Genomic DNA, 142,501 nt, shown 5'->3' with positions numbered 1-142,501 from the left:
CACTTCTGAAGAAGTGTGCATGCACACGAAAGCTCATACCAGGAACAAACTCAGTTGGTCTCTAAGGTGCTACTAGAAAGAATTTTCGATTTTGTTTTGACTATGGCAGACCAACACGGCTACCCACCTGTAACTGGAACTATGTATAGAGAGGATTGTGCCTGGCAGCACTCAATGCTGGGATCAGGAAGATGTGAGGTATTGCCAGTATTTAAAATAAGCTATTGTCCTTCTCAATTGTGGATTTCCATTGGCCAGTTGCATTTTTTTTTTGGTAAAGGTTGGCCTTTTTATTGACCCCTCTGATTAATTTTATCCCTTGTGACTTGTCTCTTGTTCTATAGTTTTCCTTGTTCTTGATGTTGTTGAAATGTGGATGCTGAAATACGCCTGCTGTTTTGAAATGTTCTAAGCCACCTCGAGTATCCTCTTTTGTCATTTTTAATGGAGAGATGGATAGTTTAAAAGAAAAATAGGCACATCTTGCCCACTCTTTGTTGATCCAACCTAGGTGAGTGTCCATCAGATCTCAGCCTTTCCTAGTAATCATTCATGGCAGAGGAGGCGAGAGGAGGCAGATTTTGTTGGTCAGGTTGGCAGGGTGGCTCTTCCAGGAACTCTGCACACACAATAATCAACAAAAGAGCCGCCTTCAAAGTCTGGGCGGGACTCCCCCTTGTTTAATGGCTGAAACTTCAATGCCATTTCACCCTCATCTCCACCAGGCAGTAGTCAAAGCATCTCGCAGAGCTCCGCTCCCCATTAAGGATCAAAGTCCTGCAGGAGCAAGTGATTGCTTCAGTGCTCGGAGAACTTGTGAAAGCTGGATGCCCTAAAACAGGGGGCTTTTGCCTCCCACCTTTAAAACAGAAGGGCTACCAAATGGCACACATTTGGACACCCCTGGGTCTGTGGCCTGCTTGGGCTAGCACTGCAGGGACCGGCCGGCCGGGTGTCTGCTAGACAACTTTAATGGCCCTGCAATTTAAGAGACGGTGCCGGGGATTGAACCTGTTTACGGACTGGGGGTCTGCTGCTTTTAACGGATGGAGGAGGGATCCAGATCTTTTCCATAAAATGCAACAGCTGTCCTCTGAGCCACGGGCTTCTTGCAAGAGCTGAAAATATGTGTGGCCCCCTCTGGCAGGCCAAGCAAAGGCTTGCAAACCGCCCTGCAAAGAACCCAGCCTCACTGGCCCCTTGATGAAACAAGGAAGTGTAAGGGGGCCGAGAAGGACAGCCACTTTTGCACCACCCTCCAACATGGCGCATGAAAATAGGGATGGTCCATCACTTTAGAGTAGAATGTCCCTATTTTCAAGTGCAATGTTGGACATCAGAAGAGCCCGCTGGATCAGGCCAATGGAGGCCCATCTAGGCCAGCCTCCTGCTCTCACAGTGGCCAACCAGATGCCTGTGGGAAACCCTCAAGGAGGCTTTGAGGAAAAGAGCTCAAGGCAGGCTGGCCTTGTGCCTTCATGACCTATCCTTAGAGATCCCCTTCAACCAGGCCTTTGGCTAATTAGCATTCCATGTCCTTTTGTGTTTGTGTGTCTGGAGGGGGTGTTATTTGTTTGTTTTGTTCTTGTTCTTGGTTTTATGGGGTGTGGGTGAACTGCCCTGAGATCTTCGGATGAAGGGCGGTATTCAAATTGAATTAATAAATAAGGAGGCGAAGCAGAGCCATTGTGGCTAGTTGCATGGCTAGTGGCCTCAACTTCTGTGAATTTGTCTAATCCTCGTTTAAAGCCATCCAAGTTGGTGGCCATCCCTGCCTCCTGTGGCAGGGAGTTCCATGGTTTAACTCTGCACTGCTTGAAAAAAGACTTTCATCTGCCCTGAATCTTCCAACATTCAGCCTCACTGGATTTCCACGAGTTCCAGCGTTATGAGATAGGAAGAAAAACACCTTTCAATCAAATTCCTCCATGATATGCAGTTTCATAACTTCTATAATGTGGCCTCTTACTCAGCGGCAGAGCATATGCCCACGCTGCCCAGGGCGGGGTGGGGGGCAGAAGATGCCCTCTCACGCGCCACAATTCAGGGTAGGAGAGGGACAGGGAAGCTGCTGCTCGCTCTCTTCCTGCTCTCTGCCGCTGGGTCAGACAGGTGCGAGGCGCCAACGCCAAGGAGTGTACCCAGCAGCATTGCCGCTGCCTCTCCTGCTCGCGGCTGGGTGTGCCTCGCCATGGCTGAGGAGGGCTGCTCTCTGCTGCTGGGTCAGACGAGTTGCTGCCGCCGGGCGTGAGGTGTGCCGCGGCCGAGGAAGGTGGCCAGCAGTGCTGCCACCCACTTGCAGCCGCATTTTGTTGTGTTTGTTGACTGAACTAAAAAGTTTCAATACGTATTATGTTGACTTGTTGAGCTTAATTAATTGTCAGACAAAGTTATGAAACTCGTCTTAAATATTATTTTTTCAAAAAAAGTGTTGTGAGCCCCAATTTTTTTATTTTATTTTAAAAATACGTATTTTTGCCATTTTGTCACCCCCCCCCCCAGTGATGACACCCAGGGTGACCACACCCACTGCGCCCCCTTCCTATGCCAGGGCTCTTACTCACCTTTTCTCTAAAGGCCCAAATGCTGCAACCTTTCTTCAATGCATTTTGGTGCCCAGGGCAGGTTGGTACACACTGTTTCATGTACAATAGCCGATGGACACTTTTAACCTTATGTCTGCCCTGGAACCAGGATGGCATTTTCCATGGTAGCTGAGGGCAGCAGAACCAGCTCATTTTGGAGGGGGAAGGCAGCCCGCGGAAAGCAGCTCTGCCTGCCGTTCTCAGCATCTGCCACCCGAGGCAGCTGCCCCACTGGGCAGTGGTAGGGCCATGGCAGATCCAGCTTGCCTCCCCAGCCTATGATGGCTCCTGGATGAGAGTTGCTTGTGTCTGTACTAGCCAGGCAGGGCACCCTTTTGCTAACACAGCCCTGCACCTGGCTGGGGCCAGGATTGAGATGCATCTTGGTAACCTTGCACCACCAGGCCCTGGATGCATCTCTGTCTAATTACTGCAGCCTGACCTGATGGAAATCAGTCCCTGGGTGATCAATGCAGAGAATGCCATCCAAAAGGGGAAATGCTATAATGGTGTTTAAATTGTTTTCAAGGCAAAGTTTAATTGGGACTGTGCACAAGGGCATTGTACTAGTTGCAATGAGATAATTGAGCACCTCAAGGAGCCTTCAGTGTACACAGACGGCCTCTGAGATCAATTACTCTCTCCTTGAGTTGCCCCATGCCCCATCCCCCCCCTTAAAAGATGTATTATTTTTGTAGCATTCTCAGGAAGGGAAGGTATAGCACTAGCGGGGGGGGGGCAGTTATCATTCTTTCTTTTAAATGAAGTTTCTAGGTGTTGTGATTATGATGAAGTAAAAAAATGTGCCAGCTGTTGTGGTATCTTCTTTTCTAAAATAAATCTTGCTCAAGCACAAAAATAGGGCATCAGAGGCCATTTCAACTTTCCAAAAATTTCAAATGGACTTAGCCTTTCCTCTCAGCACTCAATCTACTTTTTCTGCAAGGAAAAACCCTTGCACAGGCCTGTGACACAGGTCTGCATAAAATTCACAGGTGCTAACGTATACATATAGATGCAGATCTTCCAAAGGTGAAGCGGCCCTATAAGCGCAGGGAAAGGAGAGAGAGAGAGAGAGAGAGAGAGAGAGAGATGAGGGGGGGGGGAACTCTGAAGGAGGAGGAATTATGGGGAGCCCATTGCATACCCCTGGCAACTGTTATAAGAAAAAACCTGCTCCTTTTCCCTTATGGGGTATCCAAGAGCCCTTATAGAGTCTTTAAGTGGGTTCCCTATCGGCAGGAGAAAATAACAGAGGCCAACCAGAGAATACTGAGAAGCAAAGCAGCTAGTAAGCCTGACCTTTATTCAACTGTTGCAACAGGGTCCTCACTCACCACATGCAGGAGGGAGGAGGAACCCAGATCAATGGTGTGCAAGCCCTTATATAGACTTTGAAATTGCCCACCCTGTAGCTCAAGACCATCACCCCCCCAAAAAAAATCATACATACATCACAGATTGAGGCGGTCTACAGCAGAAATATATCACAGGAGGCGGTCTACAGCAGAAATCCTGTTTGCCGGGATACCTGATAATGGTCACTGATTGCTTTACCTGGGCAGCCTGCCCATTCCTTTTGAGATGCTAAATACTTTAATTCCTGAATCCAGGTCACAGGCTCACCCTCTTCATACACAAATACGCCCTTAACACAGGTAAGCAAGAGACAATGGAGAGGCTTTCACATTTCCTTCCTCCTTGCAGAGAAATATTTGAGGTCAATTTGAGAGAGTCACAATAGTTTCAGGATTGCTCTCCTGTACTATTTCAGAGGGTGTGTGTGTGTGTGTGTGTGTGTGTGTGTGTGTGTGTTTATATACTTATGTATGTGTTTGCCTTGTGGAATGCCCTCCCACCAGATGTCAAAGAGAACAACAACTACCAGACTTTTAGAAGACATCTGAAGGCAGCCCTGTTTAGGGAAGCTTTTAATGTTTGATGAATTATTGTATTTCAATATTTTGTTGGAAGCCGCCCAGAGTGGGTGGGGAAGCCCAGCCAGATGGGCGGGGCATAAATAATAAATTGTTGTTGTTGTTGTTGTTGTTGTTGTTGTTGTTATACATTTATCAATGTTTGTTTTATATTTGGGACCTTAGAATTCTTGTAACACAACCATGAGGTTTCCATGAAAGGTTTGTCACCAGCCTGATAGGACAGAAGAAAGTATGGATTCAGACAGAGCTTGCGGGATGCCTCTTGCGAGAAATGAGTCAAGAGCCAAACTGCACATGCCCTTAGATTTCTGGCCCTGCTCTTCACTGCAGAGTCTACCTCCCTGAACCCCAGTGCAACTTCCAGTCTGCCCCCGCCCACTGGTGATGTGTGGCAGGTTTTTTGGGGGTGGGGACCTGTGCCCAAAGGCAGGACCCATCTGTGTCCTGGGACACTGCAGTTTGGGAAGTACATGGAATCAGCCCCAACACAAAGTCTCTTTGGAATCCACAAGCAGGTGTGGGAGGAGCCAGGTGAGCGGAACCAAGCCCAGTTCAGCCTACATCTCCAGCAGCCCAGGAACCAATCTGCTCTGCTTCAAGTGTGAATATTGCACATATTATAATATTAGCTCAGGAGGACCAGGCATGAGCAGGAAGGCCTGATGCCTCCAATGGACCCTGAAGCCAAGGCCCTTTGGGTCACCAGTCAGCTTTCCAGTGGAGAGGGACGTCTGCAAGATCTTGCCTCCCTGGGATCCACACACCTCCTTCCAACCTTCCTAAGAGGTGGTCTGTGTGTCTGTGTACCCCACCCCCAGGAAAGGGGTGGAAGGGAGCATGTGATGGAAAGGGGCCATGTGGCTCTGGAACTGCAGGCAGCTCTCAGCAGCAGACAGGGAAAAGTGTTTTATTATCCTGGTCATTAAAAGCACCATTAAAATCAGAACGGAGGGGCAGGAGGGGCCCTTTGAACCACAGCTCCCCCCCCCAAGGCACTCCTGGTCTGGCCTATTGCTCTCTGTTGGATGTCGGATTTCCTTCCTCTCCTCTCAGATCTCCCCAAATGGCCCCCATTTGCCCACCATGCTGTCTGAGTTTTGTCCCTTTGTGGCCTCACCCAAGTGCTCTCTTCTCAGCATGCTGCACCATCAACTCAGAGTGCCAGAAGGTTCTTCCAAGTGGCCTCCCCTCGTCCTCTCACCTTCAGCGTCAGATGCTTACCTCCAAGCACTTTCAATATACGCCTATATTCTGCATTTTGCCTTATCTTCATTTTGATTCACACCATAATTACGTTATGATTTGTTGTGACTTGACTGCTTTAAACAAATAAATATTATCTACTGGTACTTGGCTTCAAATGCATTCGTTCTTGTTCAGCTTTCATCGCTGTCTCCTCTATGAGTTTCTCCCTGGACTTTGCCCCACTAGTCCAGACCAAAATCCTTTCTGAGTGAACTCCCAACCTCATAATGGACGTTATAAATGAGACACTTCAGATAACTCCGGGCCTGGTGATTTGGAGTCTCGAGCTAGACTGGAACAGACGGAAGTGCTTTTTCTCCTGCCACCACCTTCTTCTTATGTTCAGGCCGTAAATGTTTCTTATTTGTTGGAGGCTCATAATCAACATGATGCGCATGGGGGGAGGGGGGAGCACCGCTTGGCTGTGAACCAAACGAAATCCATCTTCATTGCGGCCAGCCCTTCTTTTTCCTGCTGACCCTTCCCACATTAGGAACATTGCTGGCGCACCCTTCGTCACACAACTGCTCTTCCACCAGAGGATTTATAAGGGAGAGCGGGCATCCATCACAGGGCCACGCAGCCATTCATAGACTGGATACATCTTCATTAATCTTCCCCGTGTGTTCCAGGTCGCTGGGGACAATTCCTTGGAAACGGAACCATGCACTCCTGATGAGGAAAGGGACCTCTGCCCATTAGTATCCATTAAACCCAAAGCACACACTGCCAAGCGAGAGAGCACATCTGTGCTGAGGGGCAGAGGGGCGTTCCTGGACTCCAAATGCCACTTGCTTCTTCTATCGCCTAAAGGAAGGCAGTGTGTGACTTTCTGATATCTTGGGCCTAACTCAGCCTTGCCCGGCCTTGTCCCCCCAGGGTGTTTAGGACTGCAATGGGAGGAGGACACCAGCCTGGGGAAGGCTGTCTTCGCTAAGGGGTTATTTGTGGCCTGCATATCTTCTCACCTGTCCTCCAAGAAAGTCAAGGCAGCATACACGATTCTGCTTCCGTCCCTCTATTTTTCCTCACAACAGCCCTGTGAGGTAGGTAAGGGCAAGAGAGAGCGATTAACCCAAAGTCACCTGAAGAGTTGCATTGCTGAGTTGGGATTTGTCATTGTTATAGTGAAGATTTCTTTATTTAATTTTATAATACCAAAAAGGGTTGTCTTTGCATAAACAAATAATATTTGTGTTATTTGAGTGTCAAATTTAGTTCCATATTTGCCACGCTTGCGACGAGGGCCGTCTTCAAAAAGATGGCTGCACTCTCTGTGTAATAAAGGGATGCCAAATGATATTAAAAGTGCCTGGAGATTCTAGTCCCTGTCAAAATCTCTAATTATTTGTAGCTTTCTCCATTGTAGCTGTATTTCCGAGTGAGTGGTGTCAAGGGTCCAGTGTAAGATTTTGGGCTGTTTTCCTCTAACTTGCAATTCCTATCTGAGCTGTCAAAATAATATATAAGACCAATTCTTTTGACAATATTTCTATATTTGTATCATCAAAAATATTCAGTAGCATTGATTTTGGACAACAAATGGGCTGAGTGTGTGGGATCAATTCCAATCTGTTACCTCTGAGGATGTGGACAGGCTGCTTGGACGAGAGAAACCGACCACCTGTCTCCTTGATCCTTGCCCATTTGGGCTCATAAAAGCAAGCTGGGAAGGGCTGGGTGATGGGCTCTGCGGGGTGGTGAATGCTTCCCTCTGTGATGGAGTCTTCCCAGACCCACTGAAAGAGGCGGTCATTAAACCGCTTCTTAAAAAAACATCTTTGGACCCGGCCAATATGGCCAACTATCGCCCAGTCTCAAATCTTCCTTTATTGGGCAAGGTGATTGAGCGGGTGGTTGCTGAACAACTCCAGGCACACTTGGAGGATGCGGCAGGGGCGTAGCAAGGGGGGGCGAGGGGGGGGCCGCCCTGGGTTCCATAATGGAGGGGGTGACAAATTAGCAAGGAAATTTTTTTTTTGAAAATGCCTGCTCCGAAGGTCTTATCTTACTATACTAGGGATTATATATATGAAATTTCAAGCATATCGGTTAATATCTTGACCCTCCTCCACCAAAATAGCTGTTCACTTGGCTGTTTTCCTATGTCATGAAGGCTGAAATTTCAGTTCAGAGAACACTTACTGTTCCCAACCCTAACCCTTTGGAAAGCCATCTAATTAGACTTTGAGAGGTTTTTAGGAGGTAATTTAATTATTGTTTGATTTTATACCTATGTTATGTATCTGGTGTTAGCCACCCTGAGCCCGACTTTGGCTGGGGAGGGTGGGATATAAATAAAAGGGTTTTTTTATTATTACTTGTTATTACTCCTTTGTAAGAAAATATGAAATAAGGTAAAACCATTTTTGCGGGGGGGGGTTCCAATGGGGGGTTTGACAAGAAATTTTCCGCACTGGGTACCACCTGACCTTCCCATGCCTGGGGGGGGGGAGACAATTTTTTTTTTGCCCCCGGGTACCAATTTACCTAGTTACGCCCCTGGGTTGCGGACCATTCAGATCCCTTCCAATCGGGATTCAGGCCTCATCATGGGACTGAAAGTGCCTCGGTCGCGCTGGTCGATGATCTCTGGCGGGCTAGGGACAAAGGTGAGAGCTGTTTCCTAGTTCTGCTGGATCTCTCAGCAGCCTTTGATAACATCGACCACGACATCATTATGGACTGTCTAGAGGGGCTGGGAGCTGCGGCACTGTTATACAGTGGTTCCGCTCCTTCCTCCTGGGCCGTGTCCAGAAAGTGGTGTTGGGGGATGGGCTCTCACTTGTGGGGTGCCTCAGGGTTCTGTCCTCTCCCCCATGCTTTTTAACATCTATATGAAGCCACTGGGAGTGATCATCAGGGGGGTTGGGCTGGGTATCCATCAATATGTGGATGATACCCAGCTCTACCTCTCTTTTAAATCAGAACCAGTGAAGGCAGTGAATGTCCTGTGTGAGTGTCTGGAGGCGGTTGGAGGATGGATGGCAGATAACAGATTGAGGTTGAATGGTGTCAAGACAGATGTACTGTCTTTTGGGGGACAGGGGGCAGACAGATGTGGAGGACTCCCTGGTCCTGAATGGGGTAATTGTGCCCCTGAAGGACCAGGTGCACAGCCTGGGAGTCATTTTGGACTCACAGCTGTCCATGGAGGCGCAGGTCAAATCTGTGTCCAGGGCAGCTGTCTACCAGCTCCATCTGGTATGCAGGCTGAGACCCTACCTGCCCACGGACTGTCTTGCCAGAGTGGTGCATGCTCTGGTTATCTCCCGCTTGGACTACTGCAATGCGCTCTACGTGGGGCTACCTTTGAAGGGACCTGGAAACTACAACTAATCCAGAATGTGGCAGCTAGACTGATGACTGGGGGCGGCCACCGAGACCATATAACACTGGTCTTGAAAGACCTACATTGGCTCCCAGTACGTTTCCGAGCACAATTCAAAGTGTTGGTGCTGACCTGTAAAGCCCTAAATGGCCTTGGCCCAGTATACCTGAAGGAGCATACCCCCCCCCCCATCATTCAGCCCAGACCCGTAGGTCCATCTCCGAGGGCCTTCTGGTGGTTCCCTCACTGCAAGAAATGAAGTTGCAGGGAACCAGGCAGAGGGCCGTCTCGGCAGTGGCGCCCGCCCTGTGGAACGCGCTCGCATCAGATGTCAAGGAAATAAACAACTATCTGACTTTTAGAAGACATCTGAAGGCAGCCCTGCTTAGGGAAGTTTTTAATGTTTGAAGTTTTATTCTGTTTGTTCTGTTGTGAGCTGCCCAGAGTGGCCTGGGAAATCCAACCATATGGGCAGGGTATAAATTATTATTATTATTATTATTATTATTATTATTATTATTATTATTAGAGATTTGAACCAGAGCTGCTTTGGTCCTGATCCAATACTGAAGTCACTGCACTATGGGGCTGAAAGGTAATCAGTTCTCCCAAGTCACATGCAGCAAAACAACAGCTTGTGTCTTGCCATCACATGCAGCCATTCTCCTGCCTCCAATGGTTGCTGTGTGCTGACAGAGAAGACGTGGAAACGCAGCATGCACAGAATCATGGAACTGGAGAGCTGGAATGGACCCTGAGGTTCATCTAGTCCAGGGGTCAGCAAGGTTTTACCTGCCTGGTCCGGTCAGGTCCTGCGGAGATCTCTCTGTGGGCTGGATCATGCACACACATGAGTGTGCACGCGCACAATTTCCAGTGTCTGGGCGTGCGCAGACGCAATTCTCAGCGCCACGGAAGCGAGTTCCCGTGCTGCACCGCACTGTGCCAGTTTACTGCAGCACGCGGGGACTTGCCAAGCGGGCGGATTGGTTCGGGGGCGGCTTGTGGGCCGGTTAAACTGCCCCCGTGGGCCGCAGGTTGCCAACCCCTGATCTAGACCAACCCTCTGCAGTGCAGGAATCTCTCACAAATGACCACCCAACCTCTGCTGAAAGGAAGGAGAGTCCGCCTGCCACCTTCCAAGGCAGCCCATCTCACTCTCAAGCAGCTCTTCCTGCCCTGCCTGATGTTTAGTCGGAATTGCCCTTCTTGTCATTTGAAGCCATTGGTTTGGGTTCTCCTTTCTGGAGGAGCAGAAAACAAGCTGGCTCTGCCCTCCATGTGAAGCCCTTCGGACATGGGCACAGCCAGGATTTTTGTTGGGGGGTGCAGACCTTTTGTTGGGGAGCAGGCTTTTTATTGGGAGGGGCAGAACCTCAGCTTGCTATGTATTTTTATTGATTTTTATTGATTTGGCGGGGGGCAGCTGCCCATGCCTTCAGATTTGTAAAGATGGCTCTCATTTCAGACGTGGATTTAGGGCAGGGCAACCTTTCCCCCACGCGGGATGCTGAGCCGAAGGGGGTGCCACAGGTGTTGCAAATATGGGGTAGTGCACACGCAGAACAGAAGGCAGGGGGCTGGGGTATGTGTGCCGGATTTTGGCCTTGCACAGGGCACCACTAAAATTCAAAAGGCCAAAGCCCCAGCTCATATCACCTCTCAATCTTCTCTTCTCCAGGCCAAACATCCCCAGCTCCTTCAACCGTTCCTCCTAAGGCTTGGCTTCCAGACCCTGGATCATCTTGGTTGCCCTCCTCTGCACATGTTCCAGCTTGTCAATATCCTTCTTAATTTGTGGCACCCAGAATGGGACACAGGACTCCAGGTGTGGTCTGGCTAAGGCAAAACAGAGCAATACTATGACTTCAACAACAGTCCCTTGGGGTCCTAGGAGGACCCTCCCCATATCTGCGTGGTTGTAGATCCCCCCCCCCATTTCTTCTGAGACGCAGGAAAGGCAGCAAGTTGGGTGAGCTGGAGATTGCTCTCTGACTCTGTTTTTTTTTTTTTTTATACAGGCATTCCTTTTCTAGAATTGCACAGGAGTTTCATCAGGGGGGGCTGATGTGATGCTGCTGGGTGACTGAGAAGATTGCAAATTAGAAAAAGTCAGTGTTGATTTCCCCCCATTTTATTTTAACAAGACATGCTTTCTTAATGCAAAAAGCTCTATGCACTTTGGTAAAACATTTGTGGGAAGGGGGCTCCCGTTCCTAGCAGCCTGTGCTGAAGAAGCAAAGGAAGGTCCAACTTCCTTCCTTCAAGCTGTTTCGGCCCCTGGCAACAGAATTGCTGGACGTGGCAGCTCTTTTTTGGGAGGGGGGGCAGATCCTATCCATGCCATCTTTGTTCCAAAATCAGTATTCTTGACTTTACCAGGGAAAGGGGGTCCCTGTCCTCTGTGGGGCCACCCAGCCTCTCCCCCCACCCCTTCCTGGCCTCTGGGCCACATCACTTCTGATAGGTCCTTCTGCTAGACTGCACCCCCCTCCCCACTTTTAAAGGGCAATCACTCCCTTGCCTAGAGGGACTCTTATGTAGAGCAGAACCATAATTATCATTAATAATGAGAAAATGGGCTGGCAAAGAGCCAGGCTGTGATCTATTTGTGTAACTGCTATGGGGGAAGATGGCTTCATACTGGCTGGGAGGACAAAGCCTCCCCACCCCCAGTGTAATCCTGAAAATGGGGACAATGGTCTTCCTTTGCTGAGAAGGATCCCTCAAAGATCTTGGGCAGGGGTCCTGCTGAAACGTAAATGTGGGACCTGTCTTGAGAGTGGGAGGTTTATTACAAAAAAAGCCCCCACAGCGTGTTATGGCAAATTCCGTGGCCTGGAGTAGCACTTTCTCAGGTGCCCCCCAAACCTTCTACCACCCAAAATCTGCTTGTCTTTCAGGCTCTTGGTTGGTTTCAGTGCAGCAGGTGGAGTTGACCTGCCCTCTCATCTCCTCAGGAGTTTTGGGACTGTTTCTCTTGGAAGGTGCTGCCCTGCCACAGATTTGTCCTTAACAAGGGCTTTTTTCAGCCGGAACTCGCTGGAACTCAGTTCTGGCCCCTCTCAGGTGGGCAGCATTGCCATTCTAAGAGAACAAGGGAGGCATTCGTGGTGAGTTCCAGCACCTCTTTTTCTAGAAAAACTGCACTACTTTAAACTGACGTTCTGTTTTAAATGGTTTCTTGTTTTGGGACCACATCTTGGTGAAAAGCAGGTCTACACATTTTAGAAATAGATACATTCCTGCCTTTTCCCTCCTTTTCCTTGCTTTGCTGGTTAAAGACCAAAGGCCCCCCCCCCCAGGCTCCTGAGGCTCACGGGGCCGCTGGGAACAGAGACCCTACCCTTTCCCATCCAGTTATTTATGTTTTCCAGTGTGGAGGGGGGTTGACCCACAGAATCCACATCAGGACGGACATCCAGGCTCATCTTGAGGGAGTGGCACCTGCTCCAGGTTTGGCTTGTGCCCTCTGCCTTCTACTGAGTCACACCACTGGTCCATCTAAACCAGTGCTGCCTGCACTGACTGGCAGCTGCTCTCCAGGGTTATAGGCAGGGGTCTGTTCCTAGCCCTACCTGGAGAGGCCAAGGATGGGACTTGAGACCGCCTGCATGCAAAGCAGGTGAACTCACCTGATGGGCTGCGGTGGGCTTACCTGTGTGAGGTGAGAAGCAGCAGCAGTGACTGGATGCAGGTGACCAGGGGGCCCTATTTACATTTCTCACAATGGGATACAATATGGTGTTTTTTTTCAGGATTGGGGTGGAGAGCATTTGAAGTCTAGATTGCTAGATCTAGCTAGATTGACTGAACAGGTGCTGCACCAGGTGTTGCTCAGAGAACTAGGCTGGGGCAGAGGTGGGTGAGAGGAGGCCCAGGGCAGGGGTTGGCTGTGCTTCCTCACAGGGCCCCCCGAGGTGCTGATGCCAGCCCTGCCTGCCATTCCTGTGTCCAGCTCAGTACCACCGTTTAAGAAGGACATTGACAAGCTGGAAGGTGTGCAACCAAGCCTTATGAGGAGCAGTTGAAGGAGTGGGCTAAGTTGAGCCTGCAGAAGAGAAGACTGAGAGGTGACAGGATAGCCATCTTCCAATATCTCGAGGGCTGTCACATAGAAGAGGGAGCAAGCTTGTTTTCTCCTGCTCCGGAAGGTAGGGCCCAAACTAAATGATTCAAGTTACAAGAGAGGAGATTCTGACAGTGGAACATGAGGCGGACAACTCTCCTTCCTTGGAGGTTTTAAGCAGAGGTTGGATGGCCGTTTGTCAAGGGTTCTTCATCTATAATAATAATAATAATAATAATAATAATAATAATAATAATTTTCTTATTTATACCCTGCCCATCTGGCTGGGCTTCCCCAGCCACTCTGAGCAGCTTCTAGCATGTATAAAAACATAATAAAACACCAAACATTAAAAACTCCTGGTATAGGGCTGCCTTCAGATGTCTTCTAAAGTTGTTCATAGTTGTACCTCAGCTCCCGAACGCCTTGGGTGTCAAACGTTCCGGCTCCCGAACATCAAAAACTGGAAGTGAGTGTTCTGGGTTTTGAATGTTCTTTTGGAAGTTAAACGTCTGATGGGCCTTCCGCGGCTTCTGATTGGCTTCAGGAGTTTCCTGCAGCCAATCCAAAGCTGCACTTTGGAAGTCGAACATTTCGGAAGTTAAACGGACTTCCAAAACGGATTCTGTTCAACTTCCGAGGTACAACTGTAGTTCTTTATCTCCTTGACATCTGATGGGAGGCCGTCCCTGCATTGCAGGGGGTTGGACCAGATGGCTTTGAGTGTATCTTCAAACTCGACCATTCCATGGTTCCCACTCCAGAGCTGCTCAACTGTCAAAGCGAAATAAAAACCTCTGGGCTGGGCTGCCCACACTCCTTGCAGAGACTTCCCCTTCACCCTCTCTCTCTTTCTCACACATGAATACCTTCATGGGCCCCCCCTGTCTCTCCCCCCCCCCTTTGCCATCTCTGAGCTCCATCTTGCAGGCAGGACAGCAGCAGGCCTCCTCCCTCCCTCCCTCCCTCCCTCCGCCCTGCCCCCTTCCTTGCCTCCTTCCTCTGGCTTTGCATCTTGCTCATAACAAAGAGCCCCTTATGACAGGGCCTGCACAGGATATGAAATGCATCCCAGCGAGATAAGCCACCATCGCCCGTCAGTCATCCGGTATCTCTGGTGGCATCAAAAGGCGCGTGACGAGCCAGAGCCAAGAGCACACAGCCAGCTTGGATTGACGCCGGGCTCTTCCACCTCCTCTGCTTTCTCGGCTTCCACCCCCTCTTCCCAAGTGTTGTTCACGGAGGAATAAAACCAGAATAAAGGCACTTCCAGCAGGCTGCTTTTAGCCTCGTAATGTGCGGAAGGGAAATGAAGAGAAGAGAGAGATGCTGCGGTGGGACTCCTGGGGGGATTGGGACCAGAACCGGGTGCAGTTTGACAGGGTAACAGACTTTGTCGGAAGGTGCTGGACCCTCCTTTGCTGGAGGCTTTTAAGCAGAGGTTAGGTGGCCACCTGCTGCGATTCCTGCATTGCAGAGGGTTGGACTAGATGACCAAAGTCATCATCCAAAGCCTTACTGGCGAACCCGTCTCCTGCAACCTCGGCTGTCCATCCCCCCCCAAACCCCGCATCCCTGAATGACTTCCTGTGGACTAGAGGAGGCTATACAGAAAGCACAGACTGTCTCCTATGCCAGGATTTGACTGTAAGAGATTTGTTGTGGCTGAATAACTCTTGGAGACTATAAATAAATTGGGGGGGGGGGGGGGGAGGGGAGGAAATCAACACAGCAAATAAGCAGCTGACCTCTTGACCTTGACATCCCTGCATGTGGGAACTGATCCTAAATTCAGCACTGATGTAAAAATATTGCAACTGCATGTGGCCTACACATTTGTCCTGCGGTGCATTTTATTCTACAAAAACTGTCACCCGGTCACTCTTCCTTGGGCAAGAACTAGCAGGCAAAGTCCCTTTTCCAGGATAAGGAAAACTAGCCTACATTTAGGTATCTGGATGGAAAGGGGGATGAGTAGCATTACTGCAGGGTGCTCAGTGTACACAGCATTTTAGAGCGCGATGCAAGCACACGTTCTCTAATTTCGGTAGATTTCTCCAGAAAATTTGGCTGCCTTTCCAAATCTGGGGCTAACTATTTTCCTTTTGTATTTTCTTTATTCTGTCAGTACTGCCAGTTCTTGTTTCAGTGGAAGGCCTATGGTGTTCTTTAACATGTGTAGGTCATTGCATTGCACCATGGGTTTTGTAGTCTTTAAGGCTTTATAAAGAGCAAGCCACCCACTCCTCTCCCTTTCTTTTTGTGCTTCTTTAGCTTGCAAGCATGGAGATGGCTGGGGTTGTGGGTGAAATGGTTAAAATATCATGAGGCTGCTGAATCCTCCCCAGCTGCTGTTCTGGGTGAGGAACTGCTATTAATTAAAACCTGAGTGCTGGAAGGGCAGGTTGCGATGCAGGGATGTGGTTCCTCTTGGCACGTCCTTCAGCCCATTGTCTTCTCTGCCAATATGGGGAGGGTTTTGCAGAGGGTAAGAAGCAATGATCTCCACGTATTGATGGCCGAGCAAATCAATGCTATCTCCCTGCTCCATGCCTAGGCACCCATTGATTTTTGTTGTTGTTCGTACCTCTCTGTTTATGTAATGTCTGAACTTTGCACAACTCAACCGTTTAATGTGCAGAAAAGGAGGCCTGTTGCCATGAAAACAGATCTCTGGATGACAGCGTAATGCCGAGTTCTCCCTCTTTCCTTGGACTGCACTGAATGTATTTTAACCTTGATAAGTCAATAACTTTGTACAAAAGGGAGCAGAAGCTGATAGGGCTATGAATGCATTGAAAACCTCCCCCCCCGTTTGAATTCCCAGGAAATCGCTCCGTCCTGCAGACCGCTGAAAGACATTTGAAATGAAAAAAGGCTGACATTTTGAACACCAAGACATGGCCTGTTTTTGCATCCACAAAGGATGTGGGGTTTTAGCTTATTTTATATCTTTCCTGCTTGGTAAGAATGGCAGTAAAGCTGGCGAGTGATGGAGGCAGATGTGTGGGGAGGAAGAGGCCTCCACTCTCTGTTTTCCAACTGCAGCAGAAAGGAGACGGGGGGGGGGGGGGAGAGGCCCCAAGCGGCATCAGTGGCAGGAGGATTGACAGAAGCCTAGAGCAGTGTTTTTCAACCTTTTTTGGGCAAAGGCACACTTGTTTCATGAAAAAAATCACGAGGCACACCACCATTAGAAAATGTTAAAAAAAATTAACTCTGTGCCTATATTGACTATATATAAAGTAATTCTCTTGCATTTTTCAATTTTTCCCACGGCACACCAGGCAACATCTCGCGGCACACTAGTGTGCCGCGGAACAGTGGTTGAAAAACACTGGCCTAGAGGGCAAGCCTTTGCCAAAAGCAAAGAGGGCCCAGCAGGAGGAAACAGGTTGTGCTTGCCTCTCATTGTCCCATGAACAGTCTGAGTAGGCAGCCAGAGGGAGTGGAAAGGGAGACATGAGGGTGAGGTGACCAGGTTGTGGGAGATTTGGGGACCACCCGTGAATTAGCCTGGGCCCTGGGTGAAAGCCAGGAGGCTGATGGGGGCTGCGCGAGAAAGTGCATTAGAAGGAGGGTGGGACTGCCATCAGTACTCAGTGGTTTAGGGCAAATGGTGTTCAGAATCCTTACTGCCTCCAGCTGTGGAGGCAGAGCAAAACTACCATGGCTAGCTCTCTGACTTTTAGAAGACATCTGAAGTTCAGGGAAGTTTTTAATGTTTGTTGTCGAATTGTGTTTATATGCCAGTCAGATGGGTGGCATATTATTATTATTATTATTATTATTATTATTATTATTATTATTATATCCCTCTTCTCTTTTAAAGCCATCTTGGTGGGTGGCCCTCACTGCCTCCCCTGAAAGGGAATTCCGTAGCTCAAGAAGTCTTTCTTTTATCTGTCCTGTATCTTCCCCTGTTTAGCTTCATGGGATGTCCATGAGTTCTACTGCTAAGAGGCAGAAAAACTTGTCTCTCTCTACCCTCTCCGTGCTTTGCACAATTTTGTAAACCTCTGTCCTGTCAACTCTTTCTTACTTGACTTTTCTCCAAATTAACAAGTCCCAAACTCTGCCCAATTTCCTCATAAATCAGCTGCTGCATCCTCCTCTGCCAGTTTGGTTGCCGCTTTCCAGCTCTTCAATATTCGTTTTGTATTGCGAATGCATTCGCACCATAGATTTGCATAATGGCATTAGGATACTGGCAGCTTTGTTTTCTGTTCCTTTCCTAGAGATTCCTAACCTGCCATTTGCCCCCTTCCTGGCTCCTGCACACTGGTTCATCATCTTCACTGAGCTCTCTGCTATGAGCCCAAGGTATCGCTCCTAGTCTGTCACTGGCAATTCAGACCCCTTGAGTTTATATAAGAAATTAAGATTTATTTTTTTGCCCCCCACATCATCATCATTATTTATTGAATTTATATACCTTCCTATACCTGGAGGTCTCAGGGCAGTTCACATCGTGTGTCATTTTCCAGTTGTTTCCTTTGAATTGCTGAGTTGTGCCTTTGGAGCTCTTAACAATCCCTTTTTTATTTTAACAACCCTGAACAATCTCCTATCTTCAGCAAATGTGGCCACCTCACTACACACTCCTAACTCTAGATCATTTATGGACAAGTTAACATCTTCCAATATCTAAAGGTCTGCCACATGGAACATGGAGACAGCTTTCTGCTGCTTCAAAGGGTAAGACCTGAGCCAGTGGATTCACAGGATAAGAAAGGAGATTCTGACTCAGTATCAGGAAGAACTTTCTGGTGGTAACAGCTGTCTGACTGTGGAACGGACTCTTTTGGAATGTGGTGGACTCTCCTTCCTTGGAGGTTTCCAAGCAGGGGCTGGGTGGCACCTGTCAGGGATTGTTCAGCTGTGACTCATGAATTGCAGAGAGTTGGACTAGATGACCCTCGGGATCCCTTCCAACTCTACAGTTTTATGATTAAATAGATGCCAGTCCTTGGGAGACTCCACTTTCTATTTCTCCCCTTTCAGAGAGCTGTTCATTTACTTCCTGTTCCCTGATGTTTAGCCAATTCCTGATCCACAAAAGGACCTCTTGTCTTATTTATTGACTGCTTAAACCACAGAGTCTAAGGTCGGTGGTTCGAATCCCCGCGAAGGGGTAAACTCCCGTTGCTCGGTCCCAGCTCCTGCCCATCTACCAGTTCGAAAGCATGTCAAAAGTGCAAGTAGATAAATAGGTACCGCTCCAGCGGGAAGGTAAACAGCATTTTCGTGCGCTGCTCTGGTTCGCCAGAAGCGGCTTAGTCATGCTGGCCACATGACCCAGAAGCTGTAAGCCAGCTCCCTCAGCCAATAAAACGAGATGAGCGCCACAACCCCAGAGTCGTCCACGACTGGACCTAACGGTCAGGGGTCCCTTTACCTTTAAGCTTACTTAGGAGTCTTGGGTGAGGTACTTTGTTGAAACTTTTTGAAAGTTCATGTAAGCCTGGCACTTTAAAGCGGTGCTGCCAGTCAGAGCAGACACCACTTGAATAGATGGATCAACGGTCTGACTCTGCGCAAGGAGGATTTGTGCACGGATGGTGGGGAGGGGGAAGAGCACCAGCTTGGCATGCAGAAGGTTCCAAATCCAACCTGCAACATTTTCTCTATGTAGGGTTTGGAATTGATGCCCTGCCTGAAAATCTGGAGAGCTGCTGCCAATCAGTGTAGCCAATACTGAACTACTGTACAAAGACACATCATCTGACTCGTATACAGCAGCTTCCTGTGATCCTATACCTACAACAGAGCAAATATACATATTTGCTTACTAGGGATGAAAGTGAAATTTGTTCCATCCACATTTTAAAGTACAGTGGTGCCCCGCTAGACGAATGCCTCGCTAGACAAAAAACTCGCTAGACGAAGGCATTCGTCTAGCGGGAGGCTGCCCCGCAAGACGAAAAAGTCTTTTTTTTTTTCATGTAGCCACTTCGCTAGACGAAAAAACCGCTAGACGAAAAAATTCGTAGAACGAATTATTTTTGTCTGGCGGGGCACCACTGTAACTCAGCCTCATTCACTGGTCCCAGATTTACATGCTGTTTGAAGGACAGCAAACCATTGAATAAGAATTTCGTGATGCAGTTTTAGTTTCAAAATTGTGGGCTAAATATGTGTATTTTATTGGGAAATGTAGTATTTTTCTGCATATAGAATGCAGATTTTTAGGGATTAATTTTTCAAAATGAAAAAATGTGTGTGGAATTTACATGATTTTTTTTAATCTACAAAAAATGGACTTGTGATTGAGCACATGTGAAACTGGATGAAATTCCCAATGCAGCCAAAATAAGAAGCATTCAGTCAGAAAGAACCACTCTGGAAAAGAGTCCATCATCCTCTTCTAACAGTAGTCAACCAGATGCCTGCGGAGCCTACAAGCAGAACGTGAGTGCAACATGGATTCTCCTGACTTGTGATTTGCAGGAGCTGGAACTCAGAAGCATTGCTGCCTCAGGCCACAGAGGCAGAGCAGGTGGCTAAGAGCTGCAGACAGGCAGCCTTCTCATCTGCAAATTTGCCCAGTCTTCTGCATTGCAGCCATCCCTAATGACATGTCAGGTTCAATTAAAAGCAATGATATCTGGTGTTAAAAATGTGTTTAGATCCCCAATTAGATTTAGATTTTAGATTTGGGAAAGAGTGAAGCTCTCCCTGTTTGGCAGAATCTCAGCTATCAAAATGAATCTACTGCCCATGATGCTGTTTTTATTCAAATCAATTTAAATTGTAAATAATTCAGGCTGCTTCAAAGAATGGAAGAAGGATATTTCTAAATTCATCTGGCGGCGGGGGGGGGGGGGGGGAGCCACGAATTAAACATAAAATTATAATAGCTCTAAAAGAAAGAGGAGGCTTTGCCCTGCCAGACCTGCAAATATACTATGATGCAGCCTGCTTGTGTTGGTTAAAGGAATGGATTACATTGGATAATGCAGACATCCTGGACTTAACAAAATAAAAAATAAAAAATTCCTTCCAGTAGCACCTTAGAGACCAACTTATGAATACACAGTTGAAGTGAAGAACAGGTTTAAGGATTTAGATTTGGTGGATAGAGTGCCTGAAGAACTGTGGATGGAGGCTCGTAACATTATACAGGAGACAGCAACGAAAACCATCCCAATGAAAAAGAAATGCAAGAAAGCAAAGTGGCTGTCCAATGAGGCCTTACAAATAGCGGGGGAGAGAAGGCAAGCAAAATGCGAGGGAGATCGTGAAAGATACAGGAAATTGAATGCAGATTTCCAAAGAATAGCAAGGAGAGACAAGAGGGCCTTTCTAAACGAGCAATGCAAAGAAATAGAGGAAAATAACAGAATGGGAAAAACCAGAGATTTGTTCAAGAAAATTGGAGATATGAAAGGAAGATTTCGTACAAAGATTACCACAATTAAGGACAAAAGTGGAAAGGACCTAACAGAAGCAGAAGACATCAAGAAGAGGTGGCAAGAATACACAGAGGAATTATACCAGAAAGATATGGAGGTCTCATACACCCCAGGTAATGTGGTTGCTGACCTTGAGCCAGACATCCTGGAGAGTGAAGTCAAATGGGCCTTAGAAAGCCTCACTAACAACAAGGCCAGTGGAAGTGATGATATTCCAGCTGAACTATTTAAAATTTTAAAAGATGATGCTGTTAAGGTGCTACACTCAATATGCCAGCAAATTTGGAAAACTCAGCAGTGGCCAGAGGATTGGAGAAGATCAGTCTACATCCCAATCCCAAAGAAGGGCAGTGCCAAAGAATGCTCCAACCACCGCACAATTGCACTCATTTCACACGCTAGCAAGGTTATGCTTAAAATTCTACAAGGCAGGCTTAAGCAGTATGTGGACCGAGAACTCCCAGAAGTGCAAGCTGGATTTCGAAGGGGCAGAGGAACCAGAGACCAAATTGCAAACATGCGCTGGATTATGGAGAAAGCTAGAGAGTTCCAGAAAAACATCTACTTCTGCTTCATTGACTACGCAAAAGCATTTGACTGTGTCGACCACAGCAAACTATGGCAAGTTCTTAAAGAAATGGGAGTGCCGGATCACCTCATTTGTCTCCTGAGAAATCTCTATGTGGGACAAGAAGCTACAGTTAGAACTGGATATGGAACAACTGATTGGTTCAAAATTGGGAAAGGAGTACGACAAGGCTGTATATTGTCTCCCTGCTTATTTAACTTATATGCAGAATTCATCATGCGAAAGGCTGGACTGGATGAATCCCAAACCGGAATTAAGATTGCCGGAAAAAATATCAACAACCTCAGATATGCTGATGATACTACCCTGATGGCAGAAAGTGAGGAGGAATTAAAGAACCTTTTAATGAGGGTGAAAGAGGAGAGCGCTAAATATGGTCTGAAGCTCAACATAAAAAAACTAAGATCATGGCCACTGGTCCCATCACCTCCTGGCAAATAGAAGGGGAAGAAATGGAGGCAGTGAGAGATTTCACTTTCTTGGGTTCCATGATCACTGCAGATGGTGACAGCAGTCACGAAATTAGAAGACGCCTGCTTCTTGGGAGAAAAGCAATGACAAACCTAGACAACATCTTAAAAAGCAAAGACATCACCTTGCCGACAAAGGTCCGTATAGTTAAAGCTATGGTTTTCCCAGTAGTAATGTACGGAAGTGAGAGCTGGACCATAAAGAAGGCTGATCGCCGAAGAATTGATGCTTTTGAATTATGGTGCTGGAGGAGACTCTTGAGAGTCCCATGGACTGCAAGAAGATCAAACCTATCCATTCTCAAAGAAATCAGCCCTGAGTGCTCACTAGAAGGACAGATCCTGAAGTTGAGGCTCCAGTACTTTGGCCACCTCATGAGAAGAGAAGACTCCCTAGAAAAGACCCTGATGTTGGGAAAGATGGAGGGCACAAGGAGAAGGGGACGACAGAGGATGAGATGGTTGGACAGTGTTCTCGAAGCTACTAACATGAGTTTGGCCAAACTGCGGGAGGCAGTGAAGGATAGGCGTGCCTGGCGTGCTCTGGTCCATGGGGTCACGGAGAGTCGGACACGACTGAACGACTGAACAACAACAAATGGCAGATCAACACGGCCACCTACCTGTAACTGGAATCCTGGACTTAGAAGGTCATTATTTAAAATTTGGCTGGCATGCATACCTCTGGTATGGGAAGGTGAAAATTTATAAAAGTTTTATGAATCATATTCTAAGAAAGAATTTGTATAGAGTTTGGGAGAAATATAAAAATCTGCTGGAAGGGAAAGCACCTTTAAGGCTATCTCCTATCAAGGCTATTACAATTAAGAGAGTCAATATGGATAGACAGTGGGCAACTTACAGGGAATTGCTGCACTTTACAGAGAGGGAACCTAAACTGAAATCAATGGAAAGTGTAAGGAGCCATGTGACAGACTGGCTACAATATCATGTTACATGAAATGTTTAAAATAGACAGGGAAAATGGTTTTTCAGGCCAAAGCTCACCATTTGAAAAAGAACTTCTACAAAACAAAGAAAAACTTTTATCTAAAATGTACAGTCTAAAATGCTCCCTGCAAGGCCCTTTCCACCTGGCCTAGGGGATGGGGCCCAGACTCAACCCATGTTAAACATGTATTCTGTAGTTGACCTCCTTTGTAATGTTTTATTTTGAGATCTTTAAGATACAGTCATACCTCATGTTGTGTCCGCTTCAGGTTACGCCTTTTCAAGTTGCGTCCGGTGGCAACCCAGAAGTGCCAGAACGATTATGTTAGATACTCAGCTGGAACAAGAGGCAGAGGCTGTGTTGGTTCCAAATGTCCTTTATTATAGATAACAGAACTAGACTTCAAGAACAACCCATGCTGCCTGTGAGCCTGCCCGAGCCAGACTGACTAGCTGCAGCCTAACACTGTTAGTTAGCTTGTTTCCAATAGGAGTGTTCGCCCACCAAGCTCGTCTTTAATTGGCTGGGTCGCGCCAGGAGGCGGACCCTGTAAGGTGGTTGAACAGCTCCTATTGGTTCCAATACATAACACCCCTCCCCCCAAATCCCAAACATTATGAACAAATAAAATCTTTAAGGTGTGTTGGACGTTTACGCTCTCTTTGGGACCATCGCAGTTCCTGGGTCTGCACCTGCGACTGAGGAACATTTCCAAGTCCCTGTTTGCTGCTTGGTACGATCAACCGAGGCGGCTCTGCAGGTGTTGCCGGTTGCGGGGCTGCTGTGGACACCGGCCCAGGATCGCACTGTTGAGGTGTCTCGGTTGGCGGCACACCCTCCGTTTCCCCACTTGTCCCAGTTGCCAAGTCACCAGCTGTGTCTGTTGCACTACCCTGTGGTTCCGCTGGTCGTACTGGGTTGGGAGATGACCGGGGTCTGATCTGGTCGAGGTGTCTTTTCCAAACCAGTCCACCCTCCAGCCCCACCTCATAGGAAACTGGCCCTGTACAACGCTCATTGGTCCCTGGTACCCAACCTGGTCCCAGCCCATAGTTCCGAACATATACAGGATCCCCTGGGGCAAATCCCTTAGGTGCCTTCCGCTCCACGGTGTATGGTCGCTGCTCTAAGGCCCTGTCAGGATGTATGCGATCCAGGAGAGTAGTGAGCCTCCTTCCCATAAGCAACTCAGCTGGGCTAAGGCCAGTGGTTGCACTTGGGGTGACGTGTTGAGCCAGCAAAAACTCTGATAAACGGAGGGTCCAGTCTCCCTGTATTATACGCCTGAGCGCATCTTTAGTTGTGCGAACCATGCGTTCGGCTTGGCCATTGGTGGCTGGATGAAAGGGAGCTGACCTGATGTGGCGGATTCCATTCTTAGACACAAACTCTTGGAATTCTGCTGAAGTGAAAGCTGTTCCATTGTCACTCACCAGTGTGTCAGGCAAGCCGTGTGTGGCAAATAATTTCCTGAGTGAGTTTATAGTTGCCCTACTGGACGTGGTTGAGGTCGGTGTCACTTCGAGCCACTTGGAATGGGAATCCACCACGATGAGGAACAGTTGGCCCTGGAAGGGCCCTGCAAAATCTATGTGCACCCTGGACCATGGGGACCGTGTGGATTCCCAGGACTGAACTGGTGCCTTGGGGGGATCCGGCCGCGACACTTGGCAGGGTTCACAATGTTTAACCCACCCTTCAATTTCGGCATCTATGCCCGGCCACCTGACGTAACTCCGGGCCAGTGCCTTCATCCGGACTATTCCCGGATGGGACACGTGCAAACCTTCTAGGACCTTTCTCCTAAGTGAGGGGGGAACTATGACTCGGCTACCCCACAGTATACACCCCCTGTGTGTCGACAACTCGTCTTTGCGAGCTGTGAAGCTTGAGAATTCCGGTCCAGGCTTTTCAGGCCAACCCCTCCCCACCCACTCTGCAACACGAGCCAACAACCTGTCTTTCGCTGTTGCAGCAGCCACGTCTTTCACATGTAGGGGTTGGTCAGGTAAGTCCTCCAGTTGCATTATCTGGTGAGCCGGAGCAGGATCTGGGCCATTCTCGGGCAGCGGTAAGCGGCTGAGAGCATCAGCGTGCCCCATGGCTTTTCTGGGTCGGTGCTCTAAGGAATATTGGTAGCCGGCCAAGAAAATGGACCAACGCAGAACCCGAGGGGAGAGCGTCTGAGGCGTCTGGCGATCGGGGGCAAGGAGTCCCAAGAGAGGCTTATGGTCCGTCACGATAGTGAAGGGCCGGCCATAAAGGAAATCATGAATTTTTTTTACTCCTTTAACCACTGCCAGACCCTCCTTGTCAATCTGGGAATAATTGCGTTCTGCTGGTGTGAGGGTTTGGGAGAAGTATGCCACTGGGACTTCTCTTCCGTCTGATAGTTGGTGGCCCAGAACCGCGCCCACCCCGTACGGGGAAGCGTCGCACGCCAACACAACTGGGAGATTTTCATCAAAATGCATCAACACCGAATTAGAGATAAGCAATTCTTTGACCCCTTGGAAAGATTTTGCCTGTCGTGGGCCCCACACCCAACATGCTTTTTTGTCCAAAAGCCTGTGCAAGGGCTCGGCCACTGCCGCCTTGTGTGGCAGGAACGCATGGTAGAAATTGAGGAGTCCCAAAAAAGCTTGCAATTCTGCCTTGTTCTTAGGGGCTGGGGCATCACAAATGGCACGCACCTTGTCCTCGGTTGGATGGAGGCCGTCTGCATCCACTCGGAACCCCAAGAAGTCCACGCTGTTCACTCCCAATAGGCACTTTTTCTGTTTGACCTTAAGTCCTGCCGCCTGGAAGTGTTGTAGCACTGTCCTTAAGCTGGCGGCGAAGTCCTCCCTCGACGGCGCAGCAATCAGCACATCGTCGAAGAACGGCGTGACTCCAGGGATGCCTTTAAGAAGATGGTCCATGAGACTCTGGAATACTCCTGGAGCCACACTGATTCCAAACTGCAGACGTTTAACTCTGAAGGCGCCCTTATGGGTAACTATTGTTTGGGCGTCAGCTGTGGCCTCATCCACGGGTAGCTGCTGGTACGCTTGTGCCAAGTCCAGCTTTCCGAAGACCTTGGCCCCAGCCAGGTTGGCCAATACATGGCTCACTATTGGAACCGGGTATGCATGGTCCTGCAGGGCCCGGTTCAGGGTGCATTTGTAATCACCACAAATTCGGACTGAGCCATCAGGTTTAACCGGGGTGACAATTGGGGTTTCCCATGAGCCCGATGTAACTGGCTCTAGAACCCCTTGTGCCACTAAACGATCCAGTTCCTCCTCAATTTTGGGTTTGAGCGCAAACGGAACTCTACGAGCCTTGACCCTAATGGGTTGCACCATGGGATTGATCTGTAGGGAGATCGGGGGTCCCTTGTAAAGGCCTAAGGTCCCGTCAAAAACTGATGGAAACTCCTGGCAGATTGACTCAAATCCTGTCCCAGGTGAAATTTGATTTAGTCCTGACACGCTTAAGCCTAACGGGCCAAACCACGCCAAACCCAAAAGGCTGGTAAAGGGCCCCTTAGTTATGATGAGGTCCAATTTCTTAATGTGATTATTGAACTGGACCTTGAAAGTGCCCATACCCCTTAGCTGAATTATATTTCTCTGGAAGTCTCGCAACACCACGGTGGCTGGTCGGAGAGGGGGGGCCCTTTTGGGAAAAAGCTCTCTAAGGGCCATTCCATTGTCACGGGTGGGACACTTTGACCATGTTTTTTGGTATTCACACATGTGTAACAATGTAAATATACATAAAAATTAACAACCAAAATTTAAACTATGTTCTTAATAAGATACTGAACATTTTACTATTTTTTATTATTTTATGGATATTTTTGACAATTTTATTAAATGTTAAAAGTGTTGTCACGGGTGGGACATAAAAAGGACATGGAGCTTGAGATAAGTTTGATTTATGGAAAAACTCTGTGAGTTGGGAGGTGAATCAATGATAAACACAGCATATCTGTTTAAATCAATGTTTATTGGTTACAACTATGCAATCAGGAATCAAGTTTAAGAAATTTAACGATACAAAATTAAGGGGGAAATGCTGTCACGGGTGGGACAATCATCAGAAAACTTTTAACTTGAACACTTCTGTGAAGACTACGTGGGTGGACTTTTGAAAAGAAGGTCCATAAAATAAACTTCTTTTGTCTTTAGCTTTTAAAAAAATGGTTAGACTGCACGTTTGGAATCTTCCTCAGCAAAGTCCAGCACTCATCTAGCATTCTTATCAGGCTCATTTTTCATGGAATGGCCCCTAAATGTCTTATCCGATATTATGGAATACGATGAGCTCCATATTGCACGGCTTTCCCTCAATTCTAACTTGCACCCTAAGTTATTAGATCCCGGGGATGGAAACTGATATACCCTGGCTGAAGAGATTGACTGCAACTCCTCCTCTTCGAGGGTCTCGTGAACGCGTTGTCTGGGTCGTATTCCTGCGTTCTTGGAACGGCAGACACGTATGATGTGCCCAGCTTTACCACAGCCTCGACACGTGACGTCACGGAATCTGCATGTCTTACGATCATGGTTCCCTCCACAACTGGCACAGGTGCTGTGTGGGTTGGACTGATGCTGGTTCGACTTGCGCGCAGCTTGGGAGCGGCGGTTGCGGTCGGGTTGGCCTAGGGTTCGGTGGACATCCTCGGGGGAATTGCCAGAAGACGAACGGTCTCGCCGAACACTATGGGTGCCCCCTTCTGCTCGGGAAATTGGGGCCCTTTCGTGGGCATTATCCTTCTCGGAAGCCATTGCCATGTTCATGGCTGTGGCCATCGTGATGTCATCTTTCGCCAGCAGCTTGCGGCGGAGATGGCTGTCTCACACGCCAATGATGAACCTTTCCAACAGACGTTCCTCCAGGTTAGTGAATTGACAATACATCGCAATTCCCCTGAGAGCAGCAATATACTCACTCACTGACTCTTGCGCTTGTTGCTCTCTGTGGGCAAAATCGTAACGGCGGTGGTTCTTTGCCGGCTGGGGTGCAAGGTGCCCTGTCATTGCCTGTTAGCTCATTGAAGGAGCAGTCCTCAATGTTCTTAGGTGCCATCAAACCCTCCAGTAAGGTGATGGCGGAACTTCCCAGCACGGTGAGAAGTACATCTACTTTATCAATTTCCCTAGTAAACCCTTGAAGCCGAACATAGCTCTTTATTCGGCGAAGCCATTGTGGCCATTGCTCGGGGTGGCTCAAGTCGAAGTCTGGTGGTGGCCTAGTCAGCCCAGCGGCCATTTTCGTACCTTGAGCTGTCGCTTGTGTGGCGGTGGTCGATTCCGAAGGAGCTGCTGACCCTTCTTCGCCACCGGAGTTCTCCGCAGAGTCCAGCGTGACTGGATGTCGTACTCACTTAGAGCGGCAGGGCGGTGCTGCAGTGACACTCAGGCCTCAAGTCCAGGCCTCCAACTCAGGCTCACTGTGTGTGGCAGGCCGGTGCTGCAGTATCAACTTAGGCCTCAAATCCAGGCCTACAACTCAGGCCTTAAAACTGGCTGGGCAAGCATCCCATCCTCGTCGCCAGTGTTAGATACTCAGCTGGAACAAGAGGCAGAGGCTGTGTTGGTTCCAAATGTCCTTTATTATAGATAACAGAACTAGACTTCAAGAACAACCCATGCTGCCTGTGAGCCTGCCCGAGCCAGACTGACTAGCTGCAGCCTAACACTGTTAGTTAGCTGGTTTCCAATAGGAGTGTTCGCCCACCAAGCTCGTCTGTAATTGGCTGGGTCGCGCCAGGAGGCGGACCCTGTAAGGTGGTTGAACAGCTCCTATTGGTTCCAATACATAACAGATTACTTCCGGGTTTCGCAGCTTGCACATGTGCAGAAGCGTTAAATCGCACCCCGTGTGCAGACGCAGCACTTCTGGATGCGAACGCTTTGAGTTGTGGGCGTGCCTCCAGGACTGATTACGTCCACAACTCAAGGCTCTACTGTAATATTTTAGCTTTCTGTTATGTTGCTTTGACTGTGTACTTTATATTTGACTTCCTTCAGATTGTTTTATTTATGTTTTATTGATTTAATATGCTGTAAACCACTTTGAGATTTTTCTTAAAAATATAAAGCGGTATAGAAATTAAATTAAAAAAACAAAAACAAAAGACGAGCTTGTCAAAGCCTCTGTGACACATAGGGCAATAGATATAGGACATAATATAGATTTTAATCTCTGGGGAAAATTTTAGAACAGCAATCTGAAGTTTACAGCATGTTATTCTTTGAAGGAGAACTACTTGAAAATGATTTACAGATGGTATTTAACTCCGAGTAGACTTGCTAAGATGTATAAGACCGAATCAGATAAGTGCTGGAGATGCAATGAGGTTGAGGGAACATTCTTTCATATGTGGTGGACCTGTAAAAGGGTAAAAGAGTATTGGGAAATAATTCATAATGAATTGAAAAAATGTTTAAAAGTACTTTAAAAAAAACACACCCCCAAGTCCTTTTTGTTGGGGACAATCCAGATGAAAATTCCCAGGTGTCAAAAAAGGTTATTTAGGTATGCGACTACTGGGGCCCGTGTTTTGTTAGCACACAAATGGAAAACGAGCGAGGTCCCAACTAAAGAAGAATGGCAACTTAAATGGATGGAATATGCGCAGCTTGTGGACCTAACATATAGTATAAGGGAACAAGAAGAACATACGTTTAAAGAAGATTGGAAAATATTTATTGTATATATGGAGGGAATTTGTGTACACTTGAAAACGTTGCCAGCATTAAGATAAATTCAACAGTGTAAATAAGTCTTCATGGATGTAATAAGGGAATACTGAATGGTTTAGTTTATGTAAAATATGCAGGGATTTATGATATGCAAAATGAACCATGGAAAGAGAAGAAGTTGTTGATATTTTAAGGTTGCTTAAATGAGTACAGTGCTACCTCGCAAGACGAATGCCTCGCTAGATGAAAAACTCGCTAGACGAAAGGCATTCACTAACGAAAGGGTGACTCGCAAGACAAATTTCCCTATGGGCGCGACTCGCAAGACGAAAAATTTTCGCTTCCCCCCCCGTCAAACCGCGCTGCCCCCGTCCGTGCTTCGTTAGACGACAGCACTCGCAGAACGAATTAATTTCGTCTTGCGAGGCACCACTGTATTCTAAATTGTAAAACAGAATATGTATTTAGAAGGGTGAGTTTTTAGTTTGCAGTTGCTGTTTTAACATGCCAAAGCTTCACCTTGCTTTATCTTTTTTGTAAACTGCTTTGAGGATTATTATTTTTTTTAAAAGTCAATCAAGCAGTGTGTAAATGTTTTGAAATAAATCAAAAGCCCTATGAACATTTCTATCTCCTGTTCTTTGTTGGTGTTTAGTCGTGTCCCACTCTTTGTGACGCCATGGACCAGAGCACGCCAGGCACTCCTGTCTTCCACTGCCTCCCGCAGTTTGGTCAGACTCATGTTGGTAGCTTTGAGAACACTGTCCAACCATCTCGTCCTTGGTTGTCCCCTTCTCCTTGTGCCCTCCATCCATCTTTCCCAACATCAGGGTCTTTTCCAGGGAGTATTCTCTTCTCATGAGGTGGCCAAAGCATTGGAGCCTCAGCTTCAGGATCTGTCCTTCCAGTGAGCACTTGGGGCTGATTTTCTTCAGAATGGATAGGTTTGATCTTCTTGCATTCCATGGGACTCTCAAGAGTCTCCTCCAGCACCATAATTCAAAAGCATCAATTCTTCGGCGATCAGCCTTCTTTATGGTCCAGCTCTCACTTCCGTACATTACTACTGGGAAAACCATAGCTTTAACTATACGGACCTTTGTTGGCAAGGTGATGTCTTTGCTTTTTAAGATGCTGTCTAGGTTTGTCATTGCTTTTCTCCCAAGAAGCAGGCGTCTTCTAATTTCGTGACTGCTGTCACCATCTGCAGTGATCATGGAACCCAAGAAAGTGAAATCTCTCACTGCCTCCATTTCTTCCCCTTCTATTTGCCAGGAGGTGATGGGACCAGTGGCCATGATCTTAGTTTTTTTGATGTTGAGCTTCAGACCATATTTTGCGCTCTCCTCTTTCACCCTCATTAAAAGGTTCTTTAATTCCTCCTCACTTTCCGCCATCGAGGTTGTGTCATCAGCATATCTGAGGTTGTTGATATTTTTTCCGGCAATCTTAATTCCAGTTTGGGATTCATCCAGTCCAGCCTTTCTCATGATGAATTCTGCATATAAGTTAAATAAGCAGGGAGACAATATACAGCCTTGTCGTACTCCTTTCCCAATTTTGAACCAATCTGTTGTTCCATATCCAGTTCTAACTGTGGCTTCTTGTCGCACATAGAGATTTCTCGGGGGGGGGGGCAAATGAGGTGATCCGGCACTCCCATTTCTTTAAGAACTTGCCATAGTTTGCTGTGGTCGACACAGTCAAATGCTTTTGTGTAGTCAATGAAGCTGAAGCACACCCAATGCATGTATGTGCCTGCATGCTTCTGTATAATAGGCGCATAAATATATATCCGTAGTCCCGGGTCCTCTGATTTGCCTTCTGCCTCCGCGGGTCCAGCTCTCGAATTTTCCCGCGAAAGGGGCCACGTGCCTTGCCGGCGGAGGGGGGGGGGCGGAACAGAGCGCGAGAGACGCTTCGTGGCGTCGCCGGGGCAACGGCTGCCCGGGGAGACGGGGGCGTGGCCGAGCCGCGTGCGCCTTGCGCCAGGGAGGAGCGCGCGCGCCCCGCGCCTGGCCGCCTTCGCCCGGCTCGGCTGCGCTCAGTGTCGCCGGAGCCGCCGCCGCGGACGGAGCGGGCGAGGAATCAGCCACAGCAGCAGCAGCAGCAGCAGCGCCGCCGCCGCCGCAGCCAGCCGGGCAGCCAGCCGGAGGCCCTAGGCCCGGGCCGACGAGCCGCCTCCGGGGATGCGGAGCCGCCAGCACCCGGCTGCTGCGTAGCCTCGCCGAAAACCGGATTTGGGCTTCCCCCCTCTTTGCAGTCTCGCCGCCCGCCGCTTCCAGGGAACGCGAAGCCGCCGCCGCCGCCGCCACCGCCGCCTCGTTCTCCGTTTGCTCCGCGCCGGGGCAGCTGGGGCGCTGCTCGCCTCTTCCGTCGGAGGCAGGGCGAGCCTTCGTGGGAGTCGGAGAAGCCCGCCGCCGCCCCTTCTTCTGCCGGCGTCGCCCGGACCCTCGGAGCGCCCTTGGCCGCTTTTTGGGGCGCGGCGACCGGACTCGTCTCCTCGGCGCTCTTCCTGCGCCCCGGCGGGCGGGCGGGCGGGCGGCCGGCGAGGGTCGTCGGGCGCACACAAAGGGAGCAGCCGCCCGGCGGCGTCCCCCGCTGCTGCTGCCTCCGCCGCCGCCGCCGCCGCTCGTCCTCGCCCGCCCGCCCTCCCTCCCTCCCTCCATGTCGCCTCGGCTCGGCGGCGCGCGGCCCCGGCGGAAGAGGAGCGCGGCGGGCTGCTGGCTGCCCCGGCCCGCCGTGCCGCGGCCCGGCCCTCGCTGCCCGTGAAGCGGCCCATGCCCGGCCCGCGGCGAACCCGGGGGCGGCGGCCCGGCCCGCGGCGCCTGTGGCGGCTGCTGCGCGTCGTCTGACCCGGCGCGGGACTCGGCTCGGCGGGCGCCTCGGCCGCCCTGGATCTCCGCCTGTCGCTCTTTCTCCGGCCAGGACCTTCTTCTCTCCGCGGCTCCATGGCTCCAAGGACGCGCCGGCTGCTCCCGCCGGGGGCGGCCTGAAGAGGAGCGCGCGAGGAGCGGCGGCGGCGCTTGCCGGGTAAGGGATGCGGGGGCTCCGGCCTCGGTCCGGGAGAGAGGAGGGCCGCCTGCCTGCCTGCCTCCGGGGGCTGCTGCTGGCCGATCCTTCCCGGAGGCGAGCAGTCAGTCGGTTCTGCTGGCGCAGCTGAGCGGGGGGACGGGACGGGAGACTCCACCTGGCACCCTCGTCCCTTGCTCGTCTCCTTCATGGCTCTCTCTCTCCCGTCTCCCAAGCTGCTCCTGGTGGGACGCGGGGTTTCCCCTCTCTCCTTTTGTTAACCACTTTGAGCGTTTGGTCTTGTTCTATTTTTGCCATCAAGCTGCGTGTTAGTTTACATGCATATTTTTTGTGCTCACGACAGCCCTGCGAGGTGAGTTGAGCTAAAAAATGTTAAGTGACTGGCCCAAGGTCACCCCAGCGAAAAGGCACCTGTCGCCCTGCCAGCCCAACCACTGGAGTCCAACAATGTCTGCAGGGGTCCCCACAGGTTTCCCCATCCCTGCTCTGGCCACTGTGCCACACTGCCTTTGGTTTTGCTACCTCTTTATTTCGTGAAATATCCCCAAACTAATCACTGCTGTGCCATCTGTTTTGCGTCTTGGGGGGCAGCCTCTGTGGGGGACATCCTGCTGCGCCCGTGTTGCTCCTGCAAGCAGGGGGGCAGTGGAGTGAACTTGCTGCTTGAGCTACTGGGTGCCTCTGTGGGCACCTGAAAAAGGATGCTTTGGCCAAGGTACAGTGGGAATCTCCCGAAGTCCTTGCCTGCCTGCCTGGAAGAGCTTTTTTCTGGGGTGGCGGCGGTGGGGGCTCTGCAATTTGGCTACTTATTTTTCCTGAGACTACCCAGGTGGCATCTTATTGCATGCTTTGGGGTAAATGGCTGGAAATCTTTCCTTTGGATGATTGATTTGCTCCCCTCCCCCATAAAATTGGAATGAGTGGCAGAATTGCTTCTGCTTAGGCCGGTGAAAGCGTAGTGAAGCTTTCTCAGAACTGACAAGAGAGTGGTGTTTTCATTTGATTACCTGGCCAGGCTTGTGTGTGTTTGAAATCACCTGCCCCCCCCACCCTGGGGACATGTGTGGCAGGGGGGTCTGTGATCTATGTGGGTAGATTGGTCTGCCCATGAATAGAGGAAGGTGCCTCACCCCCCCCCCCGCGTTCTCTGTGGGGCAGGAGCAGGAGGTGGGCATGGACTTGTGGTTTTTAATTTCTAAAGGAGCGCAGGGGTGCTTTTAATGAAAAGGGTAAATGTTGCTGACACACATCCTCATGGCAGCAGTGGGATAGAGAGCAAGGGAGATCCCAACCAACCCACCTCAGCAGTACATCTTTTTAGGCTACTGTTTGGAATTCTTGGCATTACATGTAATTGGAGGGGTTTTTTTTTGGTAGTGAGAGGAAATCTGCTGTCTTGAATACAGTAATACAATACTTTTTTGAACAGAGTGGAGGGTTGACAAGCAGGTGTAGTTGGACCCCCCTTATTAAAATTAAATTATGGAACGCTTCACAAACTTGCATGCTGCTGTGCTCCTGAATGCCCATTGCCCCCAACTATTGGGAGCATTGGCTGGAGCTGATGCTTCTGCAGCCTCTGGAGGGCCACACATTTGCCACCCCCGTTGTGAAACCACCATGTACAAAGATGGCTTACCTGAGCCTCTTGTGAGCAGAGGGGGTGGGCGGGCAAAAGGCTTTTGCCTGACTTGCAGCTAGTTGCTGGTCTGGTCCACCAAAGCAATTCTGTCTTTGGAACCTTAGATAAAATGCCCGGGGGGGGGGCAGTTCCCTTGGCTGCTGAGAAAGAGACCTCCATGTGCAGGGGCAGTCTGCCATGCAGAGCAGGTGTTTGATGGTGGGGAGGGGGCAGGGAGGTAGAGGCAGAGCTTGGGGGGCACCTGGCTGGCAAGTCCTGCGAACAGAGTGTTGGACTCAGTGGGCTTGACCCAGCAGGGAGATGATCTTCTTGATGTCTCTCTGTTGTTTACTTATTTAGTCTGTAGATTAAGAGAAATCCCATTTTGCTGGAGGAGGTGGAGGCTTTCCAGAACTTGCATTTTCGTTTGTTGTGCCCACATCATGCAACAATAGCTAATTTCCAGCTAAGATCTTTTAAGAAGGAATAAGCTCTGAGAAGTAGGAGTTTGCTTGGCTGTGTTGTGAGAGGCACAAACAAATGCAGCAAACATCATCTCCCCCCTCCCCTTGCAATACAGCTCACCTTCCAGCTGGCCCTTATCTTTCCATGAAAGGAAAATGTGTTTATTCCCCCACCCCCAATTTTTTTAAAAAAGCGCAGTCTCTGCATAGTGCCTGATGGGTTGGACTTCACACAATAATTCTGGGTCTGAAGAGGAGGCAGAGGCTGTGCAAGAGTTAAATTGCAGTGAGGCTGTGTGTGTCTCTCTGCCCCCCCCCCAGCTCTTTTAAGCTGATCTCCTTCCTTTCACATGACCAGCTACGGATGAGCGCACTAACCTCCTTCTCTCTGGTTGAGCAGGAGCAGAAGAGCTCCCTTTAGTGTCTCTTACAAAGAAGCTGTTCAGCCAGAGAGCATCTCGTAATCCCAGAGGTCGGAGGCATCTGGCGAATTAAGGGCAGAAATTTAGGCAAGGGGTCTTAAAGGGGCCCAAGCCGCCCATCTCTTAGGTGAGGGAGAGGGGAGTGCCTGTGAATGGAGATAAGGGGAGCTGTGTCAGATGCCACCAATGTTTGTATTTAATTTATTTATATCCCTTCCTTTCCCCCAAATTGCCATTCAAGGTGGCTTCCAACATTTAAAAACAGCACCTTTATTTATTTATTTATTTATTTATTTATTAGTGGCACTTATTTATTAATCGGCTTCTATGTCTTGAGGCGATTTACCCATAAAATAATTACAAACAGTTAAAAGCATAAAAACAACCAATACCTTTAAAAGCAAGACTGGTGCCCTGACAAGTGGTCAAGACCCCTTTACCCAGCTGGGGAAGCCCGTCGGAAAATTTCCAGGACTCGTGTCAGTGGCCAGGGAAGCTCTTCCCCAGAAGCCCTTCTCCAGGTTCCTGCAGAGCATGGCTCTCCTTCCAAGGGTCTATGTCAGCAAAGTTATTGGCCCGTGGCCAGGACATTCTTAGCGTTATAAAATACAAAGTAGTGAAAAAAACTAGTTTAAAAAAACCCAACAGTTGTAATACATCAGACCCCATTTAGAGCCAGCAGTTTGTCCTGACAGCTGCCCAGTGGTCAGCACTGCCTGCACCTCTGTTTCCAGAGGCCTGTTCCAGGAAGGCACAAAAGAGGGAGCCCGTCTGGCCTCTCTCGGGAGGGAATCCCACCTTTTGGGAGCAGCTGTAGAAAAGGCTTGTTCTTGCCTCCCCACCAGCATCTGGTGCTGATGGGACTGAGAGAAGGTGCTCCCCTGAGGATCTTTGCACCCGGGCAGGTTCAGGCCGTAGATTTACTGGTCACCATCATGCCTGGGATCAGATCAGATGCCAGTAAAGTGGTTTTAACTGGAGAGTAGCGTTCCTGGCTGCTGGTTCCCACAGTGGCTCAGCAAGAGAGCAACCCTGCCTGAAACCCTGGAGCACGGAGCCAGGTGGGCCAAGGCGGCTTCCTGCGTTCCCCAGCTGGTCTTGAGATGGTGTCTGTTGCAGCGAGGAACTTTGGAGCTCACAGGGAGAAGTGCCTGGCCAGTTGCATTGGGTGTTTTGACCTGCAGTTTCTAGGAGATGGGCTTACGCCTGCTACACAGGGCCAGGGGGCTTTTCTGGGCTGGCTGGGGCGCTTTTGGGAGCTGCACTTTAAAATGTCTGGACGGCATTAACTTCTTTCTGTACTGAAAAGAAAACACAGCTAATGTCATTTTAAGAATAATTTAAAATGTATTACAATTGGTTGCAGCCCATTTTGCATCCTTCTCCAGGTTGCATATATGGGTTTGTTTGTTTTTTTATTTGAAAATAATTATCTTGAGCTTATTACAGCACTTTAGAGTACAAGACGATATTTCACAGTCTAAAATGGAGAAAGGGGGGGAAGTGGAGGTCTGAGTAAGCAGCGATTCTTCATATGGGGTTCTTTCAGTTGCATAGATTTACACTCTGTTGCAATTGGGGCTGAGCGGTGCATGCCAGAGACTTTCCTGAGTCCTTTGTATGTGGAAGTTGCTTTACTGGGCATAACCTCTGAGTTGGGGCCCTTCCTGCATCTGTTTACATCAGGTAAACACATTTGTTCTTGCTTGGACGTCTTGCGAAAGTGATCATGTCCCAAAGTTTGCTCATTCCCCCCAATGGCCTCTTGGATTGAACCTGCAGTTACGACATTTATTTTATTATGCTTCTTCCACCTTTCCTTTGAGGAGCAAAATGTGGTGCATGAGGTTCTCTCCCTCCCCTCTGTCCTGCCCACACGCAGAGTGCCTTCCTGCTCCTGAACAACCACAGTTGGCCTTCTTTCTCTGTGGCAACTAGTACCGGTACTTAAGGGGCATATCCTGATTACCGGTAGGTCAAAAACTCTGCTTTGATCCCTTGCAAGCCTGTAAAGGAGGAAAGAGCTGGCCTGTTGCTAATGCCTTGAGAAAATATGTGACTCTCTGGACAAGCTGCTATGCCAAATATAAATGACAAATTGTATTCAGGACTTTCCAGGCAAGCGAAGGAGCGAGAGAGGAAGGACATTTCTCTCCTTTTTTTCTTGCCTGGTGCATTCTTTGGAAAAAGCTAATATTCCTACAAGGTAATTCAATCAAACAACGATTCCTGTCTGCAAATGCGCAGAGAGGCAGGCTTACAAAAGCCCCTGCTTTTATTATCTCCTGCTTGCTGGAGAATTGCTTTTCTCCCTCGAGTGAGCTGGCTAAAGCTGGCTTTATTATGTTAACCTATTTGTGTGTCAAGAGCTATTGTGCTGCTCAGTATCTCTGTTTGTGTTTGCTTGGCACTGCAAAGAAAAGTGCGAGGGGAGGGGAAAAGAGGAGGAGAAATGGCCAGCTGGTCAGTGCCTGGCACTGGGGGGGGGGGGCAGCACCACTTGCTTGCGTCTCCCATAATTGCTCAACCGCCAAGGAGGGGCCCGCCATGAATATCAGCCTGCTGCCTAATAATGTCTCCTAAAAAGCGCACCTCTTTGAGTTTTTGTAGTGTTTGTGGCAGGAATGCTATTTCTACTTTTGGTTGTGCAACCTTTGCTCACCTGGTGCCCCTAAACGTTTTAGCCTGCAGCTAGATGTTACCAAGGCTTCTGAAGGCTGCATCCCTATCTGCATCTAAGTCTCTCTCTCTCTCTCTCTCTCTCTCTCTCTGTGCGCGTGTGTGCGTGTGTGTCTGGTTTTGTAGTGTCTGACACAGAGTCACACCATTGGTCCTTCTAGCTCAGTATTGCCTACACTGACTGGCAGCAGCTCCCCAGAGTTTCAAATGGGTCTCCTTTAGATGCTGCGGATGGAACCTGGGTCCGACCTTCTGCATGCAAGGCAACTGCTCTACCGCTGAGTTATGCCCTTTCACAGCTGGGGAAATCCAGTCAAATGGGTGGGGTATAAATAATAAAATTACTAAACATATAAGATGAAGATAGGCAGCAAAACAAACAAACAAACAGGGACCATGGAGGGGTGGGGGTGGAAGTCTTTGGATAAGAAATTAGAGAATGAAAATGTAAGATGTGTCTCTGAAAATACATAAATACAAATTCAAAAAACTAAATAAAATAACATTATTATTATTACTACTAGCCGGGTCCAGTCGGAGCATGAGTGTCTTAAGTTATTGGACAGAGAGGAATTTCCCCCCATTCTTCTTGCCTTTGCTGTCCCAAAATATTTTTAACTGGGTGTGCCCACACAGAGACCTTATGTGTGCAAAGCAGATGCTTGCTGAGTTGAGGGCCTCCAGTTGGATGTGTCCCTCCTGCCCCCATTTCTTTTGTCGAAAGAGCTCAGGACAGTGAGCCTGATGCTTTTCTGGTGTATCCTCACAACAGCCCTCTGAGGTGGGCCCTCCAGTGTGCGAGGAAGTGCCTGGCCCAGGACCTGAGCTGTCCTCTCCAACATTTAATCCCTCTGTCACATGAGCTGGATGTTAAATAACTGAACCCCCAAAATTTAAAAATCATGGTGGTTCCTTTCCCCTCAGCTGCTCCTCTGAGGATTTAAGTAAAACAATACTGTGCTTTGAGAGACCTCCAGTTTGGAGAAAGTGAAGAAAGATGTTGGGTTGAAAGTACTCCAGGCTGGAGAAAGCTCTTGTTGTTTTGACTGAGAAATAATAAATAAATAAATACTTTTTATTATTTATACCCTGCCCATCTGGCTGGGATTCCCCAGCCACTCTGGGTGACTTACAGCATATATAAAACATTAAAATATCAAGCATTAAAAACTTCCAAATATGGTACAGGGCTTCCTTCAGATGTTTTCTAAAAGTTATGTATCTCCTTGACATCTGAAGGGGGGGGGGCATTCCACAAGGAGGGTGCCACCACCCAGAAGGCCTTCTAAGAAAGCACTCAAAAAAGAAAGTATGAAGGATCCGGTGGTCTTTTTTATTCACACGTCCCAGGAGTCTCCAGGTGAAGGGAGAAAGTGCATGGGACAGGTGTAATGGGGTTTGTTGGGGCTGTTGCAGAGCCTAGGCACCACCTTGGGGCAGTCCTACCCCCACTGTTAACAACTGGGGGGCGGGTTGCATTTAGTCGGAGCTCTGTTATCAAATGCCTTTCTTTTGAAATGAAGCAAAATGCTGTCACTGAATTGAGCTCTGCTTGATCCCATTGTCAAGTTGGCCCAAGTCCCTTTTCCACATGTTGCGTAGGTCAGGGCCCAATGAGATTGTGTCCCCTTTTGTTAGATTCTGGAATCCTGAGTGGCTGGTCTTTCCTTGCATGGACCTCGCCAGGTCTAAAGCGGATTGGGATCCCTAAGTATCCTTCGAAATGGATTGAGTCATCCAGACGCAAAGGCGTAACTGAACCCCATTTAACTTGCTGGGTGTGTCTCCTGACTTTCAGTACTGTGGGAACCTGAATAATTTTGAAGACTCCACCCAGGGTGGGTGCCTGTTGTGACCCTGTCTGAGTGAATGGCCTCACCTCCTCCCAAAGCAGGTGGAAAATCCTGCCTTGTGCATCCTCACGGGATGCCATGGAGCCACTTGGACACTCCCTAAACATGGAGCAAGCCACCTTGCTGTCTCTCAAGGATACTCAAAAATGGGGGTGGGGTGGGGTGGGGTGTCAGCTCCTCCATGTGCAGAGAGCCCCCACCACCCAGAAGGGCTACCTTTTCTTTTCCTTTTTCTGATGTGCCATAGCTAAGAGATGATTTATTGATATGCTGTCTTTCTGCCCCAAGGCGGCTCACAAACAATGCAAATGCAGCACCGCGAGAATGAGACAGAAGAGTAACATTTGCAAAGTATTCGAGGGCATTCATTTTCCTGCCCAAAAGACAGCAGATTGTCCCCCACAGAAACATGAAAAGAAAGAGAGAGCCACAGGGAGGACTTCGAAGCAGCAGTTCCTCCTTTTAAGGGTCCAAGGAAGGCGCTGGGAGGCAGCTGCAGTGCCTCTCTCCTTGAGAAGAGCGAGTTACAGGTTCCTACTTTGGATCTGGAATAAAAGCTTCCTCCAGCTGCCAGAAGTTTGCAGAAGCCTCTGGTTGGGAGGCCAAATTGGATTCCCTTTCCTTGTGACATGGCATTAAAAACCTGGGGGGGGGGGAAAGAAGAGATGTTTGTTTAAGCCTGTTATGGGTCTCTTGGTGACCCCGAGTGCACCCTCCCACCGTGGCACATGAACTTCTCTCTTGGCCAGAGGCTGCGGATGCACTTAGAGTTGGGCTGAACGTTACCTCACTTAGCAAATAAGCAGACCGACACGGCTTCCTACCTGTAACTGGAACTCTTGAAGATGCACACAGCCAGATGTGTCCCCCCCCCCAGCCCCCTTCAGCTCCAGGGCTGTGAGCTCCTGAAGACGGGAAAGTGTGCAGATTCCTCACTCAAGATGCATCTTTCCTGAATGGCAGATGATGGGTGCTGTCCCTGCTTAAAAGGGGGAAGCCTACAGCCCACAGGGTGCCTGGCTTCTGTGGGGGAAGGACGCAGAGCCCCAGGGGCCAGTGAACTGCCCGGGGGCCATTTCTGGAAAAGTTGTTTTGTTCCTCGGTAAGAAGCAGCCAAATAATGAGCATCAGGAGCCCCAGTTTGAAAGTCCTTGGTCCTCATCGGCTGCTGGAATTAAGCCAGGGGCACATTTGCCCAGCTTTTGTCCATCCTCTTAGCTTGGTGGCGTCCATTATCTCCTCCCGTTACGCCTGTCCTAGAGGGCTGTGGTGGGACACATGGGAAGATTAAAAGGGTGTCTCTGTACATGTGCTGTTGTCCTGCCATGATTCTAGAGCTGTGTTGTTGTTGTTTTTTTGCTGTTTTGTGCATTGCATTGATTTTATAACTGTAATGGAAATGCTCCCTTCCTCCTAGAGGTTTTGAGCCCCAGCACTTAACTATTTTAGAAATTGAGCACCCAGTGATTGCCCCCTCGCCCCTGCCCCTGCCCCCCCCCACCTTGCAGCAAATGCTGTGGGAGGATTGCAGCACAATTCCAGTTCTGTGAGCTGATGGGGTCCTTTAAACAAGCCTTGCAAATACCTGCCCCTATTTGTCACCTGGAGGTGATTCTGACTGTCCCCTGGGTGCTCCTCTTGCAAGGACCCAGCTCGGTCTCTGTGGAGCAGAATTGCCCCCAACTGGGGCTTTTATTTAACCCTCCTCTTCTGCCGTGTCTTCAATGGGCAACCAGTCACAGGCCAAACAAGGTGCCTTCGTGCCCCCCTTTGCTTCCCTTTGCGTTTAATGCAAATGCAAAATCAGGGCTTGTGGGGTCTGTGGGGAGTCGTCTGGAGGGGGAAACACAGCTCTGCGCTGGGCCGGAAGCCATGAATGCAGCAGCTCAGTCCCATCCTGTTCCCCCTCCGCCCGCTTCTTTCTTCTTTCCCCCCTCCCTCCATTTCAGGGTCTCGTGGTGGCTTTTTCCTGGAGAGGCGCACAAACGCATCTCTTTATGGCTGGCTGTAAACAAGCTTCCAATAAAAACAAGTTAATGACCTGAAACCGACAAGAGCCTGCTGGGGATTTTTTTATTGCCCTGGAGACTGGAGCAGCAGGGCTGTCATGCCAGCCCTCCCCCCCCCCCCGCAGAAAGGCCAGATGATTTCTGGTGATCTATGCAGGGGCCACCTCAAGTGTTTTGGCTGCCCCAGGGAAGGCTGATTCCGGCATTTTAGTTCAATAAAAGCTGCAGAAAAGGCCAACCAAAGTAATTGAGGGGCCGGAGGAACTTTGCTGTGCGGGGAAGTTGCCCTGTTTGGGGATTTTTAGCGGAGATAAAAGGCAAACAAGTGGAGGGCATATTAAACCCTGTGGGGCAGAGAGAGAGATTTTTCTCTTGAACCGACTGGGATCAACTAATGAGGCTGAACCCTGGAAGATTCAGGTAGGCAGAAGGAAGCATGTCTGTCGTCACACAGGCAAGTGATAGGTAAGTGGTGGGATTCAGCCGCGTGAGATACAGTGACGGCCACCAGCTTGGAACGGGGGGATGAGACAAATCCATGGCGGAGGAGGGTGCCGTCAGTGGCCACCAGCTGCCATGGTGACACGTTCCCTGGTTGCCTCTGTGGAGCCTGAGAGGCAACAGGGCTGGAGTGCTCATGTCCCACTTCCAAGCAGAAATCCCCTTTCCTCCGCTGGGAAGGAGGATGCCGGACTAGGCGGTGGGTGGACCAAGGCGGCCAAGGGTCAGCTAACCAAGCCTGAGGAAGCAACAGTTGAGGGAGTTGGGCGAGTTTAGCCTGGAAAAGAGGAAACTGAGGTGTTGCGTGATAGCCCTCATCATATATCTGAAGGGCTGCCACACAGAAGAGGGAGCCAGCTTGTTTTCTCCTGCTCCGGAAGGTAGGACTCAAACCAGTGGCTTCAAGCTACAAGAAAGGAGATTCCGACTAAATATCAGGAGGAACTTTCAGGCAGTAAGAGCTGTTCGATGATGGAACGGACGCCTTTGGAAGGTGCTTGGAGTTTTTTAAACGCAGGTTCATAGAGTAATAGAATGGTAGAATTGGAAGGCATCCCAAGTGACAGGAGCGAGTGAGCCTGGGTTCTGCTTGCCAGTTTCCTACGAGCACCTGGTGAGCAACTGTGGGACCAGGATGCTGGGGTAGATGCCCCCCCCCGGCCTGATCCAGCGGAGCATAGGGCTGCTCTTGCGTTCTTAAACTTGCCCAATGTCACTTGGTGGCAGTTCACTGTCCCATTGTGTATATATGTTAGTGGGGGTAAAATGTGTCTGGTCCATGCCTACTAGCCAGTAACTGTCTTGTGGACTCATAGCATCATAGAATGGTAGAGTTGGAAGGGACCTCGAGGGTCATCTAGTCCAACCCCCTGCAATGCAGGGATCCCATGACAGAGGGCCATCCAGCCTCTGCTTAGAAACCTCCAAGGATGGAGTCTGTTCCACTGTCAAACAGCTTTTGCCACCAGCAAGTTCTTCCTGATACTTAATTGGAATCTCCTTTCTTCCAACTTGAATCCATTGGTTTGGGTTCTACTCTCCAGAGCAGAAGAAAACAAGCTGGCTCCATCCTCCATGCAGCAGCCCTTGAAATATCTGGAGGTGTCTTTCGTATGGGGTTGGTCGCAGTGAAGTACGTGAGGATAAAAAACTTTCCGTAAGGTATCCCTGCCCCTCTGGGTGTTGCCTGGGAAAGGCCTTCCATCCTTGCGCTGCTCTGCCTTCCAGCTGCTTCTCCTTTTAAAAAAGAAGCCTTTTGTTTCACCTATGTAACTTCTGTAGGCCATTTTTCTTTTAGCAGCAGGAGGAGAATGCGGGGGGGGGGGGAGGGGAGCTGGGAGCAAAGCTGCCTTTCTCGTTGGTAAGCAAGCCCTAATAGAGCAGTAAAACCTTACGCTTCAGGGGCTTCATCTGCCCCACACATCCAGGCTCTGTTGCAATTTGCAGGATACCCAGGACCTGGCGGGACAAGCAAGATGTGGCCCTCCTACTCTTGTGCCATAATTTGTCAGCTGTGTCAGTGCCCTGCTTTAATCTATGACCCCAGACAGGTTATTGAGTGTGCAGTTACTCATCTGAGAGTGACTTTATGTTTTAGAAGACCAATTAAACAAAAGCATGCTTCTAGACCACATGGGACCAGAGATATTACAGAACAAGATGTAGGCAATTGCAGGTGAAATATCGGGTATCTGAGAAATGTTGGGATGGTGTATGTTTGCTCCAGGCAGCCTAGACAGCTCTTTGCCCTGTTCCACCACTGCAAGAATAAAATAGGTGAAGAAACAAAATAAAAAACAAAAAATTCCTTCCAGTAGCACCTTAGAGACCAACTAAGTGAAGAAAGCAGAAATATGCATTGACAGTTAATTTTCATGCGTTCTCTTGGACACAGACTGTTGTTTAAGAATCCGGATCATTTTAAATATTGAGCCCTGCCGATGGTATGCAAAACGGAGAGTTCTGTCCGTGGCGGAACAGTTCCACCACAAAGAAGGAGCCATTGCTTCTTCTGCCCAAGGTATAAAGCCTGCCCCCAGTCCCAGGATGCAGTGAGTGGAATAGCCGGGCGTCCAGCAAGGTTTGCAAGCCTCTTGCTGAATGACGCCAACAAATCAGTGGTGTAGAAAGATATATTTGCAGCGACTATAGCTAAACTCCATTCACATGTTGCAAATAAGGAGTTAACACGCTGCAGAGGTGGTGAGAGTGGCCTGTAGCTTTGGATGTCTGGTGCACCCGCCTGGTTTGGGTTGAATTGCCGTGAATATATTACAAAGCAGCTCTTCCCGCAACAAATGATAGATCGGTTTGCCTGTTCATCATGACTCAGTGGTCCCCCATGGAACCAGGGCAGAAAAGCACAGGTTCGGTGGAACTAGTTGTGCATTTAGGTTGCAGCCTTATGTTTGTCATTGCAGGGGGTTGGACTAGAGGACTCTCGGGGGGGGGGCTTCCAGTTCTGTCAAATGTGGCTGGAGTCATCAGCTGGGGGTGGTGGGGTGAGTTGGTTGCTTTGCTGGATTCTTGCATGGACCTTTTCCTAACTGTCCCCTGATGGGTGTGCCCCAAGCTCTGGATCCGGAGTGGGGGGGGGCAGAAGCTGCTGGCTTTCTGCACCTCCAGTTGCCTGGGCAGTTGGGTGTGGGGAGAGAGGGATAGAGAAGATTGAGGCTGGGGACCATTTTTCTAACTCAATAACTGGCAAGACAAGAAGACAGAGTCTGCAGTCCAGAGATATAATTAGTTTGCAGCCACTGCACTTCCTTGATTTAGCTTCCTCGAGCTGAACAAGACAAGGCTGCTCAACCCAATTAGTGGGTACATCCCAGCAGATAAGAGGCTGTTTCTCTGGCCCAGAGCTTGGGGGGGGGTATAAAAGAGTAGGAGGAGAAAGAGGGGAATTGTTTGGGGGTCTTTATTCCTCAGAGTTGGACAAATCTGTGTGGTTTCCTATAAACAAGATAAAATTTGTTAACTGAAAAGTTGACAATTTGTTTACAATTTGTTGTAAACTAGTAAAACTGCTTCTGGCCTCGGAGTCACCCCAGACCAGTGAGGGCCACCCTGGTTTGGACTGGAAGGTTTGCTTGCCAGACTGAAACCGCCAGCAAGGAAGCAGGTGAGCTGCCCCTGGTGCCTTGGGTTCAGCATCCCGTCCAAGCAGTGCTGCTGCTGGGTCAGACTCAAGCCTGTCATGTTCATCCTGCTTCCAGCAGTGGAAGCTGAGTGCAGAAGCAGCACCCTCCTCCTCTCCCTGCGGGTGGGACCCAGACCACTGAGAAGACCTTTCTGAGGGTAAGAGCCGTTGCACAGGGGAACGGACTCCCTTGGAAGATGGCGGGTGCTCCTTCATTAGAGGCTTCCAAGCAGAGTTTGGGTGGCCGTCTTGGCAGGGGTACTTCAGCTGTGATGCCTACAATGCAGGGGGTTGGACTCGATGGCCCTCCGGGTTTTTCAGCTCTACGATTTCTTGTGATCCCCAACAATCCTGCCTCTGACAGTGGAGCTAGGAGCCATTGATGACCCCACCCTCCATGAGTTTGTACAAACCCCATTGAAGGCCCATGAAGTTGGCAGCCATTGGTACATGTTGCCCCTGCTAATGGATTTGCTGCCCAAAGAAGCTCTTCTTGTCATTGGTGCTGGACCTGCCTTTGTCCATCTTCACAGCACAACCATACCAGGTTTCACACCTCTTTCAAGGGGAAACAGGATGGCAGTGCATGAAATTATGTAGTACATAGTTAAACTGTGAAACTCACTCCCACCAGAGGCAGTGGATGGGTCAGCCCCTGCCAGCCTCCCCCAGCTCTGAACCAGAGTGTCTCTACTCTAAAGATAGCACCTCTTTCTGTATCAGGAAAGGTCAGTTTGTGGGGACAAATTTGTTTTTATTTTTATTAAATTAACTCCTTACATAAATAAACTTTGATACATGTACAACTTTGACTACTTAAGCCATTAGATAATAATTTACACTTGTATATGTACATGCTCCTTTCTTATATTATTTAAACTAAACAGAAATATATTAAGTTATTAAATTCCATTATCAAAAATTAAAAATTAAATTCAATAATCAAAATACCAATAAACTAAATCTTATAAATACAGACTTCCCGTCATTTCCTGAAGTACTTACATTTACAACATTGAATGTAATTATATTTCTTACTTTACTCTTACCACTTTCTTATAACATCTGTTTCCTTATTTAGTAATATATAGTTTACACAAGGGTCATTCAAGTGCTGCCGTAGAAATTATGTCTTTGTTATCTTTTTGTAGATATTTCTTGAACATATCCCATTTTTGTACGAATGATTGTATTGTATTTCCCCGTAATGTATCTGTTAATTGAGGCAATTCTGCATAGTCTAATAACTTATGCTGCCATTCCCTTACTGTTGGTACTTTCCCACTTTCCCCCCTTATCTGCAGCTAAATAGGAAAGGCTCTGGGAGGGCCACCACCTTGGATGGCTTTAAAAGAGGATTGGACAAATTCATGGAGGAGGGAGCTATTGGGGCTACTAGCCACAAGGACTATTAGCCACAATCGTTAGGCTCTGCCTCCAGTAATGCTTCCACCCATCAGTTGCTGGAAACTGCAGGAGGGGAGAGGGTTCAGGTGCTCAGGTCCGACTTGCAGGTTTCTCCGCAGGCACCTGGCTTGATGGTCCACTGGCCAGAACCACCAGGCTCTTCTTTTCTCCTTTGGCTTGGCATCTCAAAACGTTGCAACGGTGCCCCGAGCTACAGCTTGATTATCAAACCACTCCGGGAGGGGACCAGGGGTCTCCCTACAACTCCCAGCACTCTTGGCAAACAACAGCTCCCAAGGTTCTCTGGACAAAGCCAGGACTGTCTGATGTGGTATCATAGCGCTTTCAACACAGGTTGAGTCTACGATGGCTGCCAGTTGAAAGAATCTCTGGGGATAATATTGTATCTGATGTTGTAGGAATGGTATAAGGCAGCTTCCTATAGTTCAGGGACGTCCAACAGGTAGATCGTGATCTACCGGTAGATCGCTGGATGTCTGAGGTAGACTCAACCTGCACCCCACCCAAAAAAGGGGCATTCCTCCTCCCTAAAAAAAGCTCAGCAACTTTGACTTGAACCCACCAAAAGGTTCACTGCCAGTTTATAACTCTTTGAGTAGATCACAGTCTCTTGGGAGTTGGCCACCCCTGTATAGTCCATGGGGGGCGGGGGGGGGGGAGAGAGACACTGAGATGATATTGTTTTCCCTCCCCTGGCCAAGATCTCACTCAACCCTTGGTGAAGTTGAGGCTGGGCAAATAAATTAAAGCCGGCAACAGATCAAATGGCTGAGAAGACAGAGATGATGGATCACCAACTCTAGTTGTTTTGGAGAGGATATTAAGAAGGGAGTTGCTAGAGCTGGCTGAAGCTCCATCTGGTCCAGCTTCCTGAATCCAACGCAGACGCCTCCAGGACATCCACAGGCAGGATAAGAAAGCAATGGGACCTTTGGCACAACCCATCAGATTGGCATTTGGAGAGGGAGAGAGAGAGTGCCCCGGAACATGTTTATTCTGTCCTCGCCCAGTATGAACTCCCTGAATTTGTTTACCCCTAAAAAAAGCCTACATTTTAGTGTGCGCTAGAATCTCCCCGTCGGATCAGATGAAAAGCACATCTAGTCCAGCCCGGCTTCCCCCCGTGACAAACTAGATGGCCTTTGGGGGGCCCACAAGCAGGAAATGAGGGCAGTAGCCCCCTCCTGCTGTGGTTCTCCAGCAAACCAGTCTTTGGTCAGAGTGCTGTTGTTGTTGTTGCTTCTTCTTTTTCTTCTTCTTTATTATTATTATTATTATTAAGCTGTGAGGGTGGACATGGATAGTCAAAGAAGGGCTTCGATCTTTGTTAAAGCTGTCTCAGCCGGTTTCCCACACCACATCTTGTGGCAAGGAGTCCCTAAATAACTCTGGCCCTACACAAAGCCATGGACATGCTTTAGATCTGGTGTTTGCCTCTGTGGATGTTGGTGTTCTGACACTAAGTTCCAATGGAACAAAAGAAGTGCCATGGTCAAATCACTTCTTGGTGCAACTGGACTTCTCCGCGACCCTTCCCCTCTGCAGGGAGGTGGGACCAATTTGGGTGGTCCACTCCTGCCACTTAATGGTTCCAAATGGTTTCCAGAGAGTGGTAGGGGATGTCTTATCCTATGTTGATGGTCTCTCAGCTGATTCCCTGGTGGTCCGCTGGAATGCAGAGTTAACCAGGGCTATTGACTGTCTGGCTCTGAAGTGCCCATGGAGTTCAGATGGCCCCATGGTTTTCCCTGGGGCTGAGGGCATTGAAATGGCTAGAACGTCGGTGGCCAAAAAACTCATTCCAAATTGGGCTAAACATGGGTTAGAGCTCAACATTGAGCCTACCAAGTGGTGTTGGTGAAGATGTTCTTTGCCGCCTCTATTGCATCTGCAGAAAACAGTTGCAGGAGATTCTTTCAGGTGGTCCGTAGGGTGTTAGAAACACCTTCGCCATCGGGGTCCAATAAGAATTCCAAGATCTCCTGCAACACGTTTTTTGTGGATAAAATGACTCAAATTTGGAAGAAGATAGACTCCACCATGAGAGCAGGGCCGGGGCGGGAGATTCCCAGAGCTCTCTCTGGTCAAGTTGTACGGGGTCAGTGTCAACCTGTTACCTTTGAGGATGTGGACAGGCTGCCTGGACTAGTGAAACGGTCCCCCTGTATTCTTGACCCTTGCCCACTCTGGCTCATAAAAGCCAGGCCTCCTCTTTGGATCATCAAACCAATTTGTGGAGGACAAAGCTCTTGGTGGATCCTAGCCAGGATGGCTCTGCCCGAGGGGTGGACTCTTGTGCTCAGGTCCTGCTTGCTGGCTTCTCATTTGGGATTGGGGCACCTGGCTGGCCACTGTAAGAACAGAATCCTAGATTAGATGGGTCATAGGCCTGATCCAGCAGCCGCCTCTTGCAACATTATGAGCGGAGCTGGCTGGCTGGCTGCCAACCTGACAGTGTTTCAGCTCCCACTTAAAATCTCTGATCGATGGTTAATTGATCCTTCTCTGAAAATCAGAGCCACTCAAGGCAACACAAGGGTGCTACGTGTAAATGTGTCTTTGGTTTTCTTTCTTTCTTTCTGGACTCTTTCCTCTTTCCCCTCCTTGCTGAACATATATCCACCTCCTGCCTCATCCCCCCCCTTACAATGTCCATTGTTGCTGCTTTTAGAGAGGCACTGACCCTCGTCCTGTTCCTGCTCCAAAATTTGTTACTGCAATAAAGCCAAGAGGTTGTTAAAGGATGTCAGGGATATAAACTGCGTACTAAAAGTTCCCTGTCGAAGCTTTAGATTGTACGAAATCTTGGTTTAATTGCCTCTTTGCTGGATTTATGCAGCTTATTCAGTAACTCTTTATTTTGTGTGTGTTCCAGTTTTCTTCCTCCCACTCTTTTGTCCTTTACTCTTCAGGTGTGGTTGGAATCGGCTTTGCACTCAAAACATCAACTGCCCCCAGAGAAGAATCACATGCACACATCAGCTCAAACCAACATGGGCCAGGAGTCAAAGGGAATGTAGAAAATTAGGCTGTCAGCTGCAGACTTCTGCTTCCTAAGAACCTCCCGCTTTCTTCTTTGCCGTTTTACTTATCAAAAAAGGCCAAGTCTCTAGTCCTCGTGACTGTGAAAGCATGCTTGGAAAGTGCCTGTGTGCAATGCTTTGTGGGGTGGGGGAGAGATGCCTTTTCCTGCAAGTCTTTGGCACTTCTTTCCTGTGGCAAGATTTGTTGCTTGCAAGATTGGGGGGCGGGGAGGTGTTGTCTCTGCTGGTTTTGTTCCCTACCCACAAGCAGTGGGAGTCTTTGCCTGGTTTCTTGGCAGAAAACTCACTGGGTTGGCTGGCACCCTTTTCTTGGCTCTCCCAGTTTTTTCCTCTGGCAGCCATCACAAGAGCATATGCCACCTCCCTCCCTCCCTTTCTCTTTTTCTTTTTCTCTTCCTCTTCCTCTTCCGATCCTAAGCAGGCAGCAACGAAAAGGGGTGTTCTTTGAAGTTTGAGACCTGGATGAAGGAGCCCCACTGCTGTGTGTGAGTGTGGCAGTCTGGGAGCCACCTTATCAGGCCCCCCAGGACTCTTCCTGCCCGTCCCCGTCCCCAGCCTTGTTCTGTACCTCCATGGAATATTTTTGCCTGCTGGGATGTGTCCTTGGGCGGCAGTGATGCCCTTGGAGGATGGAGAGGTGAGGGGGGGTGTTGAAGCCTCTGCAACTGGAAAGTAGCTTTCTGGAGTGAAGTCTTTGCAAAAGGAAGGGGCATATTTAGTGCCCTGGTGCCACCCGTGCCACATGGCTGCTGGAAGCTGCCCACAAGGAAATGTGGCCCTTCAGACGGAAAGGGCTTTCTGTCTCTCTTTTAATGCAACAGGGAGACAAGTCATTGGTTCTTCTATCGCTTGAGAGCCAGCGGCGCAGTGGTCAGTGTCAGACTAGGACCTGGGAGACCAGGGTTCGAAGATGCTTTTGTCATGAGAAGTCCGTGCAGTCCCAGGCAGCCCCCTCAATTATGTGTGCTAATTATGAAACAGAGGTGGACTATAAATATCAGTATAACTTTGTTTAAAAAAATTGGGGGCATGGGTGAGGTCCACTCTGCCCAACTTCTCTGGGTTTGCAGGAGGTGGACTCAGTGCAGCTGATTTACTTCGTGTGTGGAGATATGTAAAATGCACACCCCCCCCCTGCACATGCATGCACCCCCCACCCCCAGGGGGGTGGAGGGGGCCCCTGCTCCCCGCCACAGGCCTGCCTGCTTCCTTGCCTGCCCGCTTGCCTGCCCGCCCAGCTGTTCCTGGGTTATTAATGCACGACGCTGATCATGGGCTCCCGTTGTAATCATTAAAACTATTAGAAGGGAAATGTTCGCTTGAAGCTAATGTCAGCCTCTCTCTGTTCTGCTTTGCAAACGCTCACAATTAATGCCAATCAGGAGCCAGGAAGGAGCCAACTTGAAATCGCGTCTGTTTGATCTCATTTGTCAGCTGTTGCCGTTCTGTGTTGTACATTTTCATACAATTGCTATAAACATAGAAGGGGAGTGGGGGGGGGGAGTGTGCCTCATTCTCTCTCTTCTCCACCCCCCTTTCCAAGTGAGCATTCACCATTGTTCTGTATGTTCATTTTAATCATTTTGTATTTCTCTGCCTGTCATCTGGTCCTCGAGTGGGGAGAAGAAAGTGGGCCTTTGTAAAACAAACACATAGATCTTGATAGATGCCTCATTTTCTGATCCGGTGGCTGTGCGAGATTATCTGCAGCTAAATAGGAAAGGCCTGTTTAAATTCCTCTTTTCCGCAACGAGCCGCTTGCTTTGCTCTGAATGTAGCAGATGTTTTACTAAGGCGGGGGGTTGGGGGCTCAGTCTGCATCTTTTTTCTTTTAGTGCTTTAAAGGAAGTTGTTTATGTGTGAGGAGAGAAGTGCGAAATCAGAGATGCTTTGACTGGGTCGCGGCACTGCTCTGTTAACCTAAAAATATTAATAAATTGCATGAGGTAAGCAAAAGGAGAAGTGGATTTTTTAAATTATTTGGTTGATTGCACCTGCTTAAGCGTTGGGTCAGTGCAGCTGCCACATGGGTGGAGGAAGGGGCTTCTCAGGAGGCACCTGGCAAGCCCTGCCCCCACGACCCACCTTCACCAACCTGGTGCCTCCAGGTGTTTGGGGGCACAGCTGGCATCAGCCCAGTGGGCTGGAGCTAATGGGAGATGGAGCCCAGAATACCTGGAGGGCACCAGGTTGGCCTAGGCTTGTCTTGATGCCACTTTGCAAACCAGCCACGCTCCTGGACAGTGCGCTGTGAATCCTTCACGGCAGGGGTTGGAGGACCCTTGGGGTCCCTTCTGTGCTTCTGTGATGGGTGCTCCCTGGTCTTGGAGTCCCGGATTCCACGCAGCTGTTACTCCAGCACAATCTGGGGCAGGTCTGTAGGAAGAGCCCTGCGCCCCCTCCAGTGTCCTGTTTTCCCACAGCGATCCTCAGAAGAAGAAGAAGAGTTTGGGTTTGATATCCAGCTTTATCACTACCCGAAGGAGTCTCAAAGCGGCTCACATTCTCCTTTCCCTTCCTCCCCCACAACAAACACCCTGTGAGGTGAGTGGGGCTGAGAGACTTCAGAGAAGTGTGACTGGCCCGAGGTCACCCAGCAGCTGCATGTGGAGGAGTGGAGACGCGAACCCGGTTCCCCAGATTACGAGTCTACTGCTCTTAACCACTACACCACACTGGCTCAGTCCCCCTTCGTAGCCAGCCCCATTGAACCTGGGCACAGGCTGCCCCTGCCTTTATCTAGAAGGGGTTCATAGACCTCCCCTCCTCCCAGATTGACCCGTTTCAGCACCAGGCTTTGCAGCCGGCGAAAATGGCTTAATCTGGCCAAAGAATTGTTCAAACTTCACAGTCCTAACAAAAGCACCTGAAAATTTAATCTCACTCCATCCCAGCAATTTTAATTAGTCTTTTTTTTTTTAAGTGAGGAAATATGTTAAAGGGACACCAAAAGTAGATTTTCTCAAGCAGTACTGATACATCGCCCAGGACCGGTATGAGGAGCAGACCATCATACCGTGATGTCGGCTTCACTCAGTGGTATATCGTGGAGTGAAACCGCCACCCCATTCTGCCCTCATACTGCAGTGGAAAGGAAGAAGCAAGCTGTCTTGGCGAGATGCTCATGTACTTTGTCCCTCCCTCTGCATCAGCTGAGGAGTGTGCAGCTGCCCTTGCCTCAGCTGAGCAGTTAAAGGAGCCCCACACTCTGCCCACTCGTCCTGGGAGGGGGAACCTTCCCGATCCCCAGCTGAGCGCCTGGGTGAAACTGCCTCAGTTTCCCAGGTGAGAGCTGGGCAGTTTCACCTGATTTCTCATAGGCAGAGGCCAATGCAGCTTGTTTTTAAACATCGCGGTATATTGCCAAACTGCGATGTTTGGCTGGCGATACACCGCGATGTTGAAAAGCCGATATTGCCCAGCCCTAATAGGTGGGCGGAAGGTAGATTGGGACTTTCAGTAGATGACCAAGGATTTCTGAATCCTGCTTTGTTTGCAACAGTCGTTGGTGGGCCTCAGGGATCTAGAGTAAGGGAAGAAAACCCAGGTCCCTCAAGGGGTCTTGAAGCGCACCTGCTCACACCCTGGACTCGATTGCCTTTGGAAGCTGTTGGCCACCGCTCCATCTCGTGGCACATGAGCTGCTGTGTGAATGATCAGATTGTTATTGTCCGTTCTGAATCTGCTGCCTTCTGATTTCCATTGGGTGACTCCTGAGTTCTAGTATTGTGAGAGATAGGGTGGGTGGGGGGGGGAATTCCCCTTTCTTGTTTTTCTACAAACAATGGTATTCTAACCTCCTTGTACCCCCCTCCCCCCTCCTCTTTCCAACCTTGCAAACACACAAGTCCAAAGTGCCAAATGACTGCAGTGGTTGCCTTGGACGATGACTTTATGTTGGTGTCCAGTGAAACTGTCCTACAAGTTCATTTCTTGGCATCTTTTGGTCTTTCTTTTGCAGCAAGTAATGATTTAATGTTTGAATATTTCCCGGCAGAAACGAACCACACCAAGCTTGCAAGTGGGGTTCCTGTTTCAAGTCCGGGGAAAGAGTTCAGCATGGCTCTCTCTGTTCTGTTGTTTTTTAATATTTCATTGTTCCTGGCAAAAGTTAAAATTTTATTTGCTCCAGAAAACCCTATAGCAACCTCCTGAATCAGTCTCTCTCTCTCTCTCTCTCTCTCTCTCTCTCTCTCTCTCTCTCCCGCTCTCCCCCCCCCCCCCAGCTGAACTGTCTCATTTAAAGAATTGCATCCATTGTAGAAGGGTTAGGGGTCCGGCTGTCCTAGAGCTTTGTGTTGCAAAACAGTGTTGAGGATGATAGACGTCCCATCAAACCGTAACCCGATTAGGCAGGGGAGGGCCACAGCAGAGGTTGGGAGCCAATGGTGCTTAAGGACATTCTTCCCCAGGAGCCCCTGAATGGGAACCCCATCTGTCGACTGGTAAATCCTTTCTCTGCTCCCGCTGTGTGCCTCTGATAATGGGGGCCGCCTTCAAAAGAGCCCCCCTCCTCCCAAGCAAGAGTTGGATGCTTCCTGAAGCCGCGCTGGCAGGCCCGTCCCAGGAGGGGAGAGAGCGAGTGGTGGGTGCGCCGCAGAGACCCTATTGTGTGTGTTTGCCCTGCACGAGGGAGATGGGGCGAGTCCCAAACGCCCCAGACAGTGGGAGTGAGTGAAAAATGGGCCCTTCCATTCAGCCACGACAGCTCCTTTTTGCAGGTGGCTCCGGGGGCAAAAGGTCAGGAAGTCGGGCTGCTGGCACAAAGGCGAGGCAAGGAAGCCAAGCATGGAGGCGCCAGGAAGAGATGCAGCCAGTAGGAAGGAGGGCCAGGAGGAACCGCACTGGTTTCCAGGCAGATGGGATATGAGGTGCCCTCTCCACTTGCATGGAGTTTCACCCCCCACCACTGAACTTTGTGCCCGGCAGGAATGCCCCTTCGTGCATCATGGCCGCCGCGAGCCACATTCCTGAGAATCAGAAGCGGAGTGAGTGATGCTATTGTGCTCACATCCTGCTTGTCAACTGCCCATGGGCAGCCTCTGAGAATGCTGGACCAGATTGGCCTGTGGTTTCCCCCCCAATTCCCTCCTGAAAGTGAATAATGATGGAGAGACAGGTGCAGTTCACCAGGAAGGGCACTTCACAACCGGGGAGCCGCCACTGAAAAGGCCCTGTCACAGGCCAGCACCAACCAGGCAGCCCCTGGTGGTGCCACTCAAGGATTTTAGGTAGCAAGGCTGGGCAGGACTCTTCTCTGCCTGAGATCATTGAAAGTCACTGCCCGTCAGAGTAAGTACTAGGTGAAATGGGCCGCTGGCCTGACCTAATTATCAGGCAGCTGCCCATCTTGCTCCAGGCAAGGGACTGAGGCTGAAATTGTGCACTGGCTCCCGCTGCAACACGCAGGTGCAAAACAGGCTTCTGTTGCGACACACAGGTGCAGACTTCCAAGGCGCCTGTCTCTGTTGCAGGAGGTCAGCACACTTCCTCTGCTATGACTTGATCAATGCATCGCTCAGCCTTTTCAGCTGTTCTCCAGACGTTCCAATACAACTCCCACCAGGGACTAAGGAGCATGGTTGTGCAGAACACCTGGAAGGCACCAGGTCGGCAAAGCTTGCCATCATTTACTCCAGTCCCTTGCAGGAGTTCTCAGTAGGGGGATCTGCCTTTTTTTTTCTTCCAGAAGTGGCTGAATGCAAATGACCTTTTTATTTGTCTAAAGTAGATCTTGGATCTCTTTGCTAGAAATTGCCCTGATTAGATTATATATAGTGCTAATTCTGCTTTTCTTAATTAAAAAAAAAATCAAGAGTGCCTCTGGAAGTGACTGTGCCCAATCAATAGGCTGCTGACAGTGGCATAATTTGTAATTCCATTTGTAATTTTCCATCAGACATCTGTCTCGGTTCCTTGTGAGTCAACATAGATCTGTGCAACTTTACCCAACTGGCTCTGTTCCAGCAGTGTGGGGTGACTTTCCCCCCTGTAGCTTAGATGGATCTCTGGTGTCTGTCGCCATCAGGGTGAACACACTTTCCCCCGATCCTAAATGCTGATTTATAACCAGAACGGTATGCACTATGTGCCTTAGAAAAGCCCACACCCAGCCCTGGAGGACCCACAATCTTTATCACCAAAACGAACAGAATTCTGCAATCTTGCAGATCCCTGAACTTGACATGATATTGAGCTTGGGGCAATGAAGCCTCTGGCTCTGATTAGTTGAGCTTCTGTGACCCTACAGAACAGAGCCTGGGAGCTGGGGTGGGGGCAGACTTCAGGCCTGCAGGGTCTACTCGATGTTGCCCCCCCCCCCGGAAGCCTGATCCAAAAGGCAAAAGACACACACTTGGAATGAAAGTATTCTGAGCTCAGGAAATTGTTTTTGAGTACCAGAACTGAACCTACTTTGTTATCCTCAGATTTCTATATTTCTATATTGGAAGGGGGGGGGGATTTTTTGCTGCTGCTGCTGCTTTTATATGGTATGGTGGGGATTTAGAGATCTTTGATGATCACCTGTAAACCACCCAGAGATCTGCCAGGAGATCCCAGTCAAAATTCTGCCCACCCCTGTTGCAGATTGATGTAATTTGTCTCCATGCAGATTGCATTCTGTGGACGTCATTCACAGCGTATAAAAACAAAAGCCGTATTTGAAAATAGTAAAACAGCCAACTTTAAAACACCTGGACAAGCAGATCTGTTTTGACCAGAGTTGAAACCATTGTGGAATCTGATTCTCCCATTGGGTTCCTGCCTCACTTGGCAGACAAAGAAAGAGCCTCTTTGGAAGATGGCAGGGTGTAGAACAGGGCTTGTCAGCCTGGTCCCCTCCGCCCACTAGTGGGTGCTTCAGGATTCTAGGTGGGCGGTAGGGGGTTCTACGGCACAAGATCGAGCGCTGGTGGGTGGTATGCGAAAATTAACATTGAGGGGAAACATCAGGGGAATGGAGCAAACTGCTGCATGAGTTTAGCCTTGGCTTTGCTTCACACTAGAACAGGGGTCTGCAACCTTTAAGACCAAAAGAGCCACTTGGACCCGTTTCAGAAGGGGAAAAAAAACTGGGAGCCGCAAAACCATTGCGACATTTAAAACAAATATAACTGCATTTTATTTTTTAAAATCCGATTTAAATTTAAAAAAATCCGATTTAAATAAAAAAATCCGATTTAAATAAAAAAAATCCATTTAAAAAAAATCATTCATTTTTATCCACCCTGGGGACCACTACCAGGTCACAGCCTGATCCAAGGTGGGTTGCAACAGCATACAAATATTTGATTTGTTTTTTTTTGTTTTTTTTTTAAATGAGTCCTCAACTGCACACTTGTGTTAAATGTTTGTCCCATGTCTTATTGAAGACTGCTGGCTTTTACAATAATCTTAGTGTCTTTTACCCTTAATATTCCAGACCAGAGGCTATGTTCACCTCTTCCAACCTCCTCTCTTGCTAAATAAAGCACGGAATTGCACCAGAGAAGCCTGTGATGTTTGTGCTGACTTGCATACAGGTGGCTGTAGTAGTTCGTAGTGTTAAAACCTTTTTAGGGGAGTTCCCTGCCCCCTTAATGACAATGGCGATAGATTTTGCACATGAACACAGATCCAAGTTAGGACTCCTCTCTTCCACGCCAACAGGTGATTTGTCAAGGCTCCCCTAACACACACTCAGGACAGAGGAAAAACTGCAAAACGTCCCGGCCTTGCTCCGGGGCGGAGAGAGACGCGCGCCCGCGAGAGCACGGTCTGAGGCTGCGAGCGGAACCAGGAGCGAAGGAGGCAGCGGCAGGGAAACAGGCGCCGCTTCCTTGACCATTTTTAAAAAGAGGGCTTCCCCCCTCGCCCGCCACCCGCCGCCCCTGGCCCAGCCCGCAGCTGCCTACCTCGTCGTCGCCTCGACGCAGCAGCCAGCAGCCTTCCGAGAGGAACCGCGGCCAGCCCTCCCCCGCGGTCCCACGACCCAGCCGAAGAGTCCTGGCCTTCAGTGCCCGTGCGGGGACGCGTCTGAAGGCCCCCTTCCTGCCCCCATCCCGTCCCGCCTCCCAGCTGCCTCTGGATGCCGCGGGGTCCCACATACCCGCCGACCCCGGAGCTCCCCTGTCTGCCCCAAGGCCGCCTCCCACGCTAGGAAGACTCCCGGAGCTGGGCAGGGTTGGTCCCGCCAGGCAGGCTCGGGGGGCGGCCTCTCCCATGGGCGCCTGCTTCGGAGGCGGAGGCGGGGTCTTCAAAGTTCCCCCTCCCGCTCGCTCAGCTCCATCTCTTCCCGAAGGAGCGTGCGCGCCAGAGCCCTCGGCTGAGCTGCACCACCTCTACTGCGTCCCCACCGCCTCCGAGCCCCGCTGTTCAAGGCCAGGTGATCCTGGGTACGCCCCTGAGCAGCGCCCTCAGCCTCCGGAGGGCGGGCCGCCGGCCAGCTGGAGGGCGGTCGCTGCCAGCTGGAGAAGTGGGCAGGCGTATCCGCCCCGGAGCACCGGAGCCGCGGCAGCCGTGTAAAAGAGCCGCATGCGGCTCCGGAGCCGCAGGTTGCTGACCCCCGCACTAGAAGCAACAGGATTCTTCAGCTGAGATGCCTCCATTTCAGGGGGTTGAGCTAGATGACCCTTGGAGTCCTTTTCAACTCTACAATTCTACAAAGAGAGAGTTGCACACAGTAAACTCATGCATGTGGAAACATAAGGCTTCTCAAGGTTTGTTCTTGTTGCTCCAAGCTCTGGTTTGCATTTTGACTGCCCTGGGCCAGTCAGTTGGGTAGGTCATGATTCAGTTTTTAGGGGGCAAGTGCAGAGTTCCAGCTTGCTGGCATTCATGTTGAATTTATGTTTTACTTTAAACCAGGCTTAAAGGGTCATTTAGTATATTTGAAAAATGACAATAAAGCATGCTTGATGTGGGATTTTTATCTATTTTTCTATTCTCTGGCAGGCTGCAGGATGAGGCCAGTGGGTGTTGTTTACCTTGCTTGCCCGATCCAGGCTTGTCTCCGTGACAGGTCACATTCTGCACAGGCCAGCTGCAGCTTCCTTCAGCTTTTGTGCCTGCTGCTTTAGACTTTCCTTGTGTGCTGATAAAGATCAAGCTTGAATGGGAGGCCTGCCTGGGCTAAATGTATGCAAACTAAATCAATTTGCAGATAATGATTTACTTTGCTTAGTTTTGAGCTTTAGAGACTTTCCGGTTTTTTTTAGCTGTGGTTCCCCCCCCCCTTTTCTTTTGCTGGGGGATGGAGGGGAAAATATGCTCTGTGGATGGAAGAGATAAGAGTGGTTAGGAGCCTGAAGTACATGGAGGGATTAGCTTGGCTGTCTTTGTTCTGTGTTCATATTCAGAATCCTGAGTGTGTACGATTGTGTTGTGGGTATACACACGCACACTAGAAGCTACTGTAGCTGCCCATGTGGCTTTCTCGCAAACCCCACCAGCCCCCCCACTCCCCTTCTCTTTACAAACCTTCCCGTATCCTCACAGCTCCTCTGTGTCCCTCCATCTCTGCTTTATTCAAAGCTGCCTTCACTTCATGCAAATCCAGGACACCAGTTCCTCCAAGGGGGACTGCATGTTGACTGCCTTACCGACAGACAGGTAGATAGATAATTAGAAAACGAAATAGGCACATTGCTGGCTCTCGTGAATGCAGTGTGAAATCCTAGAAATGGGTTGGGGGGACGACGACTAAGCAGTTCTCTTTTCAGAGTGTGTCTTTTGGGCTTTGCACCTCACCTTTATCCTTCCCCAGGCCTTGGAGCAGCAGATGCAGCCATGCAGAATTAGCAGGTCTGTGCAGGTGACATGAATCACTCAGCTTGCAGAATCCTAGAAGCTAGAGCTTGGCAGAGAATGTTAGATGCTTCCTCACACAAATAAAGATGCAGCCTTGACAATAGCTGGGATAGCCTTCTGGAAGTGGATATGCAGCTGGTTAGATGTGCTGCAGGGCTTCAAAACCAGAACTCTGGGTTTCATGAACACTCCAGACCACACTCTTAAAGAAATGGGAGTGCCGGATCACCTCATTTGTCTCCTGAGAAATCTCTATGTGGGACAAGAAGCTACAGTTAGAACTGGATATGGAAGAACTGACTGGTTCAAAATTGGGAAAGGAGAACGACAAGGCTGTATATTGTCTCCCTGCTTATTTAACTTATATGCAGAATTCATCATGCGAAACGCTGGGCTGGATGAATCCCAAACTGGAATTAAGATTGCTGAAAAAATATCAACAACCTCAGATATGCTGATGACACAACCTTGATGGCAGAAAGTGAGGAGGAATTAAAGAACCTTTTAATGAGGGTGAAAGAGGAGAGTGCAAAATATGGTCTGAAGCTCAACATCAAAAAAACTAAGATCATGGCCACTGGTCCCATCACCTCCTGGCAAATAGAAGGGGAAGAAATGGAGGCAGTGAGAGATTTCACTTTCTTGGGCTCCATGATCACTGATGATGGTGACAGTAGTCACGAAATTAGAAGACGCCTGCTTCTTGGGAGAAAAGCAATGACAAACCTAGACAGCATCTTAAAAAGCAGAGACATCACCTTGCCGACAAAGGTCCGTATAGTTAAAGCTATGGTTTTCCCAGTAGTAATGTACAGAAGTGAGAGCTGGACCATAAAGAAGGCTGATCGCCGAAGAATTGATGCTTTTGAATTATGGTGCTGGAGGAGACTCTTGAGAGTCCCATGGACTGCAAGAAGATCAAACCTATCCATTCTCAAAGAAATCAGCCCTGAGTGCTCACTAGAAGGACAGATCCTGAAGTTGAGGCTCCAGTACTTTGGCCACCTCATGAGAAGAGAAGACTCCCTGGAAAAGACCCTGATGTTGGGAAAGATGGAGGGCACAAGGAGAAGGGGACGACAGAGGATGAGATGGTTGGACAGTGTTCTCGAAGCTACTAACATGAGTTTGGCCAAACTACGAGAGGCAGTGAAGGATAGGCGTGCCTGGCGTGCTCTGGTCCATGGGGTCACGAAGAGTCGGACACGACTGAACCAGACAACACGACAACAACCAGACCACACGTTTTTCTCAAGTTTCCTCCATAATCCATGAGAACTAGGAACTTCCTTTAAGAGAGAGAGAGAGAAATTACCATAAGGTCAAATTCCATGCCTGCTATCACACACAACACTTGCTTGGGGGAAATGCCGATGTAAGGAATCTACAGCTGCTGGTCCTGTGTGCCAACCATTTCCCACTCTTGCCCTGTGGCTTCTCCGTTCCAAAGCCTGGTCTTCCTTCCTTCATTTTGCCAGCCAGTTGTGTGTATTTGCTTTGCCTTCTGATCCTCTTGTGTGGCACTTCTTTTTAATTTTGAAATGTAAAAAACCCTCTCTCCTAAATAAACAAACAAATAAAGGCATAGGGGCTCTCTTACTTGCAGAGCAATCTTAGGCACGTCTACTTGGAAGTAAGTTCCATTGAGTTCCCTAGGACAAGCACATGGGATGGCAGCTTTTAATGCTCCAAGATCCAGTGTGCCTTTGCAGATCCACTTTGTCCCTCCCTCCCTCTCAGTCACTTGTCAAGGGCCGAGCTTTACAGTAGTCACAGGCCCACCTTCAGCAGAAAAGAGCTCCTGAGGCAGCATTTTTAATGCAAATGAGGCAGAAGAAGAGTTACTGGTACTGTATTATGAAAATCCCACCGTTGGAGCAGGAAGGATTTGGGGAGACCTCCCATATTGTATACATGAAGTAATAAAATTAGCAGTCGAGTGTGCAGGCTGCCTTGAGCTCCTTGAAGGAAAGTGAAGGAAAGTCGGGGCCATAGAATGGTAGAGTTGAAAGGGATGCCCAGGAGTCATCTAGTCCAACCCCTTGCAATACAGGAATCACTGGCAGATGGCCACCCAAACGCCACTGGTCTCCCTCCCAGTAGCAGATGGAGGGCTACCCCATAGTTGTCGCTGGGGCACAGGGGAAGAAAACTCAAGGAAAACCCAGATTTTGCAGGTTAGGGGTTGAGTGATTCCCCCTGCCACCCCTCCTCCAATATTGTTGTGAAGGAGACAACCAAACAAACACTGCTTAGGGGAGCGAGGAGAGGACGCCCCCAGCCCCCCCATCAGGCATTATCTGTGGAGAAGCCCCCTTTTTTAATCAGCAGTGTCTGTGTCTCTTTAAGATCACCAGGCTTTTAAAGATCACACAAGGGGTTAGAGGAAAATTACCCTTGACTCTTAACATGCTAATATAATCTTGAACCACATCTTCAGAACGGCAGCTAAAATTGCTTTTTAGATTAACATTTAATTATTAACAGGTCTCTCTCTCTTTCTCTCTTTCTCTGAGCAAGCTCCCCCCCCCCCCGCCGCCAAATATATTAGGCGGGTCTGATGGAGACATTTTCAAGTGAAGGTGGGGGGGGGAGGAGGGTGGCAGGGAGGAAGGTCAGCCAGGCCCCTGCGAGGCCCCCCGCGTGCTTTATTGCAAGCCGTTGGCAAGGTGCTAGTGAACTTTTCCTTTTGGGTTTTTTATTTTATATTTCCCATAATTTACAGAGGGGTGACCTTTCCCCAGATTAACTCATTCTACCACCCAAACTGTCAGCTTTGCTAATTGAGTCGCCACTCATTTCCCTTTTCAAGGTTGAGCATAAATTATGCCACAGTTTCCAGCATAGCAACCTGGGGGGAGGAGGGAGACAGACAGACAGACAGACAGACAGACAGACAGACAGACAGACACAGACACACACACACTGCAAACACACACAGTAATTCAGCAGTGACTAGACTTGGAACATGTGAGGAAGGAACATAGCACAGGGTCCTTCTGAACATGTGCAGAGTGCATTACTATCCTTTCCCCGTGCTGCAGCTTGGAGTGGGCTCAGGTGGAGTTACCCCATGTGGTCTTGAATCCTCAAGCCTCTTGAGATGTTGTTGAGGTTTTTGAAGAGGACATGAAGAGCTGAACAGTTGATGCCCTTAGGATTATCAAAATGTAGAGCTGTAAGAGACCCCAGCGGTCATCTAATCCGACCAGGATTTTAGGAAGGCCAGAACAGGCTGGCTGGTTTAGGGAAGTTGTTACAGGTCGAGCTTAACAACCGGGTGAGGAGCCTTCAAACTATTTCTTTGTGCTGACATTTGTTTCCTTGCAAATGGCTCTTGAGCAGTTTTCCTGTTCAAGCCGAAAATAACATGTTGAGAAGACGGGGCAGAACCCTAGAATTCGGGTCATGTCGAGTTTGGTGAGTTGCTGAGCCTGCCAGATGGGACTCCACCGAATGTGAAGCTTTAACACTCGGCTGATGGTAAAAGCTAGATCTGATGAGGCTTAAAACAGACCAGAACTATTTTCTGTGTTGAGGTTTTACCCTCCAAGTGACATCCTCACTAGAACCCTGCTGGGTAGGATAAGATGAGAGAGAGAGAGAGAGAGAGGCTGCCCCTCAGCAAACTCTGTGGCAGAGTGGAGATTTGTTCCCTGCCCTACTCCGAATGGCTCTTGTTTGGGGTCCAGTTTCAGCTCTTGACCGTTCAGCTAGCCAGGGGACATGGAGCCAGTCTACCTCACAGGGTTGCTGGGACTAACATGAACTTGTGGAATAACCATTGTGGGAAAGGGTGTTAAAGTTCCTGGCTGCTATTTGTAATGACCTGCCTGTGCACCAACACTGTGCTAGTGCTGTACGGACAAGGGAACTTTGGGTCCAGGTCAGGGGAGGTATCAGTCCTGCTCTCTTCTGCCTCGGTCAGAACCCTCCTGGACTCCTGTGTCCACTTCTGGGCTCCCCACTTGGAAGAAGGATATGGACCAGCTGGAAGGTGTGCAGAGGAAGGCGACCAGGAGGATCAGTGATCTGGAAACCGAGCCTTATGAGGAACGGTTGAGGGAGTTGGAGATATTTAGCCCAGAGGAGAGAAGACTGAACGGTGACAGGATAGCCATCTTCAAATACCTGAAGGGTTGTCACTCTTGTAATTCTTCCATTCCACCTTAAGTGTTGGACGTGTGATTTGGGCTGTCAGTTGGAGTTAACTGCCAATGTGTGTGCTTCTCAAAACGTCTATGCTTTTACCTCAGGTTTTGTCCTGATGTTTTGTTTAATAAAGATGCTTGTTTAAAACGTTCATACAAGCCTCTGTTATGCCAACTTCTGCTGCTTAAGGAAATCTGAAGGCGTGCCTGGCTGTCTGTAGACTAGGCCCATGATTTCCGCTGCTCCAGGGACTGAAACTCGACCGGCAGCCCTAACTGGGAGGGCATGCCAGTTGCTCTGGTCAACCTGGAATATCAATAACAGTCACATGGAAGATGGAGCAAGCTCCAGGACCCAAATCAGTGGATTGAAATGGCAAGAGATTATGACTAAACATTAGGAGTAAATTTCTGACAGTAAGAACCATTCGACAGTGGGACAGACTCCCTCGGGTGGTGGTAGACTCTCATTCTTTGGAGGTTTATAAGTACCATAGAACTTTGATGGCTATCTGGCAGGGATGCTTTAGCTGTGATTACTGCATTGTAGGAGGTTGGACTGGATGACCCTTTGCGGTCCCTTCCAACTCTACAATTATGTGATTCCGTGGAAGTTTATGGGCCCTTCTGCCAGATGGATTTAAGATTATGACTTAAGAATTAAAAAAAAACAGTTGAGTATCGGTGGAGATGTTTGAATGGTCTGAGGACTGATTTTGGTAATGAAGAAGGTCCTGAGGAGGGAGAAGGCATCATTCCAAAAAAGGACAGAGCTTTGAGAAAAGATAGCTGCCTTCCTGTGAGGTAAACAGAGGCAGCCAAAATGGCATGGCTTTGGGGCTGCCATGGATTGTACCAGAGCAGGATGTGCTGCTGTGAGAGCCTTTTGGGATTTTCTCCTGCGCCAGCCCTGCCAGGAGATGTGCAAGGGGATAGAAGTGCAGAAGGTTGTGCAGGAGAACATCCCAAAGAGGGGATTTGGCTCCCGTGTCAGTGAATGCTCTGGTACTACCATTTTCCTTTTTGTTTGCCAAGTTCTGTTGTAGCCCTGAGTGAAGAAGAAGAAGAAGAAGAAGAAGAAGAAGAAGAAGAAGAAGAAGAAGAAAGAAGAAGAAGAAGAGGAGGAGGAGGAGGAGTTTGGATTTGATATCCCGCTTTATCACTGCCCAAAGGAGTCTCAAAGCGGCTAACATTCTCCTTTCCCTTCCTCCCCCACAACAAACACCCTGTGAGGTGAGTGGGGCTGAGAGACTTCAAAGAAGTGTGACTGCCCCAAGGTCACCCAGCAGCTGCATGTGGAGGAGTGGAGACGCGAACCCGGTTCACCAGATTACGAGTCTACTGCTCTTAACCACTACACAATGCTGTCTGTCTGAATTGGGCACCTTGCTATGTCTCTCTGCTTTTGATGGGGTTTGGGGAACTCCTGAGCATATCTGTAGGGGAAGGGCACCAAATTCGGAAGATTTGCCCATGATGCACATCTTGGATTGAGAAGATGAATTGGGAGCCCTGCCTTTTTCCTTTGAAGTCTTAAACCACCTGTCCTTGTGTGACTGGCAGGCGGATAGCCCTGCTCACTTGCCCAGGGGCCCGTGGGTGTCCTGAACGCATCTCCTTCTGCAGCCCTGATTTTGATCCCTTCAACCCTAGAAGTCCAGTGTGCTCGCCATCCATTGTGCCATGGAACCACGTGTTTGGCCTGTTAAGATTGCAGCAGTTCCCGAATCTTCAGAAATTGTGTCTGGGTTGTATAGCGTTACTCCAGCAGGCCTCTCTGGCTCTGAATGTGTCTCTCTCCTCCACTCCGGCCTCCATCCCCTTTTCCTTTTATCTCAGCCTTGCCGGGCGAGGGGGGAGAGAAGGGCATCGACAGCTGTGCAGCACCTTATCTTGCCACGGGGACCTTCAGCGCTGGAGATAAGGCCCATCTTATCGCCTGCGGATGTCAGAAAAAGTGCCAAAGAGTTCTATCATTGGCGCATTAGATGTCGGCTGGGTTTTTTTATTATTAAAAAAGTCACAAAGACCTTGGACTTATAAATAGCCTCGATTTTAACGATAGGTTTTCAAAATTAGCAGGCGTTAAGAGAAAAGGCTGTGAAATGGGAGCTGAAAAAAACAGTTGGTTGCCATAGGGTAACTTTTAGAAAGGCAGCTATTTTTAAAAACCGGAGAGTAGCGGATATTGAATGCATTGTATTGTATTGTTGCTATTACGGGAAGCCTGAAGGCAAAAAGGTACAGCTGATCCATTTTGAGTTGGCAGGTGCGATTCAGACCCTCCACCATTGATGGTCGACAGGAAATGCCTCTTCTTGTCCAGAGAACCTGGGGTGGACCTCCCCCTCCCTCCCTTTCTGCCTCCTTGGATCCTTGGCCCCTTGCCCACATCCCATAATAAGTTTATGGAATACAGTGCCACAAGCTGCTTGGTGACAGCCCCTTGCCCAGAGAACTGTAAAGCACACAGATCTCTGGAAAAGGAGGAGGGAAACATCTGTCAGCAGGGACTTGCCGTATACAAGTGTCCCCCACCCCCCCACTTATGCGGGGGTTGCATTCTGGGCCCCTGCGCACATAAGTGAAATTGCATAATAGGGAGGGTTTGCGGGGAGGACATAGAGAGAGACTCGCCTGGAAATCAATTAGGCCGCTGCCTCCCTACCTGAGGGGAGCCAGAGCAAGTGGCGGCAGTGGCTGGAAAGTGGGAGGGGGGGGGCTGGAGACCCATTTGCAGCCCCTCCAGCTGCTGCTGACTCTGCCTCCCACCAGTTCCCTCATCCAGCAGGCCACTGGGACGCAAAACAGCCCAAGAGAGCAGAAGGCTGGAGGATTCAGAACAGAGAAAAGGACTTCTTTACACAGCACATAGTTAGAAACTATGGAACTCCCTGCTGTCTACTGGAATGGGCAAGGTGGAAGCTGGGGGATGGGCCTAGAAAAGGCCCATCAGGGGGCTTTGGTCTAACGTCCTTTTGTGGAACCTCCATGTTCAGAACTGGTATACCTGTGAATATGAGCTCCTGGGGGTGAACCACAGAGGAACCCTGTTTCCCGTGTTGCTTCCTAGGGGCACTTAGCTGATGACTACAGAAGGAGGCAGGACTTGGCCTGATCCAGCAGGGCCCTGGTGCTGCTCCAGCCCTCCTGCAATGCACAGTTTCCCTTGCCCTTGAGTCCTGGGATGGAGTCTTTCTCTCCCCAACCCCAAGCTGCCACCTTGCCCATTTCTGTAGGTGACCTGCTATATTCAGCCCAGATTCAGAACTTCCGATATATTTCAGGAAGCTGTTTGTTTGCGTGTTCTCTGTGCATTTGGACAACTCTTAAGATACCGTAATCAGATTTGGCATGGTGGTTCCTGAGATCAAGGGGCAGGTTTTCATTTATGCCCGGATAAGATTGGACACCATTTTGAATCAAGGCTGAACCTTTGAAAACAACATGGATTTTAACAATTCATGTCAAAACTGCATTGTTTGTTTGTTTTGTTTCCTGGAGTTCCTGAGCCATGGCTGCTGGTTCATTGCAAGAGGGGTCAGCCTTTTCTGAGCTGTAGCTTGCAGGGCAGAGGGCCCCCCATTTCTCAATATGCCTGCCTCCCCCCTTCTCCCTCTTTAGAACAAAACCAGAAGGAGCTGTGGGCATTGGTGCTGACGGGCAGCGTGCCTTAGTGTGCCCCAGTGGTGGCTGCGGCCTCACCAGGGTGCTGGCCAGGGTGCAACGGAGATCTTGTACCTGTAGAACTCGCTCTTCTTGAGGTGGGCAGAAGATGCTCTAGGAGACAAGTGGCACCAAAGCATCACTCCAGGTTCAGGTGGTTTGAGGTTTTGTAGCTAATTAAGAGTGATGTGACCTTTTCTAGGAGAACCTGCCAGCGGAACTTATTGGGGGGGGGCATGAGAAGGATGCTGGCGCCCGCGGCACCCTTTGTCTCTTTGCCTTGCCACGTGAGTTTAGTGACCCAGAGAAGGAAATGGGGATCCACAAATACAGGTGCTAACAAATGGTGATGGCTAGAAATTTAATTTTGTTCTGGTGAACCTGCTGGGAAGACTCTCAAAATGGCCCCAGGCAGTGTCTTGTGTTAGGATCAGCATCATGTAGGTTGGAGGCTTTTGAAAAACACCCGGTGCACTTAAACTTTGCCTGTGTGGAGCAGAAAGCTCAAGAAGGCCGTCTTTTTTTCTGACTAGTGAAAGCAAACAGTGGCTCCCCAATGCAGCTGGCTCCATTTGTGGCTCCTTGGAGAGAAGCCTTCCTTCCTCCCTGGAAGACCTGGCCTTATGGGGTCATGAGGATCCCTGGGCTGCTGCTACGAGGCTGTATTTCTGCAGGTAGAGAGCACCTCCGTCACATTCGCTGCATCTCTGCTTTCAAAGTTTCATCAGAGGCAGTACATGTAAATGCTTCTGAGTAGCCATTGCGGGAACTGCAGGAAAGGAGAGTTGCTTTTCTGCTTGGGTCCTGCTTGCATGTTTCCCATAATGAGCATGTGGCCGACCACGGCGAGAACAGGATGATGGAGTCCCTGTCAGCCTGGTCCAGCAGGCTTTCTTCCTTGCTGTCGCCACCCATTGTAAGGGTGACCACCTGCTGTTGTGTGGTTCTCTATTTCAGATGAAAGCAGAAGGCCAGCAGTCCTTCCCCACCTGAGCTGTGCTGGCTGTTCTTTACTAGTACCCCAAATAGACCCAACTGGAGCCTGGTGCAAAGAGTTGTGGGAGCTGGGGGCGGGCGGGCTCCAGAGCATAGCCCTTGTGGCTAGTGGCCATCAGTAGCCTTATCCTTTAAGAATCTGTTCAGTCCTCTTCAAAGCCATCCATTCTTCGTGGCCATTCTGGCCTCCTGCAGCAGGGAGTTCCATAGTTTCTAACTATGTGCTGTGTAAAGAAGTCCTTTTCTCTGTTCCGAATCCTCCAGCCTTCTGCTCTCTTGGGCTGTTTTGCATCCCAGTGGCCTGCTGGATGAGGGAACTGGTGGGAGGCAGAGTCAGCAGCAGCTGGAGGGGCTGCAAATGGGTCTCCAGCCCCCCCCTCCCACTTTCAGTGTCCATATTATAAAGCCCTGGCAGCAAACACTGGCTAAAGTGGGCAGGAAGAGAAATGTGTGCTGAGCATGGTCTCTTGCTCTGTCTCTGGCCAGAGCCGGCTTGGAACTCAATCTGGGGTGATTGGGAATTAGTTCAGATGCAGATGAAGCTAACTAAGCTAATGTTAAGCATTTGAACAGATCAGCCTCAAAGTCTCATCAGCTGATTCAGGCCTTGCACGGTGCTCCCTTCCCTTCCCTTCGAACAGTCCTCCTCAGATGACAGTCAATCAGGACAGCTGGCTTCTGTGCCCCATCTCCGCCCTCCCATGTGAATGCCTGTAGGAATTAGGGATGCAGAAGGTTACAGTTTTGCAGGATTAATGTCTGTGCATTTGGGGTGGAATCCTAGAAGGGTCCCCACGGGACATCTTGTCCTACCTCCAGAAATGGAGGAATCTCAACTAAGGCACACGTGACAGGTGGCCATTCAACCTCCGAGGGAGTCCATTCCACTGTCAAACAGCTCTTACCCCCAGAAAGTTCTTCCTGATGTTTATCCGGAATTGCCTTTCTTGTAACTTGGCTTCATTGCTTCACATCTTCCCCTCTGGAGTGGCAGAAAACAAGCTTGCTCCATGTGACAGCCCTTCAGATATTTGAAGATGTGTTCTTATGTGTTTTTAGATTTCTGGATTTTATCTGTGTTGCTTTAACTGATGTAAGCCACCTTGAGTCTTGGTTGGGGGAAAAGCATGGAGTATAAATAAATATTCTAATAATAACTCACCTGCAGCTTAAACTCCATGTCGGGAGACCCCATCTCTACCCCATTTTGGGACACACAACCCCCACAGTTGGCCCAGTGTATTTTCCTGCAAAATCCAAGCAGCTTTTTAATTTTGAGGCAGAAGGGTAGGTCTGAAAGAGAGAGCCTTTGCTGCCAGTCATTGTCAACAATACTGAGCTGAATAGCCAGGGCTCAGCAACCCTTTTCAGCAGGGGGCCGGTCTACTGTCCCTCAGACCTTGTGGCGGGCTGGACTATATTGGGGGGGGGGGTGAACAAATTCCTATGCCCCACAAATAACCCAGAGATGTATTTGAAATAAAAGCACACATTCTACTCATGTAAAAACACACTGATTCCCGGACCGTCCACGGGCCGGACTGAGAAGGCGTTTGGGCTGCATCCAGCCCCCGGTCCTTGGGTTGCCTACCCCTGGAATAGACCAATGGCCTGACTCTGTACAAAGCTTAGCATGTTCCTAGTAGGTTTGCTCCTTCCATAGGTTTCATGGCAGCTCATGTCTGGCAGAAGCTGCAATGGGCACATGGCAGTTGGAGTAAACCAAATGCATAAAGACGTGGTAGATCAGCTTGGCCAGTTGGTCTCCCTTCATTCTCTGTTCCACAGACTCCAAAGCTCCCTCAGTCATTCCCCCCTCTGCCTCATACCAAGCCAGATCTTCATGACCTAGACCACCAGAAGAGCCCCTCTGGCTCGGGACAGTGGGGTTGCCTTTAGCACAGCCTCCTGCTCTCACGGTGGCCAGCCAGGTCCCTGTTGTGGGGAACTCGCAGGCAGGACCCGAGCGGAAGAGCCTCTTCCCTCCTTGGGCTTCCTGCAACTGGCATTCAGAAGCATTGCTGCCTCTGGCCGTGGAGGCAGAGCAGAGCTGTGCAAAGCTAAGATTTGCATTTGTTGCTTTGCCCCCCTTTTTCTTTGGCATGGGGCTCCTGGAAGGCTGCCCATATGTGCCCTTAGTCTGGAATAGGGTCCCTGTTGGTCTCCAGGCAGAACTGACGCTTCCTTGCACTCGCATGGTTGCTGAGCAGTTTTAGGTCTGTCTGTGGATGTTCCGTGACATCACAGCAGATGAGCCAATCTGCCGGGGAGCCTGGCAGGCACCGGTGCAAACCAGCCTTGTTATCATATGGATATAAGAGGCAACTGGTTTTGTGTTAACCTGTGTTTGGTTCCAGGAGTGGGTCACCTCTTAGGCTTGAGGTCTGTCATAATGTACGTCACTCTTTGTGTGGTGAGGAAAATAGGAAGCTGCCGTTCTCCGAGTTTTTGCTTCCCAGAGTTTCTTCCCCAGCCGCCTTTGCTCTGGCTTCTCCAGGTGGCGTGCCCGCCAAAGCCCAGCGCTGGTCTCTGGGGAGAGGAGGGCTGCCTGTGGATTTGCCAGGAGGATTAACAGAAAGCGCCACGCGGACAGGGAGGGCCAGCAGCAGCAGCAGCAGCAGCAGCACCCTCCTGCGAGAGACCCAGATGGCGAGTACCTGTTGGCTGGTCATCAAGAGCTGGAGGAGACGGCAGGTGGGATGAGGCTTAGGACAAGGAGGGCGGGCGAGGGATTGGAACAGCGCCATGGCTGTGCAGGAGAAGCACTGCGGAAAGGGGACGGGCAGACGCCTTTATTTCAGGGAGCATCTCAGCTCTGCAAATAAAGAACACTGTACCTGTCTACTCCAGGGCTATTGTTGTTTTTGCTATCTATTTACATTCCGCCTTTTCCCCAGACCGGGACTCCAGGCAGCTTATGGATAAAAATACAAAAACGGAGAGAAAACTGGGAAAGCTAAAAACATAGAAAGGATAATCATTTTTTAAAAGCAATGAAAACAATATTTTAAAAAGTTTTATTTTTACACCCACACCCACACACCAGCACAATTGGACAAAGCAGAAGTGGCCTGACCCAGTCTTGATACTTAAAATTATTATTATGGTTACTTTCCCTTCCCCCTATGGTCCCAGGGCTGGGTGCAACCTTAAAAGACAGTGATAAAAGCAGTTTAAAGCTGCCTACAGTCACAGAAATAGGGTGGATTGTGCTGTTATTTCCAAATGTCCAATGCCAGGGTAAAGAGGCACATCTTCTGCCTTTGCCAGGAACTGCATAATGACAATGCACTTTTGGGGGGCAGAGGAGGCCCTCCACTCCCAGGCCACCACTCCCTGTCACTTCTCAGGGTGGAGGAAGTACTAGGAGGTCCCCCTGTGCCAGTGGCAGCACCCAAGTGGGTCTGTAGGGAAGGAGGGGGTCTTTCAGATATTGGGGGCCTGAGTTGTTTAGGGCTTCGGACGCTAACATGAGCACCTTGAATTGGGCCCAGAAGTGAGCTGGCAACCAGTGCAGCTCATTTAAATCGGGTGTTATGTGGATCTAAACAACACCAGCTGGTAATCTGACAGCTGCATTTTGGACCCATGAAAGTTTCTGAGATGTCTGCAAGGGTAGCCCCACACAGAGCACATTGGCCTCCCCATCCTTTGGGAGCGGCCAGGGAAATGCTTTGGTGGAGCATTGGCTTCTCATTCTGCTGGGAGGGGCTGGCTGTGTACAGGACACAGGAACCATGCGAGAATTGGAAACCATGGACTAGTCCACTAGTCGAGGTCCAGCCCCATGGCACAGCCACACCGTGGCTCAGCCCTGCCTGGGTAGTGGCAGCAGGAGCCACGAGGAGCCTTGTGTGGCCTTGGTCATCACTCTGGGAACTCACTTGTGTGAGCTAAGCCACGAGCTAAGTCTCCACCCCCATCAATCAGCCCGGACACTGAGATCCAGCGCCGAGGGCCTTCTGTCGGTTCCCTCACTGCGAGAAGCAAAACTACAGGAAACCAGGCAGAGGGCCTTCTCGGTAGTGGCGCCCGCCCTGTGGAACGCCCTCTCATCAGAAGTCAAGGGAATAAACAACTACCTGACATTCAGAAAATACCTGAAGGCAGCCCTGTTTAGGGAAGTTTTTAAACTGTGATATTTTAAATGTATTTTAATGTTTGGTGGAAGCCGCCCAGAGTGGCTGGGGAGACCCAGCCAGATGGGCGGGGTACAAATAATAAATTATTATTATTATTATAGCGGGATGTGCAAACTGGGAGTGTCAGGATACCTTAAGTGAGAGGAACATAGGCCCCTTCCTGCAAAATCTGCAGCTCATGAATCCCTCTGGCTGGTTCTTTGCACCTTGCATGAATTGCATCTGATTGCGCCCTAAAACCCCCACTTCCTGCCTCTTTCTGTATGCCTTCCTTGTGTCTTTTGTTGTTGTGGAGTTTAGCTGCTTCCCAGTTCTCTAGCGGCTCGCTAGCTCCCTGTATGACCAGGCCAAGGTTGTAATCCTGGCATTGTGGAGGTGAGCAGCTGGCTGGCTTATCAGTCAAGTGTATTCAATTCCCAAATAAGCCCTGCTCTGTTCTCGGATGTGTGTGCGTTATGTATTTTCTTCTCTCCAACTACATAATTTCTGAATGATTGTGATATCATATTTTAAAATTACCAGAAATCAAAGCCGGGAAATGGATATCGCTGCTTTTTACCACGAGCTGCATTAACGAGGGACATATAACGAATGCTCCTTTCTCTGTGTCTCGCTCCTTTTCTTAAAGACGGTAATAGGAGAAAATTGGTTTTGAAACAGAATAAAAGTCCCTTTCAGAGGAAAATCACTTCTTTCAAGGTACCTTTGCAGAAAGTAAAATAGTCAGTGATGAAAGGTGGTTGTGTGATTGTCTTCTGCTTTTAGAGAGAGTCTGCTACAGATGGGGAAATACAAGATTGGGATAATTACATGGTAACGAACTCTTGTTGTGAAATTAGCATCTTAAGAAAAATAGCGAAAAAGGCTTTTATTCATGAATACTTCATTACTAGGAGGAAAGTGGACCAATCTGGCAACTCCAGACACCTGTTCAGGATTAAATAACTTTTCTCTCGGCGCACCTTTCCCTCGCAAGTGTAGCATGTTTTGCTGAACTTTTTGGCTGGAGGAGAAATGGATCCTTTGAGATGGTCCTGAAAGGGATGGCAGAAGGAGCCTCTTCAGCCCAACTGGCCCTGTGGGAATGACTTCAGAAAGGTGCAAACACTTCTGTGGTTTTTGAAAAATACCAGAAATCATGTCAGGTCTCCCTATGCACAAGGAACAGTTGTGCAAACTTTGGCGCACCACATGTGCTGTGTGCCTTGATTGCTTACAAGAACGGGCACAGGGGGAAATGTATACTGGTAAAAACTGTTTAGGGATTTTTTAAAAATGTACATTTTGGAACTGGTTTGATTTCTCCTTTTTGTGAGTGTTCTGCTATTCAATATTTTTTAATTTGGTTTTCTACATCTTGCTGTTTCTCCACTAGCTCAGTTTTTAGATACTCATGCACACATTTATAAGTGGCACCAATGTGACCTGGTTTTGATGCAGAGGCTTGAACCTCCCTCCCCACAGGACAAGAACCCACAAGCAGGATTTGTATTGAGAAACAAAAGCTTGCCTGTTGTTCTTATAATAAATTGCAAAGTGTCTAAGTGCCTACTGCTGTGCAGCAACTGAGTTTTAAAAAAAACTATTTTAAAGCCTGCATATATACAGTCATTAATACTTTTATTATTATTTTTAAACTCACTAGCTACCTTTTTGCCATTGCAATCCAGAGCAACTCGCAACAATATGTAGATAACATACATTAAAACCATCACGATACAAAAGAGTAGAAAAATCGAAAATGCATTCATGGTTTTAAAAGGCAGGATTAAAATCGCTTACCCACTCAAGGGGCCACAGGCAGTTAAAATACCAAAGCCCTGTTGCCTGGTGCCGAAAGTGGGGAGCCATCACGGAGAAGGCCCCATTCTCGTGTTGCTACCTCTGGACCTCCCATAGAGGAATGCGGGAGGGACAGAGGGCAGAATAAACAGCAAGAAGCAGCAAAGGTTGCAGGCAGCATAAAAACGCATTTGAGCCCAAGTCTGCGCTGGGCTGGCTGCTCTCAGCTACAGCAACAAGCCAGAGAAATGTCTGGCAATGGGCTCTGTAGGTGCTGCATCTGAACATGTGTGCAGGGACCCCTTCCAGTTGTTGTTTCATTCCATTATGAGATCTGGGTGGGTGGGGTGCTTTTAAAATGTATTTTTCTTCCTTCCTTGGTTTTAAATGTACCTGTCTGGTTTTTTGCTTGCTTGCTTGCAAGTTGCTTTAGAATTGTAAAGCTGAAAGGGACCCCAAGAGTCACTCAGTCCAACTCCCTGCAATGCCTTGAGTTGCCATTGGTAAGAAAAGGTGGCCCATAAATATACTGCATGATAGCAGCCCTTGTTAAGGGAAAGGGTATCGAATCATAGAATCATCGAGTTGGAAGAGACCACAAGGGCCATCCAGTCCAACCCCCTGCCAAGCAGGAAACACCATCAAAGCATTCCTGACAGATGGCTGTCAAGCCTCCGCTTAAAGACCTCCAAAGAAGGAGACTCCACCACACTCCTTGGCAGCAAATTCCACTGTCGAACAGCTCTTACTGTCAGGAAGGTCTTCCTAATGTTTAGGTGGAATCTTCTTTCTTGTAGTTTGAATCCATTGCTCCGTGTCCACTTCTCTGGAGCAGCAGAAAACAACCTTTCACCCTCCTCTATATGACATCCTTTGATATATTTGAACGTGGCTATCATATCACCCCTTAACCTTCTCTTCTCCAGGCTAAACATACTCAGCTCCCTAAGCCGTTCCTCATAAGGCATCGTTTCCAGGCCTTGGACCATTTTGGTTGCCCTCCTCTGGACACATTCCAGCTTGTCAGTATCCTTCTTGAACTGTGGTGCCCAGAACTGGACACAGTACTCCAGGTGAGGTCTAACCAGAGCGGAATACAGTGGTACTATTACTTCCCTTGATCTAGATGCTATACTGCTATTGATGCAGCCCAGAATTGCATTGGCTTTTTTAAGCTGCTGCATCACACTGTTGACTCATGTCAAGTTTATGGTCTACCAAGACTCCTAGATCCTTTTCACAGGTATTGCTCTCAAGCCAGGTGTCACCCATCCTATATTTGTGCCTATCATTTTTTTTTGCCCAAGTGTAGTACTTTACATTTCTCCCTGTTAAAATTCATCTTGTTTGCTTTGGCCCAGTTCTCTAATCTGTTAAGGTCCTTTTGAAGTGTGATCCTGTCCTCTGGGTTATTAGCCACCCCTCCCAATTTGGTGTCATCTGCAAACTTGATCAGGATGCCCTCAAGCCCGTCATCCAAGTCATTGATAAAGATGTTGAATAAGACTGGGCCCAAGACAGAACCCTGTGGCACCCCACTAGTCGCTTCTCTCCAGGATGAAGAGGAGCCGTTAATGAATACCCTTTGGGTTCGGTCAGTCAGCCAGTTACAAATCCACTGAATGGTAGCATTGTCTAGCCCGCATTTTACCATCTTCTTTACAAGAATATCATGGGGCACCTTGTCAAAGGCCTTGCTGAAATCAAGATAGGCTACATCCACAGCGTTCCCTTCATCTACCAGGCTTGTAATTCTGTCAAAAAATGAGATCAGATTGGTCTGACATGACTTATTTTTCAGAAACCCATGCTGAGTGATCACAGCGTTCCTTTCTAGGTGCTCACAGACCGTTTGCTTAATGATCTGCTCTAGAATCTTTCCTGGTATTAATGTCAGGCTGACTGGGTGGTAATTGTTTGGGTCTTCTCTTTCCCCCTTTTGGAAAATAGGGACAATATTTGCCCTCCTCCAGTCTGCTGGCACTTCGCCTGTTCTCCAGGAATTCTCAAAGATTACTGCCAGTGGTTCTGAAATCACCTCTGCCAGTTCTTTTAATACTCTTGGATGTAGTTCATCTGGCCCTGGAGACTTGAATACATCTAAATTAGCCAAGTATTCCTGTACTACCTCCTTACTTATTCTGGGCTGTGTTTCACCTGCTGAATCATCTGCTCCATATTCTTCAGGTTGGGCAATGTTTTCTTTTTTGGAGAAGACTGAGGCAAAGAAGGCATTGAGGAGTTCTGCCCTTTCTCTGTCCCCTGTTCGCATTTCACCATCTTCTCCTCTAAGTGACCCCACTGTTTCCTTGTTCTTCTTTTTGCTACAGACATATCCATAAAAGCCCTTTTTATTGCTTTTAACCTCTCTAGCAAGCCTGAGTTCATTCTGTGCTTTAGCTTTTCTGACTTTGTCTCTTCACGTGCTGGCTATTTGTTTGAATTCCTCTCTGGTGATTTCCCCCTTCTCCATTTTTTTGTACATAACCCTTTTAAATCTTAAATCAGTTAAAAGTTCTTTAGATAGCCACCCTGGCTTCTTTAAGCACCTTCCATGTTTTCGTCTCATTGGCACTGCTTGAAGTTGTGCTTTTAATATCTCCCTTTTAACAAACTCCCACCCATCATGAACTCCCTTCATTTTTAGTATTACTGACCATGGGATCACACCCAGCGTTTCCCTAAGTTTTCTGAAGTCAGCTTTCTTAAAGTCTAGAATTTGAGTCTTAGTATGCTTGGTTGCTCCTTTCCGCTGTATAATAAACTCCAGAAGAGCATGATCACTCCCACCTAATGATCCTGCCACTTCTACCCCACTAACCAGGTCATCACTATTGGTTAGGACTAGATCTAAAATGGCTGGTCCTCTTGTTGCTTCTCCCACTTTCTGGACAATGAAATTGTCTGCAAGGCCAGTGAGGAATCTGTTCGACCTTATGCTCTTGGTTGTGGTTGGTGAAGGCCGAAGTGTCTCTTGGAGTAGGTTGACCTGTTAAAAGGGAAAAACCAGTAAGAACCTTGAGGGGGCGGAGTTATGTGGGCTATATAAACCCCTCCCGGGGAAGGAAAGGGGTTCTTTAGGTTCTTAGTTCTTTGGTCGTTGGGTCTTTGGTTCTTTAGTCTTTAGGCTTGTTGTTGGTCTTTAGCTAGGGGGCTTGTTGTGGGTATTGAGTGCCTGGTAGAAGGGTGGCAAGGGAAGGAGTAGGAACAGGGGTGGGAGAAATCGTTGGGCACTGTTGTTAACAAGAACACAACCAAGAAAGTACTGTTTATTCAGAAACCACATGCGTATGTACTAAACTTCAAATAAAACAGTTTTGTTCCAATATTCTCCTTGACTGAACTGAGTGAAGTAAATACCAGACAAACTGGTTGGTGGCAGCGGTTAAGTAATAAAGTGGTGAGTGCAGGTATCAACGGACCGTTAAACGTCTGGGGGACCTGTGCATGGCTGACCTGACCTGCCTGCCTGCCCTGTGTTTGAAGGCCAGAGTTCCCTCCTGAGGTTGCCTTTTCTCTCACGAGGCAGCAAAGGACACAAGTGTATTTGGAAGGGAGGAGGACCATCCGCAGGGAGGCTGAGAGCGAGCAATTCCTTCCTGTCCATGCTAATTTATCAGCCTGGAGAGGAGACGGCCGGCCATTTCCGCTCACGCCTGTCGGCTGCATTCAAGGAGAAGGACGTTGGGCTAAATCGCACTGACATAACCATTAACCAGTTCACTCCAGTCAGGGGGGATGGACGGTGTGCAGCCTCCCACTTCATGAGCCGTGATGAGGAAACATCCCCGGGGGGAATCGTGCCATGGGCAAAATGCCAGAGCAGGAGGGAACTTCCCTGTCTCTCTCCAGCACCCTTCCTTGCGCTTCTGGGCGGGATGAGGGCCAGTGGTGGCCCCTTCCAGGCTCCCACCCACAGAAACATCCCGGGAGGGATGACCTTGAGCCTGGCTGCCCCATTTTGGCCAGGCACTTCCCTCGAGGACCACTGGCGGTTTTGTTTGCATTCCATGCAAATGGAGTTGGCCCAGCATGGAGTTGCAACTGCTTTCCCTCAACTTTATTAATTTGAAATTTTGTCTGCATGCATTCTATTTCATTTCCCTTTCTTTACTGTTGAAATTTAAATTACAGCAGTGGGTCTCTCTCTCTCTCTTGATTAATTTAAAGTGCATCGGTGCCACTATAGGAAATTTTAATAAATCATTTCTAATGATTATCTCCTAGCTCTTTGGATTCGGATGCTACTGCTTGCCAGGACAGCTTCTTCAAGAAAATAACCTTTTCCTTCCATTCAAAAGTAGTATGGGATAAGGTTGGCTTGACAGGCCGTTCCAAGAGGCCGGCAGTGCTTGCCTTAGGACAGAGCCTGGTGCTCCACTCAGGCGAGCTTCAGTCCTTGCCAACCTGGTGCCTTGCAGGTTGGGTGTTGCAGTGCAGCCCCAGCAGATGCAGCTGTGCAGATTGGGACTGGTGGGAGTCTGTAGAGTCCAAAACATAATGGAAGCCCTTGCTGGTGCGGCCAGTGGGGGCCCACCTCGTCCTGTTCTCACAGTGGCCACCAGGATGCCCCCAATGGGAAGCCCGCAAGCAGCAGCAGCGGAGCACAAGAGCATCTCTGCCCTCCTGCGCCTTCCAGCAAGTGGCATTCACTAGCATCCGCTGCCCCGGATTGTGGAGGCAGAGCACAGCCAGGGGGCTAGGAGCCATTGGTGGCTGTGAGGGAACCAGCTTGACCAAGACTTCCAACCACCAGAGGAGAAAACCAGAGGCCTCAAAAGGGGAATAGTTTGACGACCCTTTGGGGCCTCTGTTCTCTGTGTGTGAGGTTGATGGTGAGCATTTATTGGTGAAGTTCTTCCCCATCAGCCTGGGCAGTGGTGACCTTGGAGGTATAAAGGTAAAGGGACCCCTGACCATTAGGTCCAGTCGTGTCCGACTCTGGGGTTGTGGTGCTCATCTCGCGTTACTGGCCAAGGGAGCCGGCATACAGCTTCCGGGTCATGTGGCCAGCATGACTAAGCCGCTTCTGGCGAACCAGAGCAGTGCACGGAAACGCCATTTACCTTCCCGCTGGAGCGGTACCTATTTATCTACTTGCACTTTGACGTGCTTTCAAACTGCTAGGTGGGCAGGAGCAGGGACCGAGCAACGGGAGCTCACCCCGTTGTGGGGATTCGAACCGCTGACCTTCTGATCAGCAAGCCCTAGGTTCTGTGGTTTAACCCACAGCGCCACCCGCATGTATAGGGTCATAGAATTGTAGAGTTGGACAGGATCCTGAGAGTCATCTAGTCCAACCCCCTGTTTTGCAGGAATCTTAACAAAAGCATCTTGCTCAGTACTTACTGCACCCTGTGTGGCTTGAGCTATGGGGATCATATGGGGCAAAGCTGTATCTTGCTGCAGACTTTCAAATGGAGTTTTGCAGGGCAGGGGGAGAGGGACTTTTGTTTTTCTTCCCATCTGACCATTTCTTTCCTCTTCCTCATCCTCATCTCCGACCCACCTTGTTCCCACCCCATGCGGAGAGCACAGGCTAACCGGTTACTAATGCAGCCAGAAATTGGCACGTCCAGTCACATGCTGAGCAAAGGAGTGCAGGGAGAATGTTGCTTGTGAAACAGCCAAGGGTGGCATTGAGTTGAACAGAATTAACTGGCTCATATCTTTGGGTTGCAAGTTTCTAATGCAAAGCAAAGCATTTAACCAGCATTGAGAGCCAAACAGTTGAAAGGAATCAGCAGGCAAACTTCCATTACAAGACAGCGAGATCAGTTCAAAATCTGCTTTGGAGGATCCAACAAAATCCCCACTTTGCCTGAAGTTTCCCCCTTCCTTTCATGATGTCCTCCTTGCAATTTGTGGGAATGTTGTGGATAGTAGGAGAGGATATATTCATTAAATATTATCCTTGTTCACTCACGCTAGTGAGCTAGTAGCAGAGCACATTCCCCTGTATATTGCAGGAAACTAGTTGATGGATTCGTGAGAATCATTTGAGTTAAGCAATCCAGTCTGGCTTCTCCAGATTGGATTGTTCCTGGTAAATCCCCTTTGTTCTCTCTTAAAAAGAATAAAGACACAACTGTCTTAAAAGTAACCAGAAGTTTACTTACATTCAGTTCACAGTATGATCCTGAAAGCAGGCTTTAGCTTGTAGTTACAGAAGAGAGTGTGGGTTCATCCCATATGGGGACTGAGCCCATGTGCTGCTGGCTGAGAGCCAGCAGACAGCAAAAGGCATCAGGATTGAAAAAAGCGAAGAAGAAGGGAAGATGGCTGCGTGACCAGCTCTTTTATGGGGTTTCCCAGGGTCACGCCTATCTACCTGGTCACATGTAGGAGGATGCTCCAGACAGGTGTGACAGAAAGTCCTCCTGGAAATGTTGTATTTGACTGCTTTCTGTGATGTTACATCCCACACAATTTAGGTTTTCTTTTTGTTTCCCTTACCACCGCTCTGAGATTTTAAGGGCCTGCCTTAGTTCCACCTGTGTAACTTCTCCTGGGGAAATGGTGCCTGCTTCCATTTGGCATATCCGAAGGAGGAGATTTGGTGCGGAGCAGAGGGAAAGGAGCTAACAGGTCTTGCACCTGTTCTTCTGGCTTCGTCCCTATTCCGCTCCGCCCATCCCTCCAGCATTTCTCAGGAGGTTGCTTCTAAATTAGCAGCCCAAAAAGGTTAACATGAATTGTTTGAAAGTCACCCAGAGCAGAGCAGGACTGTTTTCTTCCAGTTCCCTCTGCAGTCAGAATTGATGGTGAAGAAAAGGGATTTGCACAGAAGCTGCTCGTGCGCCTGCCGTGCCGAGGGAGCTAGAAAGCCGCAAGGGTGGGAATCCAGGCTGAAGGATCAGGAAGAGAGGGGTGGAGATCAGCTGCAGGGTTTAATCTGAGCCCAGGACAAAGAGCTGATCTTTACACGCACAGCAATCATGTAGGACCCTGATATTTGGGACTTTACTGCTTGCAGATTTTCAGGCTGCATTTTTTAAAAATGGCCCCCTTTGGGGAAGGTGGTACAACTAGGGGTTTAACATTAAAGGGCAAAGAAGCACCAACCATTTAGTTATCTGTATATGTATGTGGTGGGGGCACCCATTTATTTTGTCTTTTTACCTTGGACACTAAAATGTTTTGAGCTGTCTTGTGTTCTTGGTGCTTAAAGTACCGGCAAACATACACCGAGAGAGACAGCACCCCTGCATTTAGAAATAAGCAGCTAAGGGAGGAAGGCAGTAGCCCAAACTTTAACCATTACCTGCTAATTTTCTAAGTATAAGGATTATTTTATTAAAAAAAAAAAAAACATGAGAGGGAATCTAAACGTGCAATTCCCCACCTACAATCGTGGTAGTAAAGTTCCAAGAAATAGCGCACAATTGTTCTAAAGAGAGGAAAATCTGCTCCAAAACTATTTATGATGCCTGGGCTTAGACCAGGAATGTGTTAGGGTAGATCACATAGCTATCTATCCAGATCAAAGGCCAATTTAAAAAACAAAACCTCATATTTCAAAAATGTCCATCTTATGAAGTGTCCCTTAGGAACAACCTTTCAAAATGCAATCTGAATATGATACAGTCCAAACATTTTCAGTCATAATATCTTATAATAAAATCCTTGAATTTTTATCTAAGATATCTAGTTAAAAGTCCGTTTTTCCATTTAAAAGAAGTAGTGTGACTTTTTGAGGTTAACTGTACATCAATATTTTGTATGTTTGTTGCACTGGTTAATATTTAGACCAAGATGGGGGAACCTGTGACCCCCCCAGATCCAGTTGCTGCCCATCTCCCACCTCTCTGAGCCAACATGCCAAATGGTCAGAAATGGTGGGAGGTACATCCAGCAGCGTCTAGAAAGTCACAGGTTGCTCATCCCTAATTTAGCCCCCGAGACGTTTACTTTCTGGGCCATGGGAAATCCAGCTCTGGCTGCTCCTGGGTAGCATTGAGGCTTTCTGGAGCAACAAACCAGATGTCTTAATTCTTGCAGCAAGCAACAAGTATGCGTGCCTCTTGGGTGATATGTATGAATCCAGAAGTTGGAAGGCTAATTTTAAGTCAGTCCACTTGGAAACAAGTGGAGGCAATAGGGGAAAGAGGGAGGCGAGTGACAGCCAGGCTCCGGCACTCCTGAGACCAAGAAGCAGCGTTTCTGATCAGAGAACCTGTCCTTCCACGCATATGCTGAGTTCTTGCAAGCTACCTGGTGGTTTAAGCTAACCTCCCTTTCTTTCTTCTCCCCACATTTGCTTGTTGCTCCCTGGGTAGGCCAGTCTTTCCCTCCAGCAGCCAGAGATCTGTGTGTGATGTGATATATGCATCCTGACAAGCAGCTGTCAGTGAATTTCAGCATGGAAGCATAATGGAACAGAAACCTCCGCTCGGAAGGACACTGTCTGCTCCTTGTCCATTGCCAGCCGAACTTTTTCCTGCACCTGGTTGCAGCGGCAAGGCCATTCCAGACGTCACTCAGGGTGGAGAGGAACGAAGCATGATTTATGCCATGCGCTGCAGTTCCCAAAGGATAGTGCTGTGTACTGAGCTCCGAAGGAGCAAATTGGTGGCTTTGGCCTCTTTCCCCTCGCCTTTTGTCATCTGGATTTCGAAGGCATCCCCTTTTGCCAGGGGGAGGGTGGAGCGAATGCTGCATGCGGGGGGGGGGTATCATTTGCTACTTTTCTGGTGGAGGGGGGACATCTAATGTGAGTTGGGTGTTTTCTAAAACTTGGGAAAAGTTTTGTGTTCTGTTTGTTCCAGTCAGGTGTTGCTGGTAAAACTTGCCCTGTTGGGTGGGAACTTGGTGTTCCTACGCACCCAGAAGGAAAAGAAGTGATAGAAAACCACTTTCGGAAAACTTCCATAGCTTACTTTCTGTCGTGTCCTTGGATCAGCCTGCTGAGTACTCCATGGTGCACACATTTAAATCAGACCACCCTGGAAGTCACTCAGGGCTAGGACAGAAGGTGGTGGGGTAGGGGTGGGGTGATTAAGCATAAGTAATTTAAATACAGTAATGTTGCCAAGGCTGTCCAGATTCTGCGCCAAGAAAAACAATAATAAAGCTGGATTCTGCAAACACTGTGCATTATGCAAATTAGGCAACTATGCACAATATGTCTTAGTTGGTGTAATTTATTTTCCTCTGCCATTCTGCATACATTATTCTGGCTTTTTTTAGTCATGGATAGGGCCTCAGAAATTCTCTAGAAATATCATTCAGCAACTTGTTTTGAGACTTCTGGCAGTGTCGGCTTCGTGCTTTCAAGCACATATCCACCACCATAAGGCCTAGAAACCTGTCCTTTGTTTGTCTTGAATTCAGCTGCCTGGTGCTGCACTCTGAGCTATTCTGTTTAGCAGTCTTCTTAATGACCCAGTTTGCAAGGTCCTCTGAAGTGGGAGAATCACACAACTTAGTCTGCGTTCGCACAGCAGTTTATTCCACAACATTTCCCTGTTAATGTCTGCATTATATTTGAACTTTCGTGCAACTTAAAAGCCACTTCTATAAATTTAGCAGAATATAGTACAAGTTTAGTGCTCATTTCAGTATTATTTCCAACAGATTTTTTTACTGGAAACAAATTACATAGGAATGAGTGCTAAACTTGCACTGTATTACGCTATATTTCTGAAAGTAGCTTTTACATTGTTTGGAAGCTCAGGTATCACGTGGAAGGTAATAGCTAGGGAAATAAACTGTTGTGTGGATGCAATCTGCATTTTCCCTAGGCTGTCTGTGATGTCTGTTATTACTGACTAGTGAGGTTCTAGGGGTCTTAGTAGACCACAAGCTGAACATGAGGCAACAGTGTGATGCAGCAGCAAAAAAGCTAATGCTATTCTAGGCTGCATCAACAAAAGTCTAGTGTCCTGATCAAGGGAAGTCATAGTCCCACTCTCTTCTGCCTTCGTCAAAGCACACCTGGAATACGTTGTCTAATTCTGGGTGCTACAATTTAAGAAGGATGTTGACAAGCTGGAACGTGTGCAGAGGAGGGCAACCAGGATGATCAAGGGTCTGGAAACTAAGCCATAGGAGGAATGGTTGCGGGAGCTGGGTATGTTTAGCCTGGAAAGACTGAGGGGAGATATCTCAAGGGTTGTCCCATGGAAGATGTAGCAAGCTTGTTTTCTCCTGCTCTGGAGGGCAGGACCAGAACCAATGACTTACAAGAAAGGAGATTCCTCGGGAGGTGGCAGACTCTCCTTCCTTGGAGGTTGGATGGCCATCTGTAAAGGATGCTTTAGTTGAGATTCCTGCATTGCAGGGGGGTTGGGCTAGATAATTCCATGATGCTATGACTCCCTCCAGTTCTGCCGACTGACACTCTTCCATCTTTTTGGGTCCCCCGCAGTGCACTCTGGATTGACGCCACTGGAGCCTTTTCCCTGCCACCAGTCATGTTGGCCTGCCTGCAGAGGACACAGAACCCGCCCAGCCAGCACCTCACCTGCCCAAACAAGGCCCTGGAGCCACGCAAGTGTGAGTAGACCCCCTCGCTGGTTCTTCTGCAGACTTGACACACAACTGCCTTCACACAAACCAAAGCTGGTGTTAGTCATAACGATTCCTATTGTGGGACACTTTCCAAGATGTGCCTCTGTGGCCACATCTGCACGATATGGGTTAAATCGCTATGGAACCATTTTCAACAGCTGCAGCTTACCCCCAAGAGTTTTGGAGCTGTGGTTTGTTAGGGGTGCCAAGAGTTGTTAGGAGTGTGCACACCCACCCACACACACACTCTTAACAGAGATTGATTGTGAAGCCACTCTGGGAATTGTAGTTCTGGGAGGGAAATTGTTGGGACAGTTGTCCCCTAACAACTCCCAGCACCCTCTACAAACTACACCTTCCAGAATTCTTTGGGGGAAGCTTAAAGTGGCGTTGTAATGCTTCAGATGTATGGTTTGAAGGGAGCTCAGTCCGTGTAGCCAAGGAATTGCCAGGGATAAAGGGGGAGATCTAGGTGCCTAGAACGGAGGAGAGAGTGGAAATTGGGGGGGGGGGTGCTAAGGGGCAGCCTGCAGTCTGGGGGCCATGACAATCCGCCGAGCAAAAGTGCAGCCATTGGTGGCATGGGAGCGGCTCTCCACCCCACGAGGATTCAGGGCCATGCTGTTGCTGTTTTGGCTCAGCATCCCTTTGCTGGTTGGTGGGTGCTGGGAGCAGGGAACCGTTTGACTGGGGCAGGGGTTGCGCTCTTCCGAGTCATGTCACGTGGAGAAACATTGCCCCCTGAGTGAGCTTCACCAGGGTTTGGTGTGGAGAAGGATCCCTGGTGTGAGAGCAAATGCGAGGGTGGTAGTCGGAAGGGGGGAGAGAGAGAGAGAGAGAGAGAGAGAGAGAGAGAGAGAGAGAGAGAGAGCCTGGGCTCAGGCCACCCCTTTCTCTGAGCAGGGAGAACGGCTGGCCCTTCCTGCTTCCCCTTGATGCACTCTGACCATATTGAAAAGTATATTTATTTAGCAAATAAGAAGAAGAGGAAGGGCAGGTGGGAAGTGGAGGCGGGAGCTGGGCTTGGATGGGTGGAGGAGGCCCCGATGAGTGACACTTTAAAAGTGGGTTACTGTGGCTGGGCAGTGCCCTGTGGCTGGGGTGGGCAGCACCCTTCGCTGCCGTGCTACGACTTGGGTGCTCGCCAGACAGGGCCCGGTCACCTGCTTCCGAGGAATTGCTTCCTGCCTCCCCTTCCTTTTTATTTCCTCCTCAGGCCCCTGTAATTATTTCTCTGGGTTTTGCTGTGACTCTGCGGCTCCTGATGAGTTGGCCTTTCAGATAAGCCGTAAACTAGTTACATTAAAATAGGTTCCGAAAGGTCACTCATCAAAGCACCTGTTCCTTGCGGTCTTTGTCTCTCCATCCAAAGCTGTGATTAAATGTCTATTTAATGAGCCCGGTTGAGGCGGGCTGTGGTGACCTCTCTGGCTGCAAAGGCGCATTAAGAGTCTCAAGTGATGAATGTGTGTTTTTCAACCGGAGGGCTGGGTGTTGGGGGTTCCCCCCCCCCTGTCTTGCATCAGGAGCACTCTCTCCTCTTTGCACTTTGCAGTGTTCCAGGCCTGGAGATGAACATTTCAGCTTCTTTGATCACTACGACCCAGCATGGGTTTCTCAAAAACAAATCATGCCAGACAAATCTCATTTCTTTTTTTGACAGAGTTACAACAACCTTGGTGGATCAGGGGAATGATGTGACGTCATGTATCTTGATTTCACTAGGGCTTTTGACAAAGTCCCCCAGGATATTCTTGCAGAGAAGCTGATCGAATGGTGGCCTGCATAGCATTTGCAGTCCTTCCTCCCCGTTCCCTGTCCTCTGATGAACGGTTGTTGGGGTAATCGGAAAATATGGCTCTTCTTGGAACTAGGCACGATTTAGAAGCAACTCTGATTACTTAATTTGCTCCTGAGTATCTCGGCAATTATCTTTATGGGCCTTATTTCTTGTCCTCTGGCGTCGTTTCCGTCGATATTAAATGAGCCCACCTCGCAGCGTGGCAGCGGCTGGGCCTGCCACTGCCACAGAATCCTATTATCCTGCCTGTGCTGCTGAATAATTTTTGTATTAATTTCACACCAAAGGTGAGCCTGTTAATGTTGGCCTCCCGCCTGTGCTGGAAGGCACAGGGGATGTTGGCATTTCTGAGGCTCTTCCTCTGCCTTTCTCCTCCTGCTGTGGACACACAGGCTGGCTGGCTGACTGCCCTGGGGGGCTGTCGACAACCACCCCTCTCTCTTCCCGGTTTTCCTGCGTTCTCCCTTTTCTCCCGGGCTTCCTTCGTCTCGCATAGTGGTGCGTTTACAGCAGGAAGGGTGAGCTTGTCGCCCTCCATAAGTTATCATTATTATCATCATTATTCTTTATCAAATTTTTATAGCATCCTTTATCCGTAGATCTCTTCTGAGGGTCTCATGTCTGCGCCCCACATGTGCCCCAGTGCAACCAGTGCTACGCCCCTGGTGGGTCTGGAAGCTTGGCAGTGAGGTCCTGCTCATGGTTGTGGCTTCTGTGGTCCCTGCCACAGGGCGAGGGGGCAGCCTCAAGGAGGTAGCGAGGGCCAAGGAGCCAGGGCTGCTTGTGGGCCTCAATTGTCCATTTGAGGCTTGTGGCTATAGAGCGATATATAAATTCTAAGAACAACAGCGGTGCTGCTGGTGGTGAAGGTGTTTCTCTCAGAGCCAATTCTCCAGCTGCAGACTCCTGCTTTATTTTTAAAGAGGCAACTGGCCTTGCACCCATCTCTCCCCCCCCCCAAGCTGGATCCTCCTCTCTCTGCTCCCACCTGCATGAGGACTAGCCTTGGCGGCTGCCTTTCTTCTTCGGCTAGGCACCCCCCTGAGTGCTGTGCCGCTAAGGATCGGGGAAGAAAGCAGCCTGCCCTCTCCGTCTCTGCGGGGAAAGCACTTCTCTCACTCTGCTGATTAATTTAGTAATGAATTTCTCCCTTCCCCTTTAATATATGATTTTATATATATTTTCATACCAGGCAGCATTAGTGTGCAAAGCAGTAGAGTTTTAGAAGCAATCAATATCCCTGAGCTATGGAGCATGTGGACTTTTATTTCCAACTCTGATTTGGGGACTAGCTGGTCCTGCAAAAGGAGATTTTTATATATCTCCCTTTAAAAGGAGTAAAGGAAAACGAAGAAACATATTTTGTTCTTGTATAAAACTCTGGGGGCTTTTCACTTTGGAAAAGCTTCCTTCTTGTTAACCTTCAGGCCAGGTTAATCAAGACATTGGGAAATCTGCGATCAGATCATAAATCCTATTAAATATTTGGTTTTTTTTATTAAAACAAACAAACCAGTGAAGGTTGAGGCAAGGGAGACCCGAATGTGGTGCTGTTGGGTAGACCTAGCTGGTCATTCCCCAGCTGCATTTGGCCTGTGGTTTGGTTTTAGCCATTGCATTTATATCCAGTGGTGTTTGGGGTGTTAGGGGAGGGGTAGTACCTATGGTGGGGTCATTTGTTCACCTTTAGTCCCCACCCTGTACTCGGCTCTCGCTTGCAGCTGCTAGAAGCTGTCAGCATGCAACAGCGGCCACAATCCCAGGTAACAGCTTTGACTGCCAGCTAAACCAGGGGAGGGTAGCCAATGGGTCTCAAACCCTTGGGGAGTTAGGGACTTCCCTGCATGCAAAGAGGTGGAGTAAGCAGACGAGACCAAGAGTGGGTGAGTCCAACGGCCGAGAAAGCGGTTTCTGCCCATGCCATAGAGGGAAGTGAGGGGCAGATGGGGCTCGTCCGCCTGGGAAGGGATCCCATCTAGGAGAAGAAAAACTCTGATCCTAAACCTCCACTGCCTGGCAGGATATCTTCAGGAGGAAACCCTCCACAAATCTGGAGTGCAGTCCCTAAGGCGGTTGGGTGGCACCTTGTATGCCTCCTTCCAGCAACTCCTACAGCCAAGCTGGTGCTGAACGTCTGGCTCCGCTTTCCTTTGGACCCCATCAGCTGCTAGGCCAAGAGGGGGCTCTTGTGTTTGGGCTGCCCAGGACCTCTATACACGCTGCCTAGGCTTGTGCCCTGGGGAGGGGGGGGTCACTTCAGTGCTGCTGACACAACGGCTTGACTTCACCCCCAGATGTGCACTCCATTGTCTCTCAAGACAGACGGATGCCAACAAGTTATATCCCACCTTTTTCTCTAAGGAGCTCAAGGCGGCGAATGTGGTTCTCTCCCTCCTCCTTCAATCCCCACAACAACCCTGCGAGGTAAGGTAGGCAGAGAGGCAGGGACTGGCTCAAGGTCACCCAGCGAACTCCATGGCAGAGTGGGGATTTGAACCCTGGTCTCTCCCAGGTCCTAGCCCGACACTCTGACCTCTGCACCCCTTTGGCTGCTAGCTGCCCATCCTTGTTTGACACAGCCTGGATTTGTAGCCTGGGAATGTTTTCTTGGAACAGAACAACTCTGCACATCCTTCCTTGCCACTGTCTGTCAGCAAAGCAAGGTGGACCCCGGAAGGGATCGTGACCAGACTGAATCTGTGCCTTCTCCTTAGCTGTGTCAGGCGATGGTCTTTTTATCTTCAATTTCTCTCCCCCCACTTCTGCGTTTATAGGAGCTTGGCGCTTTACTTTAAATTATAAATCAAACACACACACCCCTGCTCAGCTGCCCCCTCACTCCTCTGCTGTCTCCCTGCAGCTGCAGAGCCCTGGCTTATATTTTAATTAAATGTCACTTTCCGCATGCCTCTGCCTTTGCACTTTGTCTATGCCTGTATCTGCTGCTGCTGGAACCCCGGCTGCTGTTTCTACTACAAACACAGGAAGTCTGCACTGCCGCTGTAACGGCTGGAGATCAATATTCTTCTCCTGAGCTGGCTGGCGTCTTCTTCCACGAGCAATTAAAAAATACCTCTCAATGGAGCCAATCAATGGGGCATCTTGAGTCTGGGACGTGCATCTCCTGTCCCAGGTCCTGGTGCCTCTCCTTGAGCTTGCTGTCTCTCTGCCTGCCACTGGTCACAAAGCGCCAGGCACCCTGGCCAGCACCACTCTTGGATGAGGCTCCCCTGCTCCCTTTCGTGGAACAAAGTTGGTGGCCCTTGCTGCCTCCTGGCCAAAGTTGTCCCCTCCAACGCACCATCCTTTGGGGTTATTAGTTTCAGAGGTGGCCTGCTCCAGAGCTGGGGGAGGCTGGCAGTGTTGGCCCCCGGCAGTTGTGCTGGGCTTTGTAGCAAATGGCAGGAGCCCAGGAAGCTTTCTCGCCCCGTTGGTCCATCTAGCTCAGTATGGCCTACACTGAGTGTTGGAAGCTCTTCTGAGCTGCAGCCGGGAGATCTTCCTAGTCCTACCTGGAGGTGCCAGGTTTTAAACCTGGGAGCTCCTGCATGCAAAGGAGATGTCCTGGCACTCAGACACAGCCTAGGCTCATGAGAGGTGGAGGGAAGAGGGGGTTTAGACCATCAGACTTGTAAAGATGGGCATGCGCTTGCGGAGGTGGCTGTGCTGCTCAAGTGATCCAACAGATGTGATCCGTTGGCTTCCTATCAGGGACTCCCTGCTATTGGTCACCCTGGTGAGCTCCTTCGGGAAGATAAAAATCTACTTGTCAATAATAATAACAACAGCAGTTTCAATACAACAATAATCAGCTGTGTACAAATGCTGCTGGTTATTCCAAGAACCCCACTGTGCAGATTTCAATATTTTATTTATTGTCCTTTTTCCTTGATGATAGGAGCTAATAATCCCCCCCATAATTAGTATGTTTTTCAAACCTTGTTGGTGGCTGTTGCCTTTTTTGCTCCCACAACATTAAGGCTTTGAAGATGCTTCCGTGTTCCTTGATGGTGCCTCATGGGTCCGTTGACCAGATCCCTTTTTGGCTGGTCAGATTCCCAGCCCTTAAGTGGTGGGTCATTTTTGCAGGTATCAGAAGAGACTTGCTGGATCTAACCAAAGGTCCATCTCAGTCAGCGCCCTGTTTTTCAACAACCCCCCCCAAAAGCATCCCACTGGAGAAGGCTGGGGGTGACCACAGTAGCTGTGGGGTGCTGGCTGGCTGTCTCTCTCCTGGGGGGGAAATGGGCCTGCAGTACAGCTTATGTGTTTGTGGGTGGCTTGCTGGTCCCATGTGTCCATTGAACACTTCCAGTTTTATGCCTTCCCAGCCACACTGGTTGGGAGGGCGGGGCTTGATGGGACTTATTCCTGCCTTGTATTGCTGTCCCCTCCCTCCCCTTAATTAGTAAGAGCACAAGAAGAGCCTGTTGGATCAGGCCAGTGGCCCACCTAGTCCAGCACCCTGTTCTCACAGGGGCCAACCAGATGCCCATGATGGGAAATCTGCAACCCCCAACACAGATGTTGGGTCACCCCCAGCCCCCCAAATATAACCAGAGAGTGCTATCTTGCGCAGTCTTCTCTGTTTCCGTCTCTTTGCCTGCCCCACTTGGATGGGGGCTGATCCTGGCCTTCCTTCTCCCCTCCAGGGATGAGAGATGGTCCCCCATGGATCCAGAGAAGGATGAAAGGAGGTGGAGGTGGAGGAGGAGAAGAAAGAGAGAGGGAAAGAAAAGTAGGGTGAGCGTTGACAAGACTTTTCAGAAGTCCTCTTCCAAGGCCCCATTACACAGTGTCCTTTTGTGTTCCCTGAAAGGATTTTGGCAGCTTATCTGCCAAAGGTTTTCAGCCTCTTGTCTGAAATGCTCAAGTGGGAGGTTCAGGGATGCTTTTGAGGCATCTTTTGTTGTTGCTGCTGCTCCTTTGGGTACTTTGAGATCCTGCTTTCGAAGACTAGAACTTAAGTGCCCCTGCCTGTATGCGCCAAAGACCAACAAAAGCTCTCATGGGCATTCAGAGGCACACTAATGCGTTGTGCGTGCATGAATGGTGCCCTTTTGTGAATTGGGGGTGTGCTCTGCATTCTTCCCCAGGGCACACACAAAGCTTCCTTGGGCATAAGGGGGTCCAAGAGACTTCTTACAGAACGCGGTTGTGCAATTGTCGCCTCGGTTGAGCCACCTCATGTGACTGAGTCCAATCTCAATCTCAAAGCAGCAGAGACTTTTCAGTTCAGTGAAAAGCCATGTAAGAGGTGGCAAGATAGGATCGTAGAATCATAGAGTTGGAAGGGACTGAAAGGCTCCTCTAGTCCAGCCCCCTGCAATGCAGGAACCTCGGCTAACTAGCACCTACTTCGCTTAAATCCTATGCAGAAAAACTCAGAATCCTGCGAAATGTATAAAATTAGGCGGGGCCTGGAGAAAGAGGAAAGAGAAAAGTTTTTCTTGCTCTCTCTCATAACCCTGGAACTTGTGGACATCGAGTGAAGCCGAATGTTGGAAGATTCTGGAGTTTACCTCTATTTATTTTCAGCTATCATTCATGCCATACTGGCTGCTCTTAGGGGGAGGGGGAGCTAAGAAGTCAAATTAATTAGAGCAGGGGTTCCCAATTAGCTAAGTACTGCAGACCCTGTTTTTCCAAAGCCAAACCATGGACCCTCTACTTTGGAAAATGTTGATATCTCCATGGTAGGTTTCGTTATGCGAATGGTGCCACTGATCCCCTGGGTGGATCACGTGGACCCCCTGGGTTCCGTGGACCATCAGCTGGGAGCCACTGTATTTGAGCAACAAAAGAAGTATCTAGGGGCTGCTAAAAAGGGCTTGAAGAGGAGGCAGTCCCTTGGTGGACCAGTCATGGCCCATGAGGTGTGGCAAGTCCTTGGATCTTCACAAACTCTTTCCTGGTGGCAGTAAACCTCTTGCTTTCTTTGTGTGCTTCCAGTGCCCTGCTGCCCTGGTGTTTCCTCCCATCGCAGGTGTGTCTCTGAAAGGGGAGATAAGCAGAGCTGCTTGTTTACCAGAGCCTGCCAATGAACAAAAGGGCTTTGATGTTGCCCTTCACATGCCACCTCTTGCAGTGAAAACGCTGCTTTTGTGCCCAACCAGAAATAGGAATATTTTCCTAAATGTGGCAGGCACTGCGCTCACAGGTTTTTCCGGAAAATGATGCTCTGTGTCTCCCATGTTCCCTTCCCAAGGGTCCCCTCCTCTGCAGGGTAAAAAGAGAGAGGAAGGTTCAGTTATTCATTAATCATAGATAGTTGTGTTAAAAATATAAAGGGAACAAAATCAACAAATCAGGTTTCTGTACAAAAATCTAGGCTATTGCATGTACACGATACCATTAGCCTAATCTGCAGAAACCTTTTGTGTGTGTTGTGGATACGGGGGGGGGGGGCTTTGTGTGGTCTATTTCCCTGTGGCACACCCCGCCAGAAAAGTTTGCCTGGCCAATTCTTGGGTTCAGCAAGAAATGCCCCAGGCCCACATGCCCTTGGTGGGCAGGAGCCAAAGGAACAAAGTACTGGTAAGCGGAGCCCCCAGTTCTGCTCTTACTCGTGTACAGCTGTGCAAAAGAGAAGATGTTTCTACATGCCCCCCACCCCATCTGCCCTCCCTCTAGCTGAGAAAGTGGAATTGGCACAGCTCAGTGGCATTTGCTTGGAGCAGGGGGAGGGAACCTGGGCAGAGTGGCGGGCCAGATGGATGGAGAATTGGGACCTCTGCCTGAGGACCCCCACCCCTAGGCAAGTTGGAGGAGGCTGGATTGTTGGGGGGGGGGTGGCCAAAGTTCCCCTTTGTGTCCCTTCCAGCTCTGTGATTTTATGGGGGAAGCTGCCTTGGCCCTCTGGATTTTAACAGCTGCGTGCAAAGAATCCTGCCCTGTTGTTAGATTGTAGGATATCTTTAATTCTTTCTGTTGGGTTTTGTCTAAAGGTCCGCTGTGCCGGAGGTGGAAAATAAGATGATAAACCCCCACCTCCCCACCCTTCAAGAGCTCTGTTCTGCCCCGCTCTGCTTCCAGACATGATGAAAAACACCCAGTGAATCTGGGAATGTGCCTGTTGTACCTCAGAGCCCCGTGGGACCCAGGCTCTGCAGAACCCCCTTTCCGAAGCAAGTGCTCTCTCTCTCTCCCCCCCCCCCCCCCGTGACCTGCGAAATGGTGCTTTTGCAAAAGGTAGCACAGTCCTGTGTCTCCCAGGGGATCCACGGCCAACTCTTTGTGTGGAAAACAAGGGGGGGGGCAGGGAGATAGTCCTTCCCGTGTAATTGCCTTGGCTTAAAAATGTTGTGCACACTGGGCCTCTCCAGCAATTGCTTGAGTTGGGCTTCCCTCCAGTCCCCTAATAGGCAATTGATTCTCCTTCAACCCCATTTTGTATTGGGGCAAAGTGTGGGGGTTCATGAGGCAGCCTGTGGAGTTTGTGGCATTGCATTTTCTGTGCTACCTTTGTGTGTGATTTTACACATGCAAGCCTGTTTACCACATGCATGTCAAGTTCACCTCCATGCCTTCTGCATCTGATTTTGCCCCCAAATTGTCCACCTGTAGCAGACCAGGTCCTCAGAGTTTCCATCTCCTCTCATTTTTTTAGAAACTCAGTAATGTTTCTTTTTGCATAAAATTGCAGGCAGCTGTGGATTCATCTCTTTCATTTGCTCTGGCGTAGGTTGTGGGTGATTCATTAAGGGAACCAATTCCCAAGGTCTTTCTAGGAAACTGTGGTGGTTGTGTTGCCTTTCGCAATAAGCACCCTCTGCTCACTCAGAGAGATATTTACAAGTCTTTATTTACATATGTACAGACAGGACTATGTACCTCATGCGTCTGAATCATCCGGATCAGATCCGCGGCGGGGAGTGGTCTCCTTCGGCCTCTTCTCCAGCATAAGAGGAGGGGAAGCTTCAAAGGATGCCTCTGATCCTTGCGTTTCTCCGTTCCTGTGCTTCGCCGTCAGTCCCTGAGCTGGCTGAGCGGTGCTGAGGCTCTGCTTCAACATCGGAGAGCCTTGTCACCTCCTCACTCCCCCCCCCCCGCCCTTTCTCCCGTCATTGTCTCCCTGTACCTGTTCCTGCTCTGACTCTCCCCCCGCCCACCCCCCAGGGCGTTCCCTGGCTGTTTCATCACAGAAACATTATTAAGTTTGTTGCATAGCGATGGAGCCTGGCTACACCACGAAGGTGTTGCACTTGTGGAAATTCCCTCTGTTGAGTGATAAAAACTGTTTTAATTGCATCTGCATTTTTTAAACAACAACAACAACACCTCTTTTATTAGCCTCCTAATTAATATATTATACTAATTTTTATTATAATATTTTTATTGGTTTTTACATATACTTTCTTACATAACATCATAATACACAAAAGTAAATAAAACATTGGGCTTCATGAGCCTACAACTTCCCCCCTCCCCGATTGATGGTTTTCATTCTATATCATTTCCCAGAAGGCCTTCACCTTCTTACAGGTCCACCACATATGATAAAAAAGTACCCTCTTTTTCTTTACATTTCCAACACTGATTATTTGTTCCATACATTTTTGCTAATTTCACTGGTGTTAGATACCATCTATACATCACTTTCATATTTTCTTTAAGTGAACTGCATGCGGTAAAATTTACCCAATCTTCTAACTGTATATTATGACCAATATCTTTTGCCCAATGTATAATTACAGATTTAACTTCTTCATCTTTCGTATGCCATTCCAAAAGTAACATATACATTTTTGACAATATTTTAACTTTGCTGCCTAATAAATCCATTTCAAACTTAGATCTTATAAATTCAAATCCATTTTTCCTTTTATCTTCTCTAAACACTTGACGATAATGCAACCAATCTTTTACAGTACTGACTCTTTTATCTCTTCATAAGGTTTCAATTTCCACTGGTTATCCATCTCTTTCACCAAATCTCCATAGGAGGCCCATTTTTGTTCCATATTTAACTTTTTTATAGAAGTTGCCTGTAATGGTGACAGCCACCATGGTGTTTTACGTTCTAATAAACTCTTATATCTACTCCATACCTCATAGATTGATTTTCGAATTATGTGGTTCATGAACTTTTACCATCTCATACCGTAAATATGCATGCCATGCAAACCTATTGTCAAATCCTTCCAGATCTAATAGATCTGTGTTCTTTAACAATATCCAGTCCCTTAACCAACAAAGAAGCTTGATAATACAATTTCAAATCTGGCAGGGAGAAACCTCCTATTTCTTTAACATCTGTAAGCAGTTTGAATTTTATTCTTGGTTTTTCCCCTTGCTAGATAAATTTTGTTATTTTTGCTGCTCTTTGAAATTACCAAGCCCATTTATGATTGGGATTGACTGAAATAAAAATAACATTTTGGGTAGCACATTCATTTTGATCACTGAAATTCTACCCCATAGAGATAATTTCATTCTTCCCCACACTTCTAGATCTCTTTTAATACCATTCCATACTGGTATATAATTATCTTTAAACAAATTTATATTTTTTGAGGTTAACCAAATTCCTAAATATTTAACCTTTTTTACCACCTCAATACCTAATTTTTGTTGCAATTTGTCTTTTACAAATTGATCCATATTTTTAACAAGCATTTTTGTTTTCTTTGTATTTAATTTAAAACCTGCTACCTGTCCAAATTGTTCAATTCTTTCCAGTGCTTCCATTGCACTGGTTGATGGGTCCTCTTCTGTTATAACTAAATTGTCCGCAAAGACTTTCAATTTATATTCTTTTTGACTGACACTAATTCCTTTAATCTTGTCAGTTTTTCTCATATTTCTTAGAAGGACTTCCAGGACTGTTATAAATAATAATGGTGATAATGGGCAACCTTGTCTGGTTCCCTTTGTAATTTCAAAATTATCAGTTAACACATTGTTTACAATCAATCTAGCTTTTTGGTCTGAATTGATTGTTCTGATCCCTTTTATAAAAAATTGTCCCATTTCCGTTAATTCCAATTTTTTTTATTATAAATTCCCAAGAAATATTATCAAAGGCCTTCTCAGCATCTATAAATAATTTGTTGTTGTTGTTCAGTCGTTCAGTCGTGTCCGACTCTTCGTGACCCCATGGACCAGAGCACGCCAGGCATTCCTGTCTTCCACTGTCTCCCGCAGTTTGGCCAAAAGCTTGATAATACAATTTCAAATCTGGCAGGGAGAAACCTCCTATTTCTATAAATAATATATTATACTAATTCCCATGGTATTTTGACAAAGTTGCAGCAGGAAAGTTTTTCTCCTTTGTACGCACCCATAAAATATCACCTTAATTTCCACATGGGTTTACACAGGAGCCGAGACAAGATTCCCAGAAAGGCGGTTGCAAAAGCCTCCTCAACTCTGCCCTGTTCAGCTGCATACCCAGGTGTCTCTGGCAGCTGCTCCTACGTTAGGACCATGGAAATGAATTCTCTGCCGTCGTTGAATACAGGAAGTTGGGTGGCTTGGAGCTGACCCCCTGTACTCTTCCATTTTCCCAGGACTTTGCTGACTGACCCCCAGGTTTTGACTCAGCAGAAAGCATTTGGAGTCTCCATGTTCCTTCTTGGTGTCATTGTTCCCTGGTAGCTCCAGGTAGGACTGATAATGTCCCTTGGCTGAAACACTGGAGAACCACGGACCAGCTCTGTATAGAACAGTTTCCCAGTATTGCTGTATCTGAATTCATTCCTCTTAAGTGTATTGTATTGTTGGTCTGCATAATCTTAATTTATGGCCCAAATGCTTGTCAGCCTGCACCTTTATCTTAGTCTTATCGTGGTCCCCTCTGATGGGCATTGCTGTTTTTCAGTGAGAGGGACAAGGCCTTCTCTGTGGTGGCACCCCACTTGTGGAACTCCTTATGCCTTTGGAGGTGCAACCGTCATCCTCATACTTGAGTTTTGAGCATTGGCTTTATCCACCCAGGCTTGGGGTTGTATGCGTTGGTCTATCTTCTGCCTCACTAATATGAAGACTCATGCATTGTCTGGGGTTTGATTTACAGGTGATACTAAAAAAATTAGAATATTGTGGAAAAGTTCATTTATTTCAGGAATTCAACTTAAAAGGTGAAAATAACATATGAGATAGACTCATGACATGCACAGCGATTTATTTGTCATAATTGTGATGATTGTGGCATACAGCTGATGAAAACCCCAAATTCACAATCTCAGAGAATTAGAATATTGTGAAAAGGTGCAGTAGCTACTCAATCCACAACACCTGCAAAGGGTTCCTGAGCCTTTAAATGGTCTCCCAGTCTGGGTCAGTAGGAATCACAATCATGGGGATGGCTGCTGACCTGACAGCTGTGCAGAAAACCATCATTGAGACCCTCCATAAGGAGGGAAAGCGTCAAAAGGTAATTGTGGAAGAAGTTGGATGTTCCCAAAGTGCTGTATCAAAGCACATTAATGGCACGTTATGCAGAAGGGGGAAATGTGGAAGAAAAAGGTGCACAAGCAGCAGGGATGACCACAGCCTGGAGAGGATTGTCAGGAAAGGACCATTCAAACGTGTTGGGGACTTTCACAAGGAGTGGACTGAGGCTGGAGTTAGTGCATCCAGAGCCACCACACACAGACGAATCCTGGAGATGGGCTTCAGATGTCGTATTCCTCTTGTCAAGCCACTCCTGAACAAGGAACAACATCAGAAGCGTCTTACCTGGGCTGCAGAAAAAAAGAACTGGTCTGTTGCTCAGTGGTCTCAAGTCCTCTTTTCTGATGAGAGCAACTTTTGCATCACATTTGGAAACCAAGGACCCAGAGTCTGGAGGAAGAATGGGGAGGCACACAATGCCAGATGCTTGAAGTCCAGTGTGGAGTTTCCACAGTCTGTGTTGATTTGGGGAGCCATGTCATCTGCTGGTGTCGGTCCACTGTGCTTCATTAAGTCCAGGGTCAACGCAGCCGTCTACCAGGAGATTTTGGAACGTTTCATGCTTCCTTCTGCAGACAAGCTTTTGGGGATGCTGCCTTCATTTTCCAGCAGGACTTGGCACCCGCCCACACTGCCAAAAGTACCAAAACCTGGTTCAATGCCCATGGGATTACTGTGCTTGATTAGCCAGCAAACTCACCTGACCTGAACCCCATAGAGAATCTATGGGGCATTGTCAAGAGAAAGATGAGAGATATGAGACCGAGCAATGCAGAAGAGCTGAAGGCCGCTATTGAAGCATCCTGGTCTTCCATAACACCTCAGCAGTGCCACAGGCTGATAGCATCCATGCCACGCTGCATTGCAGCTGTAATTGATGCAAAAGGGGCCCAAACCAAGTACTGAGTACATATGCATGCTTCTACTTTTCAGAGGTCAACTGTTGTTCTATTTGCAATCCTTGTTTTGTTGATTTCATTTAATATTCTAATTTTCTGAGATTGTGAATTGGGGGTTTTCATCAGTTGTATGCCACAATCATCACAATTATGACAAATAAAGGCTTGACATCTCTCACTTTGCATGTCATGAGTCTATCTCATATGTTAGTTTCACCTTTTAAGTTGAATTTCTGAAATAAATGAACTTTTCCATGACATTCTAATTTTTGGAGTGTCACCTGTATTTAGGCATTTTCACTCTCTTAGGTTAGTTCGGCTTTTGTTGAATTTTATGTTGGAAACTTTCAATAAAAAATGATTAAAAATATATAGGCATTTTGATGATCGTTGTTGATCTGGTTTATTGTTGTGAACCAACCTATGATCTCAATTCGTTTTATTTTATTTTTTATTTAAAAGCATTTCCTTTGCTTTATATTTTGAAATCCATAATTGATGCAAATCAAATAAACAAATACATAGGTCATTCTGTCGCTCTCTCTTCCTAATCTCCCTTTCCTGCAGCTTGGCTTGTTTTGGCTTGCAAATTCTGGCCCCTTTCTCTCTGCTTGCAGCCGGGAACAGGTGGGCAGATGGACCTTCTCCACTATTGCATGGCAGGTAGTGACAGAGATGCTGTTTTTGGGTTTCCTTATTCTCCATTTTACAAAGCTTAGGGGGGCAGGGCTGTACCCACTGCACCCGCAGCCAAAGCCACAAGCGGGGGGGGGAGAGGAGGAGTAAGCTTGTAAAAAACAAGACAGTGTGCATTTTTACAGCTCTGTTTTGCAATGTGCCTGCCCTCTTTTGCTATCCTGTTTTATATGCCCATATCCTTGGCCATAAAACATGTTCTCCTTTGCCTTTCTCTCCCCCTTAGTTTCATGAGCTGACCTTGGGCCAGTCACCCTCTCGTAGGGCTGTGGGGATGAAGTGAGAAGGGGGAGAATCCTGTTTGCCACCCCTGAGCTCCTTGAAGAAAGGGGGGGGGTCTAAATGCAGTGAGAGCATTTCTGCGCTGGAGGCTCTGCTCTTGGTACGGCCACCCCCTCGCGAGTGAAAGGAGCCTCCAGTCAAAAGCTTCAGTGAACCCAACTCAGGCGCTGCTGCTGCCGCCGTTTGTACCGGAGTGTCAAGCATCTCCCAAGAGGTCTTCCGCCGCCGCGCCTGACCAGTGGGGTCTGTCAGCACAAAGGAAGCCCCTTCCCTTCCCACGAATCAAATATTAATCTGCAGCCATTCAAAGAGGATGTTGCTTAAATGGCAGAACAGAGAGGCTGGGAAGCGCCTCCGGCATCCTGCAGGGCCCTTCAGTTGCGTTTACGCGCCATCCTCTGTGCAGCCTCTCCTGTCGTCCTGACATCTGCCCACCCCTCATCTCTCTGCGCCTGCTGCTTCCTTCCCCGCTTCTCTTTGACTGGGCAGCAGAGAAGGCCAGCGGTTTCCGGAGGGCAAAGTGTTGCTGCTTCTGCAGGTGCCTCCCTCCTCAGATCCCTAAGCCCTTCCACAAAAGGGCTGCCTCTTTGTGCAAAGTTCTGTGGGGATTTTGATTTCTGCCTCACGTAGGGCAGCATGGCCTAGGAGGAAGGGCATTTCCAGAGAGGCCCTGGTTCAGATCTCACAGAGGCAGCAATGTTTCTGAGTACCAGTTGGTGGAAACCACAGCAGGGAAGAGTTGCTCTTGTGCAAGGATCCTGCTTGCGGGTTTTCCAAAAGAGACCTCTGGTTGGTGGGATAGATGGGCCCCAATTGGGCTGATGCAGCATCCAGGCTCTTCCTGGGTTCTTAGGTTGCACCTCTGCCATGGACTGCAAGCGCTTGGGCAGGTGTCTCTCTCTCTCTGTCGCAGTGCCTTAGCAGCTGAACCACGGTGACAACTGGGCTGCCTCACAGGACTGCTAGAAAGAATAGAGTAACAATCAATGTGTTTGCATCTCGTTTGCATACAGGGACGTTGCTTCTTCCTTTTATAGATTTAGAGGGATTTCACGCACAAGTGCTGGTCTTTAAAGCAGAGGACTGAAGGTCCGAAGTAACTTTTGTCCCATGCAAAGTCTGTAGAGAGATGTCTCAGATACCCTGCAGTCCCTGCAGCCCACATGCCAGGGCTTGGGGAAGGGCTGTAGCTCAGTGGAAGAGCATCTCTCTCTTGCAAGCAAAAGGCCCCAGGTTCCATCTCCAGTGGCATCTCCAGGAAGGGTTGGGAGAGACTCTTGCCTGAAACCTTAGAGAGCTGCTGCCAGTCAGTGTAGACAAGACTGAGCTAGATGGACCAATGGTAGTATAAGGCAGCTTCTGGCGTTTTCTCCCCCCCCACCCACCCACCCACCCAGCTTCTTCTCCCCAGCTCAACCTTTCAACTCTTAAACTAACTGAAGAGGCAGGGCACTTCCAGATGGCTGTTTGAGTTGCAGGATCTTCAGAGGATCTAGGCATAGATGTCCAGCCCATATGTCCAGCTCCCCCCTCCCAGTGTTTAATCCAGATTTACCTTTGTGGGATGGGGGACCCAATAAGTTGTCAGTGACCCACTTGCAACCTGCCTCCCAAGAGCAGCCCAGAAAATATAGCCAATGTCTCCATTGCTATGGAGGGGTCAGTTCCTTGCAGGTGGGACTCAGAGAAATTTCCCCCTCCCTGTTTGTTGGCACACTCACACATGCACCCCTGCAGGAGCCACAAAAGGAGCTTTTGACAAGACCGGCAGGTGCAGCCTGGGCGGCGATCTGTTTTGTGGCCGGCACAGCAGCCCCCAACTCCTGAGCTCAAGCAAGCCTCCAGCCTCAGCCTCCAGAAGAAGCTGGGTTGCAGGCCCTTCCTTGGTCTGGTTTTGCTCTTCCTCTGAGATTTAGGTTCCCAGAGGTTATGCAGAATAAGTTAATTTATGCCGGTTTGCTCCAGTTTACAGCCTCTGGGCTTGCAGTGCCTGATTTTGTCCTAATGGGGCCTGCCAATCTGTGCCCTGCTAGATTACTGAGCCCAAGAGGGTTCCCGCCATCCCTACTCCAGGAAGGTCCCCCCCCCCTATCTTTCAAGACCTGATGGAGACGCCCAGCTGGAGGTTGTTTTAAGGCGACAAGGCCGCCCAGGAGGAAAACACTCCTGTCTCTGTTATTCTGAACCCCCCCCCCAGGCACACAAACACACACAGTTTGTTTTCACGCTGACCCTAAGTGGCACAGTGTGTGGCGTCAACAGCGCCAATTCCTCACGAGGAGACAAATGCAACATGACACACGTGTGTAGCAGTATCTGTGGTGACACTTTGGCAGCAGATAATAAAGAGCTTGCCCTGAGGTGAGTGGATCTGGCAGTGGCGTCTTGAAAAGCCTCTCTGACGTGGCAGAGGTAGAAAGCCAGCGTGTTAACAGATGGAGTCGCCTCGTCTGTTCTCTTGTGTCTTGTCACACAGGGAAAGTTGGGAGGGTGTAGCAGGGCCTTGTTTTCTGGGCTCTGCAGGGCTCCCTCAAATTTGGAGAAAGTTGGGAGGACAATCCTGAGAAAGCTTCTGGGATCTCTTTCCTTGAGAAACGAGGGGTGGGGTGGGGGGAGCTGCTAACACTGTTGTTTTGAAGCACTTAGAAACATAGAATCACATAATTGGAAGGGACTCTAGCCCAACCCCAGCTAAATAGCCCCTGATGGATGGCCACCTGACCTCTGCTAACAACCACCCAGGAAGGAGAGCCCACCACCTTCCAAGGTCTTCTGTCCGCAAGGAGCGCTTCATCCTTTCAGCCACCCCAGCATGGGGTGCTTCCTTAGTCGGAGTCCGTCCTGTAGCTCCTCGGTCTCAGTCTGCTCCACAGTAACAAGCAGTAGTGGCTCTCTGGGGTTTAGACAGGGAATCTTCCCTAGCCTTACTTGGAGATGCCACTGGGGACTGAATCTGGGACCAGCAGGTGATCATCTGCTGGGCGCCTGTTCTCCCCTAATATACCAAGTAGTCAAATCTTTGCTCTGTCTTAACCCAGTATTGTATGTTCTGGTCATGGATCTTTCCTAGTCTTAAGATCTGGGGTTTTGTTTTTTGTTTTTAAGGCAATGCCTTAAACTTCCTTTGTGCCAATCGCTTCCTCAGCTATAGAGCTGTGGTTCCACCCATTAGAGCTCAGTGGTTAAGATGGACCTTCAGCCCCCCCCCCCATAACTTCAGCATATGCTGCCCTTGCAAATGATTCCTCAGCCTGCATCCTGACCACTTTCCTATTTCACCAAGGCAAGATGTGTTTTTGTCTTTGTTGCTGTAGCTGCTGCTGCTTTCAGAAGTGAGCAGTGATGAGACCCTGATGGAAGGATCCTGGCAACGCAGTCAGCTGGCGGTGCACTTGGCATCTCCTTTGCTGCAGACCAGCAAGAATAGTCACCAGGCCTGCCGTGCTGCTGCCTTCTGGGGTGGGGCAGTGGGGAGAGCCAGCCGGTTTGTTCTTGACACTGGTGTCGTGGCACGGATGCCCTCCCTCTCCTGCTGCTTCAGTGCCCATCTGGCACCACCCTTTGCCATCACCATTCTGGCTATACACATTCTCTTCCTCTCCCCAAATGAAAAACCTCTCCTCTGCTGAGGCAGCTTCCCATGCTGAGAGATTGGACCTTGAAGCTCTGTTTGCCTTAATTTGTAATATTTCCAGCCTGGGGGGAGAATGCGGGGAGCATTGATTGTATTTCAGCAGGCAGCCTCACCCAAAGGCCCAGTGGCCTGACCAGCTCCAGTTGACTTAATTACCGTAGAACCTCTGCTCTCTCCCCCTCCCCCTGGCATTTGGCACCAAGACCTTTGTTCTCTTTCAGACGAGCAATGCACAAAGTCATGAGGGAAATGTGGAGGGAGCATTTTGCTCCACCAGAGTGGGGGGGGGGATCTCCTGTGCACTCTGGCCTGCTGGGTTTTACGCTGCAAATACACCTTTGCGATTACAGGGGCTATGCAGCTTGTATGGGTTAGAGGTCAGCAGCTGGCCAACCTGAGGGCTAAAGCTGACCGCCCACAACAGGAACTGGATGCAGCCCCTTGGGCCTCTGTCTGCCCTCTCCCAGACTTCCATGCCCAGCTCCACACCCTGGAGAGGTTTGGCCGTCAATCCCTCTGCATACGGAACTCTGGGAATTGCAGATCTGTGAGAGGAACAGGATGCCTCCTCCCAAAAGCTCTCAACCCCTGAGCCACTTCCCGGGATTCTTTAAAGGGGTCTCAACAGTGCTCTAAAGCAACAGGGTGCCTTGTGCTTCCCCTTGTTCTGTGTGAGGCCGTAAGACACTTCTCCGCACGCAGGCCTTCTGCGTCAGAGGCATCACTGCTGTTTTCGGCCTCCGTGAAGGTGTTGGATGGATTATTATTTTAAAACATCAATCAAAGATCAGAGTTTGATTTTATCCCCCATGCTGTTTGACATCTACATTAAACTGCTGAGTTTTGGAGTACATTGTCAGCAGTATGCTGATGACATTCAACTCTATTTCTCCTTTACATCTGCAGGTGACAGGTAGGTAGCTGTGTTGGTCTGCCATAGAAGAATTTTTATTTTTATTTCTCCTTTACATCTGCAGGTGAGGCAGTGGAAGTGCTGGACCAGTGTCTTGCCTCGGTAATGGACTGAATGAGAGCCAACAAAGTGAAGCTCAGTTCAGATAAGACAGAGGCACTGTTAGTGGGGGGTTCCCTAGACCAGATGGGTGGGAGATCGCTTGCTCTTGATGGGGTTACACTTCCTCTGAAGGAGCAGGTTCATAGCTTGGGGGTCCTCCTGGATCCTTGCGGCTCAGGTGGCCTCAGTGGCCTGGAGTGCCTTCCATCAGCTTCGGCTGGTGGCCCAGCTACGCCCCTATCTGGACAGGGACAGCCTAACTACTGTTGTCTATGCTCTGGTAACCTCAAGGTTAGATTACTGCAGTGTGTTGTAAGTAGGGCTGCCTCTGAAGACGGTTCGGAAACTTCAGCTGGTGCAGAATTCAGTGGCCAGGTTGCTCACCGGAGCAAGACGGTTTGAGCATATTACACCGATCCTGTTCCAACTGCACTGGCTACCAATTAGTTTCCGGGCCCAATTCAAAGTGCTGGTTTTGACCTATAAAGCCTTAAGCAGCTCAGGACCGCAAGACCTCAAGGGCCGTCTCTCCCCATAGAAACCAACCCGGGCTCTGCAACCATCATCTGAGGCCCTTCTTCGTGTGCCACCTCCATGAAAGGTCCGGAGGGTGGCAACATGAGAACGGGCTTTTTCTGCAGTGGTTCCCATTGGTGGAATGCTCTTCCCAGGGAAGTTTGCCTGTTGCCTTCCCTAAAGTAAAGTAAAGTGTCCTCTGACCATTAGGTCCAGTCATGTCCGACTCTGGGGTTGCGGTGCCGTTTCTGGCGAACCAGAGCAGCGCACGGAAACGCCGCTTACCTTCACACCGGAGTGGTACCTATTTATCTACTTGCACTTTGACGTGCTTTCGAACTGCTAGGTGGGCAGGAGCTGGGACCAAGCAACGGGAGCTCACCCCATCACGGGGATTCGAACCGCTGACCTTCTGATCGGCAAGCCCAAGAGGCTCTGTGGTTTAACCCACAGCGCCACCCGCATCCCTGGTGCCTACATATGCATTATTTTAGGCATTCAACTGATTAACATTCTATGGTTTTTTAAAATGTTTTTGTGGGTGGGGGAGTTGTTGGTGTGGTTTCGGTTTTGTTTTATTATGTGTGCATGCACACGAAAGCTCATACCAGGAACAAACTCAGATGGTCTCTAAGGTGCTACTAGAAAGAATTTTCGATTTTGTTTTGACTATGGCAGACCAACACGGCTACCCACCTGTAACTGGAACTATGTTTTATCTGTTCTCATTTTGTGTTTTTCTGTTGTGAACTGCCCTGGGATCTTTGGATAAAGGTGGCATACAAATTTAATATAACAACAATTAGGAAAAAGAAGAAGATGGTGACTTTTTGGAATTTATTAACTGTCGTTTTGTAAGCTGCCCTGAGACCCCAACCAAGGAAGGACAGGGAACAGATTGAACAGATAATCACAAAGGCAGCTCCTTTCCCTCTGCAAACTCAGCAGCCAGGTGTGTGAGGAGCAGCCGAGGAACAGAAACTGGTGCCCATAGAATGAAGGGAGCTCCTCTCTTGGAGTTACCTCGGCATCATCTAGTCGCAGATAGCTCATGAGAACAAGCCCCCTACTTCCTTTCACCCCCTGAGCCCCAACAGGCAAGATGCTTCTCTGTTTACTCTGGCAGTAACCCAATTGCTCTGGTCATTGAGCATGCAGATTCTCCCAGAGTTTTAATTGGTGTCAAAGCAAGGTTGTCAGTGTGAGGCTGGGCTGAGATGGAGCCATGGGGCAGGGCTTCCTTGCAACTTTGTGTGTTCTCAGGAGGTTTGGGAAGTTGTGCGAGAGAGAGTGAAGAAGCAGCCCTTCTTTGGTCCTGCGAGCGGGAGGGCGGACGGGCGATTGCCACCTCCCTCTATCTGCCATCTCTGCCTTGAGCCTCGCAGCTCGTAGCTCTTAGCTGTCAGCATCCAGATGAGCCCTTGCTCCTTCGCTGTAGCTTGAGCTCCTTGGGAGCCAAATCGCAAGACAGGCTGACAGCTGAGCAGTGGGGGGACAGACCCCTTCCCTCCCCCTCCGCAAGGGCCTCTGCAATCGAAGGGGCTCCGTGATTAACCCTGCCTTGTTCTCCACTTTGTAACTGATTTTTGGCACATTTTTTAAAAAAGTGTACGGTTAAAAACCAGGGTTAATTAGGCGCCGTGGCAGCTGGGCCTTGGCGGAGGCCATTGTGTGCCTGAATTTAACCGGAACTGGTTTCACAGCGTAGTCTGCTTTAATTGGTAACTGTTGTGAGTCTGGGCAGGCCTAGCCAGCTTCCCAATTAGGGGCTTCCCCCACCTCTCCTGACAGTAAGAATGCTTCTGTTGAGCCCCCTGCGGGATGCCTTCCCCCCAGCCCTGTGCCGGTTAATCTGATATATACAATGGGCTGAAATTGGTGCGTCTCCTGGGAGCCGTCCTCATTAGCCCTGACTCCTGTGATGTCACGGCATGTTCACTGCTGTTGGCGATGGTTTCCTGGCTGCCCCTCATTGAAGCAGAGCTTGCAGAATGGGCTCTGGGGGGAGGCGCAGAGATGGAGGGTTTTGGAGGTGGGTGCTGGGAGCCTCTGCATTTTGCATCTAGATTCCAAGTAATGTGCGTCTTGGCTGCCGGTCTGTGTAGTGTTAACCTTTTATTACATAGCCCAAATATGCTCCTCTTTCTGTTTTGGGCCTAGCGCTTTCTCTGCGTAAATGGTCGCTCCTGATAGATGCTTTCCCTGCAAGAATTTTGTTTCCCCTCAATTCCACTCAATGTCATTAGTTCCCACAGCAGCAGCTGCTTTTTCCCTGGATGGGGCTCCTTTTCTCCTTCACGTGGGTGAAGCCCACCAGTCAGTCATAACGATAAATAGGTGGCCGTATTTGTCCACGTCACTGAGGACAGATGTAGTCAACTTGGCGACACTTTCTGAATCACTTCCAAAGCAATCGCTGAAACGTTTTTTGGTTGGGAGAATTCTTTTCGACATTGCTGAAAATGTTCCTGGAAAGTAGTGAGTCCTTGTTAGCTCATCCCTTGTTATTGCTGCCAACCTCCTGGGCTGAGTCTTTTCAAGGGAGCTCCCAAGCCTCCCTCTGTGGCGCCTGAGCATTCATCCCAGGGGAAGGATGCTGCTGTGGGCATCAGGTCTTCCATGCAACTCTGTTCTGTGACAGTGCATATGCTGGTCAACCTGTCCAGGAAACATTGCAAGTTGTTTGTGCAATCCATGGCCGACTTCACTTGTTGGGCCACAGTCCTTAACACAGGAGTACTGAGGGTGCAGCAATGCTTTTGAATGCCGGTTGCCGGAACCCATAGTGGAGGAGACGACTCTTGTGCCCAGGTCTTGCTTGCTGGTTTCCCACAGAAGAAACCATTGTGACCATTGTGAGAACAGGGTGCTGGGCCAGATCCACCAGACTCTTCTCATGTTCTCCCTGTTGCTGCTGTGTTGCTACTTGTGCTGTACAATGTGAGAGTGTTCCAGATTTTGTGGGGTAGGGGCATTGCTTTTCATATTTTGCCCCTCCATTCCAAAGAATGTAGAGTTGCTTGGCTGGATCCAAAGAGGGATCTAGCGTACAGACCAGCATTTGGCCTCTACGGAGAGCCAGCCAGATGAGGGGGCCATGACAGCCACAGGCCTCTCCCATTGCTGGGTCTCCATTTCCTAGAGTTACCACTTGTTGGCCTTGGTGCGCTTTGGGTGTGTGCATGGGGCTTGGCCTTCTCCCTCATTTAACCTTGACTTTGCCACCCTTCATACAGCCCGGGGTGTCGAATGGTGGTGGCAGTCGGTGACATCAAATAAACTCACTGCCCATGCCGTGTGTAGTTCAGACTAGATGTACCAAATTAGGCTTTGCATCCATCAGCTCTCCCCACCCCCAGAACTTCCTTCACCCCCCAATCATGTGCTAAGATTTATTTCCCATTGCAATATTCCCAGATCTGGGCCTAAATCTGCCTCCAAGCCAGCCTGTTGGCCAATTTGCAGGGAGCAAAACACTCGCCTTGCTGCAGGCATAATCTCATAAGCCTCTGCTGCCATCCTAAATGGCTTCTCCTGCCTTCTCCCTCCAGTATAGACGCGCAGAGTAATATAAAAAGCCATCGGATTATTACTGCAGGCGATAGGTTTTCCATTTACAGTAATAAAATACTGAAGAAACAAAACAATTTAAAATTCTAATAAAATTCAAAGCAAATCTTCAGCTGCTGAGATGATTCAATTATTCAGCTGTTATTGAATGCAAAGATGGGGGAAAGGGAACAGGTTGTGGGGTTGGGAGACGGGAGGGAGGACTGCTGGCTTGGGGTTTGTTGTCCTGGGCAGTGTCTTCTGTGCCAAATAAAAAGCAAGATCAGGCCAGGGAGCCAGCAGCCAGCCGTGCCGTGAGAGGCGAGCATCATGGGAGGCTGGGGCAGAGGCCACAAGGGTGTGCCATTGGCTTTTCTGCAAGGAAGGGTCAAAGCACTTTGAGGCTTTAACCTCTTCTGGAGAAACAAAAGAACAGCTTTCCCCAACAATGGCTCCCTCCTGCTCTTTGGCACTACATCTCTTGCGGCTGATGAGAGTTGTAGTCCACAAGAGCTGCAGGCCTCTAAACCCAATTTCCTTTACCCATAGATTCATTCATTTGTTGCATTTCTACCCCACCTTTATCTCCGAGGAGCTCAAGGTGGCGTGCATGGTTCTCTTCCTCCTATTTAATCCCCACAACAACCCTGTGAGGTAGGTTAGGCTGAGAGAGATAGTGACTGGCCAAGTTCGCCCAGTGAGCTTCAGAGCTGAGTGGGGATTTGAACCCAGGCCCTAGTCTGACAATCACACCACCACTGGCTTGCAAACCAGTGCCAGTGGGTAGTGAGAGAAGTTTTGCGCACCTGCAGAATGTTAGAATTCAGAGCCACCCAGCGAAACTGATTGGCCATGGGCTCAGGACAGACAACAGGAAGGATTCCTTTGTGGGGCTCACGTAGCATTGCAGGGGGTTGGTCTAGACAACCCTTTGGGTCGCTTCTGACCCTCCAATTCCAACTCTACAAAACGTAGGACCCGTGTGGTGTAGCAGTTAAGGGTGCTGGACCTGGGCCAGGGAGACCAGGGTTCAACCCCCCACTTGGCCATGAAACTCCCTGAGCCTCCTTGGGCCAGTCACTGCCTCTCCAATTAACCTACCTCACAGGATTGTTTTGAGGATAAAACAAGGAAGGAAAAGAACCACGGATGCCACCTTGAGCTCCTTGGAAGAAAAGACGGAATATAAATGTCTTGCTGAATAAATCTGCAGCCACACGTTGGGTGTGTTCACAGTGAAGTTGTATGTGGCTTGGGGGCCATTTCACAGTGCTCCCCCACGGCTCCTCACATCAGCAGGGCTTCATTGGTGTCAGATTCATCACAGGCCAGGGCTGACTCTGCCCCAGGCTTGCTTGTTGCCATCATAAGCACATGATGCCCAAAAGCACCTTCGCCTCTCCCCAAACATCCAAGAGATCTCTCGATCCCTTGTACTTCCAGGCTGGGAGGAGTGTGATGCTGCTGGGTGGCTCAAGGGAGAGAAGAGGCTGAGTTCCCTGAAAGAAGGGCTGCAAGAAAGGGGTGTGTGTGGCTCCCATTATGCACACACTCAGGTAGGAGCACACAGCCAAAACCCTCAGCCCCACAGAAGGTTTTCAACAAAGGTCTTCACAACTTGGCTGGTGAACCTGTCCAGCACCAGAGTTTTATTTAAAAAAAGAAAGAACAGGATTCGCATGCATGTTGGACAAAGTTGTTTGAACTCAGATTAAGAGCCCTGCACTGGAAACGCAGCGGGTGCCCAGTAAACAGCCTTGGGTGGCTTCAGAAGAGAAGTTCAGTGACTGTTTAACAAATGGCACCAGCAAAATGACTTTTCGGCCTAAATTTGGCTGCTGAAACGAAGAAGGCAAACCAGGTGCAGGTTTTTGTATGAAAGGGCTCCGAGCTCGGTTCAGTTCCAGTGTTGCAAACCCGTTGCTCTGTTCAAAATTGTTCTCAGAGGCAGCCTTTTCTTCCTTTCTCACTGGTCTGTGATCAGTAGATTTTGGGATCTGGCAAGACAGAAGTGGGCTCAGCCCTGCCCTGCCTGCCCAATCCAGATTTCTTCCCCCCAGGGTACAGAGTTTTCCAGGCCATAAGATTGTAGGGTTGGAAGGGACCCCAAGGGTCATCTAGCCCAATCCCCTGCCGTGGCATTTCTGAAGCCCCTCTGCCCGGATGCACCTTGCCCTAGCTGAGCTGTGCGGAGGTGGCCTTGGCTTTAGTCAACGCTCAGCCGGGGCAGATGGCAGCAGCCTCCACCGGAGGAGCACCTGGTGCTTGGGCCGGAGAAGGGTTTTGCTGTCGCAGCCGCTGACAGCTCCGCTTGCAAGGGGAGAAGGGGTGAGGGAGAGGGCAGGCCGTTGGTGCTGGCAACCGCGGCTGCGTGTCAAGGCGAGGCTGCCTTTGCATGACGGGTGACGGGGTGATTGGGGAGAGTAATTACGGCCCGTTAGAAAGCAGTAATTACTGCAGGGAGGGAGAGGCGCTTGCCAGTGGAGTGCAGGAGTGCGCCAGGAACCCTCTCGGAAATTGGTAGCTCTATCATTTTCCCAGTGGGGGTTCGCTGCGTCACCCTGAGATGTGACAACACATGGAATTTGCAGCTTGTCACAGTGAGCCCAACTGGTATTCAGGCAGTGACACAGCCTCTCTCCCTGACCCCCCCCACCCCCACCCCCTTGATCTGGGAGTGATCTTCCAGGGGCTGCTTGGTGCATTTCCTGTGCTTGACTCGCAGTGACAGAAGGCTGGCACCCAGTCTGGCTTGTGCCAGGGCAGGTGGGCACTGCAGCCCATGCACAAAAGGGCATCAGTTGCTGCATTGGGTGCAGGATAGGAGCTTCCTGGGAATCTGTGCCTTTGGTTTAAGGATTCATGAGCAGGTGGAGAGCCCCTTGTACATGTGCGGGGAGAGCTTTGGTGGCCCCTCGGGAGCAAGCCAATGATCTCTGACGGTCAGAGGGGCAGACCTTCAGTGCCCTTCTCAGTACTGTATCCCTCCCTCCTGAAGGGTAGGGAAAAGCAAGCTAAATTATGCAAATCAGTAAAGAACTATGGAATAAATTATGCAAAATAAGAGGAATTAAAGACATAATTTATTCAGGGTCATAGAGTTCAGCTCTTCTTGGCCCAGGATTTGGATAGCCTGGGAGTAGAATGTTAATAGCTTTTTGCCTGGGCAACTCGCGACCCCAGCTTGAAATCCCATTGAAGTCAACACAGATTTGAAATGAGGGAATAAGTGCACAGAAGAGTTTGCATCGTTCACAGACTCCTAAGAGCTGGAAGAGGGAGGAGAGAGAGGGAGACCATCTAGTCTGATCTGAAACACACACAGAATAATCTTCACAATCTGGGCCACAAACAGGGAGCCGCTAATGCACCCCAGTGAATGATGCTTACAGAGCAAATGAGCCCAAGCCGCTTGTTTGGGGAGGCCAGGCACATCCGTTGCTCAGGGCATCGCCCATGCGGAGCAACTGGTGTCCGGCCTTGTGACACTGAGCAGGAGAGCAGTTTGTGCAGTTCCTGCCCCTGCAATGGGCAGGTCGCAATGGCCGCAGCTGATTTCTCCTCCTCCGTCCTGGGGAGGTCTTCCTGCCCTCCTCTGGCTGTGGGGCTCAGAAGCACTGGAACAGCACAGCTGGATCCTGCAGGGCACCACGGAGCTTGACCTTGTGAGCACTCGCCCTGCTGCTCCCACCTCCTGCTTCCTCCAGACGGGAACCTTTCCCGCCAGCCCTCTCACTGGGAGCCATTTTCATTAGGGATTCTGCAAGTGTCACCAGTTAATTAGTGTCATGTTAATTGAGGATTTGCCATGCTTCCTCCTCCAAGGACAGCCGCGCTAGCATGGAGGGGAATGCAGATGTGTCGTCCGGAGGGTGGTTGGGGTGGCAGCTGACCTTGTCCTCCTCTAGCCCTGGTCCTGGAAGCAGCCAGAGCACAGGGCAGACCCCCATCCGAGCACTGCCCTTGGGTACCGTAGTCCACAGTGTGGCAGGGCATTCCTGCAGGGTGAGCTCTTGGCAGAAATCATGCAGAGAGCTTGGCTCCTCTGGAAGATGTCAATTCCTGGGGCTCTAGGCAATGTCTCTTTCATGTTGTTTGCTCTGCCCAACCGAGCAGGGATACTGAGGCATAACAACTTCTTCACATCATTAGACTATGGAACTCCCTCCCACAGGAAGTGGGGATGGCCACCAACTTGGTTGGCTTTGAAGAGGATTAGGCAAAAATCATGGAGGAGGAGAGGGCTCTGGAAGGCTATTAGCCTGGTTTGCTTCCAGGGTCCGAGGCAGTTGCTGGAAGCCACGGGAGGGGAGAGTGTTGCTCTTGTGATCGGGTCCTGCTTGCAGGTTTCCCATGAAGGCTTCTGGTCGGCCAAGAACAGGATGGGCCGCTGGCCTCATCCAGCAGGTGCTCTTCTGATGTTCTTGTGCTGGATCAGGCCAGTGGCCCACCAACTCCAGCATCCTGTTCTCACAGGTGCCTGAGGGAAGCCTGCAAACAGGACCCGAGCACAAGAGCCCTGCCCCCTCCTGCAGTTTCCAGCAACTGATCTTCACAGGCGTTGCTGCCATTGTGGCTAGTAGCCAAGGCCGCCAAGAATCCAAACAAGCACCGGGTACGTGTTGGAGAAGTGCAGAATGCAATTGCCTGAGAATCTCCACTTGCTTTATCTGAAGAGAACACAGTTCTTGTCCTTTTAGGGGTTGGGAAGGTTTGCCTGGATGCCTGTGGGCAGCGCCTGCTGAACTCTTAATTGTTGCTTGCAATTATCTTTGCACCCTTAATGTGCGTTGTGACAAGAAGACCTTAAGGAGGTTACTGTGTTTGGATTTTAACAATGGAAAAGCAGTCGAGAGATGGGAGGAGATGAGGTTAGAAGGAGGGTTTGAGTTCAGCTCAGTGGCGCATGCTGAAGATTATTTGCAAATAAGGCATGCAAGATGGCAACCTTCTCCAACCAGGCGCCTCCCCAGATGTCAGCCCCAACCAATCTGACCATGCTCCCACCATGAGGACTTTGGCATGTGCCCATAGGAGCTAACTCCTAGGGACTGAGGTCACTTCGCCCTCCCCCCAAAAATTGAGGGGGCCAGCCCCCCCAGTTAATAGGCATTGCCATTCAAATGGTTTGTGTGTGCCATGTCATATGAGTGATTATGTGGGTTAGGGCTTACCTGAACACCCCCCCCCCCAAAAAAAATATTTTATACAAGTTGGCACCCCTGTGAGTGCCCAAGGACTTCAAGGAAAAGGTGGCTTTGGAGGATGAGAGGGAGGTGGAATTGGCCAGCCGTGATCTCTGCGATCAGATCAGCATCTTCGTCCTGGGAAAGACCAGGGTTCAAATCCGCCCTCAGCCATGAAGCCCACTGGGCCTCTCTCAGCCTGAGCTACCTCTGAGGGTTGTTGTGCAGATAAAATGGGGAGGAGAACCGTGTACATAGAGCACCCTGAGCAACAAGTATTTCTTTGGGGGGACAAAGTGGCCTGCCTCTGTGCGGCTCCTCTGGGAGGGCCTCCTTTCCCCATCAGCCTGCGTTGTGTCTGTAGCCACAGAGCCTGCCCAGCCTAGACAGACAGACAGACTGGCTGTTTTCCTCCTTAAGTGATAGGCTTAGCTGGGCCTTTGGGGTAGACCAGGTACGTCCAACAGGTAGATCGCGATCTACTGGTAGATCTCTGGTCCCTCAGGGATCTCCTTCCCCCCAAAATAAAGAATTAAAAAAGCTCAACCACTCTGGCTTCCTAAGAAAAGTTGAACGACTTTGCCTTTCCAAAAAAAGCTCAGCAACTTTTGCTTCAGATTAAGGTCCACTAATTGACTGTGGATTCAGGACCCTCAACTGTGTGTTTTATATAATCTACTTTTGATTATGTTCTGTCTATATCGCAATGCTGATTCAGTTTCATTCATTCATATATTCAGTTCCATTCATTCATTTGCTTCCTAAAAAAAAAATCTCAACAACTTTGATCCATCAAACGACAATGGTTAGATCGCTGCCAGTTTTTTATACTGTGAGTAGATCGCAGTCTATTGGGAGTTGGTCCTCCCTGGGGTAGACTATTGACGAGATATTGGCAGCCAAGGATCAAGTGGCAGCTTTCCTGGGCTAAACTTGTCTTGCTGGCATGTGATGCGGCCGTAATCCTTGCAGAGAGCGGTCAGGGTGAAGAGACCAAGACATGTCTTGCCTTTGGAGGCCTCCAGAGGCTCTGAGGATAACTGGCTCTGTTCCCAAAGGCTGGGCCAGGCCAAGGTGCAGGGGGTGGGCTCCAGGCTTTGGAGGGGGGCCTTGAGCTAAAGGCTCAGCGCCTCTGCAGCAGATGCCTGGCAATGCCAACCCTTGGTGCCAGCCCTGCAGCTGTCCAGGTGCTGCAAGTAGCTCTCCCACATATAATCACAGACCTGTGGAGTTGGAAGGGACCCCAAGGGTCATCTTCTCCAACTATTTGTCTTGAGCATAAGGCCAGACTGATAATGAGGAATATGGGCAACGTGTTCACTTATCACGGTTAATAACAGAAGACCCCCTCCTCCCAAGAAAGAGGTCTGCCTCCGCTCTTTTGAGAGGGGCCTCTGCTCACAAGCAAGTCGTAAGGTCATCAAACATTCCTTGCTATTGCCTCCCAGAACCTGGTGCTCTTATTTATTTATCTATTTCGGAAGATTAATGCACCGCTTGATTGTTAAAAAAAAACTTAAAGCCATTTCCAAAGAGAATAAAACAAGAAAACTAGCAGTAAAAACAAAAGATTTGAAAGATAGAATCAGCAATAAACTAAAAATAGATTAAAACATACACCAACATTCTACATGTCTGGGTGGGTTTACCTAAACAAGGATGTTATTTATCAGGCACAGCGAAGGCAGGGAGCTCCTGCCACACTGGAAGATTGATTTCTAACAAATTCGGAACGCGCGTCATGTGGCACCTCAGATCAAAGTGTAACAAAGTGGGCATATTCGGGGTAAGGCAATCTTGCAGGTAAACTGATCCCCAGTTGTTAAGGGTTTCACATGTTAATAGTAGCCCAGTGCAGCTCTCTGAGTGCAGGTGTTGTACACAGACAGCCAAGAGCTGCCAGGAGACAGCGGAAGTTGCTGGGTCTGAGTCAGACCCTCAGTTGTTCTGTTGTGTTGTATTGGGTGTTTTTTTCTTCTTCTTATAATATGTTTCTTGATTTTTTCAAAACGGCAACAAACAATAACAAAGAAGCAGAGGACAAGGACTGTGTGGAGCACATTATTGAAGTTGGAATAAAATGAACAGAAGGTTCAGGACACTTGTGCAGACGTCATAATAAAATAGATTCCGCAAAGGGACATTGGTTTGCCCTGCATGATGACATTTGCCGGGAGAAAGACAGTGGAAATGTGTCCCTGTTAATTCTCTTTGACCTCCAAGCGGCTCTCAGTACAATCGACCATGGCGTCCTTCTGGAGCGACTCTCCGAACTAGGGGTGGCTGGCACTGCTTTGCCTGGATGGTTGTTCCCAGAGGCTGCTACTTGGGGAATGCTTTTCAGCCCCGTGGAACCTTCAATGAGGGGTTCCGCAGGGCTCAATCCTATCCCCCACATTGTTTAACATCCACATGAAACTGCTGGGTGGGGTTATCCGGAGGTTTGGAGTAGGTTGTCAGCAGTATGCTGATGACACTCAACTCTATTTCTCCTTTACATCTGCAGGTGAGGCAGTGGAAGTGCTGGACCAGTGTCTTGCCTCGGTAATGGACTGAATGAGAGCCAACAAAGTGAAGCTCAGTTCAGATAAGACAGAGGCACTGTTAGTGGGGGATTCCCTAGACCAGATGGGTGGGAGATCGCTTGCTCTTGATGGGGTTACACTTCCTCTGAAGGAGCAGGTTTGTAGCTTGGGGGTCCTTCTGGATCCTTGCGGCTCAGGTGGCCTCAGTGGCCTGGAGTGCCTTCCATCAGCTTCGGCTGGTGGCCCAGCTACGCCCCTATCTGGACAGGGATAGCCTAACTACTGTTGTCTATGCTCTGGTAACCTCAGGGTTAGATTACTGCAGTGTGTTGTAAGTAGGCCTGCCCCTGAGGACGGTTCAGAAACTTCACCTGGTGCAGAATTCAGTGGCCAGGTTGCTCACTGGAGCAAGCCGGATTGAGCATATTACACCGATCCTGTTCCAACTGCACTGGCTACCAATTAGTTTCCATGCCCAGTTCAAAGTGCTGGTTTTGACCTATAAAGCCTTAAGCGGCTCAGGACCGCAAGACCTCAAGGGCCGTCTCTCTCCATATAACCGACCTGAGATCACCTTCTGAGGCCCTTCTTCACGTGCCGCCTCCTCAAGAGTTCCAGAGGGTGGCAACATGAGAACGGGGCCTTCTCTGCAGTGGTTCCCTGTCTGTGGAATGCTCTCCTCAGGGAAGTTCACCTGGTGCCTTCATTGTACACCTTGAGGTGCAATGCAAAAACGTTTCTTTTTAACCAGGCCTTTGGTTGATCTGATTGACACCCGATGCCCTTTTAAGTGTGTTGTGGGAGCGGGGGTTATTGAGTTGTTTTTCTTATTTATATTACGTATTTTGTGTTTTTTATTTTGTAACTTTATGTCTGGACAGTTTTATCCTAAAGTATCTCCTACTATGTTTTGTTAACTCTGTTGTGTTCTGATCCATTCATACAGTGCAATTTTTCAATGCCAATAAAGGAGATTGATAGATAATTTTATGTTGTGAATTGCTCTGAGATCTACGGACGAAGGATGGTGTGGAAATTTAATAAATGCAATAATTAAAATCATAAACAGAACATTAAATCAAGCAAAGGCACCATAGCACCTTGAATTGGCTACTCGTATTAAGTTGGCACCACAGTTGACAGTCTGGGGCTCTTCTGGAGTCTGCTGGGCCTGTGTCCTAAATTACAGGTGTAATAAACAATGGTGAAAATAACCATAACTTTGGAAATCGGAGTCACAGATGCCCCATAGAGGTGGGTGTGGTTGGGGGGCCTGTGCAACACCTTCTTTTTACAGTGGTACCTTGGGTTACATACACTTCAGGTTACATACTCCGCTAACCCAGAAATAACGCTTCAGGTTAAGAACTTTGCTTCAGGATAAGAACAGAAATCTTGCTCTGGCGGCGCAGCAGCAGTGGGAGGCCCCATTAGCTAAAGTGGTGCTTCAGGTTAAGAACAGTTTCAGGTTAAGAACGGACCTCCGGAACGAATTAAGTACTTAACCAGAGGTACCACTGTACTTACAAAGTATAGGAACAGAAACCCTACAACGCCAAGAGGGCCTCATTTTGTAGCCTCTCTTAAAATCCTCCTTTCCTGAGTTGCATGCTCAGAGAAGGCGATATTCCACCTCCTCTCAATCCCCCCACGGAGGCTTCTGTGCATTGCATTGCAGACCTGGCAGCTTCTTGTGAACAAGGGTGGGGTATTATTGTTATCTTATTTATTGTTATTTATTTATATCCTGCCTTGTTCGCAACAGACTCAAGGTGACTTACAGATAAAATCAAAACAGCTGGAAAAAACCACACAGGAATAGAATTAAAACTATATACTATTAAGACAATACAAATCATTACAATAGAAACATTGCAGCACCAGCCCTTTCCTTAAAAACAGCCTAATCCCGAAAGTCTGTTGGAATAAGAAAGGCTTATTCCACAAGGAGGGAGCCAGTTAAACCTCTCCAAGGAGGGAGTTCCAAAGTCAGGGAGCAGCCACCACCAAGAAGGCCCTCTCCGGTTTCAGTCACTTTTATTGGCCAGGTCAGTTAATCCTGGGTCCAGGGCCAGAGATGGGTCCCCAGGGTTTCATGCCGGGGGCTTTGATATGTAGGGGATGGAAGACAGATGTGCAGAGCACTGAGCTGCCATCCTTTTCCAGGGATACCAGGAATTTATGTCATGCTGTAGAGCAGCTTCCCCCCTCCCTGGTGCTTTACAGATATTTTTGTCTCCTGTCAACACAGCCCTGCTGGCTGGGGCTGAGGAGATGCTGGTGCAAGCCATCTAGGAGGCATGGCATTTGAAACAGCCACTTTATAAGTCCATGCTTCTGAGATGTTGCCAGCCAGAGCATGAAGGCAGCACCTTTCCCCTGCTTTAATATCCCCAGCACCTGGTCTTTCTGAGGTAAGCTGCCTCAGAAGCAGAAGGCTTCATCCTTCGTTACCACAACTCATAGCTGTTGAGAGACCAAGAAGGCTGATACCGGTACTTCCCAAAGGATCCTGGGACAGTTGGCTGTGTAAATCAGTGGTGCCCAAAGAGGGTGGGGGGGGTGCTAAGAGGCAAGAGGGTGGTAGGGGGCACTGGAGGTGTAAATGGCTGTCAGGCTTAGAAAAGTTGCCATCACTGGATCAAGGTCAGCAGTTTTCTTGATTTAGTTTCCATTGGGTTTTCAGCAAATCCTTAGCTTAGAGTTGTGCAGACCACTGTTCTGAACAGGGGCTTTTTTTAGGGTAGGGGACGCTGGGGAGGAGTTAATGGAACCAGAAGGGCTGGGGGGGGGAGGGGACCCCTGGTTCAAATGCAGCCGTGGATCTAGCTCATTGTTAGCTCTCCGGATGGAAATGGGTGAGCATTTGGACACCCCCCTCACCTATTTGGGCCTCCTGGTTTTCCTTGCTGTGGCAGCAGGACAGAGCTAGGGCGGATCTGCCATCCTCAGAACAACAGCAGGACGTGGCCTCACCCTGCACGCACGTGTGTTTGTCCAAGTGCGCTTCACTTGAGCAGCTGCCCCCCCTCCCCTGGTCCATTAATCGCAGGCTTCCATTAAAACCCACCGCAGCAGGTCGTTTAAAAAGCAAGGCGGGTGGCTTCACTGGCCATTTCCCCATTACGTTAATGTTATGGGCTTTTTACAGGTGTCTTAAATATACATTGTTATTAACGAGTCTATTAAGTCAATTAAAACCCAGTCCTTTGAGCTGGCTTTAATGTCGCCACTGGGAGAGATGGGGGGGAGGGGGCTAGAGGTATTTTTGGTTTCCTGCCGTGGTATAAGGAGCAGCCAGCCATTTCCACTCCCAGAGAGGGTCAAGGGTTTTCAAGCAGAGCAAGGTTTTTCCAAAACAGTTCCTTTCTGCTTGCTCCTGTGCCGCCAAAGAAGACAGAAAAGTTACTGGGTGGGGGCAGAGCCTGATGCTCTGTGAAATTCTAAAAGAAATATTCTGACAAATACAACGCTATCTCCAGAATTTCTGTTCCTTTAAAGGAGTGCAATGGAAGTTCTGTCAGGATTAGGCCAAGGGTTGGCTGTCCATACCAGATCCATTTAATAGACTTTCAGGGACAAATTTCTCTTTCATTCTCTCTCTCTCTCTCTCTCTCTCTCTCTCTCTCTCTCTCTCTCTTTCATGTCATGTCTCACATCTGTCTTTGGAGATATGCCTCTCCATTCTTGGGAACCAACTTTTCATTTTCATTATTATTATTAATTACTGTTATTTATTGCATATATATTGCACCTTTTTCTCCAAGGAGCTCAGGGTGGCCTACATAGCACTCCCCTCCTCAATTAATCCCCACACAAAGAGGCCAAGCAAGGATTTCAACACATGGATAATGGAATACAAACCTGCTTTTAAAACCCTCAGGCTGCGGTTGTGCAGTTCCTGTGCCCATGGGAGGGAGCAGGGTGCCTACACAGAGCAGCAACACAAGCCAAGAGGCCGGTGTGTCCCTCAGGTCTGCCTCCCTCCCTTGGCCAGCGGGAAATGCTCTAAGCCCCTAGAAAGACTTTGCATGTTGTTTTTAAATGACTTGGTAGCAGCTCTTCCCTTTTTTCCGTCCTCTCTCAGAGGCAGCTTTTTCAGACACCTAATTTATTCCATCTATTAGATAGATTTTGTAGATTTAATCATTTTCACAGTTGGTGGCTCATTGGATACTCAAGATAAACTCCAAATGAAAGTATAATGGGAACGACAAATGAGTTTTTGCACCAGAAATAGCAGAAACTTGCTCAAGAAGGGAGTTTGAGAGGAGCAAAATATATATAATTTCTCCTTCCACCCCCACCCCCCTTCTCTTCTTGGCACTGCCTTTTGCTGACTACAGTAGGTTACCACAGTTAATTTCGCCAGTTTTGTTCATCTGTAAAATTGCATAAAAGTGACATTTTTGTGCTCATTATAAGAAGTGCTGATTTATAGCTGGTAAATGGAATCCCCCCCCCCCTTTTGTGTGTGTGTGGAGCTCTCATAGTAGCGTAAAGCACCCATGAAATTGCTTGTATAATGTAGTTTAAATCCAATCTCCGAGAGAGATTCCCTCCCTCCACCCTCCTTGGCTAAGGAGATGTTTCCTCTCTCCACACCAAGTTTATTTAGGCTGCTTGGAGGGTGGGGGGTCGGGGTCGGGGGGGTTTCTTTTGGTTGCTGTGATTCAGTTCAGAAGAGTGAACCTGGTGCATTCCAGATATTCATAGAAATGTGGAATTGGAAGGGACCCTCGAGGGTCATCTCCTCCAACCCCCCCCCCCCCCCCGGGACCATTAGCCAGGCCGCCTGGGGCTGGCGGAAGGCTGGAGTGTTCGTCAGAAGGACGGATCCTTTTGTACATGTAATACAGCAAAGAGCAAAGCACCTTAAAAGTACCTGGAGGTTTCGGTCCTTCCTGAAATCACAAATTAGGCACAGTCTTCTCCATTATTCCAGAGTGAGGGACACCAAGCATCCAGTGTAAGATTTTGGGCGGTTTCCAGCTGAGATGCATTAACTATTTGAGCTGATTCTTTTGACAATATGTTGACATTGGTATCATCTGAAAATATTTGGCAGCATTAATTTTGGACAAGCAATAGTTGGTTTACGGAGAGAATAAACCAATTTTGAAGGTGTTTTTTTTAAAAAAAGCAATTTATTTGTGAAATAGGCGAGTGCCCACTTAACACTGCTGCCTGCCTTTTTGTGTCCTAGGTGAAGTCATGGCTCCCCTGCATTCCCCGCGATACCCCAGCCCAGCTGAACTGGACGCCTACGCGCAGAAAGTGGCCAACAGCCCCCTCACCATCAAGATCTTCCCCGCCAACATCAGGGTCCCACAGCACAAGCACCTTAACCGGACAGTGAACGGGTATGACACGACGGGGCAGCGCTACAGCCCCTATCCTGTGCATGCCAGCGGCTACCAGGGACTGCTGGCCATTGTGAAGGCTTCCTCCTCCTCCTCCTCCTCCTCCTCCTCCTCCTCCAGCAAAGGCGTGGTGAAGAGCACGGAGGGCAAGCGGACTAAGATGTCCCCTGCCCACGTGGCCGTTGCCCCCTACCCTGTGACGAGCACTTTAGCCCCAGGCCCCTCCTGTGCAGCGCAGCTGGGCTACCACAGCAGCCAGAAGCAGATGGAGGCCCCCGTGGCCCCCAATGTCACGGTAGCCACATCGACGATCCCACACGCTGGCAGGAGCCTGACACTGCCCCAGTCCAACCTGCCCTCCATCCAGAACATCATCTTCCAGATCAATCAGCAATGCCAGGCGCAGACCGGCCAGCCGCTGTGCCAAGGGGTAGTGGTAGCCAACCCCAGCCCTGCCAAGCACGGTGCTGGCGCTGCTGGATTTGCCACCATGGCGACGGTGGGCGCAGCCGTGGCGTACGCGGGCGCCGTGCTGCCCGACTGCCGTAAGGGGGCCGAGCTGGTGGCGGGCTCCCACCCGGGTGGTGGGCACCTTGGTGCCAAGGCCAGCCTCTACCCCGACGGCATGGACTACCTGCTCTGGCAGCAGCAGAAGCCGCAACAGCAGCAGCTGCGCATGTATAGTGCGGGCAGCGGGGGCGGGGGCGCCGTCAGCAAGTCCCCGGAGGTGTGCGCCGGGATCCTGCGTGCCTACCCCATGACGGGCACGGCCGACAAAGTGAGCTCGTCCCCATTGAACTGCGTGGGCATGCACGGGAACTTCTCGGTAGGGCAGTACTTTGCTCCCCCCTGGAACAGCATCCTGGTCACCCCCAACAGCGACTGCTACAACCCCCCGGAGCTGGCCAATGGGCACCGCGAGCTGGGCATCCAGCCCTCGGATGGGCTGCCCAGCTTGCCCAGCAAGACGCTCTGCAATACCTCTGTCCTCAGCAGCAGCCTGCAGTCGCTGGAGTATCTCATCAACGACATCCACCCTCCGTGCATCAAGGAGCAGATGCTGGGCAAGGGGTACGAGACGGTCTCCGTGCCACGGCTCCTGGACCACCAGCACGCCCACATCCGCCTGCCCGTCTACAGATAAGAGCCGCCGGCACTCTGCTCTGAACCTGGAGGGTAAACCATTCGACTACGGACCCCCCCTTTCCCCCTGCTTTGCCCTCCCCGGCACCGCCAGGGCCCAGACGGCCGTGGCAAGCAGGGGCCCCGAGGAACGCAGGCAGAGGCAGGCAGCATCATCCAGAGACTCGCTGGGATCATAGAGCTTCGGTTGTGCAACCGGCTGCCCTGGGATGGAGGAAATTGCTTGTCTATATAGCTCAGAAATTTTTGTTTCTGTTTCTTAAGAATGTGAACAGGGAGGTGCTGTCCAATTTTGCTGCTAATCCAGGGAGAGAAGAGAGAAGGCTTCGGTGTGGGTGTGTGTGTGTGGGTGTGGGTGTGTGTGTGAGAGAGAGAGAGAGAGAGAGAGAGAGAAGGGGCGTGCGAGTATAAGTCTGTGACCAGATGGATTTGCATGTGGGGGGGTCCCTTTCCCCTCTCCCAAGGAAGTTTCTGTCCTGTGCTGAGTTCAAGTGGGGAGCTTCATGTGCATCACGGTGAGGGGGTGGGCGGGAGTGGATCGAGCCCCTTCCCCAGTCTGCTCCTAAGAATCCAGGTGGCTTAGTTGTGTAGCTTTGCCTACTTTCTAGTTGAAGTCTGTAACTTGCACTGTTTCGATTTAAAGCTAATAATTGGGGAAAGGTGTGAAGCCTATTTAAGGAAGGAAGAAGAAAACACTTGAAAAAAACTTGAAGCGACTTTTTTTGTTTTGTTTTAGTTGAATCTACTGTACATTTCTGCGTTTGGCTGCTACACAACGGAGTCCCTCTGCCCTATGTCAGCATAGCCCTAGGTGATTTTTTTAAAATTAAAACCTTACGTTTTATTGTTATTAATATTAATATTATTTTTAACGGCAATATTGCATTGCCTGTTTTTGTCTGGGAAGCCAGCCTATTCAGCCAGGAAGTTGTGCTAGAAAGAATGAGAGGCCATATTGGAAGGATTGTTTCACCCCCCCCCCAGCCCCCTCCCCATTGGCACTTCATTCTGACTATTTCTGTCTCTTTCAAGCCCACCTCTGTTGCACCTGCCTGCGGATGCACAATTTGAAAGGGCAGAGTGTGGAAAAGAAGCTAATTTACCTCTGAAATGTCACAAGTAGAAGACTTGCTCCATTTTTGTGTCTCCCAAAAAGTTAACGGAATCGGACCCACAAGGGCCCATGTGACGCCATGCAAATATGCCCCCTGCAGCTTGGCTTGTGATTTTTGCATTAGGCTGGACCCGGGTCTAAATCAGGTCAGAAGCGTGGCTGGGCGGTGGGACAAGTGGGGTTCGTGAAATGATTTCAGAAGAATTGGAGGCGAGCAGAGATTTCTCCTCAGCCCAGCCAGTGTTGTGTCCATTACACAACTCTTCCTTGCCTCCACCTGCTCTGATCAAGTTGCAGGAGTATTATGGGTTCTCAAACAATACATGCTGTTTTGTTGTTGGCAGTGTATACTGTTAGAGAGGCAGGTTGCAGCTGAGAGGAGTAGGAACAATCCCATTGAATGCATCCAGTGTGTTGTGTTTAGTTTTTCTTTCCAGCATATTACAATTTGCATACTTTTATTTCCTTTAAAAAAAAGAACTCTCCAAAAATATTCCTTCTGCTCTTGTCATTCGACTCATGAAATTTATGTTTTCATAAGTTTTATTCAAGGGACCTGCTTTGCGGGAATCACAGAGGAGTTCCCCCCCTCCCCTCCCACCCCACTGTTTAAAAGAAGGAAAAAATAAGAGTGGCACAAAAGGGGTTGTGCTCTAAATATAGAGGTACTGTGTCCTTAACCACCTGCTCCAGCACTAAGTGCATTTACAAATCTCTGAGAATGTGTTTTTTATATGAAAAAGCGACCATTATATTCTACTGTGAGAAGTGCATTGTGCACTATATTGTTTTAAAAATGAGAGAAAACAAAAAGTTGGAAAAAAAACAGCAAACGATGTCTCTGGATGTTGTCTTTCTTTTTTCTCTACCCCCCACCCACCCCCCACCAAAAAGAAAATTAAACCTGGGCTTTCACTGGCTGTCTGGTTCTGGAATTTGCTTGTATAGCTTTTGCTCTCCCTTCCTGTTCTTCAGTGGGGGGGGGGGGGAAGCAGGGCCAGTCACACGGAGGGGGGGACCCCCCTGGCCCCACCATGGTGGGAGTGCCCTTGACCACGTGAAGTTCCTCCGTCCACATAGGAAGTTTCCCACCCATTTCAGCAGAAGAAACAGGCCTGCTCGGGTCTCCCTAGACACACTTGGTGCTTGGGGAAGCATTGGGGAGCCCACACACCCTCACCAAAACACATGTGGGTCCCCGGATGGGGAGCAGACAGCTTCTGCCATTACTGACCGCAGGGGAGAGCCAGATCTCCCCAAGGAATGGGGCTGAGGATGGATCCCCTGTCAAACTTTTGGTGTGTCAGATTTCCCCCAGTGTATCATTTTATTTGGAAATGAGTCCTTATAAGGAAGTGTTGAACTTTGGGGGGGGAGGATTTTTCTATAACTTGATTTATTGACATTCTGAAGATTTGTATGGCGTAAGATGTCACCCCTCATTTTTTAGTTTTGCTGTTCCCCTCGTGTGCTCCCTCTCTCTAGTCATGCAAACTATTACCACACAATTTGGAAGCCATATTTGCTTCAACCTTTGCTAATCCTCTTCTCTTTCTTTGTGAGATTTTGCTTCTCTTAGCTGTGCCTGGCTTGATTCAGCGCTGACCCCATAATTAAAACACTGATTTCCCTCATGTTTTGCACCAGATAAGCTTGCATTGTATCCTCAGAATAATGTGTAAATTAGAGGAAAGTGTCAACACTGAATGCTGAGCTACCCCTGCTAGTGCTCCCCCCCCTTCATTGTTTTGATGAAAAAACAGAAAATAGATGGCGAGTTCTTCAATGATAGATGTTTTACCACATCAAGGAAATTTTTATAATGGCGAATCCTTACAATACAGTTTTCTCTCCCCCCTTGTGGTGTTATTTCCCTGTAGAAAATGATCCTCCAAACCCCTTTTTCTGGTGACTTTGGGACCGGGGGGGGGGGGGGGGTTTATTTATCTTCTGAAAGGATTAAGAGTCCAGGGCATTTCCTTGGCAACTGCAAAGGTCAATAGATAATTTATATGATGCATAAGAAGTGGAGCTTTTTGCCAAACAGCAGGACTCTCTATGTCGGCTCTTGAAGTGGGTTTTCAGATCCAGCTGGTGGTCTGGATATGCCCCCCCACCACCACCACCAAGACACACACCTATGCCATCCTCTTAAAAACCCCTTGTGCTCCTTTTCTTAAGACAAAGACCACAAGCTTCCTCCTCACACCCCAAGACACTTTCTCTCTGAGGTGAATTTATCTCCTGTCAGGAAAAGCTGTGATGGAGGAATGTTATTTTTTTTGTCTTGGGGGGGGGGGATTGGCCAGCAGGCTCCTTCATGCATCCCTGCAGGGTCTGTCCTCTGGGGTTCCCAGGCAGCTGAAGCAGTGCCTTCTCCCTGCCATGACCCCATCCGCTGTGGGCGAGGGGGCAGATTACTGCCCCAAACAATGAGCTCCTTGCATTGGAGATAATAGTATTAAATGCCAAAGAGGTTTTCGGCGCAGGGCTGCTATCACTCACGCCCTTGTCTTCCCCCTGATGCGGCATATGGTGTGCCATTATGTGGGCTTTTGCGCTTGGGAGGCTGCGAGGACGCTTGCTTGGAGGGCAAGACTTTCCCATACTGCCTCTCGCTTTTTCATCCAGAGAGGAAGAAAATGGCACCTCTTCCAAATAAAGACCTCAGATGGGAATGTGGCAGCACCTAAAAGGGGGGGGGCTTTTAAACTGAAAAATGGGCCTTTGGCTGAAATGATGCACAAAAGCCCCAGAGGTAATTTTGTTGAATCAGGGCTTCTGTGGCTGATCCTTGAGGGGGTCTGCTGTGCTCTATTCATTTCTGTTTACTTGTTTTTATGCCGTGGCCTTGAAGGGGAGAGACCTGGCATGGATGAAAATATGTGCTTGTTACCAGGAGAGTGGGATTTTTGTGACGTCTTCTCCTCTCCCCACACGAGCCTCCCAATTCCCAAGCGCTCCCCTTTCTTGGAAGAGGTGTGGCGCTGCTGCCTGTTTGACTGCTCACATGAAGGTTATTCTATATCTGGGCAACGGCTGCGCCTGTGGGATGCTCCTCAAAATTGCCTCCATTTGTCTTTCCTTGCACACATAACAACCTGTCTTCAAATTTCATGCTCTGCATGGAGAGGGGAAGGCAGATGAGCCAGGAATCCTGAGAAAGGTGTCCCTCTGCTGGCAGAAAACGGCTCCTGTGTGAAGAAACCCACGGCTTCAGACTTCTTGGAAAGAGGGTCAGAACATGGCCCAGGTAAACAGCGCATGCATATGGCCACCACTTGGCTGCAGTTGGAGTTGGCAGGGCAGCTTTTCACAGGCATCTGCATAGATGCTGTAAGAGCATCATGTGTACTTGTGTCTGGGTCTGGTCAGTGCCTGGGTGGAAACTGCTTCGGGTTCCATGACAGAAGGAAGGTGGGCTATAAATGTAAAAGATGAACGATTGATGAGAGGGGGGGGATCAAGCAGCAGAGAGGTGCCCATTTCAACAGTCACACAGGACGACATGAGTCTCCCACCAGGATAATCTGCCTTGCCCATTGCCAACTTCCCCACTGGAGATGGCAGAGGTAAAGGCAGGAGGAACACAGGAAGGTGCCTTACACCAAGTCAGACCCTGGCTCTGTGGAACCTGGTTTTAGAAAGCCCTGCCTGGAGATGCTGCAGGGGGTCGAGACTGGGGCCTCCTGCATGCAGAGCAGATGTACCCACTGAGCCGTGTGGGTCTTCCCAACTATACAAAGGATGGGTGCTGAAAGTACCAGTTAGCAGTGGTTCAGGCCAAAGGTTGGTCTAGTTCAGCCTTTCTCAACTTTCGCCAGATGAAGTTGGACTACAGCTCCCATCATTCTTAGCCAGCATAGCCATTGGCCAGGGATGATGGGAGCTGCAGTTCAAGAACATCAGGTGACCCAAGGTTGAGACAAGCTGATCTAGTCCCATATGATCTTTTTCACAGTGGCCAACCAGATTTTTCAACTCTATTTTGATAAATCTCATATCTGTTTTTTATGTTTATTTTTTATGTAAAGTGCAGAGAGGTTTTGTTCGCTTAACGGTCTCTGTTGAGAAGCAGGACAGAAAGGCAATAGTCTTGTCATGATGCCCAACGACAGGCATTCGGAGGCTGATGCTAGAGGAATATAGAGCCATCGCGGCTCGTTGCCATTGGTAGCCTTGCCCTCCGTGAATTTGTCTTACCCTCTCAACTATGCACTGTGTGGTTTGGGCATGTAGAATGCCCAACACAATGCATGCCAGAAGCCTGGTGTGACACTTGCTCTTGTGTGCATGCAGAGTGCTTTCCCTTCATTCAGTACAGTCCACATGCTCACCATCCCAGCAGTGGCAGACCTTAGGGTCTCTGTTCCACCGCCTCTTGCCTTCTGCATCCTAGCTGTGTCACCCCTTGCAGAACCCCCGAGGCTCTGTGCCCAGTGGACTGAACTCTGCTAAATCCACCTCTGATCCCAGGGTCAAGGGAAGGGTTTCCATTGCCGTGATTAACCCTTGCCTCCACTGTGGGAAATGTCCCTGGATCCCACGGCTGCAATTTGGCCAGACTTCTTATCCTCTAGAAGAGGTCCCCTCCAAGGACAATCTCTCAGCAGGGAAATCTGATTCTCTTCCTGCCCTTGTTCCTCCCAGATGCATCAAGCAACCCAGTTCCTCCTCCCCCTTACCAAGTAACAACATTTCAAGGCCAGCTTGGGGGAAATAACAGCCTTGTTGGAGGGCCTGCAGATCTCACTAGCAGGGGTGCAATGGGGAAGTCTCTCATTTCAGCAGTTGCTTTTCATGCGGCCCGTGGGGGGGGGGAGCAAAGGCTTCCTCCCTCACACTAGGAGGACTCAGGACCCCTTCCATTCCCACTCTTGCAGCCTAAACATGGAAGAAAGGTCAGCCCTTTCCTTTAACTGCTGCACTTGGATGCCAGGCCAAGAGTTGTGCCAGGGAAAGGTTTGTTCCTGCTGTGGTGGCTGAGTTGAGAAGCACAAGGGACATCCAATGAAGGAAGCGCACCAGCTTGCCCCCGCAATTGGGGGGGGGGCGCTGCCAGGCGACATGGGCGTGCCATGTGCGCACACCATGCAACATGCTGATGTCACGCGTGCTCTGCCTTTGCTTGTAGGGAACAGGAGAATTTGCACATGACTTCCCCACATCTCTGCATTCAATTCCCAGCTTTTACTTTCTTATTCGCTGCGATTCCTGCCTTGCAGGGGGTTGGACTAGATGACCCTTGAGGTTCCTTCCAACTCTACTTTGAATGTCTGTGCTCTGCTCCGTCCGTGCAAGACGTGGAGTGTTGAGGTGGCCCAGCAGAAGGCCAGGTGGGGGAACGCTCCCCAGGTGAGGAGGAGATGTGGGACCCAGGCTAGCCCTTCTGGTGGGGACAAGGGAGGACGCAGGAGACAGATGGGTTATTGCCTCCCCCCCCCCCTCTAACTCCGGCTCCCAGTGTTTCTCTGGATATTTATGGCAAGCTGGGAAGGAAGCGCTCGCTCAATGGCACTGTAACCACCATGACAGCCAATCAAGGGAACAAAGAAGGATTGTCACAAAGGGGGGAATTTCACTGAGGCTCATGCTACCGGGGGGGGGGGGGAGAGAAGGAGGGGGCTGGGGAAGAGAAATCAGCGCAAGAGATCTGGCTGCCTCGTGGCACGTTCAAATTAAATTGTCTTCAGGAAAAATATTTGCTTAGATCTTTTTAAAAAAAAAATGTCAGGGGGAGAGAGGCGAATAAAAGACACGTGGAGGTGCTGCATTCTGCGGAGGAAACGGGGGAAATGGAGGCTGGAGGAGGCTGCAAGAGGCAGCCACTCGCTGCACCGTCGCCACATCAAGCGCTGTAAGCCAAAGCCGCGCTCGCTTGGCCCAAGCTGGAAAGACGGCACAATTGGGCAGTAAGAACAGCTGGCCGGGGGGGGGGCAGCTGCTGGGCATGCAAAGAGCCCCCCACCCCCTTCAGTCCCAGGTGTCTCCAAGTAGGGCTGGGAAAGGCTCTTTGTCTGCAGTCCTGGAGAGCCGCTGCCAGTCCGTGAAGACACCTCGGAGCTGCACCGGAATAAGTGCAGGTTATCTGGCACTTTTCAATCTGGGCCAATGGCCATAATCCTTAGGGTAAAGACCTTTTGGGGAACAGCTGCTTCGCATACAGAAGGTCCCCGGGTCGACGTCGATCCTCAGCATTTCCAGGTAGGGCTGCGCCGCCTGTCTGCAATCCTGGAGAGCCGCTACCGGTCAGTGTAGACAATACTGAGCATTGCAGTATTGCAGGAGGTTGGACTAGATGACCCTTGGGATCCCTTCCAAATCTACAATTCTGTTATTCTATGAACTTCCCCATTTCATTTTTTAAATGGAAGTATTTATATACACCTGTATCATAAAAATATATCAGAGCGATTTGCAACAGTATAAAAGCATAAAACTAAACAATAAAATCACAAAAAGTTAAAAAGAAGTTAAAAACCAAAAGAAGCTAAGCGCAAACTTCAGTAGACCATTGTGGGGAATGTACTCTTAGGAAATGGGAAAGTTTCGCAGCCTCTCCTGATTCAGATGTTATGGACAAGCAAAGCTCTCCCTCAACACCGGCATCCTGGTGTCCCGTTGCTCCCAAACTCCCGATGCCCTCGAGCGTCATAGAACATCCAAGCAGGCTGCAGTTGCAAGCACAGCCAGAGCCGTCTCAAGGGGATCTGCCGCCCTGGCGCGGCTATCCCTCCGGTGCCCCCGCCATGCCGCCTCTCCGCCGCCTCCCTCCCACGCTTGCCGCCCCTTGGGAGGGGGGTGGGCGAGCGGGGGATGAGGGGCGTGGCGCTGGAGCGGCGCGGGGCTCTGCGCGCCCTTCCAGCGCTTCCGGGATGGGAGGCGAGGGCGGCCGGCTCGCGCTCCCGCGCGCAGCCGGGCGATTCGCGCTCCGCGCGCAGCCGGGCAATTCGCGCTCCGCGCGCAGCCGGACGGCGCGGCGCGGCTGGGCAGCTCGCGCTGCATCGGGCGGGCGGCCGGCTGCGCCGCGCCATCCGGCTGCGCGCGGGAGCGCGAGCCGGCTGCCCTCGCCTCCCGTCCCGGAAGCGCTGGAAGGGCGCGCAGAGCTGTGCTCCTGTGCTCTGCTGGGCAGCCAGAGGGCGTGGCGTGGCCGGCCAGCTCCCTTGCCGGGAGTCAGAGGGCGCTGCCGGCAGGCGCTGCCAGCGGGGCTGGAGGGCGGAGGCGCCCTCCAGGCCATTGCGCCCTGGTGCGCCGCGCCACCAGCCCCAATGGATGAGACGGCTCTGAGCACAGCACTGTCTCCTCAGAGGATTCAGCAAATGAAAACAGTTTGTTTATTTATTTTGAGGCTGTTTGATGATGATGATGATGATAAAAATAATATATTTATTATTTGTACCCCACCTATCTGACTGGGTTGCCCCAGCCATTCTGGGTGGCTGTTTCGTTATTTAAGTTGTTGAAAAATAAATTGTATCCTTATACATTTCTGAACAATATCTGGTGCTAGCAATGTGCTCCCCGCCCCCTTGCTAAATGCTTCTTCCCACAGATGACCAAGTGCAGAAGAAGATGGGGCTTCCAATTTTGCCTCGTCACACAGGCAGCAGAATTACACTGTTCCTCCAGTCAGCAGGCTGCAAGCAAAGCACTATCCCCTATTGACTCCACAGGGTGCAAATAAATGCTCTCTTCCGGTGATCCTGCATGCTGCAAACCAAGAAAGGAACAGGCTTGGATTTTGCAGCCTTCTGTGGCTGATAGAAACAGGTGATGTTTATCTGGTTCTGAGACAGGAGGAAGCAGCAACAAGTCCCTAAGGCGACTCTGGGCTCTTAAGGGTTCAGCCAGCCCAGCTCTGTGAATGAAAGGCTTTTTCTCTTTCTCAAACAGGAAAGCAGGTCTGCCCCTGCAATGGGAAGACTCCTACACAAAAGAAGACGGAAAACACTTTTCTCCAGTTACATTTGCAGAATGACATCTGATTTACTGTGAGATCAGCCTCTGAGCTGGGTCAGTTCCTTGGGTCTCACTTCTGGAGGGGGCCTTGGGGACGGGAGAATGAGTCTCCTTGGAAGAGGCAACCCAGGTATGATGAAGCTGTCCTCTGACCCTATAAATTCTGCCAGGCACTGCGTTTCATCCTTCTGGCAAGAAAAACTAAAGGAGGCAGGGAAGTAAGGTAGGAAGGTGAGCATGCCTGTCTGGATCCAGGTTAATGCTGCATGTACAAGGTCTTAGCCTTGGGCTTTTACGTTAATTAATCTACAAGAGCAGAGTTCCCCCCCCCCACCTGCACAGATTAGCCTCTCTATCCTGCTCCCCTGTCTCTCCTCACCACAGTCTGTAAGCACATGAGCCAGTGCAGTGTAGTGGTAAGTAGTGTCAGACTAGAACCTGGCAGGGACCAGGGTTCAAATCCTCCCTCGGCCATGAAGCTCCCTGGGTGACCTTGGGTGCCAGTCACTGCCTATCACCCTGACTTCCTGCACAGGGTTGTTGTGGGGATTAAATGAGATTGGGGGGGGGGGAGCCACATGTGCCACCTTGAGCTCCTTGGAAGAAAAGGGAGGGTGTAAATGCAATAAAATAAAATAAAAATAATCAAACAAAAATCCAACCTTTGGGTACCGTTCCGAATTGCACTGGTCATACACAGGGCTAGCAATCAAAGGAACAGGCTAACAATTTCCAGAAGGGGGACAGCATTGGTCCGTTGCAGCAAAAGCAGCAGAGTCCTGCTGTGGCACCTTAACCAACTTCATTGCATACCCTCCAAGTGTCCCTATTTCCCAGGGACAGCCCAGCAATTACAAAAGCCACCCCAGATCCTGAATTGATCCTGGAATGTCCCTATTTCCCCTGCTAGTGCTGCTGGTGCTGCAGGGGAGTGTCCTGGAGCCTCTCCATGGAGGCTCGCCACTGCCAGCCTCCTTCCTTGGGCAGCTGAGAGGGGCCAATGGAGAGCAAACGAGGAGGAGGAGAGGTTGCCGCTGCCAAGGCCCAGCCCTGCATGATGAGGCAGATCTGAGGTGCAGGCAGAGGGCAGGGCTGCCCAGGACGGGAAGAAAGAGCGGGGAGCAAGAAGGCTTGGTTTTTTTAAAAAAAGAAAAAAGCTTTGTGCATCCACATCTAATCTTATCCCCTTATAAAATGCATTTATTAGAGTGTGTTTTTATTTTTGCAAATCTACCAAAGAATAAAATAAAATCAGAATTAAGGTGTTTTCTCAGGATGGCGGAGAGCAGGTGTGCTGTGTCCCGTTGGTGTCGTGGTGGTGACACTCGCCCTTCTGATAGGAAATGCCGGGGGGGGGGGATGGGGGGTGAAGGAGGGTCAGTTGCGGGGGAGTGAGCAATGTCCCTATTTTTACCTGAGGAATGTTGGAAGGTAAGTTATTGTGGGCTGGATTCCACTTTGGCACACATCCTAAAATGCACCCAAACATTTAACTCCCCCTTGCCTTGTCCAACCACACAGTGACTGCAGGGGGCGCTCCTCTTTTTTGAAAGGCCGTCAGAGGGCAGCCCTGTATTTGAAGGGCTGCCCAGCCCAATAATGAACCCTGAAGAAAAGGAGGCATGTAAATTGCCATATGAAAATTTTACGCAAATTCACATGTTCTAAAACCACACCCCCCAATGTTTTGATGGTGCAAAATATGCTGTCTCCTCTGAATACCCGTGTGCCCCGTTGTGCTTGGGTCCTGCTTGCGGACTTCCCAGAAGAAGCTTCTGGTTGGCCACTGGGGACTAGATGGGCTCCTTTGCAGGGGCAGAGCAAGGGGGCGGGGGTGGCCCGCCCCGGGTTCCAGGGGAGGGGAGTGACACTTTGGCCAGTCCCGCCCTACCCCGCCCCACTGGGTGGGCCCCAAACGGGGGCATGCTGCTTTCCCCCCTTTTCAGCGGCTTTTTTTCAGCGCGAGGGGCGGGCCAGCGAGGAGGGGGCATCATGCCAGTGACAAGCGTGATGCCCCTCCTCGCTGGCCCACCCCTCGCCTCCATGCCTCATCCGGTGTGTGTTGTGGCCTGCCCCCAGGGGGTGCCTATGCCCCGCCGTCCCAGGCAGCGCAGAGGCTTCCTCCGCCACTGCTCCTTTGGTCTGATCCAGCCGTGGGGCTCTTGGAATCATAGACTGGCAGAGCTGGAAGGACCCAACTCCCTGCCATGCTCTGTCCTTCTGTGGAGTCTGCAGGCGTCTTTGGCTCTTGGGAATAACAGTGACAATGACTGACCAGGCAAATCCTTCCCTCCAGAAAGAAGAGGAGGAGTTGTTGTTTCGTTACAAACTTTAAAGACAATTATGTTTTGTCTACCAAGACAAGCAGAACCAGTGTCGGAAGTGGGTGGGCCAGCTCCATCAAGTGCTCTGTGCGGGAGAAGCTCTTCCACTCATGCCTTGACTCGCGTTGGGTTGGCCGCCCCCAGAGTACAAGATACTTTGCAGATTTTGCTTCATAACTGGAGACTTACTTTTCTTTTTAAAAACTAATGGTTCAAATCTGAGGGTCTTACTTGCATATCAACCCAGCTCTGTTGGGATCCCAGGGAATCCTATTATTGCCTGGTCATTTCTTTACCTATAGCAGGCAGGCAGAACGTTTGGCCCTCCAGGTATGTGCTGAACTGCAACTCCCTTCAGCCCCAGCAAGCACGGCCAGTGGCCAGGGATTGTGGGAACTATAGTTCAGCAGCAGCATCTTGAATCCCACAGGCCAGCTTGCTCTTCAGGTGTCAGGGCTTCTGGTGTGGCTTACATGTGGAATGCAGTCCATGAACACGCAGAAGGCAGTCGCTGCCCACAGACCTGCAACCTCAAAGACACAAAAGGAAAAGTGGATAAGAAGGGAAGGTGAAGCAAGCAAACTCAGGCACCAGTTCTAACAAGTGAAATAGTGGCTCTGCTGATGGCCAGCTGCTATGGAGGCAGTTCAGGGCCTGCTGCCATGGCCTCCTTCCCCACCTTTCCAGGCTGCTTTCTGATGACATTCGACAGCCGTCAAAATGGGTTATTTATTCCCCCGAGCTGCACAAACATGCCCTCCTTCCTAAGCACATTATGCTGCAAATCCTGTTAAACTGAAGTCACCCCGCTTAGGTGCCTGGTGCTCACGGGGCATTTCAGCCCAAGCCCTGAAACTCGCCCTGCCTCTTCTGCTTGCCAGCCAGCCCAAGGCAAATGCTTGTCCTTTGCCAGTGCAGAAGCGTGTCTGGGTGTGGCTTGGCTGGCATTATGTTCCCTGGCACTTGCGAGATGCTGGTGCTCTCCTCTGGCACACCCAGGGGCAAAGGCAGTGGGTGGGGTGGCTGCCCTCCCTCCTTGCCCTTGGCCCCACAGATGGGACTCGACTCCCCTGCCAGAGCTGAGGCCTTTAGGCTGCATTGCATACGCAGAAATCTCATTACCTGCATTAGGAGAGTTACTGGCAGGAAAGCTATAAGCAAGCTGGCTTTGCAGACTCCTTTGAACTTTGCAGAGCTGCTGGCCTATATCTCAGAGTGGGGGGCGGGGCAGGGCGAGGATTGCGCCCCCACTGGCCGCAGCTGAGGCTCTGCATCAGGAACACGGCTGCTGTCCTTTGGTTTGCAGGGTTATAACTTTATTGGGGAGGGCCGTAGCTCAGCAGCAGAGCACCTGCTTGGCATGCAGAAGGTCCCACTTTCAATTCCTGCTGGCATCTCCAGGGAGCGCTGGGAGCGACTGGAAGCCCTGGAGAGCTGTTCCATTCAGTGTTGACAATATTGAGCTATACGGGCCAATGGGTCAGACTTGGCATAAGGCAGCTTCTGAGACTCCTATTATGTATATTTATTTTGATCAAAATTGTTTGGCCTTATCTTTGCGGTGACAGGTGGAAACTCAGCAGGTGACACCCTAGGGCTCTGCCATGTGCACCATTCCAGCCTGGTTTGGAGTGGGAAGGGCAGCCTGGCTCCTGCTACAAGCTCTTTCTACGCAGCAGCCCCATCCAAAGGAATCCCTGGCCTGAAAGGTGTGACCAGATATTGCAGCCGGGGTGCCTGGAAGGAGTCAGGTGCCGCAGGAGCCCCTGAGCTTGGGCTAACTTGACTTCTCCCTGCCCGCGTGTCTAATGTCAATTCTCTTTGATCTCTCCCCAGTCCCCAGCCCCAGCTGACTGTTTCATCTCAGAGTCTCTCCCTCCATTAATCTGCCCCTTTGAAGTGGGGAGCAACCAATGAGAATCCTCAGAGCATCTCCCAACATATGGCACAGCTCTGGAAAATACATGTGAGTTTGCTGGCTGTGTTTAAAAAGCCCCCTCCTTTGGAAAATGGCTGGCACATCTCGCTTTCCCCCACATTGGCCATTGAGCTCTGCCACCTCCTGCCTGCCTTTGCTGGCACCAACTCCAAGCAGGCCAGGCTGCCTCCTGTGCTGATGAAGAGCAGAGCCACACAATGACCCAGCCCAAAGGGTCCTGGGAACTGCAGTTTCTCCATCAGGGAGACTGGGAGGAAATCGAAGGGGAGGGGGTGGCATTGGTGAGGGGCACAACACTCAGTGCCACTGAAGGACAAAACACCCACATTCCCTCCCAGAGAGGATTAATAGAACTGTAGAGTTGGAAGGGACTACCAAGGGCCATCTAGTTCAGCCCCCTGCGATGCAGGAATCACAGCGAAAGAAACCCTGGCAGGTGGCCATGATCCAGCCTCTGTTTAGAAACCTCCAGGGCTTTAGAAACATGCAGCAAAATAAGCAAAAGTGTTGGTGGTGTCAATGCATGCGAAAGTTGTGTCTTGGCTCCTTGCCTAACTCCAAAATACACTCGGCAGGAAGTAGCACTAAATGTTCCCCTAGACGTATCTGGGGGACGTTTCTCATTTATCTCCCAAGCATCCAAGCTCTCTCTTGCCAAGCCAAGAGTTGCGAGGCTTTATAACGTGTCGGGGGATACCAGCATTTTTTCCCTGCAGACCTGGCCTGATCAAAATACAGTCAGGAGGATAAAAATAATTTCAAGGGAAGCATCTGATAAAGCAGGTCTCAGGAGGCAGCTACTGTAAAACTGCACAGCTCAGAAAAGAATTTAAATGGGGAGGGGGGAGGCTCCGTTCATCTCTCACACGGATTGAATGTTCGTTTCCAAAATTAACCTTCAAAATTATCTAAAAATAAATTTGCCGCTGTGCTTGGCATTTCCTCAACTGCATGCTATCTTGACTCCTCCTTTGTTTGGGGTGAGCAGGCCTGTCAGCGCTGGCTGGTGGCTGCAGGTCTTTTGAGTTGGGGGTTTCAAGGGCGGGGGGAGTTGTAATCCAAAACATTGGCCGTGTGCCAGGTGGGTGAAGATGGGTTGACTCGGTTTAAGGCAACATCACGTGATCTTGTGCATTAGGCCATGTATCTGAAGCACTATAATACTATTTTAAACAGGCATGGCTTTCCCCAAAGAAACCTGGGAGCTGTAGTTTGTTAAGGGTGCTGAGAGTCGTTTGGAGGCGCCTGTTCCCTTCAAAGAGCTACAATTCCCAGAGTTCCCTTGGAAGAGGAATTGATTGTTAGACCACCCTGGGAATTGTCACTCTGGGAGGAGAACAGGTGCCCCCTAATAATTCTCAGCTCCCAGAATTCCTTGACGGAAGCCGTGGCAGTTAAAGTGGCATCACAGGGCTTTCAATCCATGGGGTGATGTCATCATTCAGTATTCAAGTACTTTCTCATAACATGCAGAGCCTGCATTAAAAGAAAAACACTCTTCTATATTCCCGTTAAAGTCTCCAGTCTCCTTGCTCTCTCTCCTGCTGGGGTGTGTGTGTGTGTGTTGGCTTTTGCTGTGTGTCAGTTTAGCATGGGCTGCAAAGGTCAGTTCACTCCAGCATTGACTATAGAAGATGTCAATACTTGTTTATTACCCAGGACTGTTAATGCAGCGCCATGTTTGTGGCTTTGGGGCAATATACATCATATTGACTGTGGCCTGAAATGCGCTTTGTGACCTCCTCCCGGGAGCTGCGCTTGGCCCAGGACCGGGGGGGGGGGGGAGCCATGCTTGAGGCCCCGGGGACACCACCAGGGCAACACTTTTCACCTGCCAGGTGTGGTGCTGCCCACAAATCCCAGGAACTTGTCAGAAGTGGCCAAAATAAACCCCCACTGCAGTCCCAGAGGCTTTGTGGTGTTTCATAGGCATTGGGGTTCACTACATTGAGCCCCCAGACCTGTTTCCATAGGTTCTTAGAGGCTCAGACTTGTCATGGGGTCATGAAGGCTTTATCTCACAACCTGACACACACAAAACACCCTGTGGGCTCCACAGTGCATTGCAAAGGTTAGGGCTGTTGCTCCATTAACTAAATCTTGCCCCCCCCCCACTAAGTCAACTTAAACTCCTAATTAAGGGATCTGGGCTCCATCTGCCCCACACCTTTAAAGCAGTCGCAGTAGCTTATTCCCCTTGCAGAGTTACAATTTTCAAAGTGGTTGAACTCTGGAAATTGTAGCTCTGGGAGGGGGGAGGGGGGAGAGGGGGGCCGCCTCACAACTCTCAGCCCCTTGAACAAACTACCGTTCCTGGGATTCCTTGGTATGATACTGCTTTAAACATAGGTTGCAGATGGGGCCCAAGTCCCTTAATTAGGAGTTTCAGTTGACTAACTGACTAATCTACATCTGTGTAAATCTATGTATGAGTAAGCCAACAGTTCTGAAGCAAAAAAGTACTTTTTTGGATTTTACTCTAAGGCTACATACACACTCCCGTTTACTCTGCATCCGCTGGCTTGGGAAGGGGTGGACACACAAGGTTGGCCCCGATCCATATCTATCTGGTGTCTATGAAATACCGGTAACTACATTTCAATGTGTTTTCCCCAAAACTGGCTTCGATTGAGAAAACAGAACAACCTAGTTGTGTTTTAAGCCTCAGAGAGAGATGGTTCTAGTAATAAAACATTTAAAAACAAACAAACAAATCTGACCATTTTATTGGAAGGGGGGCTTTTGTCAAAAAGTTGTGTGCATCAGTGGAGCCAATGAATCAATTAAACATGGCAGCCCTAATTTAAGTTGGGGGAGCAAAATCAGAGGAGAACCCCCCCTTTCCCTTCAGAGTTTTGCAGAAGTGAGAGTGTGGATGGCAGCAACTTCTCTGGGCGCCATCCCTCCTTCTCTCCTTGTCTTTGGCTTCTTCATTAAAGCCCCCCTTTCTTCCCTCTGATGTTCCTGCCTCCCCCCCCCCATCAGTCTGTCTCGCTTTGTTATGCCAGGGTGGGGGAAATGGGAGGGATCCGATGATAATAAAAATGATTGTGTGTTGCATTGACAGGAGGGGCTTTTAAATCCCTTCTTGACATTCTTAAATTACAATAGGAGAATAAAGAGGTGGGGGGGAGTGAATAAGGGACTTTGGTAATGTGTTAATCTTAATTGAACAATTACCTCCACTCCTGAAGCGTTCATTACTGTAGCACTTATTGTCAGCTGTTTTTATTGTCTTGCAATGAATGCTGGAGAATCCATTTCTTGAAAAATGAAAAGCAGCTTCAGAAACCAAGCTTCTCTCTGCTCTCTTCACCGCTGTCCCCACCCCCATTTCTCTCAACTTTTACAAGAGGCTGCTGGATGGGGGGGGCGGGGGGGGCGGGCATGTCGCCCAGCATCCGGTTCTCGCAGTGGCCCCCCAGGTGCCTCAAGGAGAAACCTGCAAGCAGGACAGGAGTGCAAGAGCCTCCCCCCCCTGCGGTTCCCAGCAAATGGGATTCAGAGGCCATGGGGGGGGGAGGCAGAGCACAGCCTATTTCCTGGCCAGGAGTCATGGATAGCCCTCTCCTCTAGGAACTGCTCCGGTCCTCTTCCGCAGCCACTCAAGCTGTGGTGGCAGCGAGTGCCGTTCTTTATGTGGCACATGAGGAAGTCCTTTCTTTCATCTGTCCTCCTCAGTCTTCCAACATTCCCTTTCACTGCGCCCTCAAGTTCTAGTGTTACGAGGGAGAAAAGCTTCTCTCGGCAAAACGATCCGGTCCGTCCGTGGCCTTCATTAGCAGGAGGGACCTGTTGCATTTGCGCCCTGTGCGCTTGTGACTGTGTGCAATAAATCTCCCTGGCATCTTTCTCTCTATCCTAGAAATTAAATACATCGTTTCCCCATGTCTTGCCCTTTCCCCCAAGTGACTGTTGCGCTGAGGCCTGCTTGGGACAGGTGCTTAAGCCCTGCCTGGGTTGGTGGACAACCCAAAGTGGGCCAAGAAAGACATGCTTCACGTCCTCTGGAAGCCCCTGCGTTCTTGATTACGGGGCAATTAGGCCACACATAACCAAACTTGTTTGGGCAGCAGAAGCCGTAGTTGCAGAGGCCATCAAATTCCAGGAGAGGCAATCAGGCTTGTTAATTAATCCCCTGCAATCTGTTCCTGTGTTGCAGCAGAGTGGACTGGATCGCCCCTGAAGTCCCTTCCAATTCTAGGATTCTAATCTCAGGTGGCATTTTTAGGATTCTGAGCGCAGGGTGGTAAAAGTGGCTGCTCAGCTGCTGGGGTGGGGTGGGGGTGTTGCTCTGACCAGAGTCACATGGGTCCAATACTGTACTAATGCATCACCTATGTATTTATTTTTATTGCAGCAGTTTGGCTGGTGGAATAATGTGCAACCTTTTGCGTCTCACTGCATTGTTCAGCAGGCCAAGCTGTTAAGCCCCAGATAGATCTCTATTTTAGAACTCTTCCAAGAGCCAGTGCTCCCTTCAGAAATCAACACGTGTTCCCACACATCAACCCCGAGCCTTGTTAGAAGCAGGCTGTCAGCCTCTTCCCAGGTCTCCTTTAAGGGAGCAACTGAGAAAATCCTCATCAGTGTCAAAAATGAGATTAACGCTGGAGCTGTAAAGATGCAATTTGGAGTTTTCCACTACTGCGCTTTGGGCTAGTCAAGTGCTTACTGAGAAAAGGGAGGGAGGGAGGGAGGGAGGGAGCTTTCCTTGGAATATTTACTCTGCAATTTCACATCACTTGCTTAGTCCATTGCCGGCAGACTCCCCTGACGCGGGCGATTTATGCTGCGCTCCATCATCACCCAGGCGCCTGTCATGCTTCAACGTGACAAAGTGCCATTGTGACCCCCAGCAGTAATTGACTTTCGCTGGCATAAGATGCTGCCTCCTCAGCCCTTGGTTCCCCACGCCCATCTCACTCCTCTTCCTCTCCTGTTGCCAAACCATCAGGGCACAAACCCAGTGGGGGGGCAAGGGGGGGCTTATGGGGGAGCTGACAGGAAAAGCACCGTGCTGGGGATTCCTTTCTGCAGAATGACTTGTAGTGGAAATGCACCAGTGCTGCCCTACAGCAACCCTCAAAGAAAGCTGCTTGTTGGTTGGGAAAAGCACTCTGCCCATGCTCAGAGGGGCCATCTCTCTTCCCTGGCAGGGTTTGGGAACCCGTGGTCCCTCCAAGTGTGGTTGGGACTGAATCCCCAGACAGCATGGCCAGGGGGGAGGGGGCAATGGGAGAGGCAGTCCAAAGCCCACTGCTTGACTCCCTAGCCCTGCTTTAACAGGTGTCAGCTCCAAGTAGTCATGGGAGCGCCATACCTGTTGGATGCCTGCCTGCCACAACCTGAGGAAGCACCAGCAGAACTGCTCTCTTTAAACGGATCCCAGCTGTACCCGGGGCTGCACTGCCCCCTTGTGGCTCAGAGTTGTAGTTACAGGCTGGCAAGGTGTGCTTCTGTCCAAGGCTGTGAGCTACCGGTATTATTCAAGTATTTATTTCAATGGTTAATATATTGCTGTTGTTCAGTCGTTTAGTCTTGTCCGACTCTTCATGACCCCATGGACCAGAACACACCAGGCACTCCTGTCTTCCACTGCCTCCCGCAGTTTGGTCAGACTCATGTTGGTAGCTTCGAGAACACTGTCCAACCATCTCGTCCTCTGTCGTCCCCTTCTCCTTGTGCCCTCCATCTTTCCCAACATCAGGGTCTTTTCTAGAGAGTCTTCTCTTCTCATGAGGTGGCCAAAGTACTGGAGCCTCAACTTCAGGATCTGTCCTTCCAGTGAGCATTCAGGGTTTATTTCTTTAAGAATGGATAGGTTTGATCTTCTTGCAGTCCATGGGACTCTCAAGAGTCTCCTCCAGCACCATAATTCAAAAGCATCAATTCTTCGGCAATCAGCCTTCTTTATGGTCCAGCTCTCACTTCCGTACATTACTACTGGGAAAACCATAGCTTTAACTATACGGACCTTTGTCGGCAGGGTGATGTCTTTGCTTTTTAAGATGCTGTCTAGGTTTGTCATTGCTTTTCTCCCAAAAGCAGGCGTCTTCTAATTTCGTGACTCCTGTCACCATCTGCAGTGATAATGGAACCCAAGAAAGTGAAATCTCTCACTGCCTCCATTTCTTCCTCTTCTATTTGCCAGGAGGTGATGGGACCAGTGGCCATGATCTTAGTTTTTTGATGTTGAGCTTCAGACCATATTTTGCGCTCTCCTCTTTCACCCTCATTAAAAGGTTCTTTAATTCCTCCTCACTTTCTGCCATCAAGGTTGTGTCATCAGCATATCTGAGGTTGTTGATATTTCTTCCGGCAATCTTAATTCCGGTTTGGAATTAGGAAAACCTTCTGAGGGTAAGAGCTGTTCAGCAGTGGAACAGACTCCCTTGGAAGGTGGAGGACTCTCCTTCATTGGAGGTTTTTAAGCAGGACCATGGTGGTGGTGCAGGTCTTGCTAGAATGAACCACCTCAGAACTGCATTGTTTTAGCAGAAGCTTTTTACCAGGCAGTGTCCCAAAGTGGTACAGTCCAGAATGGGGATGAGGAAGCCTGTAGTCCTCCTGATGTTGATGGACTGCAACGTCCACCATCCCTGACCATTGGAGTTGGGAGTCCAACAACATCTGG

General features: G+C 49.4%; 1 protein-coding gene across 1 annotated transcript; it reads left to right on the top strand.

The window, feature by feature from the left end:
* The first annotated feature begins 84,340 nt into the window (after positions 1-84,340).
* On the top strand, positions 84,341-122,863 carry FAM222A (family with sequence similarity 222 member A). The gene is made up of 2 exons (XM_033169553.1): positions 84,341-84,507; positions 121,229-122,863. Exons 1-2 carry the CDS (start codon positions 84,426-84,428, stop codon positions 122,527-122,529), a joined length of 1,383 nt encoding a protein of 460 aa, XP_033025444.1. The 5' UTR covers positions 84,341-84,425; the 3' UTR covers positions 122,530-122,863.
* Positions 122,864-142,501: the final 19,638 nt, after the last annotated feature.

This window comes from Lacerta agilis, chromosome 14, assembly GCF_009819535.1.
Source record: "Lacerta agilis isolate rLacAgi1 chromosome 14, rLacAgi1.pri, whole genome shotgun sequence".
Lineage (NCBI taxonomy): Eukaryota > Metazoa > Chordata > Lepidosauria > Squamata > Lacertidae > Lacerta > Lacerta agilis.
The sequence above is the reverse complement of the archived record's forward strand: the minus strand, read 5'-3'. Positions and strand labels throughout refer to the sequence as shown.

Bases quoted from the DNA above. Each gene is read 5' to 3' on its own strand.
- FAM222A (XM_033169553.1), top strand. From the start codon at position 84,426: ATGTTGGCCTGCCTGCAGAGGACACAGAACCCGCCCAGCCAGCACCTC. The intron at 84,508-121,228 runs GTGAGTAGACCC...TTTGTGTCCTAG, and splicing joins GGCCCTGGAGCCACGCAAGT to GTGAAGTCATGGCTCCCCTG.